Here is a 144,179-nt window from a genome sequence, read left to right on the forward strand (position 1 = left end):
TTGTGTGGTACGAATTTTCGTGGATTTCGTTGGTCAGCTGAACAACGAATTCAAGTACCAACGATTATTTATACATTTTTAATCCGAAATCGGTCATTTCCGATTTTTGATAGAGAGATGCTTGTTAATACAATATGTTGTTTTCTTGATAAGTGTTTGGGTAATAATACTTTTTAAATCAAGCACGGTATTTAAACTGTACATCAATGATTGTTTCCTTTTATGTGACGTCGTCATATTAACAGTTTGCAGATTTATCACATATGTCAATAAGTGCCAATTAAAGTTAAAAGAGACATAACGGTTTTCACACTGGTATTTTGGGGACCTTACTACTCAATTATTACTACTAGGGGACTGATTGCACTGGGACTGATTGCGCTGAAAATTGCAAATATTGTCAAAACAACATTGATGGCAATAAGCAAGCGGGGACCCACAAGTGCGCCGCTTTAGGCCATCCTTAAAAAATTGTTTGTTTGGCATAACCCGACCCAGGTAAATTTGGGTGGGTAGGTAGGTAGGGATTTTATTTATTTTTTGTAATTTTTTTTTCTGACATTGAACTCCGACATATACCAAACTGAAAGGTAATTATCAAATAAAGCTCCAGGTCTACTGCCTCTGGTTAAGATTTTTCGGCACCGTCCGTATCACCGCACATGTATTCGTAAGTCTATTTTTTCTATAAAGAACTTCGAAAATATAATATAATCGATGAAAAATACTGGATCTGAAAACGACAGTCCCAAAAATTGTACGCATTTTGCACATGAAATAAAATGTGCATATTGTTTGACTACAGAAAATGAAAACAAGTAACCTAGCAAATATGTAATTAATATACTATTTGGTTGACATATTACTTTACAATAGCATAGTTTGTGAGTTAAAAAACAACAAAGTAATTATAACATTTTAATTTCAATCAAGAACAGAAAGGTGCAACATCTTCGACATGTAACTTATTATTTAATTATCATCCTTTAATTCAGATCGATAGTCGGTAGAAATTTGTAAAATGATCAGCTTAAAAATAATTTATTGAGTGTTACGCTTCTTTTCATTTGCTTATTTTTTTATACGACTTGTGCCATCGGCCGTTATATTGTAGGCAGATGACAATATCAACTGTGTATGCCATTACATGTATCTGCGCATAACTGACCCAATATTTCCCGATAGCGAACTCAATGTTGATTGGCCAGCTACCATATGCGCTTCAAATTGCTCATGGAAACAAACAGAAAAATAGTTTTAAAAAACACTCCGGATTAAAATGGCGGATGTTTTCGATGAAATTTAGCGAGATTTAAGCATATTTGCAAATTATATTTTTCTTGAGCCAAATTCGCTATACTTTCGCAAATGGCGAACGACAGCGCGAGCCCTGTAATAGTGAGCATTTATTCCAATAATAACACGTTCGCAATGCTCGCGCTGTTGTTCGCCATTTGAGTCATTTGCGAAAATTTTGAGAATTTGGCAAACAAAAAATCTAAATTGCGAAAATCTAGTAAATTTTCGTTGAAAACATCCGCCATTTTAATCCTGACTGGTTTTTATATTTGTCTCTTTGCTTCAATGAAAGTGTTTGCAATTCGAACAGTTAACGAAACCCGGTCTGTACCCGATTAGACATTGCTTGACCTTATTGTTAATGAAGTGCAAATGGTAGCTGGCCAATCAGCATTGAGCTCGCTTACACATGACATGACGTTGTCGAATGAAACGTGAGGACGGGTGGATAATATTGGGTCATTCATGCGCAGATGTTGTATAATTTTAATACACATTTAATATCGCCGTCTGCCTCCAAAATAGCGACCGGTCGGAAAGTCGTATAAAGAGATAAAGCAAATGAAACAAAAACGTGACAATACCCGTCAATAAATATTTCTAAGCTGACCACTTTATCTTTCTACCGAATATTTACCAATCTGAATTAAAGAGTGATAATTAAATAATTAGTTATATGGCGATAATATTACACATCTCTGTCGATAGCCAAATTGAATTGAACTGTGATACCGTAATTACTCTATGTTTTCGGACACTCTAAGTTTTCGGACACCCTGTTTTTTAGCAAAAATAATTATTTTCGTGACTCTTAATTTTCGGACACACGAGTTTTCGTCCATAATTAATGTCTCTAAGTTTTCGGACAGTATATTTTACAGCGCTATTTTACCAAATTTCGGTCCGGTTTTCGATATCTAATGACACTTCGATCATGGGGTTTTACAACCAGATTAACATTATAAAACATGACAGGTGCATGCCTTAGGGCAACGGACCATAACATTTGCATTATTGGGTAAATAACCTTGTAAACCGGTATGAATCAATGGTTTTGCCCGATAGCATAAGCGTTATGACAATTTCCAGGGGTAGTGCCAATTAACATGAGTGAATCCACATGAGTGAATCCTTTGTATGTGGTTAAACCACGTGACCTATGTATCGGTCAGCTTAGCAATTAGTGAGGTCACAGCAGAACTGTGCTATTATCTACCGCAATGGTACTTCCCCTTCTTAGTAAAATAACTGTGACAAATACTAAACGCTTCAAAGTGTGATGCTCCCTATTGCAAGTTTTACGAACAATGGAAGGTGTAAGACAACAGCTATCGGAAATGAACAAACAAAGAATTCATTGTTTGCTTTTTTTGCGTTAATTACAGGTTCATACTAGCGAGTATCGGTACATCACATGCTCATCTTTGAACTCGTTGGTCAAAGTACAACCTTGTGGTACCAATCTGTCAAATAAATAAAGCATTTAAAATTATTTAAAATGCAGTGCAAACACATATAACTGTAATTTATACTGGTATTTTACAAGTGCGTGCTATTACCCGTAGTCGTTGATACAGTTGACGCTATTTCGGACACTTCAATTTTCGACTCTAAGTTTTCAGACACCTGTATTTTGTGAATATTTTTCGTATCTAAGTTTTCGGACACGAAAAAAATTAATTATTTTTTAGTGTCCGAAAACATAAGAGTAATTACGGTAATTGATTTTTTTTTATACTCCCAAACTATCCTGAACGACAGCAGCGTATTTTAATTAAAGGGATACGAGAAAAACAGGAGCAGTTTAATTGTATTTAAAGTCTAATTAATCACATATGCACATGTAAATAAATAGGCGACTCAAATAAATACCGGTACGCATTTTGTTTATTGCTATTCTAGATATCCTTGAAAGAGCATTCAATTAAATGACGCAAATAACCGAAAAGGATAAAAAGCCGAAAAGAAAAATTTGGCAGAAAGAATTTTTGGCAAGCAAAAAAAAATTTTTTTTTGGAAAGTAAAAAAAAATAAATTCAGTCGGGCCGATTTTAGTGGGTCGGTTGGGTTATGCCAAACAAAAGAATTTTTAAGGATGGCCTTTATAATCGCTCTTATGGACAATTATTGGCAACACTGTCATGCTTCAGTGAATATCAACCTCAAGTCTTGCTGTCAACACAGAAAGCAGATTATGCTTTGTTATTACTCTGGTTGTTTTAATAAAAGTTTAAATATTATGACGGTCAGACTTCCCCGAAAATTTGAAATCCACGAAATTACATGTCAACGAATTAGTTGTATCAGACATTTTGGAGGACTAGTAAAGGGCATCATATATCAAGTATGAAGGGTATAAGACCCTCAGAGCAGCAAAAGAGAACAGCGCTTATGAAGTATGAAAGGTATCAGACACTCAGAGGACCAGTAGAGGACATAAAATATCAAGTATGAAAGGTATCAAACACATTAAAGGACCAGTAGTGGACATCCCAAATCAAGTATGAAAGGTATCTGACATTGTAGAGGACCATTAGAGGACATCACATATCAAGTATGAAAGGTATAAACGCTTTAAAGGACCAGTAGAGGACATCTCAAATCAAGTATGAAAGGTATCTGATATTGTAGATGACCAGTATAGGACATCACATGTCAAGTATGAAAGGTATAAGACACTTTAGATAACCAATATACTAAAGAAGAACAGTAGAGGACATTATCAATTAAACAAGGTCTAAGGATTTCATATTCAAAAGAGCAATATTTTAAAGTTTTATACTTAAAAGAAAAAAACTGAATATGTACAAGAGATGTTTAATATAAGAAATTTCTGTTACATTAAAGTGAAAAATCCTGGGCTCAAATGGGGGATTGAACCCGCAACCTCCAGAGCGGTAGTCAGACACTCTAACTGGGTCGCTTAAGAGAGCAAGGCTGTTGGAGGTCACCTTATTTTACTACAAAATTACGGTGGACATCATATATACATAGACCCACAAAAAATGCCAATATTGGTAAAAAATTTGCTGTATTATATGGTAAGAATATTTGTCCAACTTGGGATACAGTTTGTGGAAGCCAAAAATACCCAGAGAACATTAGAGAAACAAGAGATTGCCAAGCAATATGGTCCCCTACCGGTGAAACTCCACTATTGTCAGCAAAAAAAATATTTTTTATATTTATTGCCATAGCAACCAGAATTTTTTACGTAGGCACAAAATGAAATGATGTGCATAATCTCCATAATGCCATCTATCCATGTTTCAAGTTTCATGAAAAAATATTAAGAACTTTTAAAGTTATCGCAGGATCCAGAAAAGTGTGACGGACTGACTGACAGACAGACTGACAGACAGACTGACAGACAGACAGACTGACAGACAGACGGAGTGCAAACCATAAGTCCCCTCCGGTTTCACCGGTAGGGGACAATTAATATGTGTATGAACAAATGAATATAATTTTTTTTAATGCATACCTTAATATATTGGGATAACTGTCAATATATCCCTGTTTAGATTATCTCATTTATAACATGTATGTGCAACATCCAGTACTTGAACTATATATCATATGAGTGGCGTTTTTGGAAAACTGGGCTGAAAGCATGTTCGAAAAGTGTCGTCCCTGAGTTTAGCCTTTAGAGTCCTGCAAGCAGGCTTCTCAGGGGCAACTCTTTCACCTTAACTGTTTTTTTGTTAAAAAGAGACTTCCTTGAAGTCCATAAACCGGGTAGTGATATATTAGCCCAGGAGGAAATAGTGGATAGGGTATTTGATGTTAAGTATGCATTTAGTACTAGGATTATGTTTTGGTTCTTTTCCTTTAAATTTTAAAATCAGTAACCATGCAAACAAATAAATATTTAAAAAATAATTTTAAATTGTGATAATGATGAATTGTAATAAAAATAACTAGAAATGGCGCGGCAGAGGCCGACGCGTATCCCCACGCCGAATGTTTGACCAAGGGGCTCCCCATGGTTGGTAATGGGTCCATGCATAGTTGAGATTGACCGTATTGTCATAAGAGAAGTTCAGTATCAATTAGAAGTGAATCGGTGTAGAAATTAAGAAATTATAGTAAAAGACAATTTTGGGAGGGTGTGGCCTATTATGGGCGGGGCGCCCCAGGGTTGGTAAAGGGGCCATACATAGTTGAGATTGACCTTATTGTCATAAGAGAGGTTCAGTATCAATTTGAAGTAAATCGGTGTAGAAATGAAGAAATTATAGTAAAAGGCAATTTTGGATGGGCGTGGCCTATGTGGGCGGGGCGCCCCAGGGTTGGTAATGGCGCCATGCATAGTTGAGATTGACTGTATTGTCATAAAAGAGGTTCAGTATCAATTTGAAGTGAATATGTGTAGAAATGAAGATATTATAGTAAAAGGCGATTTTGGGTGGGCGTGGCCTATGTGGGCGGGGCGCCCCAGGGTTGGTAATGGGGCCATGCATAGATGAGATTGACCTTATTGTCATAAGAGATGTTCAGTATCAATTTGAAGTAAATCGGTGTAGAAATTAAGAAATTATAGTAAAAGGCAATTTTGGGTGGGCGTGGCCTATGTGGGCGGTGCGCCCCAGGGTTGGTAATGGCGCCATGCATAGTTGGATTGACCGTGTTGTCATAAAAGGGGTTCAGTATCAATTTGAAGTGAATCGGTGTAGAAATGAAGAAATTATAGTAAAAGGCAATTTTGGGTGGGCGTGGCCTATGTGGGCGGGGCGCCTCAGGGTTGGTAATGGGGCCATGCATAGCTGAGATTGACCGTATATTCATAAGAGAGGTTCAGTATCAATTTGAAGTGAATCGGTATAGAAATGAAGAAAAAATAGCAAAAGGCAATTTGGGTGGGCCTGGCCTATGTGGGCGGGGTGCCCTAGGGTTGGTAATGGGGCCATGCATAGCTGAAATTGACCGTATTATCTTAAGAGAGGTTCAGTATCAATTTGAAGTGAATCGGTGTAGAAATGAAGAAATAATAGTAAAAGGCAATTTTGGGTGGGCGTGACCTATGTGGCCGGGGCGCCCCAGGGTTGGCAATGGGGCCATGCATAGTTGAGATTGACCTTAGTGTCATAAGAAAGGCTCAGTATCAATTTGAAGTAAATCGGTGCAGAAATGAAGAAGTTAATGTAAAATAACATAAAAAAATGAGTGAAAATCTCAGACCCGGCCCCGCCCCAACCCCCATAACTTTTGACCCAGGGGTCAGATCAAAATTCCGTCACTGTCACCGTCGCACATATGCTCATAGCTACCATGTATGTATGTAAGTTTCAAGGTTTTAGTGCTAATAGTGTAGGAGGAGCAGGTGGCCAGGACGGACAGACGCACATCAATACAATATCCCCACTTTTTCTCCGAAAAACGTGGGGATAATAATATTAATTGGAGATCTGTGTTCTATTCATCACCATGTCAATCAACCAGAAGGTGTTGTTTTTTCATAACAAAATGTATGTTTTTAACATTCATGTCATTTAAAAAAATACTTTTCATGATGAAGTATAATGTATATGTATAGATTTCAATTGCATATTATATACCATTACATATATTCACATGTATTTATCATGCTGCTATACCGACTTTAATAAAGCAATATAAGTTATAAAATTGTTGTTTTCCAATGTTTAATATAAAATGTCCATTAAAATAATAGCAATTTTAATTAAGTCCTTAACAAGGCATATTTGAACCTAACCATTTTACCTTTAAGCATTTAGAGTGACCTTGATCTTTGAGTTAGGGAGACATGGGTTACACTCAAAAGGTCTGAATAAGGTGAACATTATTTAAAAGTCCATCAATATATATATAGCAAAGTTGTGGTTGAGACAGGAACTTTTTACACATATTGACAGTACAAATGTAATAAAACATTGAATACCAATAACAAACAAATGATAAACACAAGTAAATTTAACTATCCTAAATTAAATTGCAGTGAAAGGGGAGTTACTGAGTCAATCCCATATTCAATAATAGTAAGAGTCTTCTATATATGACATAAGCCTAATTTATTGAGTGGTAACAACAGTTTTCTAAGATTTGACCTGGTGACCCTTGTTTTTCAACTCACATGGCACGGATCAGATATTGTCAAAATGAACATTCTGTTTAAGTTTCATAATTATTGCCTCTTTTAAGGTAACAAGGTTTTTTCCCAAGATTTGACCTGGTGACCTAGTTTTTTTTGACACCTTTGTCCCAGATTATTATTCATCCTAGAAAATGTCAAGATAAACATTCTGACAAAGTTTCATCACGACTGAGTCATTAATATGGCTGCTAAAATGGTTACAAGGTTTTTCTAAGATTTTACTAGGTGACCTTGTTTTTGGACAACCTGACTCGGATTTAAAGTCAGCCTAGTTATTTTCAGATTTCATTCTGATCAAGTTTTATCTAGATTGGGTGAACAATGTAGCTACAAAAGTGGTTACCTAGTTTTTCTAGGAGTTTGCCAAGTGATCTAGTTTTTTTTAGGATGTAACCTAGATGCAAGCTCTACCTAGCTATTGTTCAAATAAACATTCTGACCCAGTTTCATCACCATCAAAATCATAAATATGGCCTTGAGAGTGGTAGTTAGGTTTTTCTAAGATTTGACCATGTGACCTAATCTTTGGACGCCTGTGACCCAGATTCAAACTTATTTATTGTAAATATATACATTTTATTTAATTTCAAACATGAGGAATAAAGGTTGCTTAAAGAGTGTTTACAAGTGTTTACAGATTTAAAGATTTGACCTAGTGACCTAGGTTTTGGGCACCCATGACCCAGATTTGAACACCTAGATATTGTCAAGATAAATATTTTTACCAAGTTGTATCAATATTAGATCAAAATGTGGCCTCAAGTGCAATAAAAAGAATTTCTAGTGCTAAAAGGGGCTATAACTCTGGTTCCGTACTGTTTGATTTGATTGCAAAGTTTCTTTCCTCTAGCAACAGTACTTTTTGAGTTACGCGCACCACAACAACTGGGACCGATGGCAGACAGAATGATGGAAAAAAGTAAGGTGGTACATGGACATGGGATAATCTAAAAGCCACCCTCTATACAAGAGGGGGCATAACAAGCCCATGAAAAACCTATTTTTGTCCCATTACTACAAAACACAAGAGTTTCACTAATGGAGACATATGCCTCCCAAAACAGGGCTTTGAACTAGTTACCCCAAATTTCAATAGGAGGCATCTACTGTCCAAGGCAAGTTCACATGTTAAGTTTCAAGCCAATCGGTCAATTTGTTGACAAGTTAATCAGAAACGATTTTTCCACTTATTTTGACAGTCACCATGACCTTTACCTAGTTACCCCAATTTCAATAGGAGTCATCTACAGCCCAAGACCAATGCACATGGGAAGTATCAAGTCTATCAGCCGATTCATTGACCAGTTATTGATAGGAAACAATTTTCACACTTATTGTGACAGTGACGTACATTGACCTTTGACCTAATGACCCCAATTTCTATAGGGGTCATATATAGCCCAAGGTCGAAGTACATGACAAGTATCAAGCCAATTTGTCAATTTGTTGACGACCAATTGATCGAAAATAATTTTTACACTTATTGTGACAGGGACCTTGACCTAGTGGCCCCAATGTCTTTAGGGATCATCTACTGTCTAAGGCCAATGCACATGTGAAGTATCAAGCCAATTGGTCAATTTGCTAACGAGTTATTGATCATAAATGATTTTCACACTTATTGTGACAGGGACCTTAAATCTGACCAAGTGACCCCAATTTCAATAGGGGTCATCTACTGTCCAAGGCCAATGTACATGAGAAGTATCAAGCCAATCGGTCAATTTGTTGAAGTGTTATTTATCGGAAACGATTTTCACACTTATTGTGACAGTGACCTTGACCTTTGGCTTTGTGACTCCATTTTCAAAAGGGGTCATCTACTGTCCAAGACCAATCCACATGTAAAGTATCAAGCCAATCGGTCAATTCATTGAGTTACTGATTGAAACAAACTGGTCTACGGACAGTCTGACAGACCAACAGACTGACCAACTGACAAACAGACCGACTGACATCCAGAGAAACAATATAACCCCTATTCTTCCAAGGAGGGCATAAAAACAGTTTAAAATACACAAATCATGCACATATTGTAGAAATGACAGGACATGCCTATCTATCAAACATCTGATATAAACAATCTAAATTTTGACATTTTTTGTTGCTGATATAACATGAAAAGTATACTGGTATATTGGCGTTATAACCATAAAAATTTCCTATATTGACTTAACCTAGATATGCACTGATAAATTTAAGTAAATATATATACTTATCACTGTTATGTTAAAATTCCTGATTTGTAACAGGGGTGTCATACAAACATTCTACAAACATTAGATAACCACCAGTGTGACAGCTATTGGAAATGCCACAATCGGTCATGGGTAGCTGAGAAAGGTCTTTCTATGAGATATCAGGCATACTTACATGGGTTGATTGCCATGGTCTGATTTTTAAATCAAAATGGATATGAATGTTCTGTAAAGAATGTTTGCAACTGGTTACAATCAGGTCTTGATGTAAAAATGATCGAACATCACATAAAACAAATAAAAAACAACAACAACTGAACAATGAAATGTATTGTCCTAATTAATTGTTATCATTATTCGGCTTAGCTGTTTAACCTAGCTTTTCACCTTAAATCATCTTTACATAACGCCAGCAGACCCGAATGAAAACTGCGTCGAGAATATGAAATAATTGTGATTTTAAATATATTTTACTGTACACGTGCCTCAATACTGTGTATTATAAGATATTTTTTTATTTTTTTCAATTTAATTATTTAGAAATATAAAATGTCTAACTTATTTCAAACTCAGGATTTGTACCAAATATCTTTTTAAAAGATTTTTTTTGTTTAAAGATATTTCTTGTTTAAAGATATGTCTTGTTTTCCTTCTACTAAATTATTTAAACATGGTATTAGAATAATCAAACTGTTTGAATTTATAGTACGAACATGTCAACCGTAAATCTAGATTCTAAAACTCCACAACGGTATGTTATTTGCAAAAGTTAAAGTTATAACTCGCCGGGCTGCCAAAATCAAAAGAAAAACTTAATATATATTTATATATCTGAAAACTACGTTACGTAAGCTTTCTAATGATATATAATTTGTCAAAAACGGCCTAGAAATGAAACTATAATTTAACAAAATACGTGAGTGGGTACATCAAATTTATAACCTCGGCGCTTCGATAAAAGATCGATAGTTACGACACGGTCACGTGACTTAGACACAACAAGACATTTGGCGTAACGGTCCCGTTTCTTATCCGTGTAATCTAGAGTCCGTGCCCATGGTGACCGTGAAATTTACATTGATCAAAAGATCTTTTGGAAAGAATGTGCATCATCGCATCGCCTGCCAAAAAAGGGAGCAAAAGAGAGACTACCTGATGTATGGACTTGAATACCAGGTTTTACCCTGCACAAGCTGGCCGACATGAGGAGAACAGGAGTGGGAAAACCGCGCCTTCTCCTTGACCAAGAATAGCTGGATTTGTTTAGAGGTAAAACTATACAGGGTACTGGTTATTGCATTTTAAAGGTGTCGCACTTCCGACCAGTCCACACAGCAAAATGAGACCACGTTTCTTGGTACATTTTTCGAACAGTATTTTCTATCAAACGTATTTATTTATGAAAAGCGTTAAGTCACATGTGATCAGGGGATTAAACTTGCAAAATAAACAACCAAAAACAACAAGCAAACAAACTAGTTTTGATTTAAATTTATAATTTTTATAGCAACAAGATTACCATAACAGCAATATTCAACACTTACATTATAAAATATCTTTCAGGACCTGATCAAATGAGGTCATGCACGAGACGCATCGCGCAAAGGCCATGACAGTATAATAGTTGCAAAGAAGTTTGACCGGCTGGTGGCAGACTTGGAGAGAAAGATGAGAGCTGCACTCCGCCGCCTCAAAGAAATGCTGACAGGCCTTGATTGATATGCATCTTTCTTATGTATATAGCTGTTCGTGTGTATATACTGTACATGTTATTATAGTATGCTATTATTTTTTGTTTATTTATAATCAAATTATGTTTATATTTATTTCATCAAATTGCCATTGATATTTAATTACTCATGTATGTTAACAAATGTTGGTGTACATTAAAGTAAAAAATTGAATTATCTTGTAATTATTAAAATACACAAATATATATGTTTATATAATTATTGGTTTTTATTGCATATCTGAATTAAAAAAAACTTTTAACAGCATATAATTGAATCAACTGTTAAGGCAAAAGATGCACCTTTAACGCACATGTGTGCTTTTTGTGAGTGCGCTTTTTGCTGCCATTCATGTGCGTAAATTGTGCGTTTTGTGTGGGTTATAACTGCGCTTAACGTGCGTTAATTGTGCGCTTTTTGTGAGTTAAATGTGCGCTTTTTTATTTAAAAAGCGCACATTTAACGCACATAAAAGCGCACATTTAACACACATGTGCGCTTTTAAGTGGGTTATAACTGCGCTTTTCGTGAGTTAAATGTGCGCTTTTTAAATAAAAAAGCGCACATTTAACTCACAAAAAGCTTACATTTAACGCACTTAAAAGCGCACATTTTACACACATAAATGGCAGTCAAAAACGTACTTATAAAAAGCGCACGTTTAACGCACATTTAACGCACATAAAAGCGCACTTTAACACACATGTGCGCTTTTATGTGGGTTATAACTGCGCTTTTTGTGAGTTAAATGTGCGCTTTTTAAATAAAAAAAGCGCACATTTAACTCACAAAAAGCGCACATTTAACGCATTTAAAAGCGCACATTTTACACACATAAATGGTAGTAAAAAACGCACTTATATAAAAAGCGCACTTATATAAAAAGCGCACGTTTAACGCACATATCACGCACATAAAAGTGCACATTGAACACACTTATAAAAAGGGCACGTTTAACGCACATAAAGCGCACATTTATCCACAAAAAGCGCACATTTTCTTGTTTGTTTGTTTTTGTTAAAAACTCACTCGGTAAGAAAAAGCGCACAAAAAACGCAGTGCCAATACCGCCACGTTTAACACACGCAAAACGTACTTAAAACGTACATTTCACACACTTTTTTGAGAAGGGAGCATTGTCAAACCACACATTAGTGTGAGTAAAATAAAAAATATACTACGGGAGAGCACTTCATATGTGTCCTCATATGCCTTGTTATGAGTATCTTTCTTCACTATCGAAATATATCGTATGTTTATATTTGATTTAAACGCAGTTTTCTTTCGACACATTTAAATCACACGTCAATAGCGCCGTCATGCGAAAATGGGTCTTATGCATTTCGGCAAGCGTTTGTTAAACCCAACATGTGCTTTTGCGCAGTCAGACCATAGGCGATGCTGTTCGCGTTAAAATCACTCAATATGTTATGTTTCTCCTTACCAGAAGGAGTGATAGCTGAGTGGGCTATTTATATGATGGGCGCATATGGAATAAGACCCATTTTCACATGACGAGGGTCATTACAAATCTCATTGCGAATTGAAAATGCCACATTTAAGAACAATGTTTTTTGATACAAAATTGAATTGAAAATAGCAAACTTGTTAATAATGGCAGCCTATCCACACATTAAGGAATGATTTCCAGACTTGCTGACCAAGTACGGCAAACATTGTGGTATGATAATTAAACGATTTTCTCTTATCGTGACACTATACTATTTCGCTAATGATTGTTTTCTCATCTTGGAGGCGAAAGTGAAATTCTGCGAAATGGATTGTAACGCGTAATTGTAACAGGGCCACAATTTGTGTCGTTTGAGCATACAGAGAGTAGTCCGGAATTCCTTACACTGAACAGTGCTACATCCTTTGAATTGAGCACATACGCAGTGATGTAGCAAAAATTCAGAGGTTGTAACTTGAATCAGCTTATTAAATATTCGAAAATATTCATGCGTGTCTGTTGGCGTTATGTAAAAGTCACTAAGATGAAAACTGAAACAGCTACGCCTAAAAGCGCATGCGTGCTCTATACCTATGTTTATGTTAGCGTTGTTGACACCGTGTGAACTGCTCGGGTAATAAGTAAAGCATAAACAGCAATGTTTATATACTTTTATTCCTCCCTATACAAGATACGAAGATTGTTGTATATTTTGAATTTGTATATGGTGTCAAAAATCAAAAGTTTTGTACACGGAACTTTCATTATGAATTTATATTCTTGGTTAAGATAGTCATTTGATATAAGAAAAAAATATTCCTTTAATATGGTGACTGCAAATTTTCTTTATATTAAGTTATCATTACCATTTTCATCATACTTTCTATGCTTTCAGAACTTCCAAAAAGCATGTTGTTTTTATTTTGTCTTAGTTATTTCTATGAAATAATAAGGATGATAAAAAGTGCACACAAAACTCGACCCGTGCGCTATGACACACACTTTATAAAAGTGAATGGCGTGTGTTCATTTCAAACTTGCGATTGATTTTCAAAAATGAATTGCGTGTTCAATTATGCAATAGCGAACATCTTCAGTGCCTTCAGCACTTTGATTTTTTTCTACTGTAAATATTTATATATTGGCCGATTATTTTAAACAAAATAGAAAAAGATACTGGTACAGTCCACTCTCGTTATCTCAACATCGGATATCTCGATATTCTCGATATGTCGAAGTACGCTCAATGTCCCATTTTTTTTCCTTCTTTATCTTTATAAATAAACATCGCTTATCTCGATTTTCGTTATGTCGAATAATTCAATATGTCGATATAAATTTTTGTCCCGAGTCCCGATTTAACATGTATTTACTGTGGTTTATCTCAAAGTGCGAATAACTTTCCCAGTGTCGGCAAAAGGTGAGAAACTTTTTCTTTGATACTTTACCGTCCCGCTTCGCCCGGCTGCTCCCGATACTGTGCGGTAGGAAATTGATCCGTTAATTGCATCAATGATCACACGTGTGTAATGTCGTTAGCCTTTAACTCTTGATTGAGGCCTGTCACTCTAAGTGTCACTTTAACATCAATTAACTGCAATTAATACACAGCCTGCTGAAGGCCGAAAGACTAATTGTTTTTACAAACAACATTCCAAAATGCATTGAGTTATATTTTTGCGTATATACACCGTCGTTTACTCGACAGTTTAGAAAAATTATAACTGCATGTGTTCATGCAGTTCTGTAATACTTAAAACGTCATTTTAAGCATTTAAATAGCAAAATTAATCGTGCCTCGTAAAACGCGTATATATCAGGAAGAGAGTATTATGCCACGCGGTGACGGCTTTAGTTAGATCACTTAGCAGGTATTAAGATGTTAAAAACAAGGTAAATTTTCGTCTCATTTTTTCTTTGAAAACGCCTAATCGGATATCTCGAACTCTCGTTATCTCGATATTTTTTCTTGTTCCCACCGACTTCGAGATAACGAGAGTGGACTGTATAACCATTATCTATAATTTTGTGTTATAACCCCCAAATAACCATTATCTATGATGTTGTGTTATAACCCCCAAATAACCATTATCTATGATTTTGTGTTGTAACCCCCAAATATTTCATAGTTCATTTTATTTACATTGGTTTCCTTTTTTTTTACTGGCATCCGTGTGCAGTTTTCATTAATGGAACAGAACTGTGTAGGTTTTAACAAATCTGTTTCATCTTGTAAGCGTAAATTCATATTTTTCTCACCTTCAAGGGGAGATGATTCTGAACTTATTCTTACGTTGCTCATTTACGATAGGGGTTGAGTACTCATTGATATGAAAACACTGTAAAAGTTTTAATGTGTTTACAAACCCCCCCCCCCCACCCTCTCACACATATATTTTATGGGTATAATAAAAACAAAAAATGGTTACAATAAAACAGCATGTTTATTTAAACTAAAATGTCTACATCAAAACAAAAAGTTAACATAGAACACAAATAAAATAATTTGATTCTACTGGGGCTTGAACTTTGGACCTCTCACATGTGAAGCAAGCGTGCAACCACTACACTACGGAACCGCTTGAAAAATCACCTTCTAACTATGATATTAATAAGTGACTGTAGTGTAACGGTTATTAATAAAGCAATCATTCTATACATAGATGGTGACGTCACTACGTTATTGTCAGTAAGACCGGTGTGAACATAATGATAAAGCAATAAACCGTGTAATCGCTGTCGTCTTGAAGAAATTTGAAGAAAATACGCATTAACCAAAACTCGAACAGCCAAAGTCTGCGCTATTGTTAGAAAAACCACAAAATAAATATATTTTGAATATGTTTTGTTTTTATACAAAACCAGAAAGTTTCACCAGTTCGCGTATTTGCCCAGTCCCTGTGATTTTGTATTATTGCCCAGTCCCTGTGATCAGTTATTAATTAAAGAATTTTAGCTTTGCATTATTGGCAATATATGTTGTAATAAATGTAATAGGCACAAATGCAGTACTTATTTACACTAATTTACACAAAAAATCACCACTATGCAAGATATTCTGACAACAAAAATATATACATTGATCCGTAAAATAACTTCTCCTCCCATAAGCGAAAAAAAACGTATTACATACTAGTTGCCGTACTTCAGTGCTACGCCAATATACAAGAGATATGTTTGTCAGAAACACAATGCCCCCTACTGCGCCGCTTTGATTAAAAATTTTATTTTTTTATCATTTGGCAGGTACAGATAATTATCTCCCTTTGAAGCTTATTACTTCCCTTGATTTTGTTTTTTAGACCTTTGACCTTGAAGGATGACCTTGACCTTGACCTTTCACTACTCAAAATGTGCAGCTAAATGAGATACACATGCATGCCAAATATCAAGTTGCTATTTGAAGCTACATATAGAAGTTGAGAGCATTTTTTGAAACCTAAACGCGAAACCTAAACGCAAAGTGTGACGGCAAGACGGACGGACGGACAGACGGACGGTCCGATCACTATATGTCCTTCTTCGGGGGCATAAAAATGTAGTGTTGGTTTCCATGGAAACTAATAATTAAACAAGAGATGTGTTTGTCAGAAACACAATGCCCCCCTAATGCGCCGCTTTTAATTTTTTATTATTTTTTACCTTTTACCTACACAACAAAACCAGCAATTAAATATTTGTTTTCAATTTCATTATCAAACAAGAGATGTGTTAGTAAGAAACACAATGCCCCCTAATGCGCCGCTTTGAAGCCATATATTTGACCATTGACCTTGAAGGATGACCTTGACCTTTCACCACTTAAAATGTGCAGCTCCATGAGATACACATGCATGCCAAATATCAAGTTGCTATGTTCAATATTGCACAAGTTATGAAGAAGGTTCAAGTTTTGGGACACACACACACACACACACACAGACATATACAATGACAGACAGGCCAAAAACAATATACCCCCGATCTTTCGATCCGTGGCATAAAAATACCATAGAACACAAGCTGGGTCTTTGGCTATTCATGAATTATGTGACTGTCATGTTTTGTTACAAATACAATAGGTACATTGTAATGTTAATAATTATGCATATAACAATAGCTGTCAGAGGACAGGGTGCTCGACTATTTGAGAGCTTGACAGTATAACGTAAGCCATCATGGAGAGGGGGGGGGGGGTATAATGTGGGTGTGTGGTCATTTAATAGATGATCTTTCCAAAAAAATGAAAAAAAATATTGAGGGGGGGGTGATTCTGGGTGGAGCATGGGGGGTGATTTGGGTGGTTTTGTCGAAGTATGAATCAAATGTGATCATAAATAAAGAAGTTATGGCAATTTAAGCAAAATGTTCAATTATCTAAGTAAAAAAAGTTGCCATAATTCTGTCAAAATACTTGATACATTTGTCTGCTCTTGTTTATAGATTGGGATCATGTTGGTAAAGAAGTATGCAAAATATGAAAGCAATATGTCAAATGACATAGAAAATATTTGTGGTGGTAGGCAAACTTTAATATAGATTTATCAATAATATGCATATTCTAAGTATACAAGGGGCAATAATTATGTCAAAATGCTTGATACAGTTGTCTGCTCTTGATAATAGATTGGGGTCATGTGGGTAAAGAAGTATGCAAAATATAAAAGCAATATGTCAAAGGACATAGAAAATATTTGAGGCAGTACAAAACTTTAACATAGATTTATCAATAATATGCACATTCTAAGTATAAAAGGGGCAATAACTCTGTCAAAATGCTTGATACAGGTGTCTGCTCTTGTTTATAGAATGGGGTCATGTTGGTAAAGAAGTATGCAAAATATAAAAGCAATATGTCAAAGGACATAGGAAATATGTGGGGTGGTACGCAAACTTTAACATTTGCACGCTAACGGGAACGGACACTGAAAAGCTAACGCCGCCCTTCCCGAAAAAGTGTGTAAAATGCGCATTTAATGCGCATAAAACGCAGCGGTATTGGCACCGTATTATTCACTTTACCAAGTGCATTTTTCTGTGCAAAAAAGTGTGTTTTTTCTGCATTTTTCTCTCAAAAAATACACTTTTCAAATGTATTAATACTTAAGTGCACTAATACGCTTCAGTTTTATTTGTTCCCCAGCAACTGCACTTCAAGTGTATTTAAGTGCATTTTAACTGCGTTAATTAAGTGCATTAATACACTCAAGAGTATTTTTTTATACTAAAAAAATACGCTCAAGCGTATTTTTGAGTGTATTAGTGCACTTAAAATACACTCAAGTGTATTTTATAAAAAATACGCTCAAGTGTATTTTAAAGCGTATTAATGCACTTAAAATACACTCAAGTGTATTTTATAAAAAATACCCTCGAGTGTATTTTTAGGCATATTAGTGCACTTAAAATACACTCAAGTGTATTTAATAAAAAATACGCTCAAGTGTATTTTTAAGCGTATTAGTGCACTTAAAATTCAGTCAAGTGTATCTTTTTAAAACGAGTATTTTTAAGATAGATAAAGATACACTTAAGTGTATCTTTGAAAAATGAGTATTTTAAAGATACATTCATTTGGATATGAAAGTGACCAGTTTAAATATGAACTGAAAGTACAGCAAATAAACTTTGTAAATAAACATATTTATTAACATTAAATAACATATCTACATTCAACAAAATCACAGCATACAATCAGGCATTTTTAACAGCATGTTTCCTTGTCCCCATACTTTCTTCGTTGCTTTCTTCAATATTGCAAAAGTTATGACCAATGCTAAAGTTTTCGGACGGATTGATAGATCCTCTGCTATATGAGACCCTACCGGGAGCACAAAAATAAGTTAATTTTGTTGCAACAGGTGCAAATCTATATAACAAAGTGAAAACAATGGTTAAATAATCATTTTAACAGCACATTTTATTTACAAAGACTTCAGTCTACTTGTGCATCAGCCGCAGACACCTTAAACAACCTCTCATCTTTTCTTCAACATCCACCAGAGGCTTGTCAAAGGTTTTGGCTATGACATCTGAAAAAATATAATTGACTATTCATTTTAAAAACATGCCAAAAAAAAACAAAACTGTTCTTAAATAGAAAATACTCTAGCCACAAAAAGAGGTTAAATATTTGCATATTAAGGAAGTCAACACAAATGAGTTTAGAACTGATTGTCCTGGAGACAGTGACTAGAGACACGGACAAAGTTTTTCAATCCTGTCTTCATGAATTAAAAAACAAACATTGTTAACTGTCACTTGGATAATAAAAACTCACCCTTTTCACAAATGATGTAATATAATGATTATTTATGCGACTGTAAACAGTAAGTGATCTGAAAAATATGTGTAGGTTGTGTATTGAATTTCTATAAGGGTAACTGGTACTTCACATTTTTATGATGAAGAAAAAGTACCAATGATTGCATTTCTCTCAGCAGCGGGGAGGCTTGGTCTTGGTGACCCTGTTGTAGTTGTTGCTCCCTTCATGGAGCAAGTCACAAGCTGGTGGGGAGTGAATAGTCGGCACATGGCCTGTGCGATGGCCTTCACCTCCCTGGTTTAATGCTGGATTTCAGCTTTAATGATACTCTGGAACCAAAAAAAGAAAAGGAGTTTTGACAAAATATTTACAATTGGTAATTTTCCAAAGCTTGTAATTTACTTACATCACATTTCAAACTCTAAAAAAAATTGTCACATTGGTCAGAATTGTGACACTTTTTAAATGCTGCTAACCTGTATAATTTTACCTCTCAACAAATCCAGCTTTCTTGTTCAAGGACAGGGCCAGGTTTGCCCACTTCAGTTCCCCTCAAGTTGGCCAGCTCGTGCAAGGTAAAAGCCTGGTGTAAAAGTCCATACATCAGGTAGTATGATAACCCCTTTTGCTCTTGGGGCGAGAGTTTAACCTTCAATATTAAAATATGAGGGAAAGAAATCTGTTCAGTAATAACCAGAAATATCTATAAATAACAATAAAGATGACAATATATATAAAACACAACCACAACAATTCACTGTACACAACATTTACACTTTGTCATGTGTATGTTTATCTATATTTGCTTCAAATTGTGTTGTTTTTCCTTTAAATTGCAATACATTAACTTATCAATTTACATTTCCCAGTGACAATACATAAATATAATAATGATCATAATTAATTCAATAAACTAAATAAAAAAAAGGATGAAGAAATGACAATACAAACCTGTTAAAACTGTTCTTCAGTGTTCAAAAAAAAAACAGTTGAACCTCTTTTCCAACAAATTGTAGTAAAAAACACATTGTTTTCATCACACAAAACTTCATGCTGACAGTATTTCAATACATTTTACAGAACAATTATAAGTCTCAATGTTAATTTAATTTAGCTCAATATTCAATTGCTGAAACCAGCTGAAACCCACCCCCCCCCCCCCCCCCCCCCCCCCCCCCCCCCCCCCCCCCGGAGAACTGCCCCCCGGAGAACTGCCCTCTTATTTTAAAGGTGGCGGAGAAGTGCCCCCCCATCAAATCGGTAGGGGCGGAGAACTGCCCCCCTGTCAGAATTTAGTAGGCGGATATCTGCCCCCCATCAAATCTGTAGGGGCGGAGAACTGCCCCCCCCCCCCCCCCCCCCGGTGTCATATTAGTTATTAGTTACGTAGTGAAAACAATACTTACGGGTAATTTTACGTTATCGCCGTACACATTTTATCCGGTAACAATTTAATTTCCATTTATCGAACTGAATAACACAAATTGTCTAGAGGCATGTGATAATACTGTTTAAGGCCCTTGGTACGCATCCGCATCACTCACTATACATGAATGCCATGTAAAAGTCGTATTTTAATAAGAGCGCAAAACATAGTCGAGATCCACACAGGAAACGCGTGCGTGTTAATACTGGCCATGTGTCGCAACTAAATATAGACGTGCAACTCAGTACTTATGGAGGAAAAGTTACATCGGAATTAATTTACATTATAAAAATAGTATTGACCCATGGAAACAAAACCGTAAATTTACGTATAAAAAAGTAAATTAATAGACAAAGCAAAGGCAATAATTTAGCTGACTTGAAGAAAAAAGTGAAGTGAAGTCGAATTTATAATCAATTTATTTATGTTGTTTAGTAAATTCATGTGACATACAAAATAACATACATAAATACACACATTACATGCATAAATACATTCACAGTTACAATCATTCATACATACATTCAGACATACATTAAAAAATATATACATGCTTACATAAACGTTCAAAACATACATTCATAGCAGATCATGTCGACATGCCAAACAAACAAAATCGGTAACAGTTGCTTTAATTAGCAGCTAATTAGGCAGGCAGAGAACTTGTTACTGTTAACGATAAGCACCGCGATCTTTTAATCTTTTAATTGGAAGACCGGACCGACCATAATTGCTAAGAACTTGTTAGCTTTGAATAAAGCCGCATACGGGTTTATTATATTGAACCGTCCAAATCCGTAATTGGCGAAAACAAACAAATCAATTATTGTTTTCAGCTTGCATAAGGATGGATTAAATTGCATGCTAATTGTTTCTTTTAATTACGGGGAAAATATCTTATAATTCAGCCGCGAAAACTTTTTATTAGCAAAAAGTGATTTGTTTTTCTTTGTTCTCATAGACGAAAATCACGTGATTATCAAGATGGCGACGTCCATGCCGAGGCAGGTACTTTTTTGTCGTTTTATAACTTTTATTACTTGTACAACTTTATATTATATTACTTTTGAAATTTCACTCAATTTCCAGACATAATAGCAAGAAAAATACTGGCGTTATTGTCATTATAATACTCGCTTTATATATCGCCGCAAAATTTCTTGAATTAGGGGGCACTTCTCCGGGTCATCAATTCTGACAGGGGGGCAGTCCTCCGCCCCTAATTAATCAGCAGGGGGGCAGTTCTCCGCCCTATAAAAAAACAGTGAGGGGGCAGTTCTCCGCCCAGTGAAAAATCTTTGGGGGGGCAGTTCTACGGGGGGGGGGGGGGGGGGGGGTAAAATCTGTAAACAGATTAAATACATATTTTGATGAAAGAAAAAGCAAATTTTAACATACCTCTGGGGGGGGGGGCCACTTCTCCTAGAGCCGTTGTTTTCAAATAATTTCCTGTGCAAAAATTTGAACCAATCAAAAGTCTTATACCTCATTCCAGCCTTATGTCTGGGCAACCCCTATCAGTAGTAGCCTTATCTGCCCCTAGATAATCAGTACCCTGTTTAACTCTGAATGCCTGACAGATAATGTTATCTGTTTATTGTTAGAGGTGTGAAAAGGGGTGTTTTTAGGTATTGTCTTGTTATTTTGTTGACTGTTTATGTAACACAGGTCATGCATCTTATTATTTTATTGCAAATTAAGAAAATGGATATGTTGGTATCATATGAAACTGAATGTGAATGGCAACAGTTGAAAATATTGCTTTTAAACATATTAATTTTTGTATTTGACAGAACATTTACACTTATTTCAATTTATTGGAAAGTGTTATTTATTGACTTAATTCATAATTGTTATTTAACCAGATTTTTTTTTAATTGATTAGAATAGACAGACAGATACAAAATAGATAGGTAATTATTACATTTTTATTTTAATGATTTCTCACATCATAGTGATATATTGCGTATAACATGTTTTGAATAAACTTAAAAAAACATTATGTGGGTTGTTTAATTTTATGAGCAGACAAATTTCAACAATAAGACCATTAATATAATGTGAAGATAAGAAAGAATTCAGTACAAGCCTGCTATTAAAGACATTGCTGTCCTTTAACTTCAGTTATTTCCTATAGTGTTCTGATTAAGTCAAAGGATTAAAAATACCCAGAATATTAGAGTTATACTTATTTTTAAGAAGATACACTTGTACAGAAAGCGTATTTTTTGACAAATAAGAAGATACACTTAAATGCACAAAAATGCACTTCTTGCATAAAAAGATACGCTTTGTCTACAAAAGATACACTTGTTTTGAAAAAGATACACTTCTTAGATAAAAAAGTACAGAAAAATACGCTTGAAGAAAATGAAGATACAGAAAAAATGCACTTTAGTGCACTTACTAATGAAAAAGGTGCAGAATTAATACACTTTTAGTAAAAAGGGCAGAAAAAATACACTTTTTTAAGCGTATTTTGGTAAAAAGCGTATTTTATTTTGGGAAGGGCGACGCCAGGGTGAGTAGGATAGCTCCACTATATATATTTCATATATAATAGTCAAGCTAAAAATGCAATTCAGATCTTATTGGTGAAACACAACAAAACCAGCAATTAAATATTTGTTTTCAATTTCATTATCAAACACAATGCCCCCTAATGCGCCGCTTTGAAGCCATATATTTGACCATTGACCTTGAAGTATGACCTAGACCTTTCACCACTCAAAATGTGCAGCTCCATGAGATACACATGCATGCCCAATATCAAGTTGCTATCTTCAATATTGCAAAAGTTATGACCAAGGTTAAAGTTTTGGGACAGAGTGACAGAATGACAGACACACACAATGACGGACAGACAGGCCAAAAACAATATAGCCCCGATCATTTGATCCGGGGGCATACAAATGTAAATTTTCTAATTTTATTTCAAGGTTAGGATATACAGCAAATATTTTTTTCAAATATATATTTCTGTTTGATGTTTTTTTAAAGGATTGTAATAAAAGATTGATGCCACAAACACAACAGACAACTGGCAAACATTATATCCTATCACGAGCACCTTGTGTTCAGGTGAGCTAAAAAGATAATACAAACTTTGTACCTTGTATCTAGTTTGCAACCACCTACATGTGCTGATTACAACATTGAAAAGCAAAAGATTGAGCGTGTCTCATTTTAGGAATTTTTCCACTTACCAACTTTTGTAAGAAGAAAAAGAAGTCATATTACAGGTAATATTATATTTTTTAGTTGGTTAAATTCCATCAACAAATTTAGCTGTTTGAAATAAACAGCAAACTGGTTCATACTTAAAATATATCTATTATAAGATTAATTTATTAGATTGATTAAATTTTTAACAAACATTTCATTAGAATGCAGGTATGTAAAGGTACCTTATGTTTTGGAATAGTGCTATTAAATCACTTATCACTTGAGTAAGCATAGTTGATTCAAAGTCTTTACAGGTGTTGTTCAGATTTAAATACAAATATTTCTGAAAAAGATTTTCAGTGTATATCCTGACTTTTAAATAAAGGTAGAATTTTACGGGTTTTTTAAGTTATTAAATAACAAGAAATGTGTTTGTCAGAAACACAATGTCCCCTTCTGCGCCGCTTTGATTTAGTTTTGTGACCTTTGACCTTGAAGAATGACCTTGACCTTTACCACTCAAAATGTGCAGCTCCATGAGATACACATGCATGCAAAATATGAAATTGCTATCTTCAATATAGCAAAAGTTATTGCAAAATGTTAAAGTTGGCGCAAACAGACCAACAAACAGGGCAAAAACAATATGTCCCCCAATATAGTGGTGGGCGACATAAAAAACAAAGGTGTAAGCATTGTTGTGTTCTTTTTTTCACTTGATATCATATTCACCACATAAAATGTTTCCTATGAAATGCACGTATATTAAACTACATAATTACATAATAATAAGTAATAAAGTAACACCCCCCCCCCCCCCACCAAAAGTAACTATGTCCATTTCTGATTTACCAAAAGAATGTTTATTGCAGGATGTTCTGTTGTGCATGTGGACAACAACTTTCAGATGGAGCCCGATTCTGCTCATTTTGTGGTGAAAGCACTCAAAGTAAGTGATGCAGGAGGCCATTTAATAAATGGATTTCATCTTAAATCCATGACTTATGATTTCAATTGCGATCTGCTAATTTTATGTTTTATGAAGGCTGTTGTAAGTGTCGAGACGCAGCTAAGATTTTAGTAGTCCATACGATCTGGAGCATTGCTAAGCAGTTTAAAATAATATTCTTCTATATTGGTGAGAACTTTTTAAAGATTTGAGGCGCATTTTAACCCAAAATAAAACATGTCCTAGATATTATCAAGATAAACATTGTGAACAAGATTACTCAAATTTAAGTCATGAGTGTGGCTTCTAAAATGGTCACAAGGTTTATCTAAGATTAGACAAGGTGACACGTTGTTTGCATGCAGATGACTTAGATTTGAACCTTGCCTACATATCATAAAGATAAATATTCTGACTAAGTTTAATCAAGACAGAGTCATAAATGTGGCACACAGAGTAGTAACAAGCTTTTTCTCAGATTTAACCTGGTGACCTATTTTTTGATGCAGGGGATTTGAACTTCTTCTTAATATTGTCAAGCTAACTATACGTTCTGGCCATGCTTCATCCAGATTGATCCATAAATTTGGCATCTTGAGAAGTTTTTACGATTTGAGCAAGGTTTTTGTTAAATATTAACCAGAATAAAATCCAACATAGACATTGCCAATACGATAAACACTCTGACCAAGTTTTATTCACATTGAGTCATTAATGTGGCCTCTTGGATTGTAACAATGTCTAAGAAATTACATGTATGACCTAGTATTTAGAAAATCCTGACCCAGACTCACACTTGACCTTGTTATTGCCAAGATTAACATTTTTATTAAGTTTCATCACGATTGAGTCATAAATGGGGCCTGTAAAGTGGTTACAAGAATTTTCATTGATTTAACATGGTGACCTAGTTTCTCAAAATACATGACCCAGATACAAACTGGGCTTATAGTGTGTCAAGTTTAACATTTTGACCCAATGTCATAAAAATATGGTTGAACAAATAAGGTCTGCATTGTGGTAACAAGGTTTTTCTATGATTTGACCTAGACAACCAGTTGTTAGACCCATGTGACCAAGATCCAAACTTGGCCTAGATATTGTCAAGATAAACACTCACTCCTTGTTACATGAATATTAGATGAAAAATGTGGCCCCTAGAGTGGTCACAAGGTTTTTGTAAGATTTTTCCTGGTGACCTAGCTAGATTTTGGACAAACATGACAGAGTTTCAAAATTGGCCTAGGTGTTATCAAGATAAACCTTCTGACTAAAGTTTATCAAGGTTGAATAAAAATGTGGCTTCTAGAGTGGTCAAGCTTAATGTTGACAACACAACATCACAACGAATGCTTTACATAGGGTTAATCAGAATACCTTACATTGAGCACTTGGTACTCAGGTGAGCTAAAAGTAAACATCAACAAAACTGCTTTTGGACAATGCATGTGTTTATTAAGAAATGTGTCCATGGGTATGGATGCCACTTTACTATGCTTGTTTACCTAATTATGCCCCCCTTCAAAGAAGAGGGGGTATATTGCTTTGCACATGTCGGTCTGTTGGTCTGTCGGTCGGTCTGTAGGTCGGTCCGTCCACCAGGTGGTTTCCGGATGATAACTCAAGAAGGGCTAGGATCAGGAAACTTCATAGGTACATTGATTATGACTCGCAGATGACCCCTATTGATTATGAGGTCACTAGGTCAAAGGTCAAGGTGACCCGAAATAGTAAAATGGTTTCCGGATGATAACTCAAGAAAGCTTATGCCTAGGATCATGAAACTTCATAGGTACATTGATCATGACTTGCAGATGACCCCTATTGATTTTCAGGTCACTAGGTCAAAGGTCAAGGTCACGGTGACCCGAAATAGTAAAATGGTTTCCGGATGATTACTCAAGAATTAAGCTTATGGCTAGGATCATGAAACTTCATAGGTACATTGATCATGACTGGCAAATGACCCCTATTGATTTTCAGGTCACTAGGTCAAAGGTCAAGGTCACGGTGACCCGAAATAGTAAAATGGTTTCCGGATGATAACTGAAGAACGCTTATGCCTATGATCATGAAACTTCATAGGTACATTGATCATGACTGGCAGAAAACCCCTATTGATTTTCAGGTCACTAGGTCAAAGGTCAAGGTCACGGTGACCCGAAATAGTAAAATGGTTTCCCGATGATAACTCAAGAACGCTTATGACTAGGATCATGAAACTTTATAGGTACATTGATCATGACTCGAAGATGACCCCTATTGATTTTCAGGTCACTAGGTCAAAGGTCAAGGTCATTTTGACAAAAAACATATTCACACAATGGCTGTCACTACAACTGAGAGCCCATATGGGGGGCATGCAATTTTTACAAACAGCCCTTGTTTGAATAAGTGTGGCACACAAAGCATCACCCAGACAGACAATGAGACTGCTCATATAAATAAGAAAAAATGCTGAAAGTTTAATGGTTTTTGTCCTGAAGTTAGTTAATTAATAATAACACTTTCTGTTGAAGAATTTTTATGTTAATAAATGAGTGGTAAAATATTAATTTGCAGTTTGTAAGCGTTTGTCAATTATTAATGGCGGACCGATGTTACATGAAAAAAAAACACTTAACCATTTATTGTTTGAGTATGTGGACTAAGATACTTAAAAAGTTAATCTCATTAACAGAGAATTTATTAGCTTTCAATAAAATATCATGTCTTTATTTTTGTTTAAGATGACAATGGTCAAGTTCAAGGCAGAGGACAAAGAAAACATGAACTGGTACCTTGCCTGGATGATGAACATAACCAACCATCTCCACAACATCTACAAGGTCCTCACCTCTATTTTAATCCAAACTTTCTACAGGCAGATGGCCATAACCAACAATATCTACAACACCAACAAGGCACTCAGTTTTATCAAATGGAATATTCTTTACAAGGACATGGCCATGACCAACCAACATCGCAAAATCCACCATCTTCTTGGTCTTATAAATTTGCATACTATTCACAAGGAGCTGGCCATAACCCACCACCAGCACATCACCCCCTAGAGTTTCAAGAAACAATTCCTGTTATGCAAACAACCCATTCTCTGAAAAATCATGAAATATACACAGGATCACAAACAGGTAATGTCATAACAATGATTTATTCTATGCATAATTATTTTCTTTTGTTAATTATCTAATATATGATAATAATAATATATATTATATCTAAGTTTTGTTCTGCTGATTCACATGATTTAGTGGAGAACAAACAGATTTTCAGGGACCTAGTCACTTAATCACAATATACGCATTGAAATGTTTAACCACAATCAAAAGCAAGAGGTCTCTCAGTGTGCTAGATCGCTCACCTGAGTTAATATTATTAGAATTTGCAAACAATATATAATATTGTTCCAAGGCTTTTAGTTCTTAATATAACCTGAAAAAACTGACAGGTCATCTGCATCAAAATGAATAAACGATGATAAAATGTATGCCTTGTTAATTTTTTAACCATCATCATGTTTACTTGCTTTACTTGGTTGTTCTGATTAAGGAACCATCAGGGAAGGTTGATTGTTTTTAAAATGTTATTTTACCAAGGCATCATTCTGCACAGAGTGGAATATTTCACTACATTTAGTAAATTTAACCAAAATATTCACATAATGCGTACATTTTTAGCGATTTTTCAAATGATACAAACCAACAAAATAGCTGTTGATGACAGCAACATGAATGCAGCCCAAAATTGAAAATAGTTTTCTTTAAGTGAAGTACATGTGATAGAACGCTGCTTGCAGCACCTTCTGGCAATATGATATATGCAAGCATGGATATACATTTAAATGCAAAATCAATAATAGACTTAATATGGGCAGATATACCCCACAAGGTGAAAGCAGTATGGGTTGGACTCTATATGTCAGGTCGATCAGAAATAGACAAATATGGTTCTGTACTTTTTTCTAACTACACATTAGGTTTACAAATAAAACACTTTTTTTCAGTAAAATTATATTTAAAAAGAACATACCCATGGAAAGTTAGATATTAATTTATGCAGTTTGATTTATTATGCTGAAGGTATAAATCAACAGCCATATTCTATTCTGTAAAAAGATGAAAATCAATCTTGTCTTTGTAGTTAATTGTTGGAAAAATTAGGGTATCTCTGTCCTAGATGTTGACCCCTGCTTGACTAAGATTTGGCTTAGATATGGTCAAAATTAACATACTGATGACCAAGCTTCATACTATTAGGCAATGCACATCATCTCCTGTTCTACAAAATTTAATATGAACCCACTTAACTCCAGCAAAAAGTGGTGGTGTTATGTGATATCTTTAATGTCAGGTATTCATGTGATATCTTTAATGTTGGTATTCATTATTTGTATTTTCAAATTTTGAAAAGAAGTGTACAACATGACCACCCCCTTCTCAAAAAATTAACCCCAGTGTTTTTTTACTGGACCCGTTCCCAATGACCTACGGACCCATTCCCAAAATGAACTGGACCCGTCCCAATATCCGAAAAAATACAAAAAATACCAATCAAAATCGAGTAAACAATCCCCAAAAACGCCAACTTGATGTATTTCGAGACCGTTTTAACTTGCGGCCAATTTGACTTCTCAATCAATGACTGGTTTAAACATTTAACATTACATTCGTACATTAAATACTGTATATTATTGCAAAATATAAACCAGTCTGAATTTTCTTATGCTCCCAGCAATATTTGCCTTGAGTCACAATAGTAGGTATTACAGAAAGAAATTAAAGCCTAGTGAAGTCAAAAGCAAATCGTTAAGCAATTTTGGCTTCATAAAAAGTTTAGCGTCTGTTTCGACCACCCATTCCCCTCAGTACACTGCAACAAAAATAAGCACAAGTATGAACCTGTAATCAATGCACTTAAATAAAAATCTGCAAACTATAAATTCTTTGCTTGTTTGTCAGTTGTAGTCTAACACCTTCAATTGTTTGTATAGTAATAGGGGTGCATTACGTTCTGAAGCGTTTATTACTTGTAACAGTTATCTCTCTGTGGTGAAACCATTGTTTATTACCCATATACATGGTTATTTACCCAATTACGCAATTGATTGGCAGTGACACCAGATCAGGGAAGACATCTTGTAAAATAGCACTGTAAAATATATTCTTCGAAAAATTAGAGTCATAAATGATTTACGAAAAGCCGAATGTCCGAAATTTTTGAGTCAAGGAAAATAATTATTTCGGCAAAAAAGGGAGTGTCCGAAAATTTGGAGTGTCCTAAAACTAGAGTAATTACGGTAACAAAAATTGTTGAAGACTTGCATTACCTTCATATTAGCAAGATAAACAATCTGCCAAGTTTTATAAAATTTGGTAGTAAATGTGCACCCTTGAATATAAACAATGTTTTTCTAAGATTTGACCTGGCGAGCTAGTTTTGCTTATGCACGTGACCCAGATTCAAAGTCAACCTTTATATTGACAAGATAAATATTCTGACAGAATAAATTGCATCATGATTGAGTTTTTAATGTGACCTCTAAAGTGATAACAAGGTTTTAAAAGATTTGCCCTTGTGACTTTGTTTTTTTGGACGCACATGACCTAGATTTAAACTCAACCTTGCTATTGTCGACACAATATTAACATTCTCACAAAGTTGAATTAAGATTGGATTAAAAATCTGGCCTCTTCAGTGTTAATAAGGTAAAAGTTGACAAGATAGAATTTGTGCTTAGATGAGCTAAAAAAAAGAATTACAAACAACCAAAATACTGCCTAAATTGGTTGCAAACACAATTCTTTCTTTTATCATCATATGCACATTTAGCAGGGTTCCCTCTGGGCTTTAAAAAGTTGTCACCACTTACTTTCGCCAAATTCAAAAAGTTGTCGCCACACTGGGGCTTCATTGGGGCAATGAAGATCATGTTATTAAAATAACAAGAGAGCCATGATGGCCCTGTATCGCTCCACTGTTTTTTTATGCGAAAAAAGCGTGCAATCACTTCATTAATTCCAACACCTTCTCTTGGATACAAAGTATGAGTTTAACATGCAGTATCATATATTGACTTTTCTATGTTCATGGAAGTTGTGTTTTTAAAATCAATAAGATATTCTACCACGGCACATGACTTGTTTTCTATATACAAAGATGGAAAACTACTGTTGGTTATTACCGCGATATACCAACGGTTGTTTAAAGTGACGTCACTTTGATTGTCCGCGCACATTTTATGAATGAAGGCCACGTCATTTGATTGTAATTGTTGTGGTGACGTCACGTTTTCGCGGAAAAGTGGAGGACGTTCGGTTAATATAATTCTCATTTATAACCTTTAAATCGTGGATAACTTATTAATGAAATCGTGTTAGAATCGAAATAATCCACGGGTAACCGTTGGTTATTGCGGTAATAACCAACGGTATGTCATTCCGATGCTTGTTTTCAAACCACTTGGGCTACCCCCTCGTTGTTTAATTTCTACGCATCGGAACTCGATACCGTTGGTTATTACCGCAATAACCAACGGTAACCCGTTGATTATTTCTTAATTATTAAACTGGTTTAAACACTACAAAAAAGACATGAAATAAACATGTCATCTGAAGTATTTTTATCCGGATATATGGTCACTTTCAACATATTTAAATAAAACCCGACTTTTTTCAGTTTATAAGATAAACATGCATAACACATGTTCTTACTTCAATTCCTTTGTAAGCAGTCACCATCTGATCTAAAATGGTACTAAATGACAGGGTTTTATCTCATGTTTACTAGAAAATCAGAAGAAAACAACAAAATCCATATTTTTTCCCACAGCTTCGTGACCCAATTTCCGATGGTCTGTATAAACATTGATTTCCAAAAAAAAAAAAATAAATAGTTGTGCATCTGCCTACATGTATTGATAGATTTTTTATTGATAAACATCTCCGATCCTTCAAAAAGTAAAGATAATGTCTACAAACAGACGCAAAAAGACTTGATTCCCATGCATGTCCCATTTTATGTCGGTCAATAGCGATACATCGCTAATGTTATATTTGTTCTGTACAAACCGACTTTAAATAAAATTTGTATTTGTATTTGTATGCATGCATGTAGGTTTGTTGTTGTTGTTGTGACCTTCGAACTAATTATGTAAACAACGTCTTAGACTGGTCCGCACATATGCATAAATGTTTTCAATCGTGCTTTTGAACTGATGGGTTATCATATTAACGGCAAAAAAAGCTTATAAATTTAATTTCTTTGTAGATATGGGATGATTAAGTTACCAAATGCCATTCTCGACCTTCCAATAGACCATAACTCCTTCTGAAGAGTTTGTTTTTGTTTTGAAAACAGGACTTCCGGTTTCAAAAAGGAGAAATGGCTCATGATGAGCAATTTCTACTTTTATCACAATCATGATTTCTACCTCACCCAGCCAATTTATAAATAGTCCTTTACAATATTATTTCTCGTCTGCAATCTCTTTCAATTTGGGGCAGTCCAAAATGTGTTGTTTGGTAAAGGGATTTATGGATAGTTAACATGTTGGTCTACCTTTCACGCTCGACATGTATGCATTTATCTCTTATAATTAAAAAGTTATTCCAAGTGTATTTTGATAAACATTTAGTTTGAGAAGACAATAGTTTATTCATCCCATAATGAATAAATAGCAAAAATGCATAAACATGTAAAGTTCAACGACTTCCTGTGGCCATGTTTTTTGACAAATCAAATTTTCTTGAACAACTTTTTTTATGGGAGCCTTCAAAGGATAAATTTGGTCCCAGGGGCATCATTTGAACAAACTTGGTAGAGAACTACAAGATGTCACTACATAGTTACATATCAAATTTGGTAGCCCTAGGCCCAATGGTTATGGACAGGAAGATTTGTAAAGTTTGCACAAAAGAGGCTTTATATTAGGATATGTTCAGTTTTGTGACCCCCGGGGCAGGGTCAAATTTGAGCCCAGGGGAATAATTTGAACAAATTTGGTAGAGGACTATTAGATGTCACTACATACCAAATTTAGTAGCCCTAGGCTCTATAATTATGAACAGAAGATTTTTAAGTTTGCACAAAATAGGCCTTATTTAAGCATATGTTCATTTTTGTGACCCCCGGGGCAGGGTCAAATTTGACCCCAGGGGCATAATTTGAAAAAACTTGGTAGAGAACTTTAAGATTTTAATACATACCAAATTTGGTAGAAATAGGCCCAATGGTTATGGACAGAAGATTTTAAAGTTTGCACAAAATAGGCCCAATATAAGCATTAGTTCAATTTTGTGACCCCTGGGGAACGATCAAATTTGATCCCATGGGCTTAATTTGAACAAACTTGGTAGAGGACTATTAGATGTCGCTACATACCAAATTTGGTAGCCCTATGCCATACGGTTATGGACAAGAGATTTTTAAAGTTTGCACATAATAGGCCTTATTTAAGGGTATGTTCATTTTTGTGACCCCCGGGGCAGGGTCAAATTTGACCCCAGGGGCATAATTTGAACAAACTAATTAGAGAACTATTAGATGTCACTACATACCGAATTTGGTAGCCCTAGGCCCTACGGTTATGGACAAGAGATTTTTAAAGTTTGCACAAAATAGGCTTTATATAAGCATATGTTCATTTTTGTGACCCCTGGGGCAGGGTCAAAATTGACCCAAGGGGTATAATTTGAACAAAGAAAGTAGAGAACTATTAAATGTCACTACATACCAGATGTGGTAGCACTAGGCCCAATGGTTATGGACAAAAAGATTTTTAAAGTTTGCACAAAATAGGCTTTATATAAGCATATGTTCAATTCATTGACCCCTGGGGCGGGGTCAAATTTGACCCCAGGGGCATAATTTGAACAAATTTGAAAGAGGTTCACCCTAGGATTATTTGTGAGAAGTTTTATCAGAATTGGACTTATAGTTTAGGAGAAGAAGATGTTTAAAGAAAAAGTTAACGCACGGACGCACACACGCACAACGGACACAGGACCATGACATAAGCCCCGCTGGCCTCTGGCCAGTGGAGCTAATAACAAATCTCAGCATCTTACAGTATGTTTAATAAATTGATTTAACAGTATTATTAATAATAACAGCACATTCAACAAATTCATGTAATAACTGCACATTCAATAATCAATCAGTTGGAAGTCTTGTTGATTGACACCTTAGCAGCCTGCATTTGTTGCCACAGTTTGGGAGCTCCAGCAGCTTTCTGGTAATCACAAAAATGGAAATATAATATTCATATAATACTTATAGTAATCAATTACAAATCGTTTAGCATATAAATAATATAAATGTGTTCTAGCATATGACCTACTACACAGGAGCCCATAACACAACACAGTCAAATAAAATGGACCCCCCATCCAAGCACTTGTGTGATGGATGGGGGGCATTATTGGAAATAAGGCCGGAGGCCGAAAATATACAAACATATCACTCCAGTGACCAGTCTATTTCGCTACTTTTAAAGGACAAAATGAAATTTTGTGACATATTCACACTTGACCACAGCTATATAAATACAGCACCTTGCACGAGGAAACTCATAGGTTTTAAAGTCAGAATTTATGTTGTTGTAAACTACTCAAACATTTAATATGGTTCTAAATCTACAATGGGTGGGCACATTAGAACATAATTTTTCCATTCGAGGGTGGGTGCTTGTATATTTTCGGCCTCCTGCCTTATTTCCAATAATGCCCCCCATCCATCACACAAGTGCTTGGATGGGGGGTCCATTATTTTCATAAGGCCTCAAGCCTCCAATATACAAGCATATTTAAAGACGACAACATAAATAGAACAGGCAATTACTCAGTTTTATCAATCTTATGTGTCATAATGCATAATTCAATGAATGTCTACATATGTAAACATATACATGTACACTGTATGCAACTATTACCACATATATATCAATATAACATCCATATTATCTATATTAAAAGGATCTTTTCACGTTTTGGTAAGTTGACAAAATTGAAAAAAGTTGTTTCAGATTCGCAAATTTTCGTTTTAGTTATGATATTTGTGAGGAAACAGAAATACTGAACATTTACTATGGTCAAATATAGCCATTATTTGCATCTTTTGACGATTTAAAAACCTGAAAATTATAAAGCGTTGCAACGCAAAACGATTGAATAATTTGGAGAGTTCTGTTGTTGTCGATTAATTTTGTGAAACTACGAAGATTACTTATATAAAGTATAAAATACTTCTCTCGTACAGACATGGCAGATTGGCCGAGCGGTCTAATTGGTTTTTTACTCCAGGACTCCGGGGGTCACTGGTTCGAGCCCTGCTGCAGGCTACTTTTTTTCCTTTTTTAATTTTATTTTTGATTTTTTATTGGAGCTTTTTAGATCCAATGTTTACATTTATCAATATAAAGCATTTAATGACAAAGTTCAAAACATGCCAAAATCTGTGAAAAGGCCCCTTTAATATAGCATATAAGGTTTAAAATAAAAACGCAGTTTCAATCAGTTATAACAAACAATAATAATACAACAAACTTGGCCATGAATAATGAAATACTGATCCAAGTACATTACATCAACTTAGAAAGTTCTGGAGCAATATAAATACCAGTTATAAATTAAGTATCTAAAAATAATAAGATACTTAGATATCCAACCAGAACAGAAAATTAATGTCTGCAAGACAATACAGCTTCACTTAATAATGTACTATTTTGTTGATTAATGTCATCACCGATATCTCGTAAATAGAACTTCTTAGCAGTGCACCAATCTGCAGTTTTCAAAATCTTAAAAGTTTTACATCCAACCATGGCAGCCGCTGAAACTGATGCCACTCTATAAGTATGGGCTTTAAATGTGTTAACATTAATACCTGCCATAAATAAAACCTGTTTAAGCCATCTTGCTAATGTATTAGTAGAAACTGACTAATAAGTAAAATACGAAATGAACAATTGAACATCTTTTCTAAGATACTTGGTTATTGACAAGTACAAGTAAGTTTTCAATGTCCGAGCTGGACATAATTTTGGCTCTTCATCAACTTGAGAAAATAATTTTTCCTTGGTTTAGAAATCTTCAATTGATCGCAACAATTGAGTGTTACATCATTATTTACAAACACACACTTATTAACACACAGAGATTTCAATGTATGCACACAAGATGCCGTACACAAAGTAATCAACACTAGTAACTTGCTAGTAAACATTTTTAATGGCATCCATGTTGAAATTAAATCTAATACTTTACTAAGATCCCATGTTGTTTGATACCTGGGTTTTGAAGAATTAATATAACACAAAACTTTCATAAATCTGTTAATAAGAATAAAGGACATATTGAATTTATAATCTATTATTTTTAATGTTTCTAAAATTACTGCTTTATGTGTGCAAATAACACAATACAATTTGTTCATGTTCTTTAAATACAAAAGATAAGACACAATCACTTTTTCTGTTGGACGAACTGGATTACTTTGTCTAATATTACACCACAAACACCACTTTCTCCATGCACTGGAATAATGTTTTTTGGTCCCAGTTTGCCAACTGTTGAAGATACGTTTGGCAACATCCTCTGGAAGGCCTTGACTTTTGAGTTCTGTCCTGATACAATCACCCCAAACAGTTGTAGATTCTTTCCCATTGGATTGAACGCCTTATTGTGTGGCAGTGTCAACAAGTCTCTGTCTTGGTATCCTGACAGGTAAACAGATTATACAATGTAAATAACATTGGAAACCAGGTCTGGTTTTTCCAATAAGGGCATGAAATAAGAGCTTTATCAACACTATCTTCATTGATTTTATTCAATATCGCTCCCATTAATCTAAAAGGAGGAAATACCGTTATTACTCTATGTTTTCGGACCCTTAAAAATATTTTATTTTTTTCGTGTCCGAAAACTTAGGTACGAAAAATATTCACAAATTACAGGTGTCCGAAAACTTAGAGTCGAAAATTGAAGTGTTCGAAAACATCGTCAATTGTATCAACGACTACCGGTAATACAACGTGCTTGTAAAATACCATGCCGTATACCCCGGTAGTATAAATTACATTTATATACCGGTATGTTTGCACTGCAATTTAAATAATTTTAAGCATGTGCTTAATTTATTTTACAGAAAGTTATTAAAAGGTTGTACTTTGACCAACGAGTTCAAAGATGAGCATGTGATGTACCGATACTCGCTAGTATGAACCTGTAACTAACGCAATAAAAAAGCTATGAATTCTTTGTGTGTTCATTTCCGATAGTTGTTGTCTATTGAAATAATATGGAACAAAGATATATACCCGGTAACATGAAACATACTGCTTCCTTAATACGGCACCAATTCAAATGCTATCGGGCGAAACCATTCTTGAAAAGCAGTTTACAAGGTTATGTACAAAATAACACAAATGTAATGGTCCGTTGCCCTCAGGCATGCACCTGCCTGGTTTTATCATGTTAATCTGGTTGTAAAACCCCATGATCAAAGTGTCATAAGATAAACACGACCCAAATTTGGTAAAATAGCGCTGTAAAATATACTGTCTGAAAACTTAGAGACATTAATTATGGGCGAAAACTCGTGTGTCCGAAAATTAAGAGTCACGAAAAATAATTATTTTAGCTAAAATCGGGGGTGTCCGAAAACTTCGAGTGTCCGAAAACATAGAGTAATTACGGTATATGGAATATATGTTGACCAGTCCATACAAAAAACATCCGCACAAAAAGTGCATTGGGATCTGGTTTCCATGAAACATAATGTTACAACTGAGAATTTAGTCTCGAAGCAAATAAATCAACATTTGGTTGAACTAACTGTGTTGATAATCTGGTAAATATTTGTCTTTTTAACATCCATTCAGTAGTGTCTGAAAAATTTCTGGAGGAGAAATCAGCATGGATGTTTTCAACACGTGGTACATAAAAGGCTGTTAAGAACAGCTTCCTTGCAATACACCATTCACAAATTTCTGTTGTCAAGGAATCCATTTTTACATTCTGCATACATCCAAAATTATTCATGTAAGCAAGTGCAACCATCGAGTCTGATTGAATAGCAATGTAATTTTTGGATTTATCGACAGCTCAAGATTTTCAATGCAAAGAAAATTGCAAGCAATTCCAAAACATGAATATTGTAATTTGTTTCTTGCAATGACCATCTACCACCTTACCGTTTCCTTTCTTGTACACAATATGACCCATATCCTTGATTAGATGCATCTGATTGAATCCACAAAGAAATAGGTTTTTGCCTTATCTCCTTTCCATTTTTCGTTTAGACATTATTCAACCACCATTTTATTTCATTGCAAGAATCTGAATTTAACATGATCATTAATCGTAATCTGTATTTGCATTAAAAACTTGTACCTTTTGCCTTTCTAAGTTCCTGTAGCACATTTGGGCTTCCATAATAGCAAAAATGCATTTATCAGCAAACCAATAAAAGATGGCAGTTCCCTAATTGGAATTTTGCTTTTTGCAAGTAATCGAGATGCAGCCTGCTTTATTTTCTGTTCTTTTTCATCAGGTAAAAATACCAAAAATTTCACTGAATCTAGTATTAAACCAAAATATGTAATTCTTTGAACAGGAATTACGATGGATTTTTCATTGTTTATAACAAATCCCAACGATTCTAATAACTCAATCATGGTTTCACCATCTTTTGCACATAAATGTTTATCTGTATTCATGCCAATCGAGTCATCAATATAATATGAGCATCTGATACCCCTACTACGAAAAGAAGCATATACTGGCTTCAATACTTTGATGAATACAAAAGGTGCTGATGAAAGCCGAATGGAAGGCAGACAAATGTATACAATTGGTCTCTCCATTCATATTTGAGAAATTTTGAATATTCTTTACTTATGGGAATTGACCAATAAGCAGATTGTAAATTCAGTATAATAAACCAGTCATTTGGGTTGTATTAATTCAAGAACAAAATTCAAGGTTTCCTATTTAAATTTCTCATAACATACAAACTCATTTGTTTTAGATTTAGTATGATTGGCCTAAACTTGCCATTAGGTTTTGGAACCAAAAATAAATTTTAAATGAATTCTCCATCCTAATGTTCTGAACATTCAATCGCATGTTCATATAACATTTTATTAATTTCTTGATCAACAAGACTTTTTTCACTTTCACTGAAACAAATTTTTCCATGTAATTTTGATTGTACTGGATTTGTTTCAAAATTAATATGATACCCTTGAACTGTTTGTAACACCCATTTGTGCGTTGTTATTTTTGCCCATTTGTCAAAACATGATATTAATCTTTCAAAATTGCATACCTTAACATTAAATTTTGCGCCTCTACTTTGGGGCTGAAGTTACTGTGCACGACGGCGACTTCTTTGCTGGTGTACTGGCATAAATATGCACGTATCTTAACTGGCCATACTGTTGTGTAGGCATTGTTGCCTGTCTGCCATATATGGGACCACTGCCAAATAAAATAAAATACAATTTTTATTTTAAGTCGGTGCATATATGAAAATATAACATTATCTATGTAGTTTACCGACAGCTGGAATTGAATCTGTCCAAAGGACAGTCAATGAATCAGATATCAGTTCCTTCATCTGTGGCAACTTTGAGATATATGGCTAAACCAACTTTGCCAGGGACAAAATAGGGATCATGCCTGCAGTTACATAACCATTGTAGGGTCCTGCCCTGTATGTGCCTCTGCCACGAGATACTCGCATTGGGCCATAGGTACTAGCATGATTGGGTATCTGTTAGGATAAAAGAATTTGCCAACTTTAACAGTTGTTTCGCACTTTTTTAACTCCTTTGTTATGTCATCACCGAAAAGGTAAGATGTGAGAGGAGTGCTAATATTGCATATGCTGGAATACTTTGTTTTCAGAGACGCCTTTAGAAGTACCGGCGCCTTATGCTCATGATGTTTCCAATATCCGAATAATTTTCGTCCGAATCAGGCTTGTCTTCGCCACTCACTATGGCTTCCGACTGAACCGTCACACTCGGCTGAGCAGAATTTAACAACGCTAAAACATTTTTTAGTATTTGTACCGAATCCTCATTCAAAATTGTCTAAATCTATCAAATTACCGCTTTTATTTTTATGCCCCCGGTAGGGTGGCATATAGCAGTTGAACTGTCCGTCAGTGTGTCAGTATGTCAATCTGTCCGTCCGTCCGTCAGAAAACTTTAATGGCCATAACTTTTTCAATATTGAAGATAGCAACTTGATATTTGGCATGCATGTGCATCTCACAGAGCTGCACATTTTGAGTGGTGAAAGGTGAAGGTCAAGGTCATCCTTCAAGGTCAAATGTCTAATATATGGCGCCAGTCCGTCCGTCCAAAAACTTTAACATTGGCCATAACTTTTTCACTATTGAAGATAGCAACTTGATATTTGGCATGCATGTGTATCTCATGGAGCTGAACATTTTGAGTGGTGAAAGGTGAAGGTTAAGGTTATCCTTCAAGGTCACATGTCAAATATATGGCGCCTGTCCTTCCGAAAACTTTAAAATTGGCCATAACTTTTTCAATATTGAAGATAGCAACTTCATATTTGGCATGCATGTGTATCTCATGAAGCTACACATTTTGAGTGGTGGAAGTTCAAGGTCAAGGTCATCCTTCAAGGTCAAAGGTCAAAAAAAAAATCAAATCGGCGTTCTCATGAAGCTGCACATTTTGAGTGGTGGAAGTTCAAGGTCAAGGTCATCCTTCAAGGTCAAAGGTCAAAAAAAAAAAATTTTTTTTTTTATTATTTCAAAGCGGAGCAATAGGGGGCATTGTGTTTCTGACAAACACATCTCTTGTTCTCTTTATTTTTCTTATTTTCAGTGTCTGTTTTCGCAGATTTTTTCTTTCCAGAAAGGGAAATGTTTTTTATTAACCTTAGAGGCTAACTAATTTGGGGGGCCCTTGGCGGGGAACAATTGTCCACCGATTTATGAGACGGAATATTGTCGGTTTCAAACCCAGAAAATTCTTCCTCATCAGATTGAAAAATAGATAGGACATCGTCCTTATCTCTTTTATCTTTGCTTGACATCGTCAAGCAATTTGGCAGAGTAAATGACACGTGGTTATATGCAACAAACAAAAATTTATGGCAACAAGTCTTCCGTGCACGTGCCGTAGTTAATCAAACTGAACTAATAAAATATTTTTTAAACGCTTTCTGTATGGATTCGCAGTTAGCAGGCACTTTGTATTTTTCTATTATGTTATTTACTTGGCACTGTTTTGTACATGCAGTATTTATCAAAGTTGCCGAAGATTCAGATATTGGGCTGCCCTTATAGGCAAATCCCAAGCACAGCTGTCAACTGAATCATCATCTTCATAATTATCATCAAATAAACAATTGCCTATGGAATAAAACTCATTTCACAAAAATACATGTGGTCACTTACCAAGAAAATGGACAACCGCGTCCTCTTATGTGTAGCTAGATAGGTCGCTAAAATGACTATGAGTTTCCTCGTGCAAGGTGCGGTATTTATATAGCTGTGGTCACGTGTGAATATGTCACAAAATTTCATTTTGTACTTTAAAAGTAGCGAAATAGACTGGTCACTGGAGTGAAATGCTTGTATATTGGAGGCTGTAGGTCTTATGAAAATAATAAGAATTTGTGAACATCAAATGTCAAATTGATTATCATGTGCTATAAATAACAATGTTTTCTTTTTTTTAAAACAGTACATCGTGTAGTGAATGAATTGATTAGTTTTGAGGATTTATATACAGAGATCATACAGCATAGATTTCCTGTTGGAAATCATACTGAAGGAAAAGAAATTCTGATTAACAACGGTTTGTTTTTTGTAAGCTGGTGAATGCATAGTGGTTTGCATTTTTGAATGAAAATCAACATTATCAGAACCTAACGTTCACTATCTACAAGGCATTATACACTCTGAACAAGCCATTTTGAAGAGTGAAACAGATCTCGAGATATCATGTCACATTTATATAGAAGCAAAACATGTAACATGTTTAATTATTTCCTAATTACACTGATTTTGCTCAAAACAATTGATACTTACATTTTACCTTTTGATTTTCATGGTTGTCAAAGTAACAGTCTTGTATCGGCTTCTTACACTGTGACAAACACTTAACATTAAAGCGCAAAGTCGGTATATTTCAATGTTACCTTATCTTTGAAGCAATAAAACTGACAACCAATTAAGATAACTTGTCACAACACCCCAAATCATCGCAATTTTCACAAAAAATTGCCACTTTAAGACACTCGGCATGCTCCATTGATTTCTGCAGTAACGCTTACATCACTGAAAGCGTTTGCATAACGACTGCAGTTAAGCGGCTGGTAAACAGCGCGTTTTATGTCATTTTAATGAAATATTAAGCGGAAAAAAATGTGGCTTTTCGGAAAGTCGTTAGTTGCAGAAATTTGTCGCCAGAATTTTAACTTTGTCGCCATTGGCACCAATGGGGATCAACAGCAGTAACCCTGATATAGGTTGTGATAGTTTGAGTAAAACCCACTCAGTAATTAATGAGTACTTGAGCACAAACGATCTTTTGTGACTTTATTCTATAATAGAAAGAAACCAGAAGGACATAATTTTGCCAATAAAATCGCAGCAAAAATTCCTTCACATTAAGGTCATTCAGCTGTGAAGGTTTTTTAGTGAGATCCATGATATCCATTTTAGTTCCCAGGTCCAGGAAACAAGCAAATAAACATGCCAGTATTGTATTGATCTGTGAGCTCTAAACACAGAAAACAACCCCCTTCTTTCAACAGGGTAAACTTGTGAGGCTTACTATTTTAAAATTGCTGGTTGAGTAATTTGGTAACATTCTCCAAGCCCACTCGAAGTTGTGTAATTCAATGAAATGCAATACTTTAGTTCATTTTGAAAAAGTCATGTAACAACAATGAAACTAAATTAAACCTCAATTTATTTTCAGGCCAGCAAAAACCAGAAGAACCCTCAAGACTAATGGAAAACACAAATAGTAATGTATCCTTTTTCACCATAGCTGTTTAACCCAGCTTTTCACCTTTAAGTTTACCTCTGTAAGCATCCAATAAAATTTGAATAAAATCCCCCCTCCCCCAGTAGTCCGGACAATTTTCGAAAAGGAAACTGTGCAATCTACAAACAGACTATATCTTTCTTGTTAATAGTCAAAAGGTATATAATGCCAAGAGATGCGCAACCTTCATGTATCAATTAATTAAAAACAAGACTTTGACAGTATTGCATACTATAAAGGAGTCCCCTATGTCATGTGCACACTCCTGTCAATAAAATAAATAAAAACATATTTTGCATAGTACACTTAAAATGGCCTTTTATCTGTACATATGTATATTTCTTAATGAAATTCATTATCAATTAAGCACATATCAGATTTGTTTTAACATTCACCAGAATATTGGCCTCTGATGAAAAAAGGTTGTAAACACATTGCTATTCACTTTAATTTTATACCAAGTTCCATGATTATTTCTAAATGATATGTACCTTTTGAGAAATTCCTGTAATTCTATTCTTGAAACAATCACCTGACATTTGAAATCTGCAGAAATGAAGCAACTATCATAATCTTTTCAACCATACTCAAGTTACAGTCAAATCATGTTTATACAAATAATCAACCAACTGTGATGAATATCTGTTTAAGCGCATTTTCTGTTTACATGTAGTCACATTTTAAAATAAGTATGAGCATCTTTCATCCATACTTGTAGCACCTCTGTATAATTTGACTCAAGTGTAAACAATTTCTGTGTATATCAAAAACTACATTTGTATGACTAGCAAGTCAAGTAACAGACATCAACAATTAAGTTATCTACGATTCCATGCCCAAAAGTTGAGTATCAGTTAAAGGTGAAATGCCATCTTTTTAAAACCCTTAAAACCCTTTTTTTTTATCGAATTTAGTGCATATTAAAATGTTTTTGCACTTTGCTTCCATTTAATGAAGCCTGTACGAAATGTTCCGCCCGGAATCGGCACGGAATCGCAAACTAAATTCCGGGCGTAAAAAATATTTCCAGGCGTATTTTTCTATATATGATTTTAAGAAGAGGGGCGGATTCCGGGCGTAATCCGGGCGTAATCCGGGCGGAAAACAGGGGCGAAATATGTAAATGAGGTGGGACGGAATTTTAAATTACGGGCGGAAAACAGTTTATGGGCGGAATTCAGATTACAGGCGGAATGTTAAAATTACGGGCGTAACTTAGATTACGGGCGTAATTTAGATACCGGGCGGAAATCGGATTACATGCATATTGTAAATATACCCATATACCCATATAAGGACAGGCCATTTGAAAAAATAAAAGGCGATCGCAAAAGCTCACCATGAGCACTTTGTGCTCAGTTTAGCTAAAAACTAATCAAAATTATGACAAGATACATTTAACATAGTATTTTTATATTTATTTTAAGATAATACATTTTAAAAACATGGATCACCATTTTATACTTCTGCAAATGCGGAACAAATGCTGAAAATCCCCGCATGTTTTCCGCAGTCACAAAAAATGTGGAACTTATGCGGAAAATGTATGCATTTTCGTTCCGCATTTTGATGATACTTTTAAAATACAATGTAGCTTTTAAAGACAAACAACAAAAATATTCAATATATATACATAAAAAATAATTTGATAGACATGCACTTTTTAAAAAACAAACTGTTCTTATACACGGCCAAAATAAAAAAGTTCACTCTTTCACATTGACTGTGTTTTTTAAACTGCTTTCTTGAGTAGGAATTCCTCTCTATCACAGTATTGTTCAGGTCCACGATTCTCCCCCATCCTATGTCATAATCTGAAATGCAATTTGATATTAAGTACAACTACAGTTCACCTATTGCAAATACTGTTAACAACTTATGTAGAATTAATTGCTTTTTCAAACTTTTTATCTAATCCAGGGCCCCATCTAGGATTTGAAAAAGACAGGGTCCAAATTTGGCAACTAAGTACATTTTTGAATGTGCTTGGATATTTATCCCTGTGGAATATTTTCAAATAACATGTGCAATATATGCACATATTATTTAATATTACATGCATTTTCATTTTAACAAGGGCTGTTTGTAAAACATGCATGCCCCCCATATGGGCTGTCCGTTGTACTGGCAGCCATTGTAAGAATACGACTTTTGTCACCGTGACCTTGACCTTTGACCTAGTGACCTGAAAATCAATAGGGGTCATCTGCAAGTCACGATCAATGTACCTATGAAGTGTCATGATCCTAGGCAAAAGGGTTCTTGAGTTACCATCCGAAGATCATTTTACTATTTCGGGTCACCGTGACCTTGACCTTTGACCTTGTGACCTCAAAATCAATAGGGGTCATCTGCGAGTCATGATCAATCTACCTATGAAGTTTCATGATCCTAGGCATATGCGTTCTTGAGTTATCATCCGAAAATCATTTTACTATTTTGGGTCACCGTGACCTTGACCTTTGACATAGTGACCTGAAAATCAATAGGGGTCATTTGCGAGTCATGATCAATCTACCTATAAAGTTTCATGATCCTAGGCATATGCGTTCTTGTATTATCATCCGAAAATCATTTTACTATTTCGGGTCACTGTGACCTTGACCTTTAACCTAGTGAACTCAAAATCAATAGGGGTCATCTGCGAGTCATGATCAATCTACCCATGAAGTTTCATGATCCTAGGCTTATGCGTTCTTGAGTTATCATCCGGAAACCATTTTACTATTTCCGGTCACTGTGACCTTGACCTTTGACCTAGTGACCTCAAAATCAATTGAGGTCATCTGCAAGTCATGATCAATCTACCCATGAAGTTTCATGATCCTAGGCATATGCGTTCTTGAGTTATCATCTGGAAACCATTTTACTAATTCGGGTCACCTTGACCTTTGACCTAGTGACCTCAAAATCAATAGGGGTCATCTGCAAGTCATGATCAATGTACCTATAAAGTTTCATGATCCTAGGCCCAAGCGTTCTTGAGTTATCATCTGACAACCACCTGGTGGACGGACGGACCGACCGACCGACAGACAGACCGACCGACATGAGCAAAGCAATATACCCCCTCTTCTTCGAAGGAGGCATAAAAATATTTTTTTTAATTGATAAAACTAGTTTCACTGTTAAAATAAAATTAGTTTATTGAAAATTCATTGAATGTTTTGTAAAATAATGTGATCAGAACCAATTAAAAACATGACTGGGGGTCAAAGGGGGCAGGTTTGGATCTTAGTGCGGCAAGGTACTGAGACACCCTGTTATTGACAGGCCTAGCCCTGAGGATCACTAATCGTATAATTCGAATTAATCTTTATTTTGAACTTAACTATTTCAAACTAATAATACAATAACTTGTATAGTAAAATTGTGATTTACCTATCAACAAATCCAGCTTTCCTTTGTCAAGGACCGCTTTGTGCTCATCATCCGGGCGCGCATACAGAGCAAAATTTATATAAAAAAGTTCATTTTTTCACATGTTTTTTTCAACACTGTGCTTTCTTGCAAACAAATTCTTCAATTTGTGATGTGGCTTTTGAGGTCCGAGAAGGGAAAATTTGTTATGCCACCAGCAACCTTTCTCACTAATGCTATGACATAATCTGAAAATGAAATGTTAATTTAAGTACTTACTATATATTTTAAAGAAATTTGTGTATTTCATTTTAGTTTCAAACTGTGTTGTTTTTCCTTCAGATGCCCGTCTACTTTTCATCATCCTTTTACATTTTCCACTGGGACAGTACACAAATACAATTACAATTATATCAGTTAATAATCTAAATAATAGAGGAATGAAGGAGTAAAAATACAAACCTTTTATGCTGTTCTGCAGTATTCCAAAAACACAGGAATTTGGTGAGACCAAATCACAGTTAAACCTGAGCCAATATGAACCTCTTTTGCAACAAACTTATTGTTCATTTCCACATTATGTGTATTAAATACAAATTGTTTTTGACACAGTACTCCCTGCAAGACATTTTTTCACTACAGTTTAGTCCTCATTTTGCTTAAGTATTATACTGACAATTTAGTTCAGAGTCAGTAATTTGCTTAACCGCTCTAATGTTTTCAAACTGCAACTTCTACCACTCACTTCCTGTACCACTGACCAATCCACTGAAGCCTGATAAGCCCAGATGGTTTATAAACATGTACAGATGTGACTCAGCCTTTGGTGAGTATAGAATGGGCAGCACAATACATGAGATCAACTCAGCAGGTTGTCAGTGTTTATCTGAGATTAAATTAACATTGGTTTGGTATAATTATGTACATAATTATGGTCTTTTCAGACTGGGGAAATCTTAACTACTATAAAAAAAAAATATAGAGTAACATGCAGAGAAACTGCATTCATATTGATGATATAAACAAATAATATTAAACTAGACTGTTGTGTGTTTAATGTTTAAGGAAACCTTAAAATGATGAAAACATCACCAAGTCTTGTTCTTTATTAAACTTTACAGTCATTATTATAATTATGAAATAATTCTTAAAAATGAGCAAAATTTTCAAAAAAGAAGAAGAATTAAAGAAGTGATTTAAAAAAATAAGTGCATATAGATTTTAAATGCATGGTCATCCCTCAGACTTAAAATTATAAGTGGAAACTGTAAAAGTCAGCAATAGATAAAATTTGTTTAATTAAAATGTGTTATTGTTACCCCGGCGAAATGTTGTTCATGATTTCATGAACACTTCAAGCCAATCAAGAACTGTTCATGAACGGTTCTGAAAAAGTTCCTGAGCTTGGTTCATGAACTTTTGGACATGAACTGTTCTTAAGACATGTTCATGAACTGTTTATGAATTATTGTTGAACATTTCAAAGTTCATGAACAGTTCTTCATCTAACCATAAATACTTAGTGATGAACTTTTCATGCACAAGTATTTCTAATGACTTTTCTGAGACAGACTTTAAGGATCCATCATGAATAATTCATGAATTCCTTTGTGCTAGATGTTTTATACATATTTTTGAAAGTAATATTGAAATGTCTAGCATACAAATCTTGTAGATTTGTGAAACCTGTGAAGTTAGTATGAATATGCATAGTACTTTCACCACTGTAAGTTAGAGTTCTTGACCTGTTCTAGAGAATTTTAAGAACATTTGTACAAGAACTGTTCAAGAACTGCCTTCAGGAACACTTCAATAACTTTTTAAGGACCTTTCCTGTTCTTGAATTATTCTTAAACTATTCTTGAACACTTTAAGAACTTTTTTGAACAACATGTTTCCTTCTGATGTTCTTAAACAGGTCTACACAATGTTTTTGAACGTATGATGGACTTTTTAAGAATCCAATATGTTCTTAAAAGGATCTGTCATTGTTCTTGGAAGACTTAAAAGACAAGTTTAAGAACGTTTTAAGGACATCTTATTTCAAGAACAGTTTAAGATGATATCAAGAACTCAATGTACATTGCATTGCTGTTTTTACAAAGAAAGAATATTGTGTGCACAGGAAGTTGAAACGGAAGGCACATGGTTTATGTTATATTTGAAAATGTAAGTCTTTAATAAATTACCGGCTGAACTGATCAGCCATTGGTTCCATTTCAAGTTCTTTGGCACTGTTAGTGTAACCATTTCAGGGAAACCATTGATTAGTAAATGATTCTTGAACTGAAAATGAGACTATTCATAATCTTTTCAATACATGAATTATTCATGAACATATAGTGCAAAGTTGTATTATGAAATTTAAAGAGTATTATCAAACCACTTGTATCTCAGTTATAAGTGTTATATTTAAATTATTGTTATATGTTGCTATCAATATGTTAAGTGCTAATACAAGACTTGTTTCTTCTTACCCTGACCTGTTTGTTGAGCTTTAGTAACACTTATGATAACCTTTGCATAAATTGACAAATTCTTGTTCATGAATAGTTCATGAACACTTCATGCCACCTCAGTTCATGAACTCTTGAAGAACTATGGTTCATGAACTATTCACTTACAGTTCGTGAACAGAAAATGAGCCATTGAAAAATAGAAGGAAAATGTTCATGAACTGTTCATGAACAGCAAAACCCTGAAGAATTTTTCAAGAATTGTGTTGTTCATGAACTGTTCAAGAACACTTCATGCCATTGATGTTCATGAATAGTTCATGAACATTTCATGCCATAATGGTTCAAGAATAGTTCATGAACATTTCATGCAACACGGGTTCAAGAATAATTCATGCACACTTCATGCCATAAGGGTTCAAGAATAGTTCATGAACACTTCATGCCATTAGGTTTCAAGAATATTTCATGAACTCTTCATGCCATTAGTGTTCATGAACAGTTCATGAACTAAAATTTCAAGAACTTTTCAAAGACGTGGCTCATTTTCTGTTCACGAACTATTCGTGAACAGTTCATGAACTCAGTTCACGAACAGTTCATGAACTGTTCACGAATTATTCGTGAACTGCAGAACAACATTTCGCAGGGGTATCTCCTAATTTTTTTTACCAGCAATATTGCCAATAATAATGCAAAATCTAAGAGTATAATTCATGATCACAAATTCACAAGTCTGTCTCCTTTTCAGCTTTTCACAAATTAAGTATAAAAATACTACAAAATATGTTTTAGAATCTGAACATGAAAATCATAAATTAGATCAAAGCTTTATGCTGAATTAATTATACTGTGACTGAAATAGTTGTGTCTATAATGAATGTTCATTGATAGTACAAATGTATAAATAAAATTAAATATTTTTTTTAAAAACATTTTTTAAGTTATCAGTTACTGGTAATATTTTGTTCATTACTTTGGTTTAAATTAAATTTATTAAGTTATTGTTTAGTCCAATATTACTCTCTATAAAAACTACTAAGTTCAAAATTCCGTCATGTGGCTTCACAAATATTTTATAAGTATGAAATTCTGCCCCACGAAAGAAACAAAGTGCAAAATTCCGTCCACAAATCTCCATCATACAAATTCTAAGTATAAAAATACGCCCGGATTTGTTTTACGCCCGGAAAAAACAGTTGAATTACGCCCAGAAATAATTTTAGTTCCGGGCGTAAAACTTATTCCGCCAGTTGTACGGGCGTAATTCCAACATTACGTGCCAATTCCGCCCTGATTACGCCCGGAATCCGCCCCATTATTTCGTACGGGAGGTGTTATTAGCGGGAACCAATGTGACAAAGTTGCAAATTTTCTAACATTCCGATCTACTTGCCATTTTCATTTAAATTGGTAGTGATGTAGGCTTGACCCATGTTCATTCGCCCGCAACAACGAACTGGCATAAAATGGCTTTGAATGTGACATTTCTTGAGACTTTTTTAAGAAAAAGATTAAAATGGAATATGATTCTGAATGGATTTATTGAACCTTCAAATACAACTTCCGTTATAATGTGATGAAATCAAATTAAGGGCATGTATAGATAATGTATAGCATGTATAGATAAAAGGGGGCAAGGTTGGATCTTCAAGATGCGACAGGATGCTGCACCCCTGTTTTAGGCCCTATTCTGACAGTGATCAATGATTATTTTACAAAGTTGATTTGATTGGGGGAGGTCTAATATCTTATCTGATGACACATTGGTCTGCCATAATCAACTTGAGATATAGAGCAGGGTTGGGTAATGCCGACTACCTATAAGGCAGATTTTGTTATGTTCGGTAATACACTCATTTTTTAAGGACTGCATCATTCCATATATTTCTACAACTTTCTATATCACATTTGCAGCTATTTACAACTGCGCTTTACTCTTCCAATGGAAAATATATTCATGTTAAAATGTAACTATCGTGCTGCAATGTCCGAACATATCGGCGCTATACCAAACACGATTGTCGGGTATTTCCGAACATCGGTGTTTTTTAAAAATAAGTCTGTATTTTTCAACTGAACAAATAAACAGTTTATTACATTTCATTTTCATGTCATAAAATCAACACACAAGGAGAATTATACGTGTATAACATATTAATAACACGCTTGTAATTAAAAACAACTTGTATACAATTTTCCTTATTAACATATCACGAGCTTCGCGAATTGCGTTAAAGAGCGACTACTCGTAACGCAATGTTAGAGTGGTGGTCAACAATATTTACATTCAAAGGGCACACCATCAATCATCTTGTTGTTTACACAGGTAATTTGAATCCTGCGAAAACAGTGGTCAAATTCGATGAAATCCTTTTCATATGGCGCTTCACACTTGTAGCATTTCCCAGGTGCTACCACGGTTGCCTCGTCGATGTCAGATGCAGTCTCCTTCTCCATCATTTCTTCTGCAGCTTTCCTTTTCCTTTTTTGCATCGCCTTTTTCCTTTCCATTTGACTCCTTTTCCTGATCATGTTCTGCTTATCCCTGATCTCTTTCTTGCACAAACGCTCTTCCTTTCTCTCTTGTTTTTCCTTTTCTTGCTGCTCTTTCAATGCCTTTCTTTCCTGTAACAGTTTTCTGTAATCATGGCCAGTGATTGCCTTTGGCAATGACAAACTTTTCTTTCTCTTACTGTTGGGAGCAGGAGCTGTGGGGAATTTCAGATGTTTAGAGAATGGAGACTCAGTGCTCTTTATAGGGATGTTTGTGTCTGCCTGAAAAGAAGCACCTGGGACAGCATGTGGTGGAGGAACTGCCTACTGAAGCTGTTTCAGGGATTTCAGTGACAGGAGAAGCAGCGTGATCAAGTGCTGTGGTTGGCACATTAACAGTGGTCATGGTAGGAACAGAGGCATCACCGTTTGTTACTGCAGATGAATCACATGAAAGTGAAGCAATGGGACCCCTGTTTAGCATATCCGGTGCACTGTTCTCTGCTGTGAGATCAGCTACTGAGGCCTCAGCGCTACCCTCTGTGCCACTTCTCTGGATGTGTTTAGAGAACATGCTACTGGGCGCTAGTTTTACTGACTTTGTAACACGTTCTGGGTTGAGAGGAAACAACCCAGCTTCCATGAACCCTTTCAGCGCGACTTCAATTGTGGTGCTCTTCTTCCATGCCGACAAACTTGCCAATGTTCTCAACTTGAAATTCTCGCACTGCATCCTTCCATTTTTGTTTTAGAACAGCAAACAGGCGCAGATCAAGGGGCTGCATGATATGGGAGCTGTACTCCAGAAGGCTGTACATTTCGATGCCATTTTCCACACAAATATTGGACGCCTCCAAAGACAGGTGTGTGGAATGCCCATCCAGAAATAGGATCACAGGCCTTTTCACACACCTTGACTCAAGAGCCAGGTTGAAACAGGTTAACAGCCAATAGCAAAATAAATCCGAATCCATCCATCCAGACTCACTGTGCCCCATATGAGCATCTTCAAACCCTTTCAGTGGTTCAAACCTGAAACTCTGTCCCAGATAAACTATCATCGGGGGCAAAAATGAACACTTGCGCTGGCGCATGCAAGAACAGTAAGCTGCTGCTAACTACTGTTCCCATAAACTACTGGCGCACTTTTATATCCGATGACCTTGCCGGTATTACTGTTAAAGCTGAATCCAGACTCAGCAGCATTATAAAGCCGGGATGGGTCACTGTAGAGACTGCAGTCCTTGACCTCATTGGTAACATACAGCTCAAAATCAGCAAACCCTTTCATGATTTTTCGGGGGATATTATCGCTCCTCCTTTCCTCAAAAAGTTGCAAGGTTGTCCGAGCTGGGGGTGTCTAGAGAAAAAACCATTGAGCCAGTCCTTACCTGGGATGTTGTCCTTAAACGGGGTGGGCCTTCCATCATCATCAAGAATTTTCTTCACCACTTGTACCAATTCTTTCCGTGTACAGCCATACCGGATCTTAGCCATGTGAATAGCCCAGTCGGCTATTTGACCTTCTTCCTTGACATTCAATGTTCTTCTTGGATCTGTTCTACTCTCTGATACTTCCCATGGACCTTGATGTCAAAGGAATGTATTTAGATCATTGCTTGAAGTATAGGGTCATTTAAGAATCGTAAGATAATATGATCTTAATCTAATATCGATTTGTACATCATAATACGTAGTACATTTTACTTAAGTGTTATTGCCTTGTCGAACAAGGTTGTTTTTGGAATATCAAATTCTCTAGCTGCTCGGTTCAGGTACATGGCTTTGCTTTTTACCATATCTACAGCCTCTTCCATGACACTTGCACTGTATTGCGGCTTTCTCTTTTTCCAAATCATTTGACTCATCCTGGTAGCAAAAATTTTGAAGTGTCTCTTTGTTATTTAGTTATAAACAAGTATCACTAAAATCTTTTTTTCTTTTGAACTAGATCTGTGTGTGTACGGAAATACGTATCTTTAGATATGTTAATATCTCAAATTATGCGTACTGACTTAATATGCTAACAAAAAAATAAGAACAGAGCATCTGTACGATAAATGAAGACGTTCCGTAATAGACTCACATTAGAATTAATGTGAGGCTATTTCCGACTACCCTGTTAAAATCTCTAGAGTCATGACAAGGTGAAATAAGTGCAGTTGAACCTGAAGTCGTACATGTTTATCATCGAATGAATACAAGTTACCAAGACAGACATTATTTTCTAAGACTATGGAATCTTAGGCATTAATATCAAAAAATAATAAATAACGTAATTTTCTTACCTAGAAATTGGCGCTGTAGCAAAAATGCTGTTTTTTTAACTAAATATATTGATATCTGCTCGCGCTGACTATGATAGCAAAGGGAAAATGAAAGTGACGATTAATGATGACGTCATATACAATTCAGTGTAAACGTCATGTGTTAACTTTTAGGTTAAAATAAATCTTCGCTAATACCTGCATGTTCCGGAATACCTGATCCCGCTCTATCAATAAACTACATGAAACCATATGTACGGAATAAAATAGTCAGCACTTACCACTTGTGTCAATTTGTGATCGCCTTAGCTGGATAATTACGAAAGTTCAGATAAATAGGAAAGCAATCATTCTCTTTGTTAATAATTATTATTACTGAGAAATTCAAAGCTGTTTATTGTTTATGAAATAAAAACTAATAATAATCATCCAAGCACAAACCCTTTAGTAAGCATATTAACTTTTATTCTGAACATTTCAATATAACATACTAAATAATTAAGTAAATGGTGTTGGCAAACAATATTAGTTTTTTATTCTAATTGCCTTTTTAAACAAGAGCTGTCAGAGGACAGCGCGCTCAACTATTCGAGTGCTTGACAGTATAACGTAAGCCATCATGGAGAGGGGGGGGGGTATAATGTGGGTGTGTGGTCATCTAAAAAATGATCTTTCAAAAATAAGGAAAAAAATATATTATTTAAAAAAAAAAATTGGGGGGGGGTTGGGGGGGATTTTGGGTGGGGCATGGGGGATGGTTTGGGTGGAGTGCATTGTGGTATGTCAGCTAAGTGTTGTTTTGTCAAAGTATGAATCAAATGTGATCATAAATAAAGAAGTTATGGCAATTTAAGCAAAATGTTCAATTATCTAAGTATCAAAGTTGCCATAATTCTGTCAAAATGCTTGATACAGTTGTCTGCTCTTGTTTATAGATTGGGATCATGTTGGTTAAGAAGTATGCAAAATATGAAAGCAATATGTCAAAGGACATAGAAAATATTTGAGGTGGTACGCGAACTTTATCATAGATTTATCAATAATATGCATATTCTAAGTACCGTAAAACGCTGTGTATAACGCGCATTTATGTATAACGCGCATCTTCTTTTTTAAGCTAAAAAATCGGGGAAAAATTCCGTACCACAGGCTAACTGAAAATGGTTGTATCTACATTGCAGATCTTCCGTGTTCTTTAATTGCTTCAATTATTAATTATTTTAAAGACGATAACAATACAAATAGTTTGTGTATTTTTTTAAAATCATATTATGTGTAAAAATAAATGTTTGGATTTAAATGAATTATGCATGAAATGCACACTTTCCACGAGGATACCATCAAGGTTTTCATCATATGTCTCCGAAGTAACTGTCCACGATTTTATCGTGGAGGAATACACATAACGGATGGATTAGTTATAACTAAGAAACTGACATTATCGATTGGTATTGTCACGTGGTTATTCATGCATGACTTATTCACATCCGCGTGTTTATTTACATTGCTGATATCATGTTTTCTGTTCGAGTGTCTATAATTGACAGGAGACTCAAACTTCTCAACACCATTATGACATTACCGGCGATAAACAAACAATGGAGGTGTGAAGCCTTTTGCCGGTTCGCATGTTTTGATAATAGCCCAGCTACACAAAACTTGACAGGTGACGCAAATTGCTCGATAACCACATCCTCAATCTTGACAAGACGTATGAAAATGTGTAAACAAACACAACATCAATTTTATTAACACATTTGAAAAGCAAGAGAAATAATCATAAATATATCGGGAAAGACCTTGCCGACATACTATTGTAAATCGACAAGTGCCTCCAAATAAATTGTGTAACCCTAGTACAGTAGGGTATAATATTGTGGGAAAACATTTAAATAAAAATTGCTTCCTTGTTTTTCATTCTCTTCTTCAAATTTATTCGATTTCAATGCTCTATATGTACCTGAAAAAGATAGAAAATATTTATGTTAACTTTATAATGTTTGTCCATCTTATTCAGATCGTAAATATAACACTATTATTAACATAGTTACAGTTTAAACACCGGGAAACAGAATGATATGAATTACCGCAACTGGGTAACTGACAGGGAAAAAATGTCTTGGCATGGCTGTAGTTGTGCATAACACGCATCAAGTTTTTAAAATGAAATTTTGGGGTAAAAAAGTGCGCCTTATACACAACTATTTATGGTATAAAAGGGGCAATAATTCTGTCAAAATGCTTGATACAGTTGTCTGCTCTTGTTTATAGATTGGGGTCATGTTGGTAAAGAAGTATGCAAAATATAAAAGCAATATGTCAAAGGACATAGGGAAATATTTGGGGTGGTACGCAAACTTTAACATTTGCACGCTAACTGGAACACCGACGCCGGGGTGAGTAGGATAGCTCCACTATATATAGTTCATATAATAGTCAAGCTAAAAATGTCTGTAACTCAAGTCTGTGTTGTAAACAAAAAATATTTGGTTTAAATATCAGTATAACTAAGTTTACATGGTCTTCGGTTGATCTCTCATAATTTCTTATGAGTTGAGAAAATATAATTGATAAGCACACATGTGCATATGTTTTACACATTAGATATTTTGGTTAGCAAGACCATAGCTTGGGTTATTTATGAGTTGAAATATATTTGTCCTATTTATAGCTGTTCTGCCTATTCACCGATAAGGTCTTAATGATAACTGGAGGGTTCAAATAACGTGTTTTTTTTGTTACCAATCCTTTGACATGTAACATGCTTATAAAAAATTGTTGCTTTTTTAATAATCTGTATCTGTAATCTACATAAAGTCATAACAATAATTTGTTTCTGTGTTTCTTGTAATACTATAATACATTTTGAATTATTGTTACGCAATTTCAGAAAATATGAAAGGCATTTTAAGATATGAAATCCTGTGTGTGTGTATTTCCAAGTTTTGTCCGTACGCTGTGCGCACCAAAATGCAACCTGATGCTGAACCATGTTGGATAACGTTTATCATAAAGAACACTAATTGCAACACATGCTTTCAATGAAACTTTTAATGCAGTGTTCAATCTCCAATGCGTAATAATTATGGACACGTTTCTGTGTCATGCGTGTTGTGTCAAATTGACGTCATAACCAAAATAGGTGGCGGAAATACCCGAGTGCTTTACAGAAAACAATGTCATTGTTTTTTTTTAAATCTTCATGTTTTTGCAATTTTGATTTTTTTTTGATAATTCAACTATTTTAGAATTTAATTATTTATGAAAGGATATCAATTTTTGTAATTAAAACAGCATTTCTCCTTTAACTAAGATATCTTTGTTCATACCACGGTAAGTCAAGTATATTATATGACTAAGATTACATTGATAGGTTTTCTTGATCCATAACTATGGGGGACAATTTTTCACTGATTTTTGTATTATTGAACAATGTCATTACATATGTCTACTTACAAATCCATAATAATTTGAATAGTTTTATTTAATTTAATAAAAAGAAAAGAAAGAACTAAACAATAATGCCTTCCCTGTCATTTGAACAACAGACCTCTGGAAGCAACAGCTGCACCACCAATACAGTCAATCTTGTACTAAGAGACCACAAAAGGGAGTAACCAAAAGTGGTCTCTAAATAAAATGGTCTTTAAAAAAAGACAAATCCGCACTTAAGTAAATCCATCGTCAGTTTCAAATTCCAGAGCGATTCTAAGACACAACTTTCTTGTTTAACATTTAAATTCTATAAAATAATCCATATAATAGTATAGATAAACATATAATCACCTTGAAATTTTATAACTAGTAATAATCCAACAAAACGCTGTTGCCTTTTCTGACGATTAATGTGTCATAAAAATTTTGTAAACACAAATTTTGGACATTTTTTTGGAAATGAACAGGAAGTTAGTATATCGGAATTACTGGGCCTTTCATCGAAAGCCGATACAAATTTATTCATTGTTTCAAAGCTTATGCTGAGTAATTACTATTGCAAATAATTGGTATTGAGCATGCGTGAACCACATGTTCAATATCAGCACATCAGGTAGTGCACTAACCTGTTAACCCCACCTTCTTTCTCTGTAAATCATTAAAAGGGCAGAGCTATGCACATGCTATTACGCGACTGTTAAGCATTTTGAGTTAGAAAAAAAGGAAAGAGATTTTATGGACCAGAAAGTGTCGTTTTATGGCTTCTTGACAGGAAGCGGCTTTCCTTATAATTAAGTCGCACTGACGAAAATTTGGCGATCAAGTTTGTCACTAAACGGGCAATAGATTTTCAAATTTTACCACCACATGGTTGCTTAATCCAATATTTGGACATCTGAATACTCGGAAATCAGTGATACCTGGTCGCGAAAGACAAATTTTCCCTTCTCAAAAAAGTGTGTGAAATGTACGTTTTAAGTACGTTTTGCGTGTGTTAAACATGGTGGTATTGGCACTGCATTTTAAGTACGCTTTTTCTTAGCGAGTGAGTTTTTAACAAAAACAAACAAACAAGAAACTGTGCGCTTTTTGTGGGTAAATGTGCGCTTTATGTGCGTAAAACGTGCACTTTTTATAAGTGCATTTTTGACTGCCATTTATGTGTGTAAAATGTGCGCTTTTAAGTGGGTTAAATGTGCGCTTTTTGCGAGTTAAATGTGCGCTTTTTTATTTAAAAAGCGCACGTTTAACTCACTTTAAGCGCAGTTATAACCCACATAAAAGCGCACATGTGCGTTAAATGTGCGCTCTTTATAAGTGCGTTTTTGACTGCCATTTATGTGTGTAAAATGTGCGCTTTTGAGTGGGTTAAATGTGCGCTTATCGCGAGTTCAATGTGCGCTTTTTTATTTAAAAAGTGCACATTTAACTCACTTTAAGCGCAGTTATAACCTACATAAAAGCGCACATGTGTGTTAAATGTGCGCTTCTATGTGCGTTAAATGTGCGCTTTTCGCGAGTTAAATGTGCGCTTTTTTATTTAAAAAGCGCACATTTAACTCACTTTAAGCGCAGTTATAACCTACATAAAAGCGCACATGTGTGTTAAATGTGCGCTTTTATGTGCGTTAAATGTGCGCATTTCACGAGTTAAATGTGCGCTTTTTTATTTAAAAAGCGCACATTTAACTCACTTTAAGCGCAGTTATAACCCACATAAAAGCACACATGTGTGTAAAACGTGCACTTTTAAGGGGGTTAAAACTGCGCTTTTCAGCCAGTTAAATGTGCGCTTTTTTATTTTAAAAAGCGCACATTTAACTCACGTTAAGCGCAGTTATAACCCACATAAAACGCACAATTTACGCACATGAATGGCAGTAAAAAACGCACTCACAAAAAGCACACATGTGCATTAAAGGTGCATCATTTGCCTTAACAGTTGATTCAATTATATGCTGTGCAAAAGTTTTTTTTAAATTCAGATATGCAATAAAAACCAATAATTATATAAACATATATTTGTGTATTTAAATAATTACAAGATAATTCAATTTTATACTTTAATGTACCAACATTTTTTAACATACATGAGTAATTAAATATGAATGACAATTTGATGAAATAAATATTAACATAATTAGATTATAAATAAACAAAACATAATAGCATACTAATAAATAACATGTACAGTATATACACAGGAACATCTATATACATAAAAAAGATGAGAATCAATCAAGGCCTGTCATTTCTTTGAGGCGGCAGAGTGCGGCTCTCATCTTTCTCACCACGTCTGCCACCAGCCAGTCAAACTTCTTTGCAACTATTATACTGTCATGGCCTTTGCGCGGTGCATCTCGTGCATGATCTCATTTGATCAGGTCCTGAAAGATAATTTAAAATGTAAGTGTTGAATATTGCTGTTATGGTAATCTCGTTGCTATAAAAATTATAAATTTAAATCAAAACTAGTTTGTTTGCTTGTTGTTTTTGGTTGTTTATTTTTGCAATTTTAATCCCCTGATCACATGTGACTTAACGCTTTTCATAAATAAATATGTTTGGTAGAAAATACTGTTTGAAAATGTACCAAGATACGTGGTCTCATTTGGCTGTGTGGACTGGTCGGAAGTGTGACACCTTTAAAATGCAATAACCAATACCCTGTATAGTTTTACCTCTAAACAAATCCAGCTTTTCTTGGTCAAGGAGAGGGCGCGGTTTTCCCACTCCTGTTCTCCTCATGTTGGTCAGCTTGTGCAGGGTAAAACCTGGTATTCAAGTCAATACATCAGGTAGTCTCCCTTTTGCTCCCTTTTTTGGCAGACGATGCGATGATGCACATTCTTTCCAAAGGATCTTCTGATCAATGTAAATTTCACAGTCACCATGGGGTATAACCTTTAAATTTAAAATATAAAAGTTCTCATTTAATATGGGGGAAAAATCTGTTTATTAATGACCAAAAATAGGTATAAATAACATTTAAGATGACAATAACCATAAAATACAGCCATAATAATTTAAATGGTGTTGTTTTTCCGTACAATTGCATTACATTTACTCATCCATTTACATTTCCCAGTGACAATACATAAATATGATAATGATCATAATTAATTCAATAAACTAAATAACAAGATGTGTTTGTGAAACACAATGTCCCCCTATATGACGTTTGACCTTGTAGGATGACCTTGACCTTGTGAAGGATGACCTTGACCTTTCACCAATCAAAATGTGCAGCTCGATGAGATACACATGCATGCCAAATATCAAGTTGCTATCTTCAATATTGCAAAAGTATTCATAAAATAAGCGATTTCGGCCACATATATTTGAGCTCTGACCTTGAAGGATGACCTTGACCTTTCACCACTCAAAATGTGCAGCTCCATGAGATGCACATCCATGCCAAATATGAAGTTGCTATCTTCAATATTGCAAAAGTATTCATAAAATAAGCGATTTCGGCCACATATATTTGAGCTCTGACCTTGAAGGATGACCTTGACCTTGACCTTTCACCACTCAAAATGTGCAGCTCCATGAGATGCACATCCATGCCAAATATCAAGTTGCTATCTTCAATTTTGCAAAAGTATTTATAAAATAAGCGATTTGGGCCACATATATTTGACCTCTTACCTTGAAGATTGACCTTGACCTTGACCTTTCACCACTCAAAATGTGCAGCTCCGTGAGATACACATGCATGCCAAATATGAAGTTGCTATCTTCAATATTGCAAAAGTATTCATAAAATGAGCGATTTTGGCCACATATATTTGACCTCTGACCTTGAAGGATGACCTTGACCTTGACCTTTCACCACTCAAAATGTGCAGCTTCATGAGATACAGATGCATGCCAAATATGAAGTTGCTATCTTCAATGAAGCAAAAGTTATTGCAAAATGTTAAAGTTGGCGCAAACAGACAGACAGACCAACGGACCAACAGACCAACAGACAGACAGGGCAAAAACAATATGTCCCCCACTACATTAGTGGGGGACATAAAAAAGGGATGCAGAATTGAAAATACAAACCTGTTACAACAGACTGTTCTTCAGTATTCCAAAAATACAGGCAGTTGTTGAACTAGACCATATCACTTTATATGTCTTCAACCAGCCACTTTGAATCTCCTTTGCAACAAACTTATTGTTGATTTACACATTGTACACCATTTTATTTCATCACACAATACTTCATGCTGAAAGTATTTCAAGACATTTTACACTAGAATAATAAGTCTGAATGTTGTTCACTTTATACATGTACCTAAAATATAGCTTAAAAACAGTTGCTGATTCTGCTTGTTTTCAAAAAAGAACTTCCTATCTGTGATTCTCAAATAGATGGTGCCTGAACCAATCAAAAGTATCTGATTCCATGCTGTGTCTAAGCCTAAAATTACATAATTTGAGAAATACTGATAAGGCAGTCATTTCAACACCAAAATATTTATTGAATAAAACACAGCACCCTTAACGCATTATATTTAATTGTGAATATTTAAATATAACATGCTGAATGGTGTTAGCAAATAATAATAATAGTATAAATATTATTTTAATTGCCTTTTAAATGTATGTTTATGGTCAATGTGGTAGGCATTAACTGTATTGGGGTATAAATATCAGTATAAGAAAGTTCAAATACTTATTTTTTATGTTGAGGAAATATTATTGATACTTTCAAGCCCACATAATATTTTTTACACTTTCAATATTTTTAAATAGTTACCCACAGTCTGATTTAGGTGGAAATTTTTAGAAATGTTTGAGATTAAAACGAAAGCAATGTTATATGCATTGAAATTATATTATAAAGTATATTAACATTAAACAGGTTCATATGCACAACCAGTAACCGCTTTGAATTCAAACTGCACCTTATATTATAACAGGTTACTGAGGTACATGTCTATGTTTATTCATTTGATGCAAATAAATTGTTAGAGTCTTCAACAATTTTGTTTCTTGTTCAATTTCTGTACAACATTTGCTAAACGGTTGTTAAAGACGTACTTTTAAAGAAGTGTGTTAAACATGTGTCTTTTTAGATACATCCGTTTAAAACAGATCATATGATAAAAACGCACTTATGAAATAAAAGACTAACTTATGCTTAAAAAAGACGCACATCAAAAAAGAAAAACGCACTTTTGTGAGAAAAAACCCACATCTGTAAATCTTAAAACACTTCTTAGATAAAAGACGCACTTCCTAAATAAAAGACGCACTTCTTAGATAAAAAACACACATTTTGCTCACATCTACACTCAAAAGCACACTTACAGATGAAGAAAACACACAAAAAACGCACTTCCTAAATAAAAGACGCACTTCTTAGATAAACAAGATGTGTTTGTGAAACACAATGTCCCCCTATATGATGCTTGACCTTGTAGGATGACCTTGACATTGTGAAGGATGACCTTGACCTTTCACCACTCAAAATGTGCAGCTCCATGAGATACACATGCATGCCAAATATCAAGTTGTTATCTTCAATATTGCAAAAGTATTCATAAAATAAGCGATTTGGGCCACATATATTTGACCTCTGACCTTGAAGGATGACCTTGACCTTTCACCACTCAAAATGTGCAGCTCCATGAGATGAACATGCATGCCAAATATCAAGTTGCTATCTTCAATATTGCAAAAGTATTTATAAAATAAGCGATTTGGACCACATATATTTGACCTCTGACCTTGAAGGATGACCTTGACCTTTCACCACTAAAAATGTGCAGCTCCATGAGATACACATGCATGCCAAATATCAAGTTGCTATCTTCAATATTGCAAAAGTATTCATAAAATGAGCGATTTTGGCCACATATATTTGACCTCTGACCTTGAAGGATGACCTTGACCTTGACCTTTCACCACTCAAAATGTGCAACTTCATGAGATACACATGCATGCCAAATATGAAGTTGCTATCTTCAATATAGCAAAAGTTATTGCAAAATGTTAAAGTTGGCGCAAACAGACAGACCAACAGACAGACCAACAGACAGACCAACAGACAGGGCAAAAACAATATGTCCCCCACTACTATAGTGGGGGACATAAAAACACACATTTTGCTCACATCTACACTCAAAAGCGCACTTACAGATGAAGAAAACACACAAAAAACAAACTTTTTCACTTAAACAACGCACTTGAAAACCAAAAACGCACAAAATGCGCACTTAAATGCACTTTTGAACACTGAAAACGCACATATTAATAAAAAACACAGAATTAACGCACTTTTAAGTGCGCTAAATGTGTGTTTTGGTAAAAAGTGCGTTTTAAATTGACAAGGGTTAAGTCGCTTAATGCAATATCAAAAGAGAGTGACACCACTTCTACTTATTTTTCACACATTTATTAACAAGGATATCACTAAAACTGATGGATGCTCCTCAATGATGCTTTGTCGATATATGGTTTAATTCTGTGGAAAAAGTGTGACCTTGAGAAAATATATTATTAGACTCAGTAACCTTGACCCCAGTGACCTCAAACCTCATCAAAAAGGTAGAGGTCCATGCAAGATACCTACATGCCAAACATGTAAGAGATCAGTAAAATATTGAAGGCGCTATGAGAAACTGTAACAAAATTGAGACAGAAAAATCTGTTTTTAGCCTTGGTGACCTTGGCCCCAGTGACCTCAAACCTCATCAAAAGGTAGATGTCCATGCAAGGAACCTATATGCCAAATATGTAGGAGAACGGTAAAATATCGAAGGCACTATGACAAGCAGTAACAAAATTGTGACAGAAAAATCTATTTTTAGACTCGGTGAACTTGACCTTGACCCCAGTGACCTCAAACCTCATCAAAAGATAAAGGTCCATGAAAGGTACCTACGTGCCAAATATGTAAGAGATCGGAAAAATATTGAAGGTGCCATGAGCAACTGTAACAAAATTGTGACAGAAAAATCTATTACTAGCCTCAGTGACCTTGACCTTGATCACAGTGACCTCAAACATCATCAAAAGGTAGAGGTCCATGCAAGTTATATCAGTAAAATATTGAAGGCGCTATAAGAAACGCTAACAAAAGTGTGACAGAAGTAAGGAACCCCAAACTGGCAACTATATGCTCCCAATATATATATATATGGTGAGCATCAAAACAAGAGATGTGTTTGTCAGAAACACAATGACCCCTACTGCGCCGCTTTGATTTTTTATATATTTTTTTATATATTTTTTTTACTTTGACCTTGAAGGATGACCTTGACCTTACACATTCAAAATGTGCAGCTCCATGAGATACACATGCATGCCAAATATCAAGTTGCTATCTTCAATATTGGAAAAGTTATGGCCAATGTTAAAGCTTTTGGACGCATGCAAAGTCTGACAGACGGACTGACGGACAGTTCCAATGCTATATGCCACCCTACCGGGGGCATAAAAAAACACACTAGAAATACACTATTATGATTAGTAACAATATATTTAAAACATTAAAGTGTTAATATCAAGGCACAAGTTTTCAATAGTATATATTAAAAGCATCCATCCGTTTGCCTCCCCCTCCTCCCCTTTTCTCCTAAAAAAAAACCTTTATATACTATCCAAATAAGACTGTATGCAATTTTCTGGCAATATGCAAATTTCTGGAAATTTGCAGAAGTCACCATGATTTATGGCATTTAGCAGAAATAAAGAGATTTATAGCAATTAGCAGAAATTGAGAGGTACTCATTGGAGAGATGGCCTACAACTGGTATCAGAAGTGTGTGAGACAAGCAATAAGATTACAGAAATAGTCACCACGTCCAGCACAAACACAACCAAACGGCAAAACTAAGCTTATTTAAATAATGCAACAGTATTTAGATTCAAAACATAAATTATATTGTACTCAAAGTATTTTTCAAATTATAAAGAAGGAATGTTACAAATATATTACTATTTTACTGATTTTGAAAGGTTTTTGATTTTGAATGAACAAATACTTTTAACATTTTACTTTTGCTGTTACGCTTGTTGACACTTGTTAAAATTAAGAAAAAAATCTTTTGCTAAATTTATTTCGCAATAACCTTGAACAGTCACTTTATGCAATAAATACACAATCATGATAAGTTATGACAGTGTATTTATAAAAAATAAGAGTTTAACATAAAGACACAATCTTTGAATAGCATAATTCACAGCATCCATGCTTTTCTCCTCCTTTCCCTTTTCAAAGGTTTAGTTTAAACCTATTTATTTTAGCTGGATTAAATAGAAAGCCTTAGTCTTATTTTAAACACTCTGGAGTCTGTTTCTTTGGCCTAAAACCAGTACTTGGTGTCTTTGGGGGAGATCTAAAAAAACACTTGCACAGTAGAGATTGAACCCGTTACCTCCCAGTCAGTGGTGGTACACCATATCCATTATGCCAATTGGGAGCTGAAAGCCCCTTTATATACTATTACCATAAGCCATTATGCTAATTTCTGACTTTAAATTTATGTGTCAGTTTGCAAATAGCAGAAGTAAGCATGTTTGTCAGAAACAAATCATGGGAGAAACTTCCAGAAATTGTGTGAGATCAACAATAAGATCAACATATTTAAGACTAAAGGACATACATTACTCCCAACAATGTATTTAATACAATTAAATGTCAAAAAAAAGGCTTGGTGTAAAGCACTTACATAAGTATAAAGAGTGTTATGCATTATCCTCAGTGTAACATAATAGATACTTGTTGATACACAATAAAGTATACACAACTCAATTTCTTTTTTAATTGCAGTTTATTTTTGCTTGTTTAGTTCTAACACAATTTTCCAATGTCCGTACAATATTCTGAACTACAAGATACATGGGGCGTAACGGCCAGGGCTGTCCCGCATCAACAACAAATTGTGTGCCTTTATATCCAGCCACAGAGCGTATATTGATAGGAGATGAATCAAGTATTTGACCCTTACTGTAGTAATTTCAATCTTATGCAAAAAATTATCATCAGATTTTTTTGGTTTATATGTTATCTTATTGCTTATTTATTCCTCTTTCAAAAAATATAACTTTTAGTATATTCCCGTTGTTATGAATGGATTGATAGCAATGTTAAACTAAAGAAATAAACATTTTATGTTTTACCAACGCGCGTTAAACAGTGTCGTTACTATCGATCTTTTATAATTAGCTTTCATCAAAGCGCCAAGGTAATACATTTTGATGTACCCACTCAAGTCTTTTTTTTAATTATAGTTTCATTTCTCGGACGCTTTTGACACTTTATATATCATTAAAAAGCCATGTTACATAGTTTTCAGATGTATAAATATATATTAAGTTCTTCTTCTGATTTGGTCATCCTAGGGAGTTATAACTTTAACTTAATATTAATATTTTTTGACTTTGCATAATATTTTTTGGCTTTGCATTCTTCAAATAAAATGGGTGTCAAAAACAATCATCGTTTGTTGTTTATTTTCAAAGAGGTAATTATGTATAATTATATGAAAGGTTATTTATCTTAAATTATCAATTAATTAAAATTATTTAAAGATTCTTGAAAATCACGGCCGAAAAATTTCAAGAGAGTCCGCTATATACGCTGTCTCATTATAAAATCAACACCCTTTCTGTGTTATAAACAAGAGCTGAAATCGTAAATTTATTAACCTTCATTAATAATTAGCTTTATTGATATGTTTCATGAACAAAATATTTCAATATATTCCATAACAAGATGTGTTTGTGAAACACAATGTCCCCCTATATGATGTTTGACATTGTAGGATGACCTTGACCTTGTGAAGGATGACCTTGACCTTTCACCACTCAAAATGTGCAGCTCCATGAGATACACATGCATGCCAAATATCAAGTTGCTATCTTCAATATTGCAAAAGTATTCATAAAATAAGCGATTTGGGCCACATATATTTGACCTCTGATCTTGAAGGATGACCTTGACCTTGACCTTTCACCACTCAAAATGAGCAGCTCCATGAGATGCACATGCATGCCAAATATCAAGTTGCTATCTTCAATATTGCAAAAGTATTCATAAAATGAGCGATTTTGGCCACATATAATTGACCTCTGACCTTGAAGGATGACCTTGACCTTTCACCACTCAAAATGTGCAGCTCCATGAGATACACATGCATGCCAAATATCAAGTTGCTATCTTCAATATTGCAAAAGTATTCATAAAATGAGCGATTTTGGCCACATATATTTGACCTCTGACCTTGAAGGATGACCTTGACCTTGACCTTTCACCACTCAAAATGTGCAGCTTCATGAGATACACATGCATGCCAAATATCAAGTTGCTATCTTCAATATAGCAAAAGTTATTGCAAAATGTTAAAGTTGGCGCAAACAGACAGACAGACCAACAGACAGACAGGGCAAAAACAATATGTCCCCCACTACTATAGTGGGGGACATAAAAAGTATAATAATCATGACAAAGGAAATTTAATGGCCGGTTTCTAAACAAAAGCATAATCGCCAAGACCGTAGCATCAGTTTGGTGCATTAGGACCGCGCACTTCTTTCTTCCGCCTTCATTCCTTACTTACTTTCATTTTTAAACCATTTTTTTTTATATCGTATACAGAATTCTATTCTCCTAAGCAAGATGTGATTTTTAAAATTGAACTTCAAATATAAACGCTACAAATCGGTATAAAGTACGAACATGTCAATGGTAAATCTAGATTCTAAAACTTCAAAATAGTATGATATTTGCAAAAGTTAAAGTTATAACTCACCGGGCTGCCCAAATCAGATGAAAAACATAATATATATTTATGTATCTGAAAACTACGGAACATAGGCTTTCTAATGATATATAACTTGTCGAAATCAGCAGAGAAATGAAAGAATAATTTAAACAAGAGCACCACATAACGGGTGCCAACGCTCGGCTGCGGGTGCAGTTTTGAATAAATGAAAGCTTGTCAGAATTAAAAAAAAAAATTTTTTAGAAGTCACAGTGACCTTGACCTTCGACCTATATAGTGACCCAAAAATGGGTGTTGCATGTAGAACTCATCAAGGTGCATCAACATATGAAGTTTCAAAGTTGTAAGTGGAAGCACTTTGATTTTTGAGCCAATGTTAAGGTTTTAGCACGGCGGACGCAGGACGACGAGCTGTCTTTGACAATACCTCGGGTTTTCTCCGAAAACAGACGAGCTAAAAAAGACGTGAGTGGGTACATCAAAATGTATAACCTTGGCGCTTGGATGTATGCTGATTATAAAAGATCTATAGTTACGGTCATATGACTCAGTTTCGAATAGATATTTGCCGTACAGTCCCGTTTCTTATCCTTGTCATCTAGAGTCTGTGATCCAGCTGTGTATGTGGTACACACTTCTCTACTGACATCAATATATAAATATAGATTGGAACACTCAATGGTGATGTGTGCAATTTCCGACTGGAACGTGTGCAAATCACGTGCCCAACGGCAAGTACGTAATATGATGCATGCAACGGATGTGTATGGACGATAGCCTGCCATTGACATGAGATTTTACAACAAAAATGGGCGGCATGCTTACCCAAGACATTACTAATCAGCAAAACAAGCAATCCGCAATTACTTGGTGCGTTCTAATCTCGTCTACTTTGACGTTAACATATGGTTTCTGTTTGTAAATCTATTAAGGTCGACATGATATTGAACTTGATGCAAATATAAATTCATACTCTCATTAGTAATATATCTTAGTCACTATGTGACATCAGTATATTTTTTTTTAGAAATAGCCAACACATATTTGCGGACTGATGGATGGAAATATGGATGGACGGACAGATGAAAATTAACCCCTCTGGTGAAACAAATAGGGAACTTACAATCTTATTTTACAAAACAATAACCATCATTACCAAAATAAACCAAAGAATTCTTTATTTGATTCAGATCTGAGCATACTTCTTGTTGGACGTACCGGCCATGGCAAAAGTGCATCAGGGAACTCGCTTCTGGGCATCACAAAAAAAGAAGGATTTCATGAGGAAAAAAGCCTTGTTTCGGTTACAGAGAATTATCAGAGGCTGGTATGTTGTAAACTAAAGGGCAATCATGGTTATATCTAGAGACTACAGTGTTAACAAGCTTTTAAGTGTTTTAATTGGCCAATAAAAACACATGCATAGTCCCCATAAGCCATTTTGTTCAATGGAGGGTCATCTGTTTATAAATTTGGTTTAGACATCCAGTCATATAGTGAAACAGTTTTATGTCAAAAAACGGCTGTCACGCTATGCCACCATATAAATGTCTTAATATAGAGCATGCTGTTATAGAAAGTTAAAGTTGACAAGAAATATCTTTAAAAAAGATATACGGCGTTGATTGTGGTCGATGTTTATGAACGATCAAAAGTTATCTCTATGAGATAAAAAGTAGCGGATGCCTTTTTTCTGCGCAGTTCTTAGCTACATCATAAGAAAATCAATTACGGGGTGCTGCGCCAGATTTCGTGGCTTATTTTGCTTTATGTGATTTATTACTCAGATATCTATATTTACAGAATAGAAAAACACAAGAAACATGAAAATAAACGAGTGCATATAGGTCAGCCGGCAATACTCGAATCTTATTTAATTGCATAATTATAGTATAGTGAATTATTGTGCTCATGCTTAATAAACTGGTCCAAATGGATAAATATTTCTAATTAATTTTATCAAAATTGGTCCTTATCATGCAAATGTTGAAACCATATTAAAAATCGATGATTGACATACCACAATAATATCGCCGAATATCTTTATTTAGTATCTCTCTGATCAAAACAGACTTCAAGTGCACAAAGTTTACGAGACGGCGTTTATATAAAGATTTCTGCAACTGACCGCAAACTGACCTTGATACCTTGCGGATTGGAATGCAATGCATTACAGTCACTACGTTATTGTCAGTAAGACCGGTGTAACACAATGATCGCAACCCCTTCTGCGAACTCTGGTGATGAACTGTATATAAACTCTGACTTTCACAAATGGCCGCGTAATGACCCGAAACCTCGCGGGTTTAAATGCAATGCAAGTAAGTACTAAATATGACAACATAGCCTTTAGTATAAACGCTTTTGCGCTGTTAATTCTCTGAAAATAAAAGGTGAACGCACAAACTGTATTTATGTCGAAAATTGATTGTAAAACTGTTCTATCTATTGAGCCTTTTCATTAGAGATAAAATTGTTTCATGCAGTTAAACAGTGTTACAAAGACGCGGATATGTTTCCAATGTTCTGGTGTTATACTCAAATCAGCCAATGGAATAAATGAAGTGTATTCATTCGTACCTAGCCGCGGGAAATTTTATTTGAGTATTATTGGACACTTACAAAGGTCAAGTCAGGGTGAAAAGCTGGCTTAATGCAGCTTACGCCGAAAAAAGGTGTATAACCTTTGTACTGTAAACTTTTGTAATCTAATATCTCATGCAAATGTAAGAGGATCATATCCAAATAGAATGTAATTTCAAACATAGGACCATAACTCCTAAAAAAAAATCATGAAGGCCCCATACTTGGCTAATATATTTGTTTGCTTTTGGAGACAGTCAAAATTAAAAGAGAAAAACATGATGCCTTACATATCTTTATCTCTTACAAGTGACCTTTTGGGATGAGCAAATTTTAACACCTGTGGTGTTATCTTAACAAACTTGGTAGATCACTGCTATTCAGTATGTTACATTCCAAACCTTTTGGCCTTGAGGTTTCAAAAAAGGTTTCAAATACATTGACTACATACATATAATTGGACAAGAGCTGTGTTTGGGAAACACAATTGCCCTGACAGCATTTTGAAGTCAAGCAACAGCTATTCCCAAAAAAGTCTGGGAAACTGTCAATTAATAGAAAATTCCACGCCTTGTAAAATTGTAAAGTAACAATTGACCAGAACAAAACTCAGCCTTTATCTTAAAGTCATGCAGATAGACTCAGAAACCAAAACTCAGGTAAGTATCTCAAAGTGTTTCAGAAAATATCCAGAAAAGGGTTATTTTAAAGAAATACTTAGCCAGTATCTTTGTCAAAAATAAATGGACTGGAACAAAACTTTTCTAAGTCATGCAGGTAGACACATACACCAAAAATCGAGTAAATATCTGAAAGTATTTAGGATAAAATCTCCGAAAACAGAATGCCGAATGGATGAAAAGATGGAAGGACAGTGCGAATGCTATATGCCACTCTACCGGGTGTATAAAAAGTAACCCTCACTGCTTGGCCAATTTTAACCTGAAGAGCATGATTTGAAGGATGTAGATGACCATAATACAGTTATGCATGCAAAATACCAAACCTATCATGGCTTTGCAATTTTACATTAAGTGTTCACTCATCATATTCATACCATTAAACCAAGTGACTCCCTGGGTGGAGACAATTTTGACCCAAGGGACATGAATTGATAACATTGGTTAAAGACTACCATTCAATGTTACATGCCTAATACTTACCGATTAGGCCTTGATGTTTCAGAAGAAAAAAAATTCAATCTTTTCAGTGTACACTGTAACTCCAATAAAGCGCACTCTGTTATAACATGGAATCAACAAGGGACAAAATTGTCACAAAACAAGGGCTTCAATTTGAAAAAAAAGTCTGATAAAGGGAGACAACTCAAACTGAACTGATTGTTTATAATTAACCCCCTTTTTTCAAAATAAATCTATTTTTAGTTGTGGCCACCTTGACCTTGGAGATATTGACATAATTCTTTCGTGCGACACACCGTCCAATCATGGTGAACAAATGTGCCAAATGATTTTAGATCTCACAATCAATTACATAATTTAGCCAGGACAAGCTCATTTATGGCCATTTTTGACCTTTGAACTCAAAGTATGACCTTGACCTTGGAGATATGAACGTAACTCTTTCGCGCGACACACCGTCTAATGATGGTGAACAAATGTGCCAAATGATTTTAAAATCTCACAATGAACGAAAAAGTTATCGCCCGGACAAGCTTGTTCCGCCCGCCCGCCCACCTGCCCACCGGCCCGCCCAACGGCCCGCCCGCCCCCTTAAATAAGGTTAGTGCAAGTAGATAATTATAAAATTAAAGTTAATTAAAATGTTCTTGCTATCGCAGTTTGTCAATATGATAGCACCAGCTATGAAATATAAATAGCACAGAAAGTAGAAATCTGCGTAAGTTTTTCTGTCATCTTGTAATCTCTTCAGTCTCAACACACCATGGAATGGCGAAAAAAGAATCAAACAGACTTTCTGGCTAAGCTGACGATAAAGGAGGCTATCTACATGTTTGCCAGCACTTGGGAAGAGGTGCCCAGAGAAAGTATTCTTGGATGATGAAGCTGAAAATAGTTGTAAGGAATTCAAGGGATTCAGCGCTGCTGATGTTAACAAAGGGACAAACCTTGCAGAATGAAAAGCGTTCTCCAACGCAGATGTTTGCTTGACACTTGTGCAGAGTTTTGCTTCTCAGAAAATGATATAGAAGAGAGGTTGAAAATCAAGAAAGATCTTGTGACCACAACACATTTGACAGACAAAGAGATTGTGACAGAAGCGACACAGAAGTGTACGGATGTACATGTGAGCACTGCCAAGGATGACAAACAGGTAATGGAGCTGCTTCCTGCCATGTCATCAGTTGTAAAATGCCTCTATACTACAATAGCTAGAGACCTCTTCAAACAGAACACCGGCGCAGACCTGCATCTATAAAACATAATTGCACTGGAATGAGCCCCAGTCTGAGTGATGAAAACACAGGAATCTGATGGGGGTTTTTTAAAGCCAAAGTGTCTGAATGTTAAGTAATAATGTTACTTGTTCCAGTTGATGTTTTGAACTTTTTAAGTGTTCATGTCATTTTTAATTGCATGCGTTTGTTTTGATGTATTATATTTAATGCATACAAAAATTGTGGACTTAAATGTGTTAGAATTTATTATATGCAATATTCTGTACATACAGGATATTTAAAAAAGATCTTTCTTATGATGTAATAAATTGTTACATGTGTTGAATATCTTTCTTTTTGCAAAACAACTTTTACTATCGCATGTTCTTCAGAGAAAAGTTTGTACATATAACATTCATTTATTCATTCAAATTTTAAATTAACTTTTTGACTGGTCGATTATAATAGTGGCCATTCACGCAGACTGCATAATTTGATTAACACTAGTTCAATTGGCAAAAAAAAATCCAACAACTCATTTTGTATGTCACACTTGCAGTAAATGGAACATGTTTGTGTTCCTGAAATTCTTAAACTTCATTTATTGTCAAGAATGCATGGCCAGATTTTATTAAAATAGAAAACATGTTCATATGTGATTATCTGATATATAAATATTCACAAAAAGCTGTATGTATGCAATATCTATGTAATAGGGTTTATATACATATCAGTTTTTTTTTTCCTTCCTTGGACGGGTCCGGTAAACGGACCCGTTCCCAATGACCTACGGACCCGTTCCCAAAATGAACCGGACCCGTCCGAATTTCCGAAAAAAATACAAAAATCCCAATCAAAATCGAGTAAACATTCCCCGTAAACGCCAACTTGACTTATTTCGAGACCGTTTTAAGTTGCGGCCGATATGACTTCTCAATCAATGACTGTCAGTTTGTTAATCCACCCATAATTACGAGTAACACCCATCTTATATTAACTGGAATCACAGTTCATTATTTATACTAACAAGTCCTTATACTACACAATAGACATTGAGAAAACACATTTCCTGGATTAGCTATAAATTATCCGAGTAGAATTAAGTTGCTACGTCATGACCTTCGACATTGCAAATGGCGGACGTATTGTAACATTCAACCCGCGTTCAATTCAAAGCTGGCGATTCAAATTACAAGTAACGGTGATTCAATAATGGAGAAAGCATTAACTGGATTAAACAAACGTTTGATAAGGTTTGTTAAACCTGAGATAACAACAAGGAAAATTTGGATTATTAAAGTTAAACAGGTAAGGCATTCTCAAGTGTACATATATTGGACATGTACAGTATTCGGGTAAACTGTAATAGATATACTAGATGTTCCATGCATTAAGATTGTGTCTTGTTACAAAAGCAGTCATTCTAAGGGATGATGATAATACAATGACGATAAATATGTGATGAAAAGGTGCTACCGGTACATATCTTAAATTACTTAAATGTGTTAAATATCGTAAAAAGTTCGGCAACTGTTTTGTCAACCCATTCCCTTCAGTACACTGCAACAAAAATAAACACTTAGTGCTCAAATAAAGCTATGCAGCCTGGGGGTGTTTCGACTCTCATTAGCCCAGAAAGACGCAATTCTTGATATATTTAAAGCAGATAAAAACAGAAAACTCTGTAACAATCTGTGTTCTGATAGCATGTTCATGTTGTTTGTGCACGACTGTGAATAAAAGTTAATGTTGCTTTCCTGTGTAATTTAAAGCTGACAAAAGTTAAACAAAGTCATAAAAATACCATTCTTCAATTGGTACAATTCACAACTTGATTTTTCCCAATTGGAAGATTTTGCGACTCATTTTTTTCCCAATTTGGTGATTTCACAACGCGAAAAATTCCCAATGGCATGGGTACCGGACCCGTTCCCAATTGGGTGAAAAAAATCACTGCATATTGCAAAATGATATGATAAACTATACACCCATCATAGCAACATTTATTGCACATTCTTAATTATCACAAAACTTGTGTGTTTTTTATAATGCAGGTTCGCAGCTTGGACCCTATTGACCGCATTATATTGGAGTACCAGTTTATACATAGAAGAAAAACAAGTGACCCCATGTGGGTTAAATTTAAACTCCCAGACTTGATTTGACTTTTTGGGGGGTAAACAACTGCTGTGTGATGTTATAAACCAAATATTAAACACCTGGGCCTTGCATTTTCAGAGGATTTTTTTAAGTTTCTACTTTGAAACTCTTTTTCTTCTTTGTCACACAACATATGCTGAGGACAGGATTTTTTTTAATATCTTTGAAAAAGTGTCACCAAAGGATGCATTTTGTGAAGTTTCCTTATAATTTGACAAGCAGTTCAAGCGTTTATGCATGTTTCTACACATTGATTGACAGACGACAGACATCATAGTACACTGTAACTTCAATATAATGCACATGACGGGGTTCAAGTCTCAAGACAGTGTTATAATCGGATTAGCGTTACAAGTTCTGAGCATTCATAAATTATTGCAAGGGTGTGTTGTCATTCACCAATACATGCATATAAACCCTACAATATCGATAACTGTATTCATAGCGCTTTTCATATGTGCATATATATCCGATTATCCTACATAATTAATACATAAATTGAAAAAAATATATTCTGACCATTTATGACGATAAATGTGTTTAAGAATTTCATAAAAACAAACATACAACACTTTTTGGAAGTGTAACATGTACAGTGCATTATGGGACAGCAGTTTCATAGTGCACTGTTCAGATTTAATTGTAACAACCAATGAACAAGTGGGTTTAAATTAGATTGAATGCCATACGATACAGAGCAATATTGTATTGTGTCATACTCAGTCAAGCAAAAAACGTGCTTCCCAGGGATTTCCTGAAAATCGCGCAAAAATGAAAGTGAATTTACAACAATTACCCTTCCTTTTGATGGAACTAATTTTCTTGGTTGCTAATTAAATTTCTCTTTGCCTGTTACTTTTTGAATTGCATTTAGCAGACAATATTTAAATTTATATTGTTGATAAATAACCATGATTTGAAACATGTATCATAAAACAAAGCTGTCAATGATCAAAAACATCGATATCATATACAAGAAACACAAGCTATTTTCACACCTGTATTGCACTGAACAAAAGATATTCACACTAAAACTGTCAAATTCCCAAGTAATGGTTAGTCTCTTATCAATTAAAATTGATACATTATACAATAAGCACATCGGACCCCGCCACATTAAGACTGAAATGGAAGGTTGGAGGATAAATGGGAGCCAAGAACCACCCGCGTTATATTGGATTCAGCGTTATAACTGAGCGGGTTATATTAGAGTTACAGTGTATTCTTAAAGATCCCATTGAGTTCTATTTGCTCAACTGAGCTATTGAGGCAATGTCTCGAAAGTGCAATATAAAATGTTTTGGGGATTTAAATAAAATGTTCATAACGCATATTTTTTAGGTTGATTTGCATGTTGATTAACATTGATAAATTAGTAACTGATTTTCTGCAGGTAAAAAAAAGATTTGGAAGAATGTTAGAGGTTGTGGACACTCCAGGAATATGTGATACATCCACAGCCTACCAGGACCAATTTGTGTATGAACAAATAGCAAAGTGTATAGGGATGACATTGCCTGGCTTCAATGCCATCTTCTTAGTACTGCATTCAGATCGGTTTACTCCGGAAATGGTCAAAACTGTGGAAATTTTCTTAAAAGTTTTTGGAAGAGGTGTTGATCAATATTTATTTGTCCTTTTTACTAACATGGAATCAGAAGAAGACATGAAAAACTACCTTACAGGTGCGGAAAAAAAGCCTGAAGATGAAGGTGTGAAAGCATTTCAATTGCTCAGAAAACGATGTCAAGACAAACTGTTGTTTATTGATAATAGAGCTTCTAAAGACATTAAAGAAAAAATGGTATGGAATATTTTAACAGCAGTGGATACAGCAAATGCAAAGTCTTTCCGACCACATTTTGCAAACAAACTTACAAGGGAGATGGAACAAAAGTCAAAAGACTTTGGTCATACTCAGGTCTCTGCTTTGCAACATGGGCGGTCCAAAGAAGGTAATCACTATAACAGAGTCCTTTGCAACCATTTGCATTACTTTGAACATTTAATAGACATTGAAAAAATATTTTTTAAGAAAATATTACTTTTGCGCTTCAAGTTAATGCCCTAACTTGTATTCCTGTGAAAAACATACCTGTAACTGAACAGTATTCATTCTGTGTGCTGGCATATCAGGAAACTTTGGAAAGATATTCCAGAGATTCAAATATCAGGTAAAATTCTTGTTCTCTGCACTTAAAGAATGAGTCATAAATGTAGCCTATAGATTGGTAACAAGGTTCTTTTATCATTTGAACTAGTGACCTAGTTTTTTATGCACATGATTGAAAGCCTACATATTGTAAAGATAAACATTCTGACAAAGTGTCACCAAAATTAAGTAATAAAATTGGCCTCTACAGTTGCAAACAACGTCTTTCTAGGATTTGACTTGGGGGACATACTCTGCCTTGATTTTGTAATAATAAACATTCTGACAAAAAAGTTTCATAAGAGACTGAGTCATCAATCTGATTTATATAGTAGTTAAAAGGGTTTTCTAAGATTTGACTTGGTGACCTAGTTTTTTATGCTTTTGACCTTTATTCAACCTTGGATTTTGTTAAGCTAAACATTCTGACAAAGTTTCATCAAGATGAGTAATAAATATTGCCTTTTTTATAAACAAGACTCAGATTTCATCTTGTCCTAGATATTGAAAAGAAAATACTACATGTATAACTTAAGTTACAACAAGATTGAGCCATAAATGGGGCCTCTAGAATGGTTACAAGGTTATTCAAAGATTTGACCTGGTGCCCTAGTTTGTTTCACCCATTTCACCCAGATTCAAACTTTGTGTAGATATTGTAAAGATGTACATACTGACTAAGTTTCATCAAGATTGGATTGAAATTATGGCCTGTAGAATGGTGAAAAGCAAAATGTTGATGATCAACAATACATGACACACAACTACAGAAGCTGGACATAGGGAGACCACAGAAGCTACAAACCTTCAAATAAACTCTCAGGGCAGTATCTGATTCTCTTTGAAACTTAGTTTTAATAAATTGTGTTTTAATATGATATTCTTAAACAATATTATATAAATTAGGTTTCTGTTCTTTTAGATCTAAGAATCCTGCTCATTGGACTTTCTGGCCATGGAAAAAGTGCAACGGGGAACTCAATAATGGGGAAAAGCATTTTTACTGAAAATGCTTCTATGATGGGGAATGCATACCAACAAACAGAAGTAGGTAACCTTGCCATAATTATACTCTTTAAATGGTAAATAATACGCTAGTAATCTAAGAATGCCACTTTTCTTAATGTCCATTTAATCACAAATTATTTCTTAAAGACAGACATTCAGCTTTGACAATCAATGATGCATTCTTAGTAAAACATACAAGATAACAATGTACAGTACAGCTCACACAAAACAAACATATTCCGCTATCCGCGGAGTCAGACGCCATCTTGTGTTGGCGGAGTCGACTCGGAATCGACCATCTGGTCGCAGAGTAGCCGCGTCTGTCCGCCGAGGCACTCCGCATCTCGCCTCCATGACACGCCTCGGCATGATGCCGAGGAATTTGTTGATGATGCCGAGTCACTCGGCGGACAATCTTACTAACTATAATTTACAATGTACATGTACCTTGGATAGAAATTGATTCCGAGTTTTGCATCATAATGTTTATTACATGGAGCGTTATTACGTTGTGAAACAATTCACTACATAATACATTGACAATTAGATTTTGCATCATCTGGCCAAATTATCTTTATTAACTGTTTTTTAACCCTTTCACTGATAGATGCGTATAATCCTGAGTCTATTGATTCCCCGATACATGCGTTTATTACCGTCTCTTTCAATTACCGCATACATGCAAATTTTTCGGTCTCTATCCATTACCCAATAATCCCGTGTATGTATTCCCAATGTCCATTTTCAAATGCAAATTCTGATTAATATTGACGACAAAAATGCGCAAGAAAACTCATGAACACAGACATCCAACATTTTTTTAAAGTATCAAATGAATTTCGGCATATGTTTCTATTTAAAGATTTGATGAAATAGGTGTCCAATGGGGACAAGGGTAACAGTGATTCCAACAGGCGTAAATATAATGTAGGTAAAAATGCCAGAGGTAAAAATGCCATAGGTAAAAATGCCAGAGGTAAAAATGCCAGAAGTAAAGTGGTAAAAATGCCAGAGGTAAAAATGCCAGATGTCATTTAGTAAAATAGAGTTTTGAGCATTTTTTTTCAGGATATTGAGTATTGTAGGAATTACATTCTTTGCTTACGTTATGGAAACATTTTTTTAATTGAACATGTTATATTCCTTTTAAAAGCTTTTTGATTTTTAGATGGTCGCTTTAGCGACCGTCTAAAGTGCTTAGTGTAAAATTCAGGTCAGTACGGCCTAGGTACGATTAACCCATTCCCGCTTACTAGGCGCAAGAAAGAGTTGTATAATTTATGCAAGAGGTTTGAGTTCTCCAATTATGTTTATTCACAAATGGAAACATTATATTAATATCGTGTTAAATGCAATTGTTTCGAATAATGTTTTATAGAAAAGAATAAAAAAACAATGATCGTATTGTACGTGTCGCGGAGGAGATTGTTTATGAATGATTAAAATAGTCCACTTTCTGCTGCGTCTGTGTGACGTAGTATTTTTGCTTATCTCATTCATAACTCTGAGGCTGGCGATAAACAAAGGGGAGTCCGGGTGAGAATAACGCACTAGTATAAGGTTACGCTTGTTTATATTCACAGGTCTCAATTAATAATACGTTGACCATGAGTTCAACAATTATTACATGAATACGATAGACAACATAAAAAATGTTTCATTATCGCTGAAACTGTTAAAAAACATTTAAATATAACAAGAATATTCTCTAAAAAATGTAGTCTTGCTGTTTAGAAATAAGGTTTGGAATTTTGGTTTCTAAAATACTTAATTCAAAACAAAAGTTTAATTATAGTGTTTTTTACTTGTTAGTCGCATATTTACCGCATTATAATGTGTGTTATAATAGGCAACCATACATTAGTAAAATTCAATCTGCCATAGAAGGAATGGGTCAATTAGGTGCTGCGTTTCCTTTGCTTACTTCATTTAGAGGTCAATTCTTTACGTAATAGCAATCACAAGGCTCCGGCTTCAAAGGAATTGCTGAGCGTTCTTAAATAATAAAAGTCGTAGTCGCATGGTATTTGTGTTTAGCGTCCTATTTGGTCACGTGGTTCTTTTTCGCGGGTGTTTTGGCATTCATGATATGAGGCTATTAATAGATGCGCCTGTCGATAAACAAAGGAAAGTTTACGGGTTATATGGATATGAGTTCATAAATTACTACAGGCATACTATAGGCAACCTTGAAAATGCTTTATAATCGCTAAAACCGAAAACAACTAAATATATTACATTAAATATATTTATAACAATAAATGTCTTTGAAAAATGTAGTCGGCGTATACGCTGACTTGGAAATAAAGTTAGCAATTTACTTTTCTAAATAATTTAATACAATTAAACAAAAGTTAAACTATTGTGTTGTGTTTTTTACTTGTAAGCTGCATATTCACCGCATAAAATGTGTGTTAGCATTGTCAAACCACACATTAGTGTGAGTAAATAAAAAATATACTACGGGAGAGCACTTCATATGTGTCCTCATATGCCTTGTTATGAGTATCTTTCTTCATTATCGAAATATATCGTATGTTTATATTTGATTTAAACGCAGTTTTCTTTTGACACATTTAAATCACACGTCAATAGCGCCGTCATGCAAAAATGGGTCTTATGCGTTTCGGCAAGCGTTTGTTAAACCCAACATGTGCTTTTGTGCAGTCAGGCCATAGGCGATGCTGTTCGCTTTCAAATCACTCAATATGTTATGTTTCTCCTTACCAGAAGGAGGGATAGCTGAGTGGGCTATTTATATGATGGGCGCATATGGAATAAGACCCATTTTCGCATGACGAGGGTCATTACAAATCTCATTGCGAATTGAAAATGCCACATTTAAGAACAATGCTTTTTGATACATAATTGAATTCAAAATAGCAAACTTGTTAATAATGGCAGCCTATCCACACTTTAAGGAATGATTTCCAGACGTGCTGACCAAGTACGGTAAACATTGTGGTATGATAATTAAACGATTTTCTCTTATCGTGACACTATACAATTTCGCTAATGATTGTTTTCTCATCTTGGAGGCGAAAGTGAAATTCTGCGAGATGGATTGTAACGCATAATTGTAACAGGGCCACAAACATACAAGATAACAATGTACAGTACAGCTCACACAAAACAAACATATTCCGCTATCCGCGGAGTCAGACGCCATCTTGTGTTGGCGGAGTCGACTCGGAATCGACCATCTGGTCGCAGAGTAGCCGCGTCTGTCCGCCGAGGCACTCCGCATCTCGCCTCCATGACACGCCTCGGCATGATGCCGAGGAATTTGTTGATGATGCCGAGTCACTCGGCGGACAATCTTACTAACTATAATTTACAATGTACATGTACCTTGGATAGAAATTGATTCCGAGTTTTGCATCATAATGTTTATTACATGGAGCGTTATTACGTTGTGAAACAATTCACTACATAATACATTGACAATTAGATTTTGCATCATCTGGCCAAATTATCTTTATTAACTGTTTTTTAACCCTTTCACTGATAGATGCGTATAATCCTGAGTCTATTGATTCCCCGATACATGCGTTTATTACCGTCTCTTTCAATTACCGCATACATGCAAATTTTTCGGTCTCTATCCATTACCCAATAATCCCGTGTATGTATTCCCAATGTCCATTTTCAAATGCAAATTCTGATTAATATTGACGACAAAAATGCGCAAGAAAACTCATGAACACAGACATCCAACATTTTTTTAAAGTATCAAATGAATTTCGGCATATGTTTCTATTTAAAGATTTGATGAAATAGGTGTCCAATGGGGACAAGGGTAACAGTGATTCCAACAGGCGTAAATATAATGTAGGTAAAAATGCCAGAGGTAAAAATGCCATAGGTAAAAATGCCAGAGGTAAAAATGCCAGAAGTAAAGTGGTAAAAATGCCAGAGGTAAAAATGCCAGATGTCATTTAGTAAAATAGAGTTTTGAGCATTTTTTTTCAGGATATTGAGTATTGTAGGAATTACATTCTTTGCTTACGTTATGGAAACATTTTTTTAATTGAACATGTTATATTCCTTTTAAAAGCTTTTTGATTTTTAGATGGTCGCTTTAGCGACCGTCTAAAGTGCTTAGTGTAAAATTCAGGTCAGTACGGCCTAGGTACGATTAACCCATTCCCGCTTACTAGGCGCAAGAAAGAGTTGTATAATTTATGCAAGAGGTTTGAGTTCTCCAATTATGTTTATTCACAAATGGAAACATTATATTAATATCGTGTTAAATGCAATTGTTTCGAATAATGTTTTATAGAAAAGAATAAAAAAACAATGATCGTATTGTACGTGTCGCGGAGGAGATTGTTTATGAATGATTAAAATAGTCCACTTTCTGCTGCGTCTGTGTGACGTAGTATTTTTGCTTATCTCATTCATAACTCTGAGGCTGGCGATAAACAAAGGGGAGTCCGGGTGAGAATAACGCACTAGTATAAGGTTACGCTTGTTTATATTCACAGGTCTCAATTAATAATACGTTGACCATGAGTTCAACAATTATTACATGAATACGATAGACAACATAAAAAATGTTTCATTATCGCTGAAACTGTTAAAAAACATTTAAATATAACAAGAATATTCTCTAAAAAATGTAGTCTTGCTGTTTAGAAATAAGGTTTGGAATTTTGGTTTCTAAAATACTTAATTCAAAACAAAAGTTTAATTATAGTGTTTTTTACTTGTTAGTCGCATATTTACCGCATTATAATGTGTGTTATAATAGGCAACCATACATTAGTAAAATTCAATCTGCCATAGAAGGAATGGGTCAATTAGGTGCTGCGTTTCCTTTGCTTACTTCATTTAGAGGTCAATTCTTTACGTAATAGCAATCACAAGGCTCCGGCTTCAAAGGAATTGCTGAGCGTTCTTAAATAATAAAAGTCGTAGTCGCATGGTATTTGTGTTTAGCGTCCTATTTGGTCACGTGGTTCTTTTTCGCGGGTGTTTTGGCATTCATGATATGAGGCTATTAATAGATGCGCCTGTCGATAAACAAAGGAAAGTTTACGGGTTATATGGATATGAGTTCATAAATTACTACAGGCATACTATAGGCAACCTTGAAAATGCTTTATAATCGCTAAAACCGAAAACAACTAAATATATTATATTAAATATATTTATAACAATAAATGTCTTTGAAAAATGTAGTCGGCGTATACGCTGACTTGGAAATAAAGTTAGCAATTTACTTTTCTAAATAATTTAATACAATTAAACAAAAGTTAAACTATTGTGTTGTGTTTTTTACTGTGTAAGCTGCATATTCACCGCATAAAATGTGTGTTAGCATTGTCAAACCACACATTAGTGTGAGTAAATAAAAAATATACTACGGGAGAGCACTTCATATGTGTCCTCATATGCCTTGTTATGAGTATCTTTCTTCATTATCGAAATATATCGTATGTTTATATTTGATTTAAACGCAGTTTTCTTTTGACACATTTAAATCACACGTCAATAGCGCCGTCATGCAAAAATGGGTCTTATGCGTTTCGGCAAGCGTTTGTTAAACCCAACATGTGCTTTTGTGCAGTCAGGCCATAGGCGATGCTGTTTGCTTTCAAATCACTCAATATGTTATGTTTCTCCTTACCAGAAGGAGGGATAGCTGAGTGGGCTATTTATATGATGGGCGCATATGGAATAAGACCCATTTTCGCATGACGAGGGTCATTACAAATCTCATTGCGAATTGAAAATGCCACATTTAAGAACAATGCTTTTTGATACATAATTGAATTCAAAATAGCAAACTTGTTAATAATGGCAGCCTATCCACACTTTAAGGAATGATTTCCAGACGTGCTGACCAAGTACGGTAAACATTGTGGTATGATAATTAAACGATTTTCTCTTATCGTGACACTATACAATTTCGCTAATGATTGTTTTCTCATCTTGGAGGCGAAAGTGAAATTCTGCGAGATGGATTGTAACGCATAATTGTAACAGGGCCACAATTTGTGTCGTTTGAGCACACAGAGAGTAGTCCGGAATTCCTTACACTGAACAGTGCTACATCCTTTGAATTGAGCACATACGCAGTGATGTAGCAAAAATTCAGAGGTTGTATCTTGAATCAGCTTATTAAATATTCGAAAATATTCATGCGTGTCTGTTGGCGTTATGTAAAAGACACTAAGATGAAAACTGAAACAGCTACGCCTTAAAGCGCATTAGTGCTCTATACCTATGTTTATGTTAGCGTTGTTGACACCGTGTGAACTGCTCGGGTAACAAGTAAAGCATAAACAGCAATGTTTATATACTTTTATATCTCCATATACAAGATACGAATATTATTGTATATTTTGAATATGCATATGGTGTCAAAAATCAAAAGTTTTGTACATGGAACTTTCATTATGAATTTATATTCTTGGTGAGATAGTCATTTGATATTAGAAAAAATATTCCTTTAATATGATGGTGACTGCAAATTTTCTTCATATTAAGTTCTCATTACCATTTTCATCATACTTTCTATGCTTTCAGAACTTCCAAAAGGCATGTTGTTTTTATTTTGTCTTAGTTATTTCTATGAAATAATAAAAAGTGCACACAAAACTCGACCCGTGCGCTATGACACACTATTTATAAAGTTGAATGGCGTGTGTTAATTTCAAACTTGCGATTGATTTTCAAAAATGAATTGCGTGTTAAATTATGCAATAGCGAACATCTTCAGTGCCTTCAGCGCTTTGATTATTGTTGGAATTGAATCTTTTGATTTTTGAGGACAATAAATTATTATTATTAAAGCAATGTGACAAACAAGCAGGGTTTTGATGGTTATTATGTTTACATTTATTATTAAATGAGACCAGAAAATATATATTCATACGTCTAGCTTATTTCTGTATTAAAGCATTAAAACTAAGAGCCGATAATATATAGATTTATTAGAGAGTTAATTTTCTTCCCACCACTGAAATTTTGTATATAATATTTAACTGCATATCGCTTTTGGTACTATTACCGAAAATGCGCGCTCTCAGTAAATCTAGAGATCCGAAATTAAGATGCAAATGTGTCTTGGTTGTTCTTGCATTTCTTGTCCACCTATATTGCTAGCTGAAGTTTATACAATTTATCAAGACATTGAGGGGTATGCAAATAAGTCAATGTTATTGACTCTAATTATCTAATATATCCAATATTAATTATCCTATTGCTCAATAAACATAATGAATAAATTACGAAAAAAAACACTAAATTACAGTCTAAATTAAGAATAAATATAGCATGTTCAATTAGTAAAAAAATGTAATAAGTAACATTAACATAGAATGTTATTCCATCAATACCGGTTCTCAATATCCTTAAAAATATTGCTCAAAACTCGATTTTTCTATATAGCATCTGGCATTTTTACCTCTGGCATTTTTACCTATGGCATTTTTACCATTTTACCTATGACATTTTTACCCCTGGCATTTTTACCTCTGGCATTTTTACTTATGGCTTTTTTACCTCTGGCATTTTTACCGCACACCGCGTAAATAACTGAATGTGGTGTGCGCGCATCGTGTACAGTTGATGTCCTGTTACAAATTGTAGCCACAAATAAATACATGTATATGCCCATGATATTTTTGTGTCCAGTGTTTGTCTTAACAAAAACCGCGCGAAAATAGGCGTGGGTATATTTATTTATACACAAAAACTGCATAGCACAGACAACATTGTAAAAGCTTTGTAGTGAATTTCCATTTGAGTATTGGGGTATCTCGCAAGTGATTTTGACATTTTCCTGAATAAAATAAAAGTCAAAAATGCTGTATCATTTTCATATTTTAGTTTGTTTAATATTGCAACAATTGTTGTACTGTATCTGATTGCACACAAAGTGCCGTGAAAAGTTCATATTCTTTTACAACGACCAATTAACGGCTTCATCTTTATTTAGATTTTATGCAACATGTTTAAGTCATTTTCTGGAAATTGGGAGAAAGTAAAAGCGATTTTTTGAAAATAAACCAACGTTTTTTTTCATTTAATTTGTCATAATTATTTATATTTTGTTTTGTCTGTGTATGTTTGTTTGGTTGATATTTGTTTTTAGCAAATCTTATGAAAATAAAAATCGTAATGCTAAATGTTTAAAGCAATTCCCGTTTCCGAGATCATATACGAGAATTACTTTGATATGTTTACTGACATATACAATCATTGTTTTGACAGACGACACATGCTTATCTAAAGTTTGTGTTTTAGTAATACACAGGATATTGGATTATTGGTGCTTGATTGAACTATAAAACAAAGACGCAGTCGGCGGTTTTCAGAAGGCCTTTTGTACTGACCAACATAATAATTAATACATGTAGTGCACGTGCTTATCTAACATTTAGGGATAAAACACACGGGAGATTAGACACTTTGTGCTTGTTTGGGCCATAAAACGCAAACTGGGTGGCTATTTTCAGCAGCACATGTGTCGAGAAACTAACAAGTTCGGGTAATAAAGCACTGAGATTATGATCTGAAAACTGCATGGAGTCTGAAATGAAACAAAATGCCGACAAATCAAAAGATTAACCGCCTAATGTTTCAGTATAAAATTCGATATTTTAGCGGTTCTCACTGCATTTCCTATTGCATTCGCATAAGCTTGTAATACTTGTTATATCCTCGTATTATTTGCACAGATTTATTCTGTTACCATGGCTGATTACTGAGATCAGTTATTTGACAGTGACTCTGACGAGTCTGAGTTTTCTGGTTTCTCAGAGTTTGACTCTGATATTGAAGTCGGTGATTTGTCCGATGATGACATTATTCCCGATGCTGAGGCTGCAGATGATAATTGGACAGATGACTTCAGTCCATTGAGAGTGCGTCTACACAAAATATATGACCTCAAACAAGAAATGTGTTTGTCAGAAACACTATGTCCTCTTCTGCGCCGCTTTGACTTTTTTTTTACCTTTGACCTTGAAGGATGACCTTGACCTTCCACCACTCAAAATGTGCAGCTCCATGAGGTACACATGCATGCCAAATATGAAGTTGCTATCTTCAATATTGCAAAAGTTATGGCAAATGTTAAAGTTTTACCAAACCAACAGACCAACAGACAGGGCAAAAACAATATGTCCCCACTATATTGTTGGGGGACATAAAAAATTATAACGTAAATCTATTGCGGATTTCAAAATGCCCAAATCATTTTTTTTACATTAGTGACTGCTACCACAACATAATATCTATGCCCTAAATAAATTTCCATAATTAAATGAAAATGCAGTGAGACCCCACCTTAAAATATTGAATTTTATACTGAAACATTAGGCGGTTAATCTTTTGATTTGTCGGCATTTTCATTTCATTGGTTCACATTAAATTTTTGTTTTTAGCAAATCTTATGAAAATAAATATCGTAATGCTAAATGTTTAAAACAATTCCCGTTTCCGAGATCATAAATGAGAATAACTTCGATTTGTTTACTGACATATACAATCATTGTTTTGACAGACGACAAGTGCTTATCTAAAGTTTGTGTTTTTGTAATACACAGGATATTGGATTATTGGTGCTTGATTGAGCAATAAAACAAAGACGCAGTCGGCGGTTTTCAGAAGGCATTTTGTACTGCTACTGTTTTATTTAATGGCAGACTAATTGAGACGGCGGTATTCTCGGTGAACATGCGTATATCACCTGATACAATGCGTAAATTTATATTTAGATGCAACATGTACTGATGTCCATTTCTGAAAATCGGGACGAAGTTAAAGTAATCATTTCTAAATATAAACGAACATATGGTTTTATTAAAATTGTCAACATTATTTATATTTGTTTTCTATGTGTATACACTGCAACTCCAATATATCATGGTCCGTTATATCGCGTTGTCCAATATATCGCCAATCGGCTATGGCTCCCAAAAATCTGACGAGCATAATCCCCAAATAAAATGTTTTATTCTGAGAATTTGATAAATTAAAATCCGTTTCAAGCTAGTATTTTTCCCTTTTTTCACCAACTTTAATCCAACATTCATAATCCAGTTTTGACCAGATTGTTTGCATACATTGTACATCACTTTAACACCTGTGTACTTCGATAAACAATAGCCCCTCTTGTCAAACATCACAGGTCATTTCGGGTGTTACCATTCTGTATTGAATTTGCTTTGAACTGCCGAAACGCACCAGTGCACACATGAAGGTGATCACAATTATAACTGTAAATGTCACAAGTCAATACTGACCTATCTCAACAATCTGTGTGCGTTAGATACAGTGTAAACTACTTGCTTTTAATTTAGAGGTAAAGATCCCTCAGTTTGTCAAAACGCGCTACTATTATAACCCATGCTTTCCATGCTTTTCATGAGAATGAATGACGTCATTTTGTACATGGGTCTAATTTGTGCATGCTTTCTTGAACAATACAACTCGGCAATGTTTTTCGGATAACAAATTTAATTATATGCATTTGAAAATACTCACAAGGAATAGTGTTTTGTGTATTACCAATGAATAACATATGGATATAACACATAATTGAATAAGGTAGGTAGATAGCGTGTTTTGAGATTGCATAACGATGCTTATGCATACATATACATGCATACATAACCTTACAATTTATATCGCGCGCCGGATATATCACGGTTGCGATCTTTGGACCCCTTCAACCACGATATATTGGAGTTGCAGTGTAGTTGTTTGGTTCTCATATGTATTTTCGCAAATCTTATGATAATCAATATTTTGTTTTCTATTTTTTAAAGCAAGTCTCGTTTCCAAGATCATGTTCGGGATTAAACTGTGTAAGGTTCATTGATATGGTTATAATGACCTACAAAATCATTATGTATGAAGTTCCGTATGCAGAGAAGCTGACGAAAGGAAGAAAACATATCAACTTATTATTTTTATCTGTTTCTAATAATCGTTTATTTAAAATTATTTAACATTTGTTATAGTATAAAATCAATACTTGTATACGTTTTTCTCGGCGAACCGCTGCGTGTAAAGACGCTGCGTGATGCCGCGGATTTATCACGCCGCGGATCGATGCCGAGACAGGAACAGACGCGGCGTAACTCCGCGAATTATCGCAGAGTGCCTCGGCATGATGCAGAGGGAATACTCGTTGTGGATGCGGAGAAACTTCGAAAACAAAAGAATGTGTCCGCTGCATGGCCGCGGATTTTGTTGGTTTTGCGTGAGCTGTACTGTAGTTCATGCTAAGTTCAACATTTGTGGCATAATACCTTCATAAAATAATTTAAATACTTACTTTTACATAAAGAGTTGACACATTAATGTGTGCCAAGTTATTTAGAAATCCTTCAATGGAATGTATTCTACCAGGTATTTTAAAATCCTCCATGTTCCATGGTCCAGATTAAGACCACACACCCTTACTTTAACAATATAGTTTGCATTTGACCTCAAAATTTGACCTTGATCTAGATTGTTACAACACTGCTCTTACACAGCTTGACACAAGGTCTCTTATAGGTAAATATTTGCACCAAGTTATTATAACATGCTTCAATGCAGGTAAATTAATAGAGTTGAGAAAACTTATTTTCACAAAAGGGTGCTGTATTTTGACCTTGACATTTAAGGTAACCATGTGGATGCGGTGCAAGACACACCATCTCATGTAGGCAAACATTTAAAAATTGTGCAACATTATTTCACAAGCGCTGTTCCAAGACAGGGATCTCACAATATTTTTCATTTTGGTAGTATATTGTACTTTTTCTGTCAGTCATCTTCAGATATAATGACTGCAAAGGCATGTTTTAAGGTTAATATCTGTAACAGTAACTGAGTTTTATGAAAACTTAACCCTTATTTATAGATTGCATCAAGATAATCGTTTTGAAAAAGTTGAGTCCAACTTAATGCAGCAATAACCTCCCCTAGATCATTACAGCACTTTAGACTTGCAATAAGCATACTTAAGAATTTAATAGGGAACAGGTGTATCCCAGTTTAGAATCAGTTTTTCTACTTAGCTGTTATAATAACCGAGGTTTTAACCTTAAATGACCTTTCTCAACAGCCTATAAAATGTTGGGGAAATTTCCCACAACTAATTGGCCCACAACTTCCCTACAACCAAATTTTGAATCGGCTGATTCGAGAGAAATCATAAAGGATAAATCCGGACTAAGCTCCGCATGTTCATACGAAACATAGACACAAACTTTGTCCCTGTAAAAGTTATGCATTAAAGTTCATCACATAGAAGTTAAGGGTCAGTTCTCGTTTAGTAAATCGTCATGAGAAGACAGAATGGATTATCAATAAACACCTGATGTAGATGATTCAGTATTGCTCTCAAGATATAGAATTAATTTAAGGGAAAGAAATGGATTGTGAGAAAAACTTACCAAAATAGATTGGGGTCATGATAATAGATAAAAAAAGGAATCATTTATTTATCAGTGTGTGACATTGGTGTTCAGCTTGTCTGGAAATCTTCCAGTCAGCCAGAATATGCAACCAAAATTTTCCAATCACGGTGCTATAAATAACACAGTCTGACTTAAATTTTCTGTTTAAAAGGACCATGGTTAGATGTTCCATTTACAAGAAAAAATTACATTTTCAAAGAAACATGTCATGCAAAAATAGGTGTCTGTGTGTTACATGCCATGTGCAACCAGATCAGCTTAGGCTGGGCTTGAGCTACGCTGGCCGACAACATTATACACATTTTCTGAGAATATAGTGGAAGAACTGAAACCTCTGGCATAAATGAGACAACTCTTTCTCAGCGTGGATGTGGAAGTTATCAGGTTTTCGTCTCTTACCAATCTGGCTTGCAAAACGTGGTATTAACCTTAGTTGTTCGTAAGCAAACACCAAAAATCAGTTTTCACATTAAAATAATTAAAATTTCACCTTAATGCATGAAACAAAATGATAGCAAACTATTTTAGAAGCTCTAAAACTTATTCGACTTTTACAATCAAATCTAAACAAAATAAATTTTCAACTAACTGCAATTTAAAAGCGAAAGTAGATTAACATGTTATACAGACTTATAATACGGACCATGGACCATACTGCCCAGACGGCCCAGATTTGCGGACCATACAGACCACATGTATTAAAGTCATGTAGATAATTCTAATACAGTGACCTCGCGTTTATCCGGACACGTCCGTTCCGGCAGAATTTTCTGGATTAACGAATCTTTGGGATTATTGAACCAGTGGCGTTTCAAGAGTTCATTATTTAACTTATGACATAACCTTATGTTAATGTAAATTTACATACTTATTTCGCATCAAGAATGATATTTTCTTGTTACGCAGACATTTATTTAGTTTAAAAAATCAAATGTTGTTAAACAATGTAAACACAAAAAGGCCTAACCAAATTTTATTCTGGATTACCTGCCCCTGACACTTTGTATTGGTACTAAAGTATTAGTACGACGAGAACCAGAGTAAACCGAATTTTAGTACATGTACATGTACACATATGACTTAAAGCTTTGTGAATGTTACAATCACACAGTTAAGCGTTGATAGCTTAGTACTGAATCAATATTTCGTTGCTGTATACACTTTCCATGAGGACTGCGTGTATCTCGTGTGATACTGCCGCAGTGAAAAGACGTTGCCATGGTTGGAACCCGAGCTGTAAGCTGGTGGCATCACAGAGTTACAAATCAAGGGTGTTGAAGGCAAATGAAAATAAAAATATAAAACTGTGATACTGTTTTAATATCTTTATTTATAACCCGTCTCATACAACAGAATGTTGAAAATGATTAAAATAGCGTCACGTAACGTTCGATGCGTTTTAAATGGATTACTTAAATAATCCTAGCACAACTTTTCACGCACGATGATGGTCCGATTGTAATCAGCGTCTAAATTGGTTGCGTGTTCAGCTAATTAAAGACATTAAAGAAAATCATTGTGTCATTTAAGATGCATTGTGTAATGCCGACATAAATTTTAGTTTTAAAGTCAGAGTCGAATCATGTTTAGTCATGCCTATTAGCTAACACGCCTCACTGATCGCGCTTTTGTTTAAACGACGGGTTGGCCATTGAGCCTAAAACAACAATACTTTACGCCTCGGCGATTGCGCTTTTGTTTATACGGCGGGTGGGCAATTAAGACCCAATGTTGGGAAGCATCTGGATTAAAGAGACATAATTACAGCTAAATACACAGATCGGTGTTGCAAAATCTACGTCCGGATCCGGAGAGCGAGATTCCGGACTTAACGGGGCAAAATATTGCATAATAAATCCGTTTCCCTTACCTTTCATCCGCATCGCGAGATTTCCAGAATATTGAGATCCGGATAAACGCAGGGTCACTGTACACAAACTACTACAATACTGTGCATACTATGATACTATGCATCTGTTAAAAATAATCAAAGTACTGGCAGTACTGGTGTGACGTTGATTTTGAAGAGGATGGATATAAAACATCAATTTAAGGTTATCTATATCACCACAATTGTGTATGTTGATACGAACATTTGGGTACAATAAAAAATTTGGGTACGAAAATATTGGGTACGAAAAAAAATTTGGTACGAAAAAAAATTGCGTACGAAACATTTTTGGTATGAAAAAAACTTTAGGGGTACAGGGAAGTAGTACCCGTGGGTAACTTGACCCATTGAGCGAAACTGGGAGGCGGGTCACATTCTTGTTCATTAAGTATGTAGTGTTTTATCCAGGCTGTTTTAGCGTGGCGCAGCGCCACGCCGCTTTTTTGAAGCGCCTCGCTGCCCCTTTCAAAGCAAATCAGCGCCACGGTGCCCTTTTCAAAGGCCACCGCCTTGTTTTTCGCCGTGCGCGACCTTATTGATAACATCTTAATTGCCTCTTAACCAAGCTTCTAAGCCGAATATTATCAGCGAAGATTCGCGCGGTTGTGAATTCGTCATGCGTGAATAACCATGTGTCAATATCAATCGATAATTTCAGTGTCTTTGTAACACTAATCGGTCCGGATACAATCGTGCACAGTTACTTAGGAGACTTGATGAAAACCTCGATGCTATTCACGTGGAAATTGTGCATTTCATGCATAATTCAGTTATATCAAAACATTTATTTTTACGCGTAATTAAATTAAAAAAAACACCAGTTGTATCTGTAAAATATTGTTTTGATTTCTATTTAATGCAAAACAGTTTTAAGTTAATAAAAATTAAGGGCTTGCACTAAGCGGCGTACGGCCGTATATTACGCCCGATAATTGTTTCCATACGCCGATTACAAAACCCCATGACGTCCACTGTACTTCCTGAAAATTGGCCATACGCCGAAAATAGCAACCCGTGACATATTAAAGCTGTCGATTAAAATAACGCTCCGCCTCCTATCAAATACAATTGGCGCAGGCTCATATTAAAGCTGTCGATTAAAATAACGCACCGCCTCCTATTCAATACAATTGGTGCAGGCTCACAGTAGATGTGTGTTGATGAATTGTAGCAGACGACAATCTAAACACGTTTGCTGTTTTATGGTTAGGCAGACCGCGCTTAATTGGAGCACGTGCTTGTTTATTGTCACGATGTTTTGATTACAATAACGTGTGAATGTCTGCAAAGAAGTTGATACCCCGTCTTGGACCCTGTTTGGCCAAAAGTTGTTAATTGTTGTAACAGTAGTAGGCCTGCACCATTGGTTCAATTAAGAACATTATGACCCGTTTTTAACTTGTCAAAATATGTTAATTGGCAAACACAGATATGAATTTTACAAAAATATTGAACTTGTACCACTTATCATTCGTGTTTAGAATGTCGCAACGTACGCTTTCCGATTTTGGCATTCCACTTTCGACGAAACGTAAATTAGAAATTGATGCAAATTGCTTTGTAAGCAAAACAAGTTTATATCGGAGACCAATTAACGTGTATTGAATTAATTGACAATGAACAAAAGACAGTATGGCGCCGTTCCTAGTTACACTTTTTGCAAAATAAAATGTACACAATACAACACGTGGTCATGAAAGTTCAAAGTGAAAACAATACCTGTTCACAATTTTATGCGGCAACACTTTAATTTTAGTACATGCATATTTCACCATGTCATTTAATCTTGTTTTTTGTTACTACTTGAAAATATAAAACACATAATAAAATATACATTCTGGATTTTGTTGGTTTAATTATTCAACAATAAATCTCAAAACTACATACAATGTTTGTGTGTAACAAAGCTTGTTATTAAGTCGCTATACAGATATATTTGTGCCCTTTTTATGGATGTCGCCCGCTAAAGTGCCCTTTTTTTAAATTTTGCACCACGCCCCTTTTCCTTCCTGTATAAAACACTAAAGTATGGCAATACCTTCATGATGATTCTCGAAAGTTGGTATGAGCACATAGCCGGACCATGTGAGCTCAATCGTATGAGCACTTGACTATCCGAGTTTGCCCACGAACATTTGGATTAACTAATAGCAAAATGACCTTATACATGTATATGCTGAAATCTAACAATCGAACGAAATATCAAACATGGTATATACACTTAGGTGGTTGTGTAATTTCTGTTAGAATATCGTATTCAATATGTAAATTTTAAATGATTTTGCCCGCACTTGAGTTTGTTGCATTGTTTGTGTCAATAAGCGTCTAGGCTGCACCCAGTGTGTGTATTTGTGTTTTTCCAAGGTAATGAGTTACCTCCGCCCTGAGGCTGCATAATGTTGGGACCCGGAGTGTGTCCAGCACTCCTACCTAATAAGATTAGATTGACGACAGTTGGGACGAATTTATAATGAAAGCTGCAATTTCCAGCTATTTGTTAAATACTTTGTAATTTTTTATATGGTCAAATGCTGCGGGGGGGGGGGGGGGGGGGATGAGATTATCCGGAAAAAACACCTGTCCGGTATGGTGTCCACAAAACAGACAAAATATAACATTGCGCTGGGAGCGGGAATCGCGAACCGGTGTCCTAAAGGTGAAAAAGCGAATGTCCTTACCACTGCGCTAGCGGGGCGGACAATTACGCAAAGAAATGTTGTTTTATCTATATATATCATAGCAGTGCAGCGTTTACAATTTGCAGGTTCGAAATTGTTCGCATTCTTTTGTTTTGTGATCACGTAAAAAGTTAATTTTACATGTTTCTATTCGCAATTTATTTACTTAATCGAGAACAAATATCAAACAAAATAGAGAAAATATATAATTGTTTCATTGGTCCATAAAAATAAAATATATGTAAAATTACTAATTTGAAATTAACGTTCTGATACACTTATTGAATCTGTTTCCCCAGGATATGCTGTTCTATTAATATTTACCTTTATCAACACGAACGACAACTCTGCTAGGAGAATGTTATCAACGAAAATCAACGAGCAATCTCCTATGCAGTGGCAAATGCCAAGGGAAGTAACTGAAAAATCGAGTTATCTCAATCGGACTGGCTCGGTCTTTTTCATAGGTTGCCATTGTGAAGAATTTTTTTACTGGTTATCAAACCTTAGACCTGTTCCAGCATCGTCAAAAAAGGGACAAAATTGTCACAAAACCAGGTTTAAAAAAAAAATATATTTATAACTAGAGCTTTGTCACAGACATGACGTATACCCCCACATGCTGCATTGACACAGAATATTTTGCATGATGTCTTCACAAAACAAGAGAAGCTAATGGCCATTTTGACCTTTGAACTCTTGAATTCTTTTGCATGACACGCCATCCAATGACTGAACAAATTTAATTAACTGAGTCATTTTAAAATCTCACAATGAATGACATAGTTATGGCCTGGACAAGATCTTTTTTGGCCATTTTTGACCTTTGAGCTCACAGTGTGACCTTGACGTTGCAGATATTCTTACGCATGACACACCATCCAATGATGGTGAACAAATGTGCCAAATGATTTTAAAATCTCATAATAAACGACATAGTTATGGCCCGGACAAGCTCATTGATGGCCATTTTTTACCTTTGAACTCGAAGTGCCAAATGATTAAAGTCTCATAATAAATGAAAAAGTTATGGCCCGAACAAGCTCATTCTGCCCGCCCGCCCGCCGACATTCACAAATCTAATAACCAGTTTTTTCCTTCGGAAAACCTGGTTAACAAAACGGGTAATGGAACATTGTGTACATGATTTTTAAATAAAGTTATTCTTATTCTCAGATTTAAAAGTCATTTGAATTTTGTCATCTATTATTCATTTAAGCAGTAGGCATCACACAAACATGCACTTTCATGGATAAAATGTTGTTGTTTTTATTGTACATTATTAATACTTATTAAATTTAATACATGCCGCATTCCTGTACGAAATGTTCCGCCCGGAATCGGCACGGAATCGCAAACCAAAGTCCGGGCGTAAAAAATATTTCCGGGCGTATTTTTCTATATATGATTTTAAGAAGAGGGGCGGATTCCGGGCGGATTCCGGGCGTAATCCGGGCGGAAAACAGGGGCGAAATATGTAAATGAGGTGGGACGGAATTTTAAATTACGGGCGGAAAGCAGTTTATGGGCGGAATTCAGATTACAGGCGGAATGTTAAAATTACGGGCGTAACTTAGATTACGGGCGTAATTTAGATACTGGGCGGAAATCGGATTACATACATATTGTAAATATACCCATATACCCATATAAGGACAGGCCATTTGAAAAAACAAAAGGCGATCGCAAAAGCTCAACATGAGCACTTTTTGCTCAGGTTAGCTAAGAACTAGTCAAAATTATGACAAGATACATTTAACATAGTATCTTTATATTCATTTTAAGATAATACATTTTAAAAACATGGATCACCATTTTATACTTCTGCAAATGCGGAACAAATGCTGAAAATTCCCGCATTTTTTCCGCAGTCACAAAAAATGTGGAACTTATGCGGAAAATGTACGCATTTTCGTTCCGCATTTTGATGATTCTTCTAAGATACAATGTAGCTTTTAAAGACAAACAACAAAAATATTCAATATATATACATAAAAAATAATTTGATAGACATGCACTTTTTAAAAAACAAACTGTTCTTATACACGGCCAAAATAAAAAAGTTCACTCTTTCACATTGAATGCGTTTTTTAAACTGCTTTCTTGAATAGGATTTCCTCTCTATCACAGTATTGTTCAGGTCCACGATTCTCCCCCATCCTATGTCATAATCTGAAATGCAATTTGATATTTAGTACAACTACAGTTCACCTATTGCAAATACTGTTAACAACTTATGTAGAATTAATTGCTTTTTCAAACTTTTTATCTAATCCAGGGCCCCAGCTAGGATTTGAAAAAGACTGGGTCCAAATTTGGCAACTAGTACACTTTTGAAAGTGCTTGGATATTTATCCCTGTGGAATATTTTCAAATAACCTGTGCTATATATGCGCATATTATTTAATATTACATGCATTTTCATTTTAAAATATTTTTTTTTATTGATAAAACTAGTTTCACTGTTAAAATAAAATTAGTTTATTGAAAATTCATTGAATATTCTGTAAAATAATGTGATCAGAACCAATTAAAAACATGTTGGGGGTCAAAGGGGGCAGGTTTGGATCTTAGTCCGGCAAGGTACTGAGACACTCTGTTATTGACAGGCCTAGCCCTGAGGATTACTAATCGTATAATTCGAATTAATCTTTATTTTGAACTATTTCAAACTAATAAAACAATAACTTGTATAGAAAAATTGTGATTTACCTATCATCAAATCCATCTTTCCTTTGTCAAGGACCGCTTTGTGCTCATCATCCAGGCGCACACACAGAGCAAAAATTTCATTTTTTCACATGTTTTTTTCAACACTGTGCTTTCTTGCAAACAAATTCTTCAATTTGTGATGTGGCTTTTGAGGTCCGAGAAGGGAAAATTTGTTATGCCACCAGCAACCTTTCTCCCTAATCCTATGACATAATCTGAAAATGAAATGTTAATTTAAGTACTTACTATATATTTTAAAGAAATTTGTGTATTTCATTTTAGTTTCAAACTGTGTTGTTTTTCCTTCAGATGCCCGTCTACTTTTCATTCATCCTTTTACATTTCCCACTGGGACAGTACACAAATACAATTACAATTATATCAGTTAATAATCTAAATAATAGAAGAATGAAGGAAAAATACAAACCTTTTATGCTGTTCTGCAGTATTCCAAAAACACAAAAATTTGGTGAGACAAAATCACAGTTAAACCTGAGCCAATTTGAACCTCTTTTGCAACAAACTTATTGTTCATTTCCACATTATGTGGTGTATTAAATACAAATTGTTTTTGACACAGTACTCCCTGCAAGACATTTTTTCACTACAGTTTAGTCCTCATTTTGCTTAAGCATTATACTGACAATTTAGTTCAGAGTCAGTAATTTGCTTAACCGCTCTTTTCAAACAGCAACTTCTACCACTCACTTCCTGTACCACTGACCAATCCACTGAAGCCTGATAAGCCCAGATGGTTTATAAACATGTACAGATGTGACTCAGGGTATTGAATGGGCAGCACAATACCTGAGATCAACTCAGCTGGTTGTCAGTGTTTATCTGAGATTAAATTAACATTGGTATGTTTATGGTCTTTTCAGACTGGAGAAATCTTAACTACTATAAAAAAATAAAAAAATATAGAGTAACATGCAGAGAAACTGCATTCATATTGATGATATTAAACTAGACTGTTGTGTGTTTAATGTTAAAGGAAACCTTAAAATGATGAAAACAATACCAAGTCTTGTTCTTTATTAAACTTTACAGTCATTATTGTCATTATGAAATAATTATTAAAAGCAAAATTTTCAATAAGAAGAAGAATTAAAGGAGTGAATTAAAAAAATAAGTGCAAATAGATTTTTAATGCATGGTCATCCCTCAGACTTAGAATTATTGTAAAAGTATTGTAAAAGAAACTGTAAAAGTCAGCAATAGATAAAATATATTTAATTAAAATGTGTTATTGTTATCTCCTAACATTTTTTTTTACCAGCAATATTGCCAATACTAATGCAAAATCTAAGAGTATAATTCATGATCACAAGTTCACAAGTCTGTCTCCTGTTCAGCTTCTCACAAATAATTTTGTATAAAAATACTACAAAATATGTTTTAGAATCTGAACATGAAAATCATAAATTAGATCAAAGCTTTATGCTGAATTAATTTTACTGTGACTGAAATAGTTGTGTCTATAATGAATGTTCATTGATTGTACAAATGTATAAATAAAATTAAATATTTTTATTTAAGTTATCAGTTACTGGTAATATTTTGTTCAGTACTTTGGTTTAAATTAAATTTATTAAGTTAAGCTTCATAGAAATTTGCTAAGTCCAATATTACTCTCTGTAAAAACTACTAAGTTCAAAATTCCATCATGTGGCTTCAAAAATATTTTATAAGTATAAAATTCTGCCCCACGAAAGAAACAAAGTGCAAAATTCCGTCCACAAATCTCCATCATACAAATTCTAAGTATAAAAATACGCCCGGATTTGTTTTACGCCCGGAAAAAACAGTTGAATTACGCCCAGAAATAATTTTAGTTCCGGGCGTAAAACTCATTCCGCCAGTTGTACGGGCGTAATTCCAACATTACGTGCCAATTCCGCCCCAATTACGCCCGGAATCCGCCCCATTATTTCGTACGGGTGGTGAAAAGGGTAATACAAATTTCTTACATCACTTAAATATTTTACAAAAAATACACATGTCTTTCTATCTTAGCAAATAAATGCAAACAATACATGTTGTATCAATGTATGTTTAAACAAGTTGTTTTTATTCCTATTAAATAAAGTTAAGCAGTCAAACGTATATTTTAAAATTTCAATAGGAATATAACACTCCCATTATTGACTCTGATGGTTGCATCTCGGATGCGCCCTATTAATGACACCTTCTTATTGATGTTATCTATTGATTAACATTGCTGTACCAATTAAAGGTAAATTATACGTCGGTTTATGTTTGCATATCGGGTACACCCTATTTATACGACAAATATTGATTGATGTTTATAATTACACTAATTAATAATATACACTAATAAAATGAGCACGTCTTTAATTACTAATCAAAGGTAAAGTGTTACAATTGTTATTATTGACAACAATATAAATATCAGGTATGGACATGGTCTTGCCATATTCGAAAAAATGCCTGAGCTTTCTTGTTTATTTTGCTTAAGAAGAATTTACTCCACCTCAACCCAGTCAACAGAGTTTGAGGTAAGATAAATCCCATATGCTAAATCATACACATAAATCATTCCATAAAAATGAATTGTACATTGTAATACCATACATTTGTCATTTTTTTACAGATGGTAATGGGTAATGTATAATTATTAATTTCTTTTTCAGATCAATAACACAGGTGGTTAGCGTGTGGCTATGATATTAATGAGTGAAAACATCATTTTGAATGATAAATAATCATATTATAACGAAATATTAACTTTTCTGGAAAAAAAAAATTCACTACCAAATATATATATAACCAGGTATGCAACTCAAAATCACCCCAAAACAGGGTGCATCGCTTTGAACAGCCATATCTTCATCAATTGTGCGATCACGATCTCGGTCTTATTCAACGCAGAAATGAATTTCCTTTCTGGAAATGTATATGTCTTGCAATATTTTTACAAATGCTGGGTCAACTTTTAAGAAATAACACGATACACAACTCGCGTGACCCAGTTGACAATGATCATGCAGTCTTTAAGACTGAAATCTTCACGGAGTAAAGGGTATCTTCCCTACAAAGTTCATGTACCTCGATACCATAATTCAATAAAACGTATGAAAAAATATTATTACCGTTCTTGTCGTTACATTAGGCATCAAGACTAACTGTCCAGCGCCGTTTGAAACCTTTGTTTACATGCATTTCAACTAACTGACATTTTAAACACACGAGTGATTTCATTGGTCCAATGCGGAGGTGTGTCTTGACAACTGGAGATTTCATTCATAAAGACTGCATGATCATTGTCAACTGGGTCATGCGAGTTGTGTATCGTGTTATTTCTTAAAAGTTGACTCAGCATCAAAGAAAAATTGATGAGCGGTCTGCACCCGCTAGGCGACGCAATTGTTACTTCATGCCTTCATTAAGTATGAAGATGTAATACAACAGCTGCCACTGCGCTTCGTACTCATGACTGGGAGGAAACGAAGGGATTACAAAAGGTATCTAAAAAAGTGTAGCTAACTGATAATTTTGTCAACTTTGAGGCTGGTCTCGGAACATTGTGCAAGAAGTCTATACGGATCCTAAAATCTAGGGATGTGCCTTCCACTTTGGCCACTCATTGTGGCGAAAGTGCCAGGCAATAGGTCTCAGGATAGCCTAGGAGATTAGGGATCGAGTGTGCAAGATGCTGTGGAAGACCTTCGCGCCCCCTCTTCTGCCACCAGCCCACATCCGTCCGACTTTTAAGAAAATTAGAGGAAAAAGCCAAAGCAACCTAGTAGTCTTTTTTTGCTATGTAAAAAAAAAGTTGATGAGCAACCGCTTATGGCCAGTCAAAAACTGGTCTGCGTACAGCAGATTAGTTCGAACAATGACATTGAGGGGTGGCACAACCGCCTTAACCGCAAGGCAAAAACAGGTAATCTGTAGTTCTACTTACTTATCAGCCTGCTCTTTGAAGAAGCGAACGAGGTGCAGATGCAAAGTCAGCTCATAAAAGAAAAAAGTTCAAGCGTCATCAGAATAAGCAAGTCCGTGCCATCCAAGGGGTTTGTGGGCAGCTTGAGACCCGGCCTACGGGAAGAGAGAGATATGTACAAGTGGGTTGTTGAATGAGTGTTGTAGATTGTATGGACCTGTGTGAATGGGTGAGTGAAAAGGTATGTTGTTTTTTTTGCTTGTATGTAATAAATATGTTTGTTCATTCATTTGTTTGTACATGTATATAGATCACTCAAAATTGTTATAAATGTATTTTCTTTTATTGATATTTGTTCATAAAGGAATTTACAAATTTATCCATATTTGTGTCATTAAACAATGAAATAATAGAACAGTTACTGTTTATTACAATGTCATTTTTATTAATAATTATTAATACATGATCCGTATGGTCCACACATGTTCAAATTGAAACATTAATGTATGTTGTCATTAATGTAATTAAAGCAACTTAAATATTTTATTAAATTTATTAATACAATATTGAAGAAAGTGGTATACACGAAACAAATATTAATTTAAACATGGTCCGCTAATCTGGGTGATATGGTCCGCTACTATGGTCAACACATGTTCAAATTTAAACAAGTATGTTGTTATTAATGTCATTACAGCAACTTAAATATTTTATTTAATGTATTAATACAATATACAATGACGTGGAACACGAAACTAAAATTAATTCAGACATAGTCCCTATGGTTTGCTAATCTGGGTTGTATTGTCTGGGCCTTATGGTCCATGGTCCGTATGGTCCATATTTACCTTATTTGAAAATTGTTATCCATTTCTGTTATGAATTCATAACCGCATGTACATTGTTGTTTTAAACAAACATGGCGGACTTAGTTGACAGTTGTTTACTGGAAGTTTGAATTAATTTTATTTAGCTAAAATGAGCTAAGAAAATATAAAAAAAAAAATAAAAAGTTGCATAAAAGTGTCAAGTCTTTGATTATTAAGAGCATAAAGGATGTCAAATTTGGAATTATTTTTAAAAAATTCCAGCAAATGGAGGACATTATTATGAACTACAACATTTGGCAGATATATCCGGTCACCGCATGAGCCGGGTTAAGAATTGCTTGAACAGATATATCTGGTCGCCGCATGAGTCGGATTAAGAATTGCTTGAACGGATATATCCGGTCGCCGCATGAACCAGGTTAAGAATTGCTTGAACGGATATATCTGGTTGCTGCATGCTTCACAAAGTAATGCTCAAATCTAAATGTTAAAAACTATTTTCCTTTAAATCATGCCTTCGTACGTAAGTTGTGACTGTATCCTTTGACCTATTTTCCTAGCCTAACCACGACCTCCAGAGTGGTCGTCAGACACTCTAACCGCGTCCCTTAAGAGCTAGCCCAACAGGAAGGCTGATGGAAGTGACCTTAAATCACTGCACTCCTCCCCCTCTTAACGTTTCAAGGCCCAAGACAGTTTTATACTACAAGTGTCAACTGCTACACAAGCCGCTCCTTGAAATCATTACACAGATAGGAAGTCAGACAATTTAAGCACGTCCTTAAAGAGCTAGCCCAACAGCAAGACTGTTGGAAGTAAAACTTAAATCACTACATATCTCACAAAACTCTGTCTCATCATGCGCAACCCTTTCACTTATTATTTAAATGCTGGAAAAAGTAAGGCTCCAGGCAACATGTAAAGGACAGATTTCCTAAATTTCATGTTAAAAGACATGTTGACCTAAAAATAAATAGGCAAATTAATTTACTCCCAAGAAAATTTCATACCAGTATGCCTGATCATAGGTAAAAGAGTTTCCTTAGAGCTCATGCAGAATTGAAATGGCCTAAGTACTGACCAACAATCTAACTGACTGACAGACAGGTGTGAACAATATACCTCGACTTTTTCATAGAGGCATAATAAATAATTAGCTGAGAAGCTAATGACTTCATTTATTCAGATGATATATGTTTATATGAATAACATGAATAACCTTGCAGCTTAACAATATTTCATAATTTGTTTAGTTTTTTCAGAGTGGAAAAATCAATGGTCGTGAAATAAAGATTGTGGAATTTGCTGTACAGGATCCCTCCAGCCAAAGTGAGGCAGATTTAAAGAAGCAAATGTTACAAACAGAGAAAATGTTGCATCCAGGATTTCATGCACTTTGTTTTGTAATAGATCCAAATAAGATCGCAGATGTGAAAGACCAGTTCATACAAGTTATGGAATACTTTGGAGATGATGTAAATGATTATGCTTTTGTAATCATGACTTTTTCAAAAAATGAAGATGAATATGAAAAGCACTTTTATTCCAAAATACAGGCTGAACATCCAGTTGCATCTGTACTCAAGTTTTGTAAAGGTAAGGAGCTGTACATGGACAATAAGGCCTTGCCCGAAGAAAAGAAAGAAATGATAGAAGACATGTTCACTTTCATTGACAGCGAAAATGCCAAAAAGCTTACTCCTTACTTCAGTTCAAGGTTTAAACAACTAACTGAAATGTCTGAAGCTGCGATTTCTGCTGAAGCTACAAAAGCTGCCGAAACCATACAAAAAATTAAGCACAAAGAAAGAAAAAAAAGAGACTTTGAAAAGACAATCACTGAACAAAAAATTAAAGCGTCTGAAGCTAATCAGAAAATTCAACAGTTGGAATATGAAATTCGCTTAAAAGACCTTGAAAAGAAAAACCTTGAAGAAATAGCCGCTGAAGCTGAACGCCGAGAAGAAAATCGAAAGGAGCGTGAGGAAAAAAAAAAAGAGAAACGTCAAAGGGAGCAGGTGAAGCTAGAGGAGAAAAATGAAAGGGAGCGTAAAGAAAAAGAAGAGAAAAAAAAAGAGAAACGTCAAAGGGAGCAGGTAAAGCTAGAAGAGAAAAATGAAAGGGAGCGTAAAGAACAAGAGCAAAAATTTAGCAAAAAGATGCTCAAAAGTAAGCTTGAACTACAAGAAATGTTGTATAAAATGCAGCAAGAAGAAAAAGAAAAGAACAGGGAGCTTGAACTACAAGAAAAGTTGTATAAAATGCAGCAAGAAGAAAGAGAAAGGAACATGAGGGAGCTTGAAAATTATAAACAAAAACTTGAAAATGAAAAGAAATGTGAAATCCAGTAAAAATTTGTATAAAATCTACAATGAATATAAAAATAAACACTACATGAATATATATAGTTGCTAAATTATCAGGCGTCAGTGAATTGGCAAAAAACATGCTTGTTTTTGTTGTCCGAGCTTAACATGGTCATCTGCTTCTTCCCTCTGAAACAGACTTCAAGTTTACAGCAAATGATAATTAATATTATGAATCTGAACTTGGTTATCTCTCAGTTTCTGATTATAAAGCAATTACTTTGTGATATCGTAGTAAGACATATACAGATTCAGTTTAAATTAAGTATTTAGTTCAATACGCTTAATATAATCAAGTAGTGATCATGTATACTGGTTGAGGACCAATTGCAAAAGAGGACCAATAATCAAACAAGAGATGTGTTTGTCAGAAACACAATGCCCCCTATTACGCCGCTTTGAAGCCATATATTTTACCTTTGACCTTGAAGGATGACCTTGACCATGACCTTTCACCACTCAAAATGTGCAGCTCCATGATATACACATGCATGCAAAATATCAAGTTGCTATCTTCAATATTGCAAAAGTTATCGCAAAACTTTAACCAAGGTTAAAGTTTTGGGACAGAATGACAGAATGACAGACAGACAGACAAAAACAATATGCCCCGATCATTCAATCCAGGAGCATAAAAACCTTTGTTAATTCAATCTTGGCAATTCAGCATTGCGATTTTTGGTTACCAAGGCGAAAGTGCACAAGTTCAACATGAGGAAGCCATGCTGGGCCAGTATTTCTTTGTTATTAATGAAACCGATAATGCATGAATTACTGCATAATTTTCTGTAATTTCCATGTCAAATATTGTTTCTAATTAAATTGACTGTTTTAATATGGAAAAAAAATTAATCTGCAGTCCAGAAGATCTAAAACATTTGCAAGATTAACAAGAGATGTGTTTGTCAGAAACACAATGCCCCCTAATGCCCCGCTTTTTTTTACACATGCATGCCAAATATCAAGTTGCTATGTTCAATATTTCAAAAATTATTGCAAAACTTTACTGTAAGGTTTAAGTTTTGGGACAGAATGACAGAATTACAGACAGACAGACCAAAAAAAATATGCCCCCGATTATTTGATCTGGGGGCATAAAAAGTTATGAATTTTTTTGTTTTTTTAATTTTTGACCTTTGACCTTGAAGGATGACCTTGACCTTTCACCACTCAAAATGTGCAGCTCCACGAGATACACATGCATGCCAAATATGAAGTTGCTGTGTTCAATATGAAAAAGTTATGAAAAAAAAATAAAATTGACCTTCGACCTTGAAGGTTGACCTTGACCTTTCACCACTCGAAATGTGCAGCTCCACGAGAAGTAAGTAAGTGATTGAATGGAGAAATAAATAATAAAAAAATTAATTTTTGACATTTGACCTTGAAGGATGACCTTAACCTTTCACCACTCAAAATGTGCAGCTCCACGAGATACACATGCATGCCAAATATGAAGTTGCTGTGTTCAATATTAAAAAAGTTATGATAAAACTTTAACGGAGGTTAAAGTTTTAGGGAAAAAAAATACAATGATATTTGACCTTTGACCTTGAAGGATGACCTTGACCTTGACTTTTCACCACTCAAAATGAGAAGCTGTATGAGATACACATGCATGGTAAATATCAAGTTGGTATGTTCAATATTGCAAAAGTTATCAAACTTTAACCAAGGTTAAAGTTTTGGACATTCAGACAGACAGACAGGACAAAACAATATACCCCTGATCTATCGATCCCGGGGCATAACAATTTATATTATCTTGGCTATTGCACATTAACATCTCACCTCCTGTTATTGGTCCTCCATTTCGCTATTATGGCATAATCTATTACCTCCGTTAATAAAATGATTTTTTTATTTGCAGTTTTACACTATTATATAGATGTATGTTATATTTTCCTTTGGAAATTGGTCGGACACTTATACTTATAATGGATATAAATTACATAAATTATAAATTCAACATAATTATTTTCAATTTGACAAAACAGAAGTTAACACAAATCATTAAGTATTTTACAATCGTTAAATGGGTGTTAAATGGATTGTAAAATACTTAATGATTTGTGTTAAAACTTTGAAAAAACTTTTTTTTTTTTAAAGAAGCTCTTTAAAATCTTTGATATATGCAATAATGTAAGTGCTTATTGGATACGTGTACTTTTATTTACGTGTCATGTATTTACCCTGAGGGGACCATTGTGTCGTATCTAGTTTAACTAGCCTGCATGATTTTGTGCTGTGCATGATAGGAAGCACTATCTTTTGCATAAACATTCATTCCACTAAACATTTGCAAAGCCTCATTAACGTTGTTACAGGCATATTAGTTTGAACTTGAGGGAACAATCGGTGAGGAAACTGCGCCTTGTTAGCGGTACCTTACGGTACTTACTCTGGCTAATACCTAAGGCCAGTTAAAAAATGAACACATGTTTCAATCATCATTTTTTTGTACAACTGATATTCCTCTTGCCAAAACTGAATGTTCAACTTTATGTTTTCAAACAGATACATTTAACATCTCATGTCAAATTATCATTTTGACAACTGGGCGGAAACTTAATATATCAGGACATGAAAATAGCAGTAAAGGCTGTCGAGCTACTAAAGTGGTTGGTACACTAGCTTCTCACTTAGGCAACCCGGGTTCAATCCCCATTCCCGGAAGCATTTGAGTTTGGTTGATGGTAACAACACAAGGCCAAAATTGAAAATCTTTCAGTAACAAACAAAAAGCTGGAAATCGCAATTATATTCAAATGATCATCCAACTTGTGTGAGTCTATTAAGTTAACTATAAAAGTGTGCTGGGAGACAAACCAGGCCCTCATGTAATGCAGCCTCAATAGTTGTTTAAATAAATTGTGAGAACTGCTGTCCTTGTTCCTCTTCAGGCATGATATTTCATTTTACTGTATTATTGTTTGTAAAGTTAAAAATAACATTTTACTATACTTTAATGATTACATTTCTATTTGGCAATTATACTAAGTTAATTCTGTTTATTGCCTGATATATTTATTTGTAAATTAAATTTAAAGAAATAGTTGAAAATGTTACATTATCACTGTTCATTAATGTATTTTTTTTGAAAATTTGTTTATGTTATTAAAGTTTGTTTTTATATTAATTTATGTTATGGCAAATACATGTAAACTAAACATTAGTTTTACAACATGTAAATCTAAAATATTAATTATATGAAAAAAGTTATGTTATTATTCTATTTTAGCAAAACAATCTAGTGTCTGTTATTATTGTATCTGATATAAATGTTGTTCAATTAGTATTATAAAATATTATTTTGATTAGGTAACCTTTCACAGCAAAGGGAGTTATTCATTTGAATATGTTTTCATGATTTTTTTTGTATTTGTTATATCAAAAGAAAACAGAAATGTAGCTGCTCTAACTGTCACAACTGCTGTCTTTGTACCTTTTCAGTGTACCACACTGTTATCATGCAAACGCTTATATGTTTATTAGTTATAATTGAATAATACAGTATTATTATACCCCCACAAACAAAGTTTAGGGGGGTATATAGGAGTGAGCTTGTTGGTCGGTCTGTCTGTCTGTCTGTCTGTCGGTCCGCATAAAGTGTCCAATCTCTAATTTAAGTTGCTTTAATCCGATATTCACCAAACTTGGTCAGATGTTGTATCTAGATGATGTCTAGGTCAAGCTCGAATATGGGTCATGCCGGGTCAAAAACTAGATCAAAGGGTCACTTAGTGCTTTTTAAACATTTAGCATGGTGTCCGCTCTCTAATTCAAGTAGTTTTCATCCGAGCTTCACCAATCTTGGTCAGAAGTTGTATCTGGATGATGTCTAGGCCAAGTTTGAATATGGGTAATGCAGCTGGGCCAAAAACTAGGACATGGGGTCACTTTGTACCTTTTTTAACATTCAGCATGATGTCCGCTCTCTTATTCAAGTAGTTTTCATCCAATCTTCACCAAACTTGGTCAGAAGTTTTATCTAGATGATCTTAACGGCTGAGTTCGAGCCAGGGCCATGCCAGTTAAAAAACTAGGTCATGGGTTCAGTTAGTACATTTTACACATTCAGCATGGTGTCCGATCTCTGATTCAAGTAGTTTTCATCCGATCTTCTCCACACTTGGTCAGAAGTTGTATCTAGATGATGTGTAGGTCAAGTTTGAACATAAGTTTGAACATGGGCAATGCTGGGTCAAAAACAAGGTCACAGGGTCACTTAGTGCGTTTTAAATATTGAGCATTGTGTCCGCTGTTTTTTGTGAAGACAACATGCAAATTATTCTGTGTCAATGCAGCATGTGGGGGTATTCGTCATGTCTGTGACAAAACTCTAGTTTACCATGCAAGGACCCCTTATTTACTGTTATTAATGTATGTCTACCAACCAGTAAACCAGGATTTGAATATTAGGCATACAGTAGCATTAGATAATGCTGCATTCAAGAAAAGCTGATGTCGCAGAAAAAAACACCTATGTATTGATTAATTAACCAATTTGATTACCTGTAAGTCTAAAAATTAAGTCAATGTCACCATAAATGAGGTCAGGTGAGTGTGTTGAGTGTTCAATGGAGGTATCAAAGCTTTTAGTAAGTGTATTGATGTAAAGGGGGCGTCAAGTTGGGTTAACCTTAAATTAGGTCAGGAGATATAGGTTTGTTGATGAGTTAACATCCATGAAAATATCAAAAGTTTATAGCAAGTAGTATTAATGTTAAGACAAAAGTCATTTTGGGTTAACCAAGAATTTTGGGTTTTCTTATTTAGTAGTCCAAAAGAAGATAAATGTCAAGATCCTAATTAGGCATGTTGATAGTGTTCAAAGACGGCACACATGCAAGTATTAAAGCTTTGAGGAAGCATTATTTATGTTTTAAGAAAAATGTTCTTTTGGGTAAACATTGCACGGGTGTATGAACGGGCAATCCTTCCGACAGATTCTTAAGTGACTACTTACCAACTTTAATGATATTTTAGCACTGTAAGTTACTTACAAAGTCGCCTAAAAAATTGTACTCACAAATGCACTTATTTTTCCAGACACCCAAGTGTGTCTTTGTTTGATTGAACTATCAGGCATCCAGCAACTCAGTCTTTAATATAAAGATTAAATTGACATGTATATGAAAAAGACACATTAGAATATATGTGAACTCAAAATGTATTCATCTGTTTTCCCAAATGAAGCACTTTCATAGATTTGCATATTATGTGTCTCACTGTAGTATGACTGTTTGGTTGTATAAGTGTACAGACGTGATCATCCAAAAAAAATATTGTTGTTGCTTACAAAATGCAAATAAAGCTATTTTAATAATATGTGGGCCCAGAAGCCTAGTTATTGTATTTCTTTCTTTTCTTTGTGTCGCTAACCTACTGTCAATGTAGTGCAAACCAAGTTTGTTACTTGTTGGAAGTCAGAGTTATTTGGTTCCATCTTCTGTAACCTAAAATCCTGTATTAATTTTGTTCATAATACATACTGTGAAATCACTTATTTTCAAAAAGGTAATATGTTCACGCCTTTTTTTATCATGCCATTGCGCTGTTCACGCCTTTTTTGCTCATGCTGTTCACACCTTTTTTGCTCATGCCATTGCGAGAATGTTTGACCTCTGCAAATATTTTCTGATTTTACCTTATCCACATGCATGTTTATCAAGCAATGGGCAGAGAGAATATTTCTTACAATGTCTGGCTTTCTAATTTTGTTAACATAAATGATGTATTATCAAAGAACTTTAAATATTCCATTTTAAGAATTAAAACATAAAAACAGAATTTTTTGTTGTTATATTTTTAATGAAATTCAATTTTCGTAAATTTTTTAATTAATGGGAAATGTGTATCCAATTATTTTTTTTCAAATAAGGCTAACTGTGACATAGTAATGTTATTCCTTAAGCAAGCACAGAAATAAAGATAAAATAAAAATACCCAGGTACATAATGCTGACATATACAACATAACATCAACATGGAAAACGTTGGTGTTTAAAATTCAATGTAGAACTTTGTACCACTGGGAACATGCTGTGAAAAGTCTTCACATTTTGTTTACACAAGTTGACATATTGTCAGTCAAGATTTTGCACACCAAATGCAGAGCTAGGTACTACATGTATTAGGACGTTATTTAAAAAAAAAAAGGTGTCATTTTTAAAGGATGTGATACAAATGATGTGTATACATGTTATTATGTGATCCCTATTATTTGTTGATGACCCTTTCTGATTATAAGCCTATATTCTATTTAGGACATTTAGTAAGTTTATTGCAATAAAGAAGTTATTATAATTAGGCATTCAATTAGCATTTTGCCAAATCTGGTGTTACATCAGAAAATCAGCGCATACACAATTAAAATTCTTTTTTGAAATCGATATTGTGAAAATTTAAGACAGCCTGAATAAGTCCACAAGAGAAACTGCCATACATTTTTACCCCCTGAATGTTAGTGATTTCACAGACATTTCTACAATACAAGTAATAAATGTTTGAGTGTGAAATTTTTGTGTCCATGTGTTTTTATTTTCAGTATCTGTATGCGTGTTTTTTTATTTATGTGTATATGTACTTAACTATACACTTTGCCTAATTTTACTAAGCCAAACAACTCTTAAAATATTGATTTTGAATTTTTATGTAAAATTGCTGTAAACTATTTTTATTGAATCCTTATTGTTAATAAAGTTGCTTTAAAAATTTGAATATACTTTAATCATGATTCATATATCCATTACTAAGATTATTTTTCAAGAAATCTTGTTTGAATGTGTGCATGCTTTGATACTAGTCTCTTTTTTAAATAAAAAATTCCTGTTTAATTTGTGTATTCTTTGTTTCTTATAACTTATGACATAATAACATCTGATTGTTGAATTAGTTGGATTTGTTAACCAAATCAAGCTCAGAAGGAATTGTTCCAATATCAATTTTGAAGAAACAAATCAACACTAATGTTAAGGAACCTGTTCTGATATGTTATGAATGAAGTCTTGAAGTCTCTCTTTCACTGTGAACATTTACTGTTTCTTTAACCACAAGACCAGATAAGGTACTTCAAAGGTTCTGAGTTTTAAAATTAGTTTTAAAAAAGGACATGGTCGCGATCATAAAATTGCAACAAAAATAGCAATTTGTTTTTTAATTGATTTAACGGATTAAAAAAAATTTGGTCAATTTGTTCCATTTTTATTTATTTATGGGCACACTTTTAAAATCAAAACGTAGATTTAAACTTGGCTTAGCTTTTGGCAAGATAAACATTCATCACGATCCAATCATAAACATGGCCTCTAGAGTGGTAATTAGCTTTTTTTTTTAAGATTTGACCTTGTGACCTAATCTTTGGATGCATGTGACCCCAATTCAAAGTCAGTTTAGATATTGTCAAGATAAAGATGATTTTATGTAATTAAAAGTGCATGAGGCATAATAAGGCTTCTAGAGTTGTAAACAGTTTTGTTTTCAGATTTAACCTGGTGACCTAGTTTTTTGAATGCACATGACCAAATTTTGAACACAGAATAGATATTTTCACAATAAATATTTATTACAAAGTTTCATCAATATTAGATAAAAATATGACCTTTAGTGCAATAACAAGAACATCTGATGCTTAAATGGGGCCATAACTCTGGTAATGTACTGGTTGATATGGTTGCGCAAAGTTTCTGCCACCTAGCACCACTACTTGTTGAGATAAGTGCTACACAAAAAATGGGACATAAAATATGGAACAATGGAAAGAAGTATGGAAGGTGGGCCTGATGAACAAGGGTTAACCTTTAAGTCACCCTTTATAAAAGTGGGGACATAAAAAGCCCAATTAAATCTTATGTTGTCCCATTCAAACAAAAACAAACTTTGTAGGATTATAACAAGGCCTATAACTTTGCCAAAAATCAATGTACCAAAACAAAACTCACACTTCATTTATAAGTCATGTGTTTACACTTAAAATACCAAAAATCAACTCAATATTTTAAAGTGTTGCGTAAAAAAAACACCGGAAAATGTTATAATACAGATAATTTAGTCTAAGTCAAAGGCCCATAACTTGGCCAAAAATCAATGGACCGGAATGAATTTAACACTTCATTTGTAGGTCATGTAGGTAGATTCACATACAACAAGATGTGTTTGTGAAACACTATGTCCCTCCCATATATTTGACCTTTGACCTTGAAGGATGACCTTGACCTTGACCTTTCACCACTCAAAGTGTGCAGCTCTATGAGATACACATGCATGCCAAATATCAAGTTGCTATCTTCAATATTGCAAAAGTTATGGCCAATGTTAAAGTTTGACGCAAACAAACCAACAAGTTTTTAACGAACAGACAGGGCATAAACAATATGTTCCCCAGTCTATACTGGGGGAGATAAAAATCAGCTCATTATCTGAAAGCGTTGCTTAAATAAAACTCCGGAAAACGGTTATAATAGCGAACATTTCTTCTAAGTCTAAGGCCCATAACTTTGCCAAAAATCAACAGACCACAACAAATTGCACACTTCATCTGTAGGTAGACTCACATACCAACAATCAGCTCAAAATCTTAAAGCGTCGCGTAAAAAACCTCCCGAAAATGTTATAATAGATAAAGGCTCATAACTACGGCAAAAATCAACAAACCTGAATTAATTTCACACTTCATCTCTTGGTCATGTAGGTCAACTCACATTCCAAAAATCAGCTCAATATCTGTAAGTGTTGTGTGAAAAACAGCCGGAAAACAGTTATTATTATTGACAAATTCTAAGTCCAAAGTCCATAACTTTGCCACAAACCAATGAACCAAAGCAAATTTCACACTTCATCTGTTGGTCATGTATGTAGAGTCTCATACAAAAAGTAACTTCAATTTCTTAAAGCGTTGCATAAAAAATCTCCGAAAACAGTTAATATAGAGAAAATGACTATATCCACTTTTGTCTAAGATCTCCATGCCTTTTACTTTCTATTAATAAAAGCTCCTACCTTGGATTATATCCCTTTAAAAAATATAACTTCTGTGTCAAACATATACCTTGTACCTGCCAAATGAAAAATAAAAATAATCTCCCTTTATATCTTACTTCTTCCATTGGAAAAAATTTAGATCAGTGGGCTGGTATCTTCATCAAAATCAAACAACTGTAACACATTTTACACTTTATCTGTAGCATGTAGGTTGACTCAGTACCAAACTGTCACAAGATACGCCCGTTTGGAGGTTTCTGCCACCATGCTTAATGCTTGAAATGCACTAAGCAACCAAGTGACCTATTTTTTGACCATGAATGACCCATTTTTGAACTTGACCTAGATATCATTTAGACACAACTTCTGATCAAATTTGGTTAAGATCGGATGAAAACTACTTTAATTAGAGAGTGGACGCCATGCTAAATCCTTGAAATACACTGAGAGACCCCATGACCTAGTTTTTGACCCCGCATGACCCAGATTCGAATTTGACCTAGACATTGTTTAGATACACCTTCTGACCAAATTTGGTAAAGATCGGATGAAAACTACTTCAATTAGAGAGCGGACACTATGCTAAATGCTTGAAATGCACTAAGTGACCTAGTGACCTAGTTTTTGACCCGGCATGAGCCATATTTGAACTTGACTTAGATATCATATAAACACAACTTCTGACCAAATTTGGTGACGATCAGATGAAAACTACTTCAATTAGAGAGCGGACACCGTGCTAAATCCTTGAAATGCACTTAGTGACCATGTGACTTAGTTTTTGACCCGACATGACCCATATTCGAAATTGACCTAGATATTGTCAAGATACAACTTCTGACCAAATTTTGTGAAGATCTGATGAAAACTACTTCAATTAGAGAGCGGACACCATGCTAAATGCTTGAAATGCACTAAGTGACCATGTGACCTAGTTTTTGACAAGGCATAACTATGTTTGACCTTGACCTAGATATCATTTAGACACAACTTCTGACCAAATTTGGTGAAGATCGGATGAAAACTACTATAATTAGAGAGCAGACACCATGCTTAATGCTTGAAATGCACTAAGTGACGTAGTTTTTGACACGGCATGACCCATATTTGAATTTGACCTAGATATCATTTAGACACAACTTCAGACCAAATTTGGTGAAGATCGGATGAAAACTACTTTAATGAGAGAGCGGACACCATGCTAAATCATTGAAATGCACTTAGTGACCCCGTGACCTAATATTTGACCCCACATGACCCATATTCGAACTTGACCTAGATATTGTATAGATACAACTTCTGACCAAGTTTGGTGAAGATCGCATAAAACTATTTTTTAAATTAGAGAGCTAACACCATTCTAAATGCTTGAAATGCACTAAGTGACCTCGTGACCTAGTTTTTGACCCGGCATGACCCATATTTGAACTTGACCTAGATATCATTTAGACGCAACTTCTGACCAAATTTGATGAAGATCGGATGAAAACTACTTCAATTAGAGAGCGGACACCAGGCTAAATCCTTTAAATACTTTAAGTGACCCTGTGACCTAGTTTTTGACCCGGCATGACCCATATTCAAACTTGACCTAGATATAGTCTAGATACTTCTGACCAGATTTGGTGAAGATCTGATGAAAACTACTTCAATTAGAGAGCGGACACCATGCTAAATGCTTGAAATGCACTAAGTGACCTTGTTTATGACACGGCATGACCCATATTTGAACTTGACCTAGATATCATTTAAAACTTTAATGGTCATAACTCTTCCAATATTGAAGATAGCAACTTGATATTTGGCATGTGTGTGTATCTCATGGAGCTGCACATTTTGAAAGGTGAAAGGTCAAGGTCAAGGTCATCCTTCAATGTCAAATATATGGCGTCTGTCGGTCCGTCAGAAAACTTTTTCATTGGCCATAACTTTTTCAATATTGAAGATAGCAACTTGAATTTTGGCATGCATGTGTATCTCATGGAGCTGCACATTTTGAGTGGTGAAAAGTGAAGGTCAAGGTCATCCTTCAAGGTCAAATGTCAAATATATGGTGTCTGTCCGTCCGTCCAAAAACTAACATTAGCAATTACTTTTTCAATATTGAAGATAGCAACTTGATATTTGGCATGCATGTGTATCTCATGGAGCTGCACATTTTGAGTGGTGAAAAGTGAAGGTCAAGGTCATCCTTCAAGGTCAAATGTTAAATATATGGCGTCTGTCCGTCCGTTAAAAAACTTTAACATTGGCCATAACTTTTTCAATATTGAAGATAGCAACTTGATATTTGGCATGCAGGTGTATCTCATGGAGCTGCACATTTTGAAAGGTCAAGGTCATCATTCAAGGTCAAAGGTCAAATATATGGCATCCGTCCGTCTGTCCAAAATCTAACATTTGCCATAACTTTTTTATGCCATCAAAGGTTGGCATATAGTTTTTTAACTGTCCGTCAGTCTGTCCCTCTGTCTGTCTGTTCGTCAGTCAGTCTGTCTGTCCGTCTGTCAGTCCATCCCTCCGTCCAAAAACATTAACATTGCCCTTTAGCATTATTGAAGAAAGAAACTTGATATTTGGCATGCATGCGTATCTCATGGAGTTGCACATTTTGATAGGTTCAAGGTCAAGGTCATCCTTCAAGGTCAAGATCAAATGTCAAATTGTGCAATATTGAAGATAGCAAGTCAATATTTGGCATTCATGCATATCTCATGGAGCTGCACATTTTAAGTGGTGAAAGATCAAGCTCATCCTTCAAATTCAAGGTCAAAGGTCAAATTTTGCAATATTGAAGATAGCATCTCGATATTTGGCATGCATGCGTATCTCATGGAGCTGCACATTTTGAGTGGTGGAATGTCAAAGTCAAGGTCATCCTTCAAGGTCAAGGTCAAAATTTTGCAATATTGAAGATAACAACTTGATATTGGCATGCATGTGTATCTTATGGACCTGCACATTTTGAGTGGTAAAAGGTCAAGGTCATCCTTCAAAGTCAAAGGTCAAATATTGCAATATTGAAAAAAGCATCTCGATTTTTGGCATACATGCATATCTCATGGAGCTGCACATTTTGAGTGGTGAAAGGTCAAGGTCATCCTTCAAGGTCAAGGTCAAATTTTGCAATATTGAAGATAGCAAATTGATATTTGGCATGCATGTGTATCTCATGGAGCTGCACATTTTGAGTGGTTAAAGGTCAAGGTCATCCTTCAAGGTCAAAGGTCAAATATATGGCTTCAAAGCGGCGCAGTAGGGAGCATAGTGATTCACGAACACAGCTCTTGTTATAATCAACAATACAATTTTCTTAAAATATTGCTGCTATAATGACAATAACATTGTTCATAACAGTCTTAACAACATTATTTAATGCTACACTTAGTTACTTGCAATATTTGGGAAAATGTAGGTTTTTTAATTGAAAAAAAAATGATTTTATATAATAGCTTACATCATTATTTGAACAAAGTAGAACACCAGACCTTTTCCGCTCCATTTTGGGAAAACACCGCACTGATATTTTGGGAATTTTGCGTCGTGAAAAACCCCATTTTGGGAATAAAATTAATCGCAAACTGGCTCAGGAAAAATAATCGCATGTAAAAAAAATTTCTTATATTTCAAAGAAGCCGTTAACTGGTAAATAATGACTATTTTGATAACATATTACTAAAATTTTACAAAATATTATGAACATGTGTGATAAGTGCTGGTTTTTTTAATCTGATTTTGGGGAAAGGGCCTGGCCTTTTCGCGTGAAACGCCGGATTTGGGGGAAAATAAGGTAAGTCTTAAATAATCAAATTAACATATTTTACTGTTTTTTAAACAAATTCAATGCAACAGATAATTTAATTATGCAATATTTTTCTATTTTCTACCTCAAAGTTCAATGAAAATGATCTACAATGCATCAGCGTTGGCATAAATCAGCTGTAATAGTGAGCTTTTAAGTTTATAAATGAACTGCACTCATGTCATATCTCGACATCATTGTACAGCACCATGCCATATCATTTTTTCATCAACATGTTGAATGTAAAGTCGAATTTTTCCACCAATACAATTTTTTTTTAAGAAACCCTGGCGGATATGTTACTCGGGGACATTGGTTAATATAATTGTCGGTGCAAAAACTTTTTCACTGACATACCTGTAAAGAAATTTGAAATTAAGTGCTAAATATGGGACATATCCTTGCATCTTCGACTTTAAATAGCCATATTTCAATAAATCCTGAATATTAATAACCAGGATTTTTCTAACATACATGGTAATACCTCCTTTGCATACACCAAAATATGTTTTAATTCAAAAATGCCTTTAAACAATTATAGAACTGGATTTACTTACCCTACCGAAATTCATCAAAATCTATCGGCAACTTCTCCTAGCACATCCAACTTCTCACAGCAAATCGGGTTTCCGGGGGTGAAAATGTTTGTTTTAATTTTTATATGTATAAACAAGAGATGTGTTTGGCAGAAACACAATGCCCCCTTCTGCGCCGCTTTGAAGCCATATATTTGACCTTTAAGGATGACTTTGACTGCTCACCACTTAAAATGTGCAGCTCCATGAGATACACATGCATGCCAAATATCAAGTTGCTATCTTCAATATTGCAAAAGTTATGACCAATGTTAAAGTTTTCGGACGGATGGACAGACCGGACGGACTGACGGACGGACTGACCAACAGTTTAATAAAAATATGCCACCCTTCAGGGGCATAAAAATATTCCATGTGTATATCTGGCTACAATATCTGAAAATGTATGAGCGAACGCGAGATTGGCTTTAGGCAGCTTGGCACACATGACGTAGTTTTCAGCATTTCAAGGGTCGTAGTCACATACCTATATATATACTTTTTTTGTTTTGATATTTTCTATAACAAATCGACAATTTTGAGGGTTTTGGGAAGGGGGAAGCAGCTGGCGGGAGAGCAGTAGCAGATGGGGGGGGGGGGGGTAGAAACTAATGCCGAGTGCCTGTGGGTGCCCATGTTAGTAACTATCACCAATGTTGTTTATTGGAATCTATGTATGACATGTTGGATGGGTGATTATAGGAAGTCCTGCCAACTAAGGGATGTTATACATTGTAATACCAATCTAGATTATGAAGGGATGACTGGGCCATGCCAGGCCTGGGAGAAACCCTGTGTACCTAGTAGGCCCATATCAAACTTTACTTATGAAACAAGATGGTATAAATCACGCCTGGTATGCGGATACTTTGATAACAGATGGCGTTTCGATACCAGATAACGACAAAAGCCATGTGTGAGAGTTGAGTTCTTCAGCTTTTTTGCATTTATGTTCTGTTCATTTGATTTTGAGACAATTAACATTGTTTGGTCGATTAATGGTATAAACACTGTATTATGTGAATTGGGAATAAGACATCAAACTGGGAATGGACATCATTTTGGTGATTTTCTCAAACAAGACTATTCATTTCATGATCTACATATAATTTTGTAATATATTATCTATAATTTAAGCTTCATAAGAAATTTTCCATGACTTTTTCATTAACAGTGATTGAATTTTTATCATTTAAAGTGTATTTTTAAACCGTGTCCATGCATGGCATGGACACAGTTTCATTTCATGAGGATTTTTTTTTTTAATTAATAAAAAATCCAGTTTTGAAGTAAAATCAATTTAAATGATGCTATTATATATGCAAGTATATGTTTTAATTATAATTTGTAAAACTAGATAATTACAACAGATAAAACTGCATATTATGCACTTTTGATAAAACACAATTTATTCCCAAATTGATGTCTTATTCCCAATTCACATAATACAGTGTTTATAGAACTTTGTATTGCGGAGCAAGAAAGTCGTGAAAAAAAACAGTGGATTATAAAAAATAAATAAAATTTCATCGTCATGAATTCTATGATCAGTACGTATTTCAACAAAATAAAAATTCTTGGAAAAAAAAACAACGTGCCAACTAATTGAAATAAAAGATCAATATGTCCATTAATGTAACAACATGTTAAATTTTAGTTGAATAACGTTTTTTAGGAAATTCAAATGTTTTAAGAGTCGGATGCCAAAATTTCATGGACACTTCTTTTACCGATCATCACAAAGACAATATCACTAATCGATTCCAGATAACTCAAAACTTTTTACCAGATATAACACACTCTATTTAGTGAATCCGGAATGCAGAATTCGCTGTAGAATACTGCCATAGTAAGCAGGCAATAAATAAATATGTATGTACTGACGTAAATTAAAAACGAATTACCGAAACATGTTCTTATCCCTTTGGAATATGATAATAAAAGGGAAAGAAAAGTGTAAAGGGAAGTGTAAAGAGAAGTGCTTCCTATAAGCACTGAGCTCAATAGAAAGGGAGTTTTCCAATCTCTAATAAATAGTATTAAATAGTATCGTCTTCATGATGCGATTCTAATGAGCACCAATGACAAAGGATATGAGGTATATTGGCCACTTTAAAGGGACTGTCAACCACGACGACAAAGAAAACAAAACTTGTAAAATACCGTATTTTTTTAAAATTATAAGTTTATATTGATTAAAATATAACGACTGTTATATTACATTACTTGAAAAAAATTCATATTTTCCGTATATTCGGTAATAAAATTTCGCGATGTGAAATCGAAAGTACATCACGAAAATAGGTGACTTAATGATATATACACTATAAATAACGCAGGAAGATTGATCATTTTATATTTAAAATATAAACAATTCACTACGCATGCACAATGTGCATTCCTGGGTTTACCACGTGACAATGATGATCAATCTACTGGCGTTATTTATAGTTAATTGGTAGTTACCAGGCAGACATGACTAGTAAAATTAATTACCGAATATACTGAAAATATCAACACTCAACAACTTTTTTTCAAGTAATGTAATATGCCATTCGTGATATTTGAATCAAAATAAACTAATAACTGTAAAAAATACGGTATTTTATAACTTTTCTTTTCTTCGTCGTCGTGGTTGACAGTCCCTTTAAGACCCCTTGCTCCCGTTATCTAGAGTCCTGCTATAAGTTCAATTGAACACAGTCGTGTTCATCCACATGATCCGTTGTATTTTCAATTCTCTTAATCTCAATTTACCACTTAAAAACAAGTTTATTATTTGGACAATTATTTTCGGGCGTCACTTGAAATAAATTACTTCAGAAATATGACTTTGAATCTTATTTAAAATGTGCACTTATAATATTAATTATATAAATTAATAGTAATAAGATTTTTGAAAACGAGCAACCACATTGGTTATATTTTACATGTGTATGGTATTACATTATGCATACAGTCATGTAGATTCGCAATGTGTCGGGCTTGACAATGCAAATTGATTCGTACTTCAAAATGTTTGGTACGAATAGTCATAATATACATAAATGAATTTCAGGTAGCAGATAAAACTTGGTTATCAGAGTGCCCAATTTGTTGAAAGTCTCTGTTATCCGAAGTGCCCTATATTGGGAATCAAAGTATCCGCAACTTAATGAATACCACCTATTAAAACATGCTCTATCTTCGTTGACATTTCATTGAATACTGTCAAAATTTCAGTATTTGAAGCACAGTGATTAGTCTACACGCTGGAATATCAAACAATTTCTTGCAATACTTCTAAGTAGTTTTATTTTGTTGAAATGTTTACTGTTCATCCAGTTTATGCTGTTTTCCCACCAAATTTTCTATTTTTTGGGGAAAAATCTACCATTCTTCCGTAATGTTTTTCTTTGCAATAGAAAAGGATACACCATGCGCCTTGTCTAAAAAACTTATCTTTATGATATAACTTTAAAAAAAAACCTGATGAACTTACCTCTAGAGCGTGGCTTTTGTTGTTATCTGGTATAGAAGTGCCATCTGTTATCTAAGTATCTGCATACCCAGTGTGTAAATGATGCGTCAGGTTTGAACTAACCCTCCCATGTTTTGACTTTTGATAATCAAAAACGATTTACTTGTAGCCAAAAGAAATCCTACCTAACATATTTAAAATGACCCTAGTCAAAAGAGTTCTATGATAAATGCCAGGAAAATGTTCCCCTACTATTGTCAAGCTTGACCTTTACCTTGCACACAATTGAAGATCATCATCAGCAGCATTCCCTCAACCATCTGGCCATTGCGGGGAAATGATGGTCGACAACACAGAAACCCACTGCTAATCAGGTCTGTTGTGGACTGCTGAGAGCTCATCCATGGGGAGGGACATATGACTATTTAAAATTGTCCATCCAGCTTTTCTTATGACAATCTTGACACTCACCTCCCTCAAGTGCCCCCTGATGCACAGTCTTGCAAAGAGAGTTATGTCCCATGACATGTCCAAACAAAGTCAGCTTGGTCATTTGACGGTTGCCAGGAGAGATTTGTGTGGGCCAACAAGCGGTGCAATTATGTTTAGGACTTACTCGTTGGTCTAGTACTCTATGTAGGAGATGCTGAGCAGTCTTGTATTGTGCATTCTGTGCCCTTGTGACTGTCCAGGTCTTGTGACTGTACAGTAGGATGGAGACTTCAAAGGACTTGTAGAGCCCATGGTGAGGAAGCTGATGAAGCTGCCACAACCTTCTTAGTCTAGCTATTGCTAAGGTTACCATGGCAACGCTTATTCCGACCTCAGCTGTGTTCGTATTTTCCTTGGACATGGAAGCTCTCAAGTACTGCAAGTTGGTCAGTTCTTCTAGCTTCACAATATTCATGGTGATTCCTGCATGCCTTGGTGTTGTTCGTGCTGTTCACCATGATCTCAACATCTCCTTGCTGATAGTCTGTTGGTGAAAGAAGTACGAATTGAAGAAGAAAGGCATACATTGTTTAGTTACATATACCTGACAAGGGTTTTTATTGATTGGTTGTATTGGCATTTTAATAGTTTAACCATGACCTTTGACCTTATCACCAAAATGTCAATCTAGATTCGGGTATTATATATCTACGTTAACGTATACAATTAAGTTGCATGTACCGGTATTTGACAAGATTAAGCAATAGTTAGACACGCAAATGTGTGAATAAAAACAATGAAACAGCGTCTGGAACGATAGCTGGACAATAGCAAAAATAACGACAAATGGTTAATTAAAAACAATAACCATCGGTTCAAAACAAATTAAAGCAAACCATTTGTTGAATATAGTGACCAGACCGTCAGACGACCATCAGCGTTAATTCCTGTTTTGATCACATGTGAAAGTCACTTGATCGAGGCTTATCTACTGTGCACGACCTTTCTTAGCTTTTTCACACAATGTCGCCAGATTTACTAAGGGACTTGTGCAACACGGGATTTTAGAGCATTCCATATGCAGAATTGTGTCGATAATTTTACCTCTGAAATCGTGGTGCATGAAATTTCCGTACGATTTACAAATGGTTTATTGCTTGATTGCTGATACAGCAGAACTTATGCTGTTAAAAGGAGAATATTTTCTCAATATAAAACATACAATCGTGTATCTGGCCTTATATAAACAAGAGAGAAAAAAAAAGAAAAAATCTGACAGACAGAAAGAGGCTCCAAGTCCGCACACACACACGCATCTATAATAAAAATAAATAATACAGCGGTGTATAAAAAGTAAGATTTACCGTGAATAATTACTATAAATTTTCGGACACTCTAAATGTTCGGATTGAGCCGTTTTAAGCCAAAACAAAAAGCATCCTTTAAAAAGATATTCGGCGTACATGCTTACGTTGAAATAAAGGTAGAAATTTGACTTTTTAAATCAGTAAAAGAAAAACAGATGTTAAAGAAGTGTTGTGTTCTTTTCATGATCAACCGCATGAAATGTTTGTCATAAAGTGCACGTATATTAAAGTCCATAATAGTGATCGTATATATACACATTTTACTTCTATAGTGATCACATCATATGTGTCCTCAAGTGGCGTATTATGACATTATATCTTCGTCATCGAAACATTTGATGTTTTATTAAGACGCAGTTATATTTACACACATTCAAATGATACTGTAACATTCGCGTCATGCGAAAATTGGTCTTATGGCACATGCTGCTAGCGTAGCTTAAGCCCAGCATGCGCACTTGCGCAGTCTGGCTAGTAGCGTTGCTTTCTGCTATTAAAAGAAACAAGTAATGTTTCGTGATATCATGCTTAGACTGCGCAGATGTACAAGCTGGACTGGAGCTACGATGGCAGCATATGGCATAGGTCCCATTTTAGCATAACGCGGGTCTATAAAAATCTCATTGCGTCTTGTTAAGGAACATGAAACCACGATACTTTTCGATAGAAGTCACACTGTGTTATTAATAGCAAAATGGCACATGTTGGTAGCCTATTCTGGCCTACCCTGCAGGAAAGATTTTCAGCCAGACTGACCGCGTACGTCACACATGTGTGGCTGGATAATTAAACGATTCAGGGCCGTACCCAGAAAATTTTGACTGGGGGGCCCAAACGGTGTGGGTGGGAAGGGATGTCCACTCTTTTATAATGTCCATCCAGCATTTCTTCTGACGGCCTCGACGCCGAACGACCTCTAGCGTGCCCTGGAGAACAGTCTTGCACAGAGAGTCGTTCCTGGTGACGTGTCCAAACCAATTTAAGCCTGCATTCGTCATTTGACGGTCGTCAGTAATGGCTCTTGTGGATCATCAACTGTTGCAGTCATATTCCGGACGTACTCGCTGGTCTTGTGCTCCGTTAAGGAGATGTGGGAGAGTCTTCGAAGGCATTTATGTTCGAATGCCTGGATCCTGTGTTCGGTGAAGGGTCAAGGTCTCGCAGCCGTAGAGTAGGACGGAGACTACGAGGGACTTGTAGAGTCTTTACTTGGTGGCGAAGCTGATGGAACTGCTTGTCAACAACCTGCTATGTCTGGTCATCGCCGCTGTCGCCATGGTAATTATTATTCGGACCTCAGCGGTACTGGTACCTTGGACAGGGTTGGGCCCAAGTACTTGAAGCGGGTCACTTATTCGATCGACTCGCCGTACATGGTGATGCCTGCGCTTGTGTTGGTCGTGATGTTCACCATGATTCTCCACTTCTCTGTGCTTACCTCCATCCCGTATACCCATGCTCTTTCATAGAGTCTTTTGGTGAGATCTTGAAGTTCACTGCTGGTGCCACCCATGAGGTCAAAACGTCAAATTTCCGAACACCTGTATTTTTGAAATATTGTTTACCTTAATGTTCAGTGTCCGAAAACTTTGAGTAATAATGGTAATAGAAAAACAGATTTAATTTGTTTGAAATTCAAAGTATGGATAAGCAAATGCACTTACTTGTGTAAACTAAATTCTTCGACTAATGATAAGATTATTACAATTAAACAACTTCAAGTTAATTGTAATAATGAACTAAATCAATTGCAAGGGATTTTCTCGTCTTCCCTATCTGCCATCCAAGACCTCGCTGAAACTCAACATGTCCTATGTGTAGTGTTTTTTTTTTATTTTGGAGATTTCTTCGAACAATATATGCATATGTCTTTGTTGAATATTGTGAAAACGCAGACAGAGCGTCTGTTTCAACTGGTAAACGCCACACGAAAACATGCAGCTGTAATGCTGTTTAAAGCCAAGAGTGAGGACTCCCTTTTTGTCCTTGATGTTCCTAGGTCATTATAGCGCCCAATGTGCAGCTCCAGTGTGTTCTAAGTACGGGTATTAGGTCTGTGTGAATTGCGTAGCTCGACCTTGAATAAGAGACCTTAGGTGAAGGTGCTGTAATGCCATAGTGTCAACACTTGGTCTCTGATCTGCTATTGATTGCATTTTAATAGTCTGGGCATTATTCTATTATTTCCAAATAACAAGACGTAATCATATATAGCAATCATCTGAATTACAATATGCATACACAGTTCTTTTTTTTTACTCATTATAGGAGTCGTGTTCTTGGCGCAATATTAAGACGAATATGAAATGGTATCCTATCGTTTCTTACTGAATAGAACAATATGTGTTTGTGAAACACTATGTCCCCATATATTTGACCTTTGACCTTGAATGATGGCATTGACCTTTCACCACTTAAAATGTGCAGCTCCATGAGATACACATGCATGCCAAATATCAAGTTGCTATCTTCAATATTGCAAAAGTTATGGCAAATGTTAAAGTTTGATGCAAACCAACAAACAGGGCAAAAACATTATGTCCCCCACTATAGTGTTTGTACTAGGCTTAGTTGCATGCCCAATACAGAATAGTTACATGTATATATCAACGTTGATATTGTCATCATGAAGCTCATTGTAATCAGCGTGTTCAGCGTGGTCAATCTGTCTTAGGATTATCATACCTGCAATCTTTCTCATCTGTCAAACACTAGCTACCAACACAAACTTGAAGACTAAAATGAAGAACAAAAGCTTATAGTTGCAGTTTCCTTTATTGTTTATAAAGTAAGCAAGCAGCTATTTGCAATAATCAACATGGATGCTCAATGTTATCCTTGCAGAAACAACAACAAACAACAAACCTGAATACATGAAAAATAATGAATATAAAATGTAATGCTCCACATATAAATCTGATGGATATAAGAATTCCTTCAACAACGGTAAATAACAAATAATAAATATATACAACTAATGATAAATGGATATAACTGTGATTCCTGCTTATGTGAGAACATATAACAATCGTGATGACATCTATAACAGATCAACACTACACTACAGGCAGAATAGCAAATTGTGGTTGGTTATAGCCAAAGACTTGGCAAATGCACTCTGGGGAAATAGACACACACTTCTGTACAATAAAAAACTAAATTATAGCTCACAAACATTTACCTGACACTGACTTTTTAGCACGAATACATTTATCTTCAAATGCAGTCAAAACTAGAAATGGTGTGGCAGAGGCCAACGTGCATCCACACGCCGCATGTTTGACCCAGGGGGCGCACCAGGGTTGGTAATGGGGCCATGCATAGTTGAAATTCACCGTATTGTCATAAGAGGGGTTCAGTATCAATTGGAAGTAAATGGGTGTAGAAATGAAGAAGTAAATGAAAATAACATAAAACTAGAGATGTGTTTGTCAGAAACACAATGCCCTCTACTGCGCCGCTTTGATTTATTTTTAAAAAAATCACTTGGCAGGTTCATTAATTACCTCCCTTTAAAGCTTATTACTTCCCTTGTATTTGATTTTTTTGACCTTTGACCTTGAAGGATGGCCTTAACCTTGACCTTTCACCACTCAAAATGTGCAGCTCCACGAGATACACATGCATGCCAAATATAAAGTTGCTATCTTCATTTCAGCTCCATGAGATACACATGCATGCCAAATATCAAGTTGCTATCTTCAATATTGCAAATTTATGGCCAATGTTAAAGAAAATAAAATTAAAAAATGAGTGAAAATCTCTGCCCCGGCCCCACCCCAACATCCATAACTTTTGACCCAGTGGTCAGATAAAAATTCCAAATAGTGCAGGGTCGCACATATGCTCATAGCTACCATGTGTGTTAGTTTCAAGGTTCTAGTGCTTATAGTGTAGGAGGAGATAGTGGCCAGGACGGACAGACCGACAAACGGCGGAGATAACAACAATATTATCAGCACGCTTTTCAAAAAGCGTGGGGATAATAAAAATATCTGTTTTTAGGAATTAGTTTTTGTGACTGAATCTAGTAAAATAGAAGAACATGATAATGTTGGAAAGTATATTGATAATATTTTAAGTCAGTGATATTATTTTTTTTCACTTTCGTAGGTCTTACTACACCTGTACTATGTCCTTTTTCCCTATAATTTTTTTATGATTACATGCAGAAAATTTAACACACAACTTATTAGTGAATTAATGGCCCCTATACTTGGTTCAGTTAAGCTGTAAAATGACTTCACATATATTTTACATCACAATGATAACAGTGCTATTCACTGCAATAAAGAATTACAATATTAAGTGATGCTTCTTTACATACATTCATTAGTTTTGCACTAGTTTATTTATTAAAATTTTACAAGTAAGGTTAAAACAATATTGCATTTTTTATGAATGAAATTCAATAGCACTTACAACTAATTATTACCTTTCAATAATTTGACATTGTCCATATAGCCTTTAAATTTCCAAACATAGAACCGACAAAATATTGCAATACATTTAAACAGAAAACTGCAATTTTGTTTTAAACTACATCACAAATGGCAGTATTGTTTATAAAATATATTGCCATTACTATAGATAAGATTTAAGTCTAATACTAGAAATGGCGCGGCAGAGGCTGACGCGTATCCCCACGCCGCATGTTTGGCCCTGGGGCGCCCCAGGGTTGGTAATGGGGCCATGCATAGTTGAGATTGACCATATTGTCATAAGAGAAGTTCAGTACCAATTAGAAGTTAATCGGTGTAGAAATGAAGAAATTATAGTAAAAGACAATTTTGGGTGGGTGTGGCCTATTATGGGCGGGGCGCCCCAGGGTTGGTTATGGGGCCATACATAGTTGAGATTGACTGTATTGTCACAAAAGAGGTTCAGTATCAATTTGAAGTGAATTGGTGTAGAAATTAAGAAATTACAGTAAAAGGAAATTTTGGGTGGGTGTGGCCTATGTGGGTGGGGCGCCCCAGGGTTGGTAATGGGGCCATGCATAGTTGAGATTAACTGTATTGTCATAAGAGAGGTTCAGTATCAATTTGAAGTGATTCGGTGTAGAAATGAAGAAATTATAGTAAAAGGCAATTTTGGGTGGGCGTGGCCTATGTTGGCGGGGCGCCCCAGGGTTGGTAATGGGGCCATGCATAGCTGAGATTGACCGTATTGTCATAAGAGAGGTTCAGTATCAATTTGAAGTGAATCTGTGTAGAAATGAAGAAACAAGGGCTGTTTGTAAAACATGCATGCCCCCCATATGGGCTGTCCGTTGTGGACAGCCATTGTGTGAATACGATTTTTGTCACTGTGACCTTGACCTTTGACCTAGTGACCTGAAAATCAATAGGGGTCATCTGCGGGTCACGATCAATGAAGTGTCATGATCCTAGGCAAAAGCGTTCTTGAGTTATCATTCGAAAATCATTTTACTATTTCGGGTCACCGTGACCTTGACCTTTGACCTTGTGACCTCAAAATCAATAGGGGTAGTCTGCAAGTCATGATCAATCTACCTATGAAGTTTCATGAAACTAGGCGTATGCGTTCTTGAGTTATCATCTGAAAACCATTTTACTATTTCGGGTCACCGTGACCTTGACCTTTGACCTAGTGACCTCAAAATCAAAAGGGGTCATCTGCGAGTCATGATCAATCTACCCATGAAGTTTCATTATCCTAGGCGTATGCGTTCTTGAGTTATCATCCGGAAACCATTTTACTATTTCGGGTCACCATGACCTTGACCTTTGACCTAGTGACCTCAAAATCAATAGGGGTCATCTGCAAGTCATGATCAATCTACCCATAAAGTTTCATGATCCTAGGCGTATGCGTTCTTGAGTAATCATTCAAAAACCATTTTACTATTTCTGGCCACCGTGACCTTGACCTTTGACCTAGTGACCTCAAAATCAATAGGGGTCATCTGCGAGTCATGATCAATGTACCTATGAAGTTTCATGATCCTAGGCCCAAGCGTTCTTGAGTTATCGTCTGACAACCACCTGGTGGACGGACCGACCGACAGACCGACCGACAGACCGACATGAGCAAAGCAATATACCCCCTCTTCTTCGAAGGGGGGCATAATAACATTAAAAAAATTAGTGAAAATCTCTGACCCGGCCCGCCCCAACCCCCATAACTTTTGACCCAGGGGTCAGATCAAAATTCCGTCACTGTCACCGTCGCACATATGCTCATAGCTACCATGTTTGTAAGTTTCAAGGTTCTAGTGCTAATAGTGTAGGAGGAGCAGGTGGCCAGGACGGACAGACCAACGGACAGACGCACATCACCACAATATCCCGACTTTTTCTCCGAAAAACGTGGGGATAATCAGGTATTTGAAACATAAATGTGCACAATGTTATACCACAAACAACTGTGTTTCACTGTACGCATATTTTCTCACTATTGCCAAACCATACATGTACATATACATGTGTATCAGTCTCATTCAAATATATTTCAATTATTATATGAAATATTCTTCAAAGCAATAAATAATATATTTTGCCACAGAAATTCACATAAATTGTTGTTCAATTAGAATTATTTATAAACTGACCCCAAACAATTCACAAAATCAACAACATGTTCTCTAAGAAATGTCATGCATTGAACAGTACATTTTATTAAATGCGTTGATATCCAAGGTAAATGACAAAACACAAACTAATTTTAGACTGAAACGGCAAGGTTTACGAAGCATTTTTAACCATTTTGAATGAGTATTTGCAAAAATTATGTTCAGTATTATATAAAACGAAAAGTCCCAAAAATGGCTGGCATGCAATAATGAACACAATACATCTAATCTCAACTGCAATGTGGTCAGGTCAGCAGTATTACATTGTGAAGAACAAAGCAAAACAAGTGTTAACAAAATTGAACAAAAAACGTTTTCTTTTCAAGGCCTTTTAAATATACACTACCTTTTTGTGTTTTACATTCCAATGTGATCATAAAAAAGTGGGTTAAACAATCATTTAACTTGCAACTTACAAACACAACAATGCTATCTAGAACTTCATATACTTTTCATCGTAACAAATTTTCTAACAACGATATGCATGTTCATGTACCACCCAACAATAAACAAGTGAATTGATAGCAATTCACTGGTAACCAGTTTAGAAGTTTACTTGTATAGTGCTAACAGGTTTTACTAGGTAATACAATAAAGTAACATGGTAACATTTGAACATGTACTGGTCTCACATTTAGAAGGACTCTATAAATTACCTGAATTAACATTATGGAATGTGAAAGACTTTATGCATACATTTGGGGAAGTGATTCAGATTGATGAACACTAAATATTAAACACAAAATCCATATTTGACTGAAAATTAAACTCAAGTACCATTATAATTAATATTTCTGTAAGGAGTTCTGTGAAAAACTTGCACAGGGAATTTAAAATATTGTTTTACTAACCATGTATGCTGAAATTATTTAAAGTTACATTTTTTATTTACATATAAATTACAACCTCTATGTTAAATATAACAAACATTTTACAATACATCCATTTCCATAACTGTTACACCTTTACATTTTAAAGTTTATACAAAAACACAATACACCATTTAAACAATCTGGTATACAATATTGATACATATGCGCTTAACCCTTGCAATAGCAAATCACAGCTCATGAGAACTATATATGTGTGATGTATTTGAATTTCAGATTTATCACAAAACAAGAGATGTGTTTGTCAGAAACACAATGTCCCCCTAATGCGCCGCTTTTTTTTTACCTTTGACCTTGAAGGATAACCTTGACCTTGACCTTTCACCACTGAAAATGTGCAGCTCCATGAGATACACATGCCCCCCAAATATGAAGTTGCTATGTTCAATATTTCAAAAGTTATTGCAAAACTTTACTGTAGGGCAAAGTTTTGGTGTGTTTTTTTTTTACCTTTGACCTTGAGGGATGATTTTGACCTTGACCTTTCACCACTCAAAATGTGCAGCTCCATGAGATACACATGCATGCCAAATATGAAGTTGCTATGTTCAATATATCAAAAGTTATTGCAAAACTTTACTGTAAGGTTAAAGTTTTGGGACAGAATGACAGACAGAAAGAAAGACAGACAGACAGGCCAAAAACAATATACACCCGATCTATCGATCGGGGGGGGGCATAAAAAGCAGTTATTGCTAAAGCCCAAATCTATGTAAGCACATAAGACAGCCTGCCTCATAGGTTTCTTGATGCTATTAGCACCCTTTTACTACTTGTATGAAATAGTGATAGCTTAACAATTTTAATTGTTCTTTAAAATGTTTGTGATGTTTAGGAAAAAATACTTTGTTCTGACACACTAAAAGAAATGTGTGTGTACATTTACAAGGTTTAAAACAAAACAGATTTAACGTTCAGATTCATTTACATGTGGTTAACAGAAAACATGTGAAATAATACCCTTAACAACAATCACATCAACAAAACAACCTAAGCCTCAGTGGAAAGAGACATGGCCTCATTGACACTGTCCACATGGATTTCCTCGAAAGATGAAGAAGATTCATTGCCATCAGCTTCAGCAGCAGCCGATACATGGCCCATGTTGGTCGACTCATTGGGGCTAGCAGAAGTGCGACCAGAGCAGACCCCAGAATCATTGTTAATGTTGAGGGAATCATCGGCGCTCAGCTTAAGATCATCCTTATCGTCCGTCATGAGAATCTCTTCCTCAGTGACAAGTTTTGCTTGCTTCTCTGCATCCTCAAGAAGATTTGTGCATGCCTTTGATGCACGCACGTCAACGGTGGAGCTCACCTCATCGTCCTGAACACTTGGCCCACCTTCGTCCTCAGATTCATCATCAGTTAAGTCATCCGTCTCATAACGACTGCTCACATAACTGCGACTGAATGAAGAAGCAGAGGAATCCCGGCTGGACCGCGAGACATCATCACGCGTCCAATCCAACATCGACTCGTCACGTGATATGTCGGCCTGGTTCTCTGAATACTCTTCAGGAATGTTTTCATTGGCTTCAGGAACAAAGAAGTCATCTTGCTGGGACAGGGGTGCCATGAACTGAATGAAGTTCTTCTCGTAGATTTCTATCATTGGGTATGCACACAGTGCATGCTCCTGAAATAAATCAATTATAACTGTTTAACATATAACCATTATTTTTGCCAAATGGACAAAAAATACTGGTACAATCCCAATAGCTGGGACTAGTTATCGTCAAAAGCCATAAAATATTGAAAATGTAACTATGTTGAGTGGTGAAATTTTTCCAATTGAGACTTTGGGTCTTTTAATTGCTTGGCACTTAATGCACAAACCCATTTTAAATGTTCTTTCAAATGCCTTTTCAGTTAAATGTTCAGTTTCAGTGCTCATTTGGGGCTGACACTCTTCATCTGAGACACGCAATTGCTAAAAACCTGAGAACCTGACAGGTGTAATTCTGGGGCCTCATGTCTCAAGATGGCCATCATCTACTGTTCAAGTTTTCTTCAAAATAAACATTTACAATTATTATCAAGACTCTTTTTTATTACAGAAGTGCATTCTTTTTAAGTTATAAACAAGAGGGCCTGATACAAAGGAACTGACCTGTTCTGTGCAGCCCAAGACATCATTTGAACAAATGTTCTGACCAAGTTTCTTAAAGATTGGACAATCAATGTGACTTTACAAGTGTTAACAAGTTTTAACTATAGCCATTATAAGGAAAAATGCCCCGCTACCTGGCGGCCATGTTTTTTAACCAACTGGAACCATTTTTGAACTCGACCAAGATATCATTGGGACAGATCTTCTGGCCAAGTTTCATGAAGATTGGACGATAAATGTAGCCTCTAGTGTGTTAACAAGGTTTTACTATAGCCATCTAAGGAAAAATACCCGCCCCCTGGTGGCCATGTTTTTCAACCAACCAAATTCAATTTCGAACTCGTCGAAGATTTCATTGGCACAAATCTTCTGACCAAATTTCATGAAGATCGGACATTAAATGTGGCTTAAAGTGTGTTAACAAGGCAAATGCTGACGCAAGCCGGACAAAAGGGGACCACAAAAGCATGAGCTAAAAAACTCAAGTTCAATTTAAGACTTTTTTTAACAGATTCAAGATTTCAAGGCTTCATTGCCAACCTTAAGATAGCGATGATAAGCAAACAGCATATGACCAGAACAGTCTGCGAGTCCCTCACAGGCTGTTCTGGTTTTATGCTGGTTGCATAAAGCAATTTTCACTTTGTTTTTAGAGGGTAAGGATTAAAACAATTGAATGTCAGAAGATACCTTGATATACTGTGACAATTTGGGGTACACTCTCCACACCGCAATCATTATGGACATCACATTTATGTATGGGAAGGATGTCTTTACACAATGAGCAACTTTTGGAAGTTTGATCACTTTGAATCCCTCAGCTGTCATGGTATTAACAAGCTCTTTTTCAACTTTGACACCCTCTTCACTGAGAATTGCTCCAACACAGTAGCGAAGTTTCTCTTTCGGTATCTGTCAATAGAAGATTGAATTTTTATTGCTTCATATAATATGATAAAACAAGATGTGTTTGTGAAACACTATGTCCCCCAATATATTTGACATTTGACCTTGAAGGATGACCTTGACCTTTCACCACTCAAAATGTGCAGCTCCATGAGATACACATGCATTCCAAATATCAAGTTGCTATCTTCATTATTGCAAAAGTTATGGCCAGTGTTAAAGTTTTACGCAAAAAAAAACAACAAGCAGACAGGGCAAAAACAATATGTCCCCCAGTATAGTCAGACCCAGTTGGGTGTATACAGCTTTGGAAATACACTCTGACATATTGTGGAAGTATTTCTCAAAAAATGCTTTAGTGTTTTGTGGATATGGATATTATTATTATATACATGTATTGGATATTATTAAAATTGCAGGAGAGTCCATTCTGTTTTGGTGGGTTTAATACATGTCTTTTCCGCAAACAGCTGATAACAAACAACAGCTGAAAACAAACGCTATGATAAATAATGGAACGTTGATACACGCGTCATCGAACCAGCAGTGTTTTAATTGGTCATTACTCAATGGGCCAAACTCTGCCTACTGGGTAAACTTGTGCTTCAATGATTGGAAACAGGCGATAACAGTTAGCGTCTACCAAAAGAAATACTCCGCCCCAAGCCAATTATCGTTTAGTCTTAACAACTTTTGATCTTGTTGACGCAAGTCAGTATATTACCCCGGGTCAAATGTGACGCATGACTTAATTTTCTCACGAGTCAAACAAGGGTCTTCTGTAATTTTTAAGAGTCAAAACCCGCAAGCTCGGGTCAAAGCCCTGGTTTATAAGTGGGTATATCAAATGGTTTATAGCCTGCTTTTTGTGAAAAAAAATGTAAAAGTATCTGTAAGAACAACATAAGCAAGAGTTTTGTTTTCCATGTATAACTAGTTTTTAGATCAAGCACATGTGCATAGTAACAACCATTAGCAACCAATCAGAAGGGCCAATATTATGAGAAATTTTGTACATAATACAAACTGGGAACTGTTGTTATGTTGCCTACAAAAAGTGTCGCTATCGGTTAGGTCGCATAACACCAACAATTTCCACATTGTGATATTTGATGTACCCCCTAAGTCGATAACGATGTTTTGAGTTGTTGAATATTTACACTGTACGAAATTTCAAAATGAAAATGACAGCAATAATAGACTAGTGTGTTGAAATATCGTCGTGTTTTTAAGGTTGCATGCTAAGGATAACGTCCGTAGGCTGCCATTCAGGTATTTAATGATTTTATGAAGTTTATTCATTGCTTACCTTAATTGGTAACGAACAACGTCTGTTTAGTGATGCGCACGAAATCTGTTCATAGATTTGCGATTGTGTTTAAGAAGGGGTGCATATGGACTCCCAGAGCCGCCGTAGCAAAAATTATCAAAGGCTCTGGGAGAAGGTTAGCTAAAGAAACTTCAGCGTACAGTTTATATATTATAGTATTGACAGACCTGTACGCTGAAGCGAACCCCATATAGAAAGTCAACCAGAGTTGTAACATATTTATGTCACGCTTTAAATCAAAGACAGATCATTTTCTTGGATACATTTCTACTGAATGAATATAAATTACTGCATCAGGGCATATAGAAATGTTCAATATGTCAAATGCATCTTACAATAGATGAAAATAACTCTCATCAGCCTGAAATTCACAATTTTGACGCCATTGTCGCTTTGTCATGTGCAATTTTCATTTGAATACTTTCGGATCAACCTTGACATTTTTTGCTGAAATTGTAAACATTACTTTTGTTTTCTTAAATCTATTACATGTATTTGTGATTAACAACTTATGTCTGGTGGATTAAAAGACTGATTTCAAAGTGAATCAGGTAATTTTAAATATATTTTTTACTTTGAGTTTGTATTTACACAAAAATTTGTTTACAAAACAAGCAAGAATTATTTTAAATACCTGGAAACGTCATTCTGAATATGAAAACACTTGAGCACATGGTATGTTTTTAAAAATAGAAATAACGTCATACATGTATGAGCGTGAAATCTCGTGAGATTCGCATTTCGAGAATGTCTGTCGCATCGCTGTTTTTCTCGATATGTTCAGCGATTTTTTTGTCCAATTGGGAAAAGTACCCGTACCGGTCCAATTGGGAACAAGGGACAAAATTGTCACAAAACCAGGTTTTCATTGTGAAAAAAAAATCTGATAAAGGGAGAAAACTCAAACTGAACTTTTGAAATGACCAAAAAAAATTAACCCCCTTTGTAAGTTTTTTTTTTTTTTTTAAATCTATTTTTAGTCGTGGCGACCTTGACATTGGAGATATTGACGTGAATCTTTCGTGGGACACACCGTCCCATGATGGTGAACAAATGTGCCAAATGATTTTAAAATCTCACAATGAATGACATAGTTATGGCCAGGACAAGCTCATTTATGGCCATTTTTGACCTTTGAACTCAAAGTGTGACCTTGACCTTGGAGATATCGACGTAATTATTTCGCGCGACACACCGTCCAATGATGGTGAACAAATGTGCCAAATGATTTTAAAATCTGATGATGAACGACATAGTTATGGCTCGGACAAGCTCATTTATGGCCATTTTTGACCTTTGAACTCAAAGTGTGACCTTGACCTTGGAGATATCGACGTAATTATTTCGCGCGACACACCGTCCAATGATGGTGAACAAATGTGCCAAATGATTTTAAAATCTGACAATGAACGACATAGTTATGGCCCGGACAAGCTTATTCCGCCAGCCCGCCAGCCCGCCAGCCAGCCAGCCAGCCCGCCAGCCCGCCAGCCCGCCCGCATTCGCCAATCTAATAACCAGTTTTTTCCTTCGGAAAACCTGGTTAAAAATTGAGTCGTGAAAGCCTGAAAATTGGGAAAAATCGTGTCGTGAAACCCTCAAATTGGGAAATTGGTGTATTTGATTTTACGCTCCCAAATACTTTAAAATTGATAACTAAGTGTTTTCAAGCTGTCAATGTTATATGTACCTAGGTTCAAACCATAGCGATGCATAGGGAAACTAACAAAATGTTGCATTTTCCAAAAAATAAAAATTATTTATATTTTTTTTTACCTTAAATTGGGAATTTTTAGATATTTGTAGTTTTTTCGTTATTGGAAAATTGCCGTTCACCGGTTCTTTATAAAGAAGGAAAAAAATCGCTGATGTTAGAGCAGAAAAGATCAATTTTAAATGTTTAAGATAGTATTTTGTGAAAGAATATATCAGTTAAATGTGAAAAATGTCAATCTTTCCGATCAAGTGGTTTATTTGGGCCAATAACTGCATTTAAGGTTCATGTAAAGTGTAAAAAGGCGTATTCTTCACATAGGAATACTTCAATAAATATTATGGCAATAAATTCAATTTATAAGCCAATAGCCCCGTAAACACTTGTAGAACATATAAGAAAACAGGGCTCACGCAACTGGGCGACTCGGGCGATTACGCCGCGGCTTCCCTGTAATCGCCCTGATCAAAAGCACCGGCGATAACCACTTCGCCCTAAAATCTGGCAATTATCATATCCGCAGCGCTATCAAAGTTGCTTCTGTTTATTACCGAATACACGCCGACGTCAATCAACTGACCAAATCGACGAAACTCCGCCCCCGGCGTAGTAAATTACCTATTGAAAATTGATAAGCAACCATTCACAGCGCTCGTCATACAGTTATTTGGCAGGGTTCTCTCCTGACTAATCAGAGCGTGGGTTACAAACTCCATTTCGGCTAATAGAAAACATGCCGACACCGCGCTAGACACTTTGTTAATTGATGACAATTATCGCATTCAATGTCCCCAAAAAAATGTTGATTAAAAGAATGTCGGTCTCTATGTATTAATTGGTATCTGTTCTTGGTAGACAGGTATGTATATTTTATGCTCCTCGACCGTACTGTCCGTTTTTCAAACCGTGAAAAGTTGCTTTTCGCGAGTAGTAGATGGCTTAAAATGGTCCAGGACGGGAAAAGATGAGTTGATGCCGACAAAAAGTGCGAACAATTAACGTATGTCCCCAGTTATGACGATTCTTTATACTCATTATCTTGGTCATGATAATTCTGAATCGAGAACTCGGACTGTTAACACAAAATATATGTTTATAGGTGTCTATCGCAACTGGTTTTTATTTTTGGTGTTATCACTTCATGTACACTTATATTTGTTAATGCAGCATCAACATACTAAAACAATATCCCGGAGAGAGAAAAATAATGCATTTAATATCAAGCGTACTTTCGTTTGACAACTGATCATGTACTATGTAAATTTAGTTTTAGTGCAGATTCGTTCATACGACACACGAACACTAACTCCGATCCTTAATAAAAAAAAGACAGTTCCTCTCGGCTTAGAGGGCTGGGGCAGTAATGTGAAATATCGAATATAATACTTTAAGATACGCTGGCCGAAACGCTTGGAGTGATATTATGCGCATATAGCAGTATATGCTTTGTTTATAGGTGTCTATCGTAAATTTAGTTTTAGTGCAGATTCGTTCATCCGACACACGAACACATATCGAATATAATACTTTAAGATACTGGCCTAAACGCATAAAACCCATTTTTGCATGACGCGGCTATGAAAGAGTGATTTAAATGTGTCGAAAAAAATCTAGGTAGATCAATTCCTGCGTTGTTGCGGTAATGTTTGTCATGCAAACTCGTTGATTTAATCCAATGTTCAATGTTAGCAAGTGTTTGTTTTTTTATTGAATTGTAAACAAAGAGTCGGTTAAAGTCTTCGGAAAATTTGCACTCCGTGTGAATTGACAGTTTGACGTCATCAAAGGATAGTCGCTTCCTGTCTGAAGCAATAATGCGACAAATTTCTCGCCGACAAAATTTTGTCTAGCAATCAACATACCGAACTAATCGTGTGAACGGAGGTGGAGTTTAACGGTTAATTGAGCAAGTGTTTTACGCAAGTTGAGTTCCGATGTGCCGAAATTATTATGGCGGACGCCCGTGTTTACAAAATTCCTAAACGCATATATCGTAAATAACGGCAGTGTTTTATTAGATTATTAATACTATTTTATCTACTTTAATATCGGGTTTGTTTAATACATGTATAATTAACATGTTAAATAATATTAATGCGTCACAGACTCAGAAATAAATTTGATGGGGTCGCAATTTTACTGACGCTGATTTTCCTATTGTCTGTAATTTTTACCCGAAATAAATCTTGAGAAGTCCTTGAAAGTCCGCAAGCTGTACTATTAGTAAAAAGTGCTTTTTGTACTGAGCTGAAGTGCTCAAATTCAAACATACATGTTTATATTGAGTTTTATGCTTTGCTCTTGTGTCATATGTATGAACTGATAAATTAGTGCTTATAAAACTGATTTTTCAACATTATTTTCTTATGTTTTTATGCTTATATTTTTGTCAGTAATAAATTTATTAAAAGGAATGATTTTATTACTTTAGTTCATACACATTAACAGGTCATGGTTCACAATGGTCCATCCGTGATCGCAAAAGATCCACTGCCCCACTTCTCCCTCTCCACAGCTTAGGGAGAAGTGACTTCTCCCAAAAATTGGAGTCTAGCTTGAGCCCTGGAAAATGCTAATAAAAAAAATATGATGCAAAATGTTGCTTTTGAAGAAATATACAGCGCATGCATGAAATTATCAAAATAACAAACGGAGTTAAATTGAACAAATTCCTTTGGTCAAAATATTGTATACACTTAATGTTAGGTACTACAAATGAAAACTCCACACAACACACACCAACAATCCTAAAATATGCAAAAGAAAAACATAAAAAAAATGTCAAAAGTTAACACAATAATTGGGAACTACTTTAAGTATGGTGGACTTACCAGTGAACCTTCATTTTCAAATTTACTTATTTACTCACAATACAGTACCAGGGATTTCAATAGACGCAGAATCCTGCGTTTTGACGCGAGCAAATTAAAAATGACTCATTTTTGACGCAACCCTTTTTTCTGCCGTGCGTCATTTTGACGCGTCAAAAATTTGACCCGTGCGTCAGTCAGTTAACATCTCGAGTTCCATGATAATAAATCCCGCTGTGCTCCTAATTGAAATTAATGTTTCAGTATTTGAAACTCGGTCTATAATCGAGGGAATACCCCAGGCGTTGTTTATCTTATCTCTTCCAATACACATGTCACCGTCTAAATAGTGCGTGCCCACTTACTGGGTAATTAGCAGCAGTGATAACGTGATAATTGATTGACCATCCGATAATTGCAGGATTTTTTGCAGACTTTCAGGGATTTCAATAGACGCAGAATCCTGCGTTTTGACGCGAGCAAATTAAAAATGACTCATTTTTGACGCAACCCTTTTTTCTGCTGTGCGTCATTTTGACGCATCGAAAATTTGACCCGTGCGTCAGTCAGTTAACATCTCGAGTTCCATAGTAATAAACCCCGCTGTGCTCCTAATTAAAATTAATGTTTCAGTATTTAAAACTCGGTCTATAATCGAGGGAATACCCCGGGCGTTGTTTATCTTATCTCATCTCTTCCAATACACATGTCACCGTCTAAATAGCGCGTGCCCACTAACTGGGTAATTAGCAGCAGTGATTACGTGATAATTGATTGACCATCCGATAATTGCAGGTTTTTTGCAGACTTTTCAGACGGCACGGTTAAAGAAAGTCGGCAAAATTAATTAAAGTAAAAACCATATTGATCAAAGGTCTATTAATTACGTAGATCAAATAGTAGATCTAAGTCCAGCGAGTTTTGTCAGTTGTAAATCCACCGATAATGACAAGTAACACCTAACTTATATAAACTGGAATCACAGTTCATTTTTTATAATAACAAGTAATAATACTACACACAAACATTGAGAAAACACATTTTCTCGATAAGATATAAATTATCCGAGTAGAATTAAATTGCTGCGTCATGACCTTCGACATTGTAAATGGCGGACTTAACATTCAACCTGCGTTCAATTCAAAGCTGGCGATTCAAATTGCAAGTAATGGCGATTCAATAATGGAGAAAGCATTAACTGGATTTAACAAACGTTTGATAAGGTTTGTTAAACCTGATAACAACAAGAAAAATTTGGATTATTAAAGTAAAACTACTACAGGTAAGGCATTCCAAAGTGTACATATTTCGGACATGTATAGTATTCGGATAAACAGTAATAGATATACTAGATGTTCCATGCATTTAGATTGTGTTTTGTTAGAAAAGCTATCATAGGGATGATAATATAATGACGATAAATATGTGATGAAAAGGTGCTACCGGTACATACCGGTATCTTAAATTATTTAAATGTGTTAAAAGACTTAAGGTAGTGCACCTCTAATGATTTCCCGCGATTTCTTCGAAGGTTGAAGAGCCTACTATTAGGTGCCGTAGCCTAGTGGTTAAGGCAATAGACTAAAAATCTTTTGGGATATTCCCGCGCAGGTTCGAATCCTGTCGACGACGTATACTTTTTTTGCGGCGCGTTTTATTTATTTTCTAACGTAATTTGATTTAATATGGCATATAAGCTATATTTATTGTTAAATATGTTGCAATTTTTATGCACATTCTTCAATTATTAAAATTAAAACAACGTTATGGCGAAATTGGGTGATTTGCTGTTGAAAATACGAACCATGCATGTTGCATTTTTATTTTTATTTCAAAAAGTAAACGGTAAATCTGTCTATTTCTTGGTATTTTTGCTGTATATAGTGTTTCTATAAAAACTAAGTTTAAAATATGACTTAAATGATACTATTTTGAATTTTATGACACTTTGTTTTTAACCGACCCAATTTTTACTTGGCTGAAATCACTTACATTTCATGGCGCTCTTCCATAGATAAAAATTTGTAAAAAAGAAATGTCTGTAAAAGAATACTTATTTCATCTTGTCTAAACTTAAAACACCTTTACAGCATCTGTACACACCAACTGCATGCCCATATTTGGAAATTTAAATGAATTATGGAACTTTTATATACCCCAGGGGTTAAAATAAACTGGACAAAAGCCGAGCGTGGGGGTGGTTTTGAAAAAATCGGTATATTTTTTTAAAAAGCATGGAAAGCCTACCTACAAATTTGCATGTAGTTCAGTGAAATGATGCTGATTAAGAAAATAATTACTTTGATTATATTTGGATATGTGCCCATTAGAGGTGCGCTACCTTAAATGTGTTATATCTATAAGGAAGTATATTTATTAAATATACTTAAATTAGTGTACCAATTCATTAAAAAATGTTGTGTTATGTATCATGGTATTGTTATTTAATAAAGCAGTATAACTTTTTAAGACATTGTGTTATTCTTAGATTATATTTTTACCTAAAAATTGAATAATACAGACAAAAACACAATTAACGCGCTTCAAAATTGACCCCACCATTTTTCTATTTGACTCCTCAAAATTTCAGTCCAGGGGTCAGTTGACTTCTGGTTTTTAAAATCTATTGAAATCCCTGACTTTTCAGACGGCACGGTTAAAGAAAGTCGGCAAAAATAATTAAAGTAAAAACAAAATTGATCAAAGGTCTATTAATTACGTAGATCCACTAGTAAGTCCAGCGAGTTTTGTCAGTTTGTTAATCCACCGATAATTACGTGTAACACCCATCTTATATAAACTGGAATCACAGTTCATTTTTTATACTAACAAGTAATAATACTACACACAAACATTGAGAAAACACATTTTCTTGATTAGATATCAATTATCCGAGTAGAATTAAATTGCTGCATCATGACATTCGACATTGTAAATGGCGGACTTAACATTCAACCCGCGTTCAATTTAAAGCTGGCGATTCAAATTGCAAGTAATGGCGATTCAATAATGGAGAAAGCATTAACTGGATTTAACAAACATTTGATAAGGTTTGTTAAACCTGATAACAACAAGAAAAATTTGGATTATTAAAGTAAAACTACTACAGGTAAGGCACTCCTAAGTGTACATATTTCGGACATGTATAGTATTTGGATAATCAGTAATAGATATACTAGATGTTCCATGCATTTAGATTGTGTTGTGTTAGAAAAGCTATCATAGGGATGATGATAATATAATGACGATTAATATGTGATGAAAAGGTGCTACCGGTACATATCTCAAATTACTTAAATGTGTTAAAAGACTTAAATGTGTTGTAAGGAAGTATATTTAATGTACCAATTAATTAAAATATGTTGTGTTATGTATCATGGTATTGTTATTTAATAAAGCAGTATAACTTTTTAAGATATTGTGTTACTCTTAGGGCATATTTTTATCCTAGAAAATTGAATAATACAGACAAAAACACAATTAACGCGCTTCAAAATTGACCCCAGCATTTTTCAATTTGACTCCTCAAAATTTCAGTCCAGGGGTCATTGACTCCTGGTTTTTAAAATCTATTGAAATCCCTGCAGTACTCATTATAGTCACAAAATGACACAATTACAAAAAATAAACTATATTATTAAAAAAGGCAAACACTTTGATTGTTCATTCGAAATATATAGGACTCGGAACGACGACTAATTGGCTTCCTTAAAACAAATTACAACATGTTTATGTCACATCTCGAACTCCATACACGTTAGTTAAACATGTGGGGCATAAAACATCCCGTTTCAAGGAAGTCGACATAACAATATTTCAATTAACGATCTAGGCATAATATTTGTGGGATCGGAAAAATGAATTATACAAATGTTGGGCACACGTACATATTAAACCAACTGAACACTTACATTTCTATAAAAACCTTGTCAACGATCAAAACTGCATTTGTTATTGTCTTTTCATGTTTACTTGTTCAGGTAGCCATTATTTGCCGGAAGTATATTCAAAAAATATTTCGTTTCAAAATCGATCATTTATAAATTACTCACGATCCGTTTGTTCTAAAATTTGTATAATTTGTTTATGAGGTAATTTCAAGTTATGTTATAAAGTAAATATTTAATATAAGCAATATTTAACAAATTCGCAAATACAAATCAATACACATTTCTGACCAAGATGGACGACCGATGAAATTAAATCGGGAGGAGAGTCAATTATATCAAGATTCTTTTCAAATAGTGCGTTTCAAGTAAGTATCATTGTTGTGGAGATATTATGAAAATGATATATCAGCGATTTTCCTTGTCCAATTGGGAAAAGTACCCGTACCAGTCCAATTGGGAAAAATTGAGTCGTGAAAACCTCAAAATTGGGAAAAATCGAGTCGTGAAATCCTTAAATTGGGAAAATCGCGTCGTGAAGTTTGGGTCTTATTGAATACATCATACAGTTCAAACTTAATTGAACATACCCATTAAAATAATAATTTGCAGGCATGCCTTAATGACCATTACTTAAAGTAATAAAGTTGATATAAATAACAAAATATTATATAGAAGACACAAAATCAATAACTAGTTGTTTTAATCTCTTATAAAGCAATGTCTCTCTCTTTCATTTTTTTGAAAATTTCAACAATATTTGATGTTTGATCATCACTCAGTTGCTGGCATCCCTCTCTGCACAGCATCATTAGAGCTGTCAATGTGTCCTGTGATAGACGGTTCCGATTGGTCGTGCAAAGATTGATCATTAGACTGAACAACCTTTC

At 35.1% G+C, this 144,179-nt stretch overlaps 2 protein-coding genes and 2 long non-coding RNA genes across 9 annotated transcripts in view; 1 reads left to right on the forward strand and 3 right to left on the reverse strand.

Annotated features, from left to right (window-relative positions):
* Positions 1-23,563: 23,563 nt before the first annotated feature.
* Positions 23,564-104,413, forward strand: LOC127881306 (GTPase IMAP family member 8-like). The gene is made up of 8 exons (XM_052429059.1): positions 23,564-23,704; positions 24,500-24,576; positions 27,306-27,707; positions 42,545-42,592; positions 68,545-68,681; positions 75,850-76,411; positions 77,531-77,655; positions 103,325-104,413. The coding sequence occupies exons 2-8, from the start codon at positions 24,501-24,503 to the stop codon at positions 104,411-104,413; spliced, it is 2,439 nt and encodes an 812-aa protein (XP_052285019.1). The 5' UTR covers positions 23,564-23,704; position 24,500.
* On the reverse strand, positions 44,064-47,021 carry LOC127832313 (uncharacterized). The gene is made up of 3 exons (XR_008026776.1): positions 46,436-47,021; positions 45,995-46,221; positions 44,064-44,427 (listed from the first exon to the last, which is right to left on the reverse strand). It is a non-coding gene; the product is annotated as an uncharacterized LOC127832313 (long non-coding RNA).
* LOC127832308 (uncharacterized) lies at positions 60,048-67,055 on the reverse strand. 5 transcript variants are annotated; one of them, XR_008026767.1, is made up of 4 exons: positions 66,720-67,055; positions 62,367-62,518; positions 62,201-62,226; positions 60,048-60,271 (listed from the first exon to the last, which is right to left on the reverse strand). It is a non-coding gene; the product is annotated as an uncharacterized LOC127832308 (long non-coding RNA). The 5 variants fall into 5 exon arrangements; XR_008026766.1 differs by lacking the exon at positions 62,201-62,226 and adding an exon at positions 60,424-60,449 and having other exon boundaries at positions 62,367-62,512; positions 66,568-67,055; XR_008026763.1 differs by having other exon boundaries at positions 62,367-62,512; positions 66,568-67,055.
* Positions 104,414-125,801: 21,388 nt separating the features above from the next.
* LOC127832284 (testis-expressed protein 264-like) overlaps positions 125,802-144,179 on the reverse strand; it is a 19,731-nt gene continuing 1,353 nt past the window's right edge. The window contains exons 2-4 of one of the 2 annotated variants that reach the window (XR_008026761.1): positions 133,333-133,554; positions 128,933-132,168; positions 125,802-128,787 (exon numbers count right to left, since the gene is read on the reverse strand). Coding sequence is in view for 1 of the 2 variants with exons in the window: in XM_052357686.1 (XP_052213646.1) it covers positions 131,521-132,168; positions 133,333-133,554 (870 nt within the window). In the remaining variant the exon portion in view is untranslated. Of the gene's footprint in view, positions 132,169-133,332; positions 133,555-144,179 lie in introns of both variants that reach the window. The other variant, XM_052357686.1, reaches the window with a different exon arrangement.

Source organism: Dreissena polymorpha, chromosome 5 (genome assembly GCF_020536995.1).
Source record: "Dreissena polymorpha isolate Duluth1 chromosome 5, UMN_Dpol_1.0, whole genome shotgun sequence".
NCBI classification, from domain to species: Eukaryota; Metazoa; Mollusca; class Bivalvia; order Myida; family Dreissenidae; genus Dreissena; species Dreissena polymorpha.

Coding starts and splice junctions, on each gene's coding strand:
- LOC127881306 (XM_052429059.1), top strand. CDS start 24,501: ATGTTCTGTTGTGCATGTGGACAACAACTTTCAGATGGAGCCCGATTC. Junction 24,577..27,305: donor TTGTGGTGAAAGCACTCAAA/GTAAGTGATGCA, acceptor TTTTTGTTTAAG/ATGACAATGGTCAAGTTCAA. Junction 76,412..77,530: donor ACATGGGCGGTCCAAAGAAG/GTAATCACTATA, acceptor CTGTTCTTTTAG/ATCTAAGAATCCTGCTCATT.